The following is a 144179-nucleotide window of genomic DNA, read 5'->3' on the forward strand; positions in this document are numbered from 1 at the left end:
ATATTAAAAATCATTTATAAGTTATTCTACATTCCTTTTTCTTTTTTGTACTAAGTTTTTGAAATCTGGTATGTACTTTATACTCATAGAGCATCTCAGTGCAGATTTAGTGTCATTTCAATTGCTTATTAGCCACAAATGGGTGGTAGCTACCATATTGGATAGTAGGGGTCTACACAGCAACAATAGTCTGAGAAGTAAAGAAAATGTTTTCCCTTCTGGTTCTTTACTTTTTGGCAAAGCACTTTTAGCTGGGCTACACAGAAAGCTGGGCTTCCTACACTTTGACATTTTCTGTGGCTTTGCTGGAAATGGAAACTATAGTTTGGCCCTTTTCTGCACTACCAAAATTCATGTAGCTTTACATATATATATATATATATATATATTTTAAGTTCTGGGATACATGTGCAGAACATGCAGGTTTATTGCCTAGGTATACACGTGCCATGGTGTTTTGCTGCACCCATCAACTCATCATCTACATTAGGTATTTCTCCTAAAGCTATCCCTCCCCTAGCCTCCCACCCCATGACAGGCCCCAGTGTGTGATGTTCCCCTCCCTGTGTATCATTGTTCAACTCCCACTTATGAGTAAGAACATGCTGTGTTTGGTTTTCTGTTCCTGTATTAGTTTGCTATGAATGATGGTTTCCAGCTTCAGCCATGTCCCGGCAAAGGACATGAACTCATCCTTTTTTATGGCTGCATACTATTCCATGGTGTATATGTGTCACATTTTCTTTATCCAGTCTATCATTGATGGGCATTTGGGTTGGTTGCAAGTCTTTGCTATTGTGAACAGTGCTGCAATAAACATATGTATGCATGTGTCTTTATAGCAGAATGATTTATAATCCTTTGGGTATATACCCAGTAATGGGATTGCTGGGCCAAATGGTATTTCTGGTTCTAGATCCTTGAGGAATCGCCATGCTGTCTCTTCCACAATGGTTGAACTAATTTACACTCCCACAAACAGTGTTAAAGTGTTCCTGTTTCTCCACATCCTCACCAGCATCTGTTGTTTCCTGACTTTTTAATGATCGCCATTCTAACTGGCGTGAGATGGTATCTCATTGTGGTTTTGATTTGCATTTCTCTAATGACCAGTGATGATGAGCTTTTTTCATGTGTTTGTTGCCCACATAAATTTCTTCTTTTGAGAAGTGTCTGTTCATGTCCTTCGCCCACTTTTTGATGGGGTTGTTTTTTTCTTGTAAATTTGTTTAAGTTCCTTGTAGATTCTAGATATTAGCCCTTTGTCAGATGGATACATTGCAAAAATTTTCTCCCATTCTGTAGGTTGCCTGTTCATTCTGATGATAGTTTCCTTTGCTGTGCAGAAGCTCTTTAGTTTAATTAGATCCCACTTGGCAATGTTAGCTTTTGTTGCCATTGCTTTTGGTGTTTTAGTCATGAAGTCTTTGGCCATGCCTATGTCCTGAATGGTATTGCCTAGGTTTTCCTCTAGGGTTTTTATGGTTTTAGGTTTTACGTTTAAGTCTTTAATCCATCTTGAGTTAATTTTTGTATAAAGTGTAAGGAAGGGCTCCAGTTTCTGTTTTCCGCATATGGCTAACCAGTTTTCCCAGCACCATTTATTAAATAGGGAATCCTTTTCCCATTTCTTGTTTTTGTCAGGTTTGTCGAAGATCAGATGGTTGTAGATGTGTGGTGTTATCTCTGAGGCCAAGCAAACTTAATAGACATCTACAGAACTCTCCACCCCAAATCAACAGAATATACATTCTTCTCAGCATCACATCGCACTTATTCTAAAATTGACCACATAATTGGAAGTAAAACATTCCTCAGCAAATGCAAAAGAAAGGAAATCATAACAAACAGTCTCTCAGACCACAGCACAATCAAATTAGAACTCAGGATTAAAAATTCACTCAAAACCCCACAACTACATGGAAACTGAACAACCTGTTCCTGAATGACTACTGGGTAAATAATGAAATTAAGGCAGAAATAAATAAGCTCTTTGAAACCAGTGAGAACAAAAACACAATGTACCAGAATCTCTGGGACACAGCTAAAGCAGTGTTTAGAGGGAAACTTTTAACACTAAATGGCTATAGGAGAAAGTGGGAAAGATCTAAAATCGACACCCTAACATCACAATTAAAAGAACTAGAGAAGCAAGAGTAAATCAAAAGCTAGCAGAAGACAAAAAATAACTAAGATCAGAGCAGAACTGAAGGAGAGAGAGACACGAAAACCCTTCAAAAAATCAATAAATCTCCAGGCGCGGTGGCTCACGCCTGTAATCCCAGCACTTTGGGAGGCTGAGGCAGGCAGATCACCTAAGGTTGGGAGTTCAAGATCAGCCTGACCAACATGAAGAAACCCCGTTTCTACTAAAAACACAAAATTAGCTGGGCATAGTGGCACATACCTGTAATCCCAGCTACTCGGGAGTCTGAGGCAGGAGAATCGCTTGAACCCAGGAGGCAGAGGATGCAGTGAGCCAAGATCGCGCCATTGCACTCTAGCCTGGGCAATAAGAGCAAAACTCTATCTCAAAAAACAAACAAACAAACAAGCAAACAAACCAACAAACAAAAAACAATGAATCCAGGAGCTGGTTTTTTGAAAAGATTAACAAAATAGACCGCTAGCCAGACTAATAAAGAAGAAAAGAAAGAAGAATCAAATAGACACAATAAAAAATGATAAAGGGGATATCACCACAGATCCCACAGAAATACAAACTACCACCAGAGAATACTATAAACACCTCTACACAAATAAACTAGAAAATCTAGAAGAAATGGATAAATTCCTGGACACATACACCCTCCCAAGACTAAATCACGTAGCTTTTCATCAGCCATAAAGAAAGAATCTGATTGAGCCTGGTTTCAGGAATCCCTGAAAATTAACGATAATTTTATCCAACATATAACCTATCCATGTAGAACCAGTGTCTTTGACATCTTCTTTCCCTTTGTTAATAATATTTGTTGATCACACTTGAATGGATCACTCTATCTTTAATAACTGCAGTATATGAAAAATGTTTGCTCCTACTTCACAGGCATTTGAAAGAAGCTTAAGACCTTTTCATGATCCCAGGCGGCACATTCACAATATTATACAAGATCCTGACAATAGACTCAAGCCTCTTAAGCAATGCAAGGGACTACCATTGTAGACAATGTTTTTATAACACCAGAGACACTTGAGCCTATTCTTAACTTTCAATGACCTTTCCAACAGGACTTGTTCAAATTTAACCTAAGTCAACTTTCCATAGTATCTAGAAGAGATCCATGCAATCTTTATCTAGGCCTCTCTCCACACACTCTTTGAAGTTACATTATTTCTTAATCACTCTTCAGCCATTGGTAAATACACTGCCTTCTCCAAATCAAACAAAAAGTCTCCATGTTCTCCAGCTAGTGGATGATGTCAGAAGAAAAATTGAAGGAAACGTTTATATTTATGCCACAAGTCAATACATTGTGACCTTCACTTTAGCTTTCAAGAAAAGCAAATCAGATAACTAGAAATGGCGTAGTTTGTCACAAGAATGTATTTCAAGAACTCAGTTATCAGTTTTGTCATTTTCTAATATCACAGGAGTGTAGTCATTGTGTGCTCTGCAAATATAATTTGCCTTCTTTGCAGTTGCTTCATTTTTCCATGCACAGAGCTTTGCATTTGAAAGTATCTTTGCACGATGTAGCAGAACCCTGTTAAAAAAGATTAGAAATTCTAAAGGCTAAAGGACACATCTTTTCCTCTTCTCTGAAAAATGCAGACTCAACATTAGAGAAGGGCCAGATGCGGTGGCTCACTTCTGTAATCCCAGCACTTTGGGAGGTTGAGGCGGGTGGATCACCTGAGGTCAAGAGTTCGAGACCAGCCTGGTCAACATGGCAAAACCCCCATCTCTACTAAAAATACAAAAATTAGCCAGGTGTGGTGGCACACACCTGTAATCCCAGCTACTTGGGAGTCTGAGGCAGGAGAATTGCTTGAACCTTGGGGACAGAGGTTGCAGTAAGCCAAGATTATGTCACTTCACTTCAGCCTGGGTGACAGAGCAAAACTCCTTCTCAAAAAAAAAAAAAAAAAAAAAAATTAGAAAGGATTTGTATTTTGACATATGCAGTGCACATAAAACCAGAATAAGAACCTACCATGGATTCCTAGTACATCGTGTACTAGGAACTCCCCCTGTAGTTTCACCTCACACAATCCACGATTTTATCTCACTACTTGCTGTCATGTAACCTCCCCTTTGAATGGGATGGCTTTTTCACTGTCCCTTACCCCACCTCCCTCCCTCAACTCCCTACCCTTCCCACCATATACTTATTCCTGCATGCATGCCTTTGCCCATTGTTTTCCACTCACCTAAAATACCCTCAACCCACAAGTAAATCCATAAATATATTAAATATAGGTGAAGATGCTGCACTTTCTACCTTATCTCTTCTAGATTTAGGCTTGCAAGGCTAAATTCCCCAGGCTTCTTTATCCTGAATGATAGCAACCACTGCTTTACTTGGCACTGTAATCAAATTAGCTAGGATTCGCAAATGAATGCTTGATTGAATTGGAAGAAACACTTTTTCGTCTCAGTCATGCTTTATATTGAGCGCTTTATTCAAGGGAAAAAAATTAATTGCATAAGCATAGGTATCTTTTATGTGAAATGTCTGGGGATTTTTATTGTGGTAAAATATATGTAATATCAAACTTACCATTTTAACCATGTCTAAGTGTCCCGTTCAGTGGCATTAAACACAATCAGCTTGTTGTGCAACCATCACCACCATCCATCTCTAGAACTTTGTCATCTTCCCAGACTGAAATTCTATACATTGAAAAGCAACTCCCCACTCTCCCCTGCCACCACGATTCGATTTCTGTCTCTAGGAATTTGACTACTGTAGGAACCTCACATAAGTGGAATCATACAATATTTGTCCTTTTGTGTCTGGCTTATTTCACTTGGCATAATGTCTTCAAGGTTCATCCCTGTTGTAGCATATGTCAGAACTTCATTTCTTCTTAAGGCTACATAATATTCTATTGTATGTATATATCACATTGTCATCCATTCATCTGTTGATGGACATCTGGGTTGTTTCCACCTTTGAGCTATTGCAAATAATGCTGCTGTGAACATTGGCGTACAAATATCGATTCAAGTCCTTGCTTTCAATTCTTTTGTGTATATACCCAGAAATGGAATTGCTGGTTCATATGGTAATTTTTTTTTTTTTTTTGAGACAGTCTCACTCTGTCTCCCAGGCTGGAGCACAGTGGCATGATCTTGGCTCACTACAACCTCCGCCTCCCGGGTTCGAACGATTCTCCTGCCTCAGCCTCCTGACTCACTGGGATTACAGGCACACTCCACCACACCCAGCTAATTTTTTGTAGTTTTAGTAGAGAAGGGGTTTTTACCATGTTGGCCAGGCTGGTTTCGAACTCCTGACCTCAGGTGATCCACCCGCCTCAGCCTCCCAAAGTGCTGGCATTACAGGCATGACCCACCGCACCCAGCCTCATATGGTAATTCTATGTTTAATGTTTTGATGAACCATCATATGGTTTTTCACAGTGCTGCACTCTTACATTCCTTCCATCATGTGCATATAATTTTAAATTATAGCAAAAGATAAATATAAATGTAGATCCTCACTCATTGACACTTTGCTGTTTTTAATCACTGTTTAGGGCAGGTGCAGTGGCTCACACCTGTAACCTCAGCACTTTGGGAGGCTGAGGCGGGTGGATCACCTGAGATCAGGAGCTCGAGAGCAGCCTGGCCAATATGGTGAAACCCTGCCTCTACTAAAAATAGAAAAATTAGCTGGGCATGGTAGCAGGCACCTGTAATCCCAGCTACTCAGGAGGGTGAGGCAGGAGAATAACTTGAACCCAGGAGGCAGAGGTTGCACTGAGCCAAGACCATGTCACTACACTCCAGCCTGGGCAACAAGAGCAGAACTCTGTGTTAAAAAAAAAAAAAAAAAAAAAATTACTGTTTAGTTTCACTAGAATAGTACCAAGAGATGGTAAAAATACCACTCATCCTGAGCCTTTCCCAGAACTTTGGCATTAAAGGGGCTCAGAGCACGTTAGCATCAAACACTCTTCTTGCATGCAGTCTTCTTTGAAGCAACTTTATCTGAGACAAAATTATCAAAGAAAAGGCTCATTTGCCCTTTGAAGATTCCTCTGAACAACTTTTGCTTCCCATCTCCCTCACAGCAAAGTAGAATTCCCATAATTTATTAAAACAAACAAAAAAATTTTCAGAAGTTTCCATAGCAGCTTGCTATTAAATGTTCATGAATAGGCTTTTTTTAAATCTGAAAGGTATTCTATTTCCCTCCTCCCACTATCTCCCACTCCAATCAATCTTGCATCTGCTAACAATTAATTGAATTTAGTTTTAAATACTAACCACATTAACTGCTTCTTATTCAGCTTTGGCACAGAAGTAGGATGTTACCAAAATCCCAGCTGGTAATCAGAAATTAACTTCTTAAACCACATGCAGCAAGACACTAAAATCATATAAAGGGAGTTTTCAAATATCTGCCTTGAGCACTTCCCATTTGTATTTCTCTCTCCTTTCACTCATATCTTGTATTATTTTAGGGCTATACCACAACATGTAGCACTTAATTCTATTCCATATTATTATTCCCTTGATTTGTGTATTGTCATTTGTCTTCCCAGCTACGGTGTAAACACTTTCAAAGCAGGTTCTGGATGTTATGTTTCTTTTTATTTCCTATCTGCATCGTAACACAGCACTCACTTGTTGGTCCAAAGAACATACTTGTCTGGCTGATTCCTTGAGGTTCACAGTGGCTCACATTGTGAGTGCTCAATAAAACATTAAGCAAAATCATTCACTAACATGGCAGGAAAAAATTAAAAATTAAGAAAACATTAAGCAACAATCTTTTTGTCCATAGGTTCAACTAAATCATCCTTGAGTTTCACACTTTATTCAAGTATCCTGACTCTCTAACTCCAGTATCTAAGTGAGTGATCTAACCACACTCAGAGTGACAAGGCAAGGACACAGGTGAAGCATGCTTCTTGCTCTTACACCTTATGTGTGCTACATTCCTGAAATTATTTAAATACATTTCACCCTGTCTTGAAATCACCAGACAACAAGAAATCAAGCAGCACATGGACAGCCAGGGAGATGGGAGACACTTAACAGTGCAACCAGTAATTCTACAGAGGAGGCCCGGTTTTAGGTGAGGAATAAGCCTTCAGCAAGTCCACTTTATGAGCAAGAAAAGCAGCGGCAAATGCCATTACACATATGACTTCATGATCACAAAAGCGAATGGAAACTGTGTATACATTTCATGCACAATCTTTTTGCCCTCAATGTGGTGAAGCAGCTATTCATAAATGGAAAAAGAGTTCATCTTACAGCAAATAATGACAATGATAGTGACAACAGTGATCATAGCAACTACCGAACACTGAATTTGTACCAAGCAATTTGCTAAGTCACTTTCTTGCAACACCTATTTTATTGGCAGGGTTACTTAGATTAAATATCATGGCCACTTACTTAGGAGTAGTCCTGGTATTAAATCCTAAATGTACTGGACTCCAAAGTCTGTGTCACATGTTTTATCCATTAAACTAAGCCAGAGGGTCACTGAGGATGTCCCCCAACTTTCCCTTTTCCTCCCAAAAAAGACTAGCACTTGTCTAATGCCCTTAAAAAATCTGGTTAGTGGCCTGGTGTCTCGAGAATTTGTCCAAAGTACTATGAGAACATCACCTACCCCCAACCCCTCTTTTTTTAAAAATTTTGTTTAGATACAGGGTCTCACTCTATCACCCAGGCTGGAGGGCAGTGGTGTGATAATAGCTCACTGCAGCCTTCACCTCCTGGGCTCAAGCAATCCTCCCATATCAGCCTCCTGAGTAGCTGGGACCACAGGAGAGCACCACTGATCCAGGCTAATTTTTAAATTTTTAGTAGAGACAAGGTATTGCTATGTTTCCCACACTGTCCTAATCCTAACATAACTATATAATTTACTATCTAAACTAGGTCTCTATTATGTAGGACAAATGTTAAACCAACTGAGTCAAGAGAAAAACAGGCATTAGCCACATTGTCCAAAGCAAAGTAAAATCTACCTACATATTAGGTTTTTCCTCCTTAATCCAGCTATTTCTGATAGCAACACCATAAATTAAGTGGCTAATTATATTTGAAGTACTAAATAGCTAATGTAGTTCTTTAAAGCAAGGTCAATTGAACTATAATTTACACAATAAAAATTAACTTTATTTAAGTATACAGTTTATTAATTTGAACCATCATAAAGAGTTGTGTAACCACAACAATCAAGATATAGGATATCTCACCATAAAAGTGCCCTACATAGTTCACCCTCTCCCCACCCCATCTGTCCCTGTAGTTTTGCGTTCCCCAAATGTTATATCAAAGTAATCAAATCATGTAGCTTTTGAGTTTGGTTTCTGTCAGTTAGCACAATGTATCTGAGATGTATCCATGTGGTTGTAGTATCAGTAGTCCACTCCTTTCTATTGAGAAGTAGTCTGGATATACTACAAGTTGTTCATCTATTTCATTCACCAGTGGATAGACATTGGGCTGTCTTCCAATTTTCAGGGATTATGAATAAAGCTGATGTAAACATTCACATACAGGTTTCAGTGTGGGTATATGTCATTATTTCTCTTGTGTAAATATCTAGAAGTGGGAATTATGGGTTATATGGTAAGTGTACATTTAACATATAAGAAACTGCCAACTATTTTTTCAAAGTGCCCTTCCTTTTTTGCATTCCACCACCAATGTATGAGAATATCAGTAACTCCACATCCTTGCCAGCACTCCATGTTCTCAGTTTTTTTAAGCCATTCTAATAGGTATCACATCGTGGTTTTAACTTTCCTTTTTTTTTTTTTTTTTTTTTTTTGAGACATAGTCTCTCTCTGTCACCCAGGTTGGAGTGCAGTGGTGCAATCTCAGCTCACTGCAACTTCCACCTCCCAGGTTTAAGCAATTCTCCTGCCTCCGCCTCCCAAGTAGCTGGGATTACAGGCACATGCCACTGTGCCCGGCTAATTTTTTGTATTTTTAGTGGAGACAGCGTTTCACCATGCTGGCCAGGCTGGTCTCGAACTCCTGACCTCATGATCTGCCCACCTCCACCTCCCAAAGTGCTGGGATTACAGGAGTGAGCCACCATGCCCGGCCTAACTTTCTTTTTTTTAATGACTAATGATGTTGAATATCTTTTCACGTGTTTATTGGTCATCTGTGTATCTTTATTGATGAAATGTCCATTTAAATCTTTAGCTCATGTTTGGATGTTATTATTGCTTGTTCTATTTTTATTAAGTGGTGAGAGTCTGTCATATATTCTGGATAGCTAACATATTTTTTGAAATTAAAAACTGTATGATTGCTATCTGTTTCACAATGGAAATATACTTAACACTAATGAACTGTACACTTAAAAATGGTTAAGATGGTAAATTTTATGTTATGTGTTTTTTACCCCAATTTTTTTTTAAAGTGTATGATTGCTGAATTTCACTCTAGAAGTCAGATTGCAATGTGCGCTTTTCCAGGAAATCATCCAAGAAGCCAACTGCTAATATTGCCTCGTACCCCAGAATCCAATGTCTACAACTCTAGAAAGGCCAGAGAACTGGTCCCAGGCCCAGCCAAGATGAGTTATTCTTGGAGATCCAAGGATGATGAAGCACATGGGAAATTCCTGGTGAAAGGCATGGTGGGATATCCAAGATTATTACTGAAAGGCACTATGGGATATCCAAGATTGTTAGTGCAAGCTTGAGTGATATCCAAGACTCTTGGTGCCAGATACTGGGAGATATCCAAACATCTGTGAAATCCAGTCCTCTGCTTTCAAGAAGTTGCCTTCTAGCTGGGATAATAAGACACAGAAAATTAACAATACCAAGTTGCACAAAATTAGTGCTAAATGAGTACTGCAGACATAGGAGTTCCAGATGTCCAGAGTAGCAAAAAGGGCCCCAAGAGACTTTACAGAAACTCCAAAAGTGGACATGTTTGGGCAGCAGTAAATAGAAAAAAGTTTGCTGGAACTCCGGGGACTCTTACTAAGTGTCAGATAACCATATCTGAGAAAAGTATTTCCTACCACATAGGGTTATCATAATGACTAAATACATATAAAGTTCCTGTGGCAAGGACATAATAAATGCCCTCAGGGTTCTAGTTAGTATTTTATAATTTCTCCTGTAATGTACATATTATTATCTCAATTTAAACTTTTTATTTTGAACTAATTTTAGACTTACATAAAAGTCACAAAAATAGTATAGAGCATGTTCTTATATCCCTCACCCTGCTTCCTTTAATGTTAACATCTTACATAACCATGGTATAATGATCAAAGAGTAAATTAACATTGGTGCCAACATTATTAACTCAAAAGCAGACTCTATTAAAATTTCACCAGTTTTTCTGCTAATGTCCTTTTTCTGGTCCAAGATCCATCCAGAATCCTATATTGCATTTGTTGTTGCCTTGATTTCCTCCTGTGCCTGTTGCTCATTCTTTCCTGTTTTTCCTGACCTTGACACTTTTGAAGAGTGCTGGTCAGTTATTTTGTAGAATGTCCTTCCGTTTAGGTTTGTGTGATGTTTTCTCATGATTAGAATGAGCTTATACAATTTGGGCAAGCATATTAGAGAAACGATGCTATGTTCTTCTCGGTGCATCATAGTAAGTTATTGTGTCCATTTTCAAGATGAAGATTCTGAGGCTCAGAAAAGGATCCACAGCTAATGAGTAGCAACACCTAGATATGGAAACAAAATTTGACTGTCACCGGCTGCCTCTGTACAGGAAATGGATGAAAAAACATTTGGGGGCTGGACACAGTGGCTCACGCCTGTAATTCCAGAATTTTGGGAGGCCAAGGCGGGCAGATCACTGGAGGTCAGGAGTTCGAGGCCAGCATGGCCAACATGGTGAAACCTCGTCTCTACTAAAAATAAAAAAATTAGCCAGACGTGGTGGTGCATGCCTGTAATCCCAGCTACTTGGGAGCCTGAGACAAAAGAATCGCTTGAACCCAGGAGGCAGAGGTTGCAGTAAGCCAAGATCGTGCATCACTGTACTCCAGCCTGGGTGACAGAGAAAGATTCCTTCTAAAAAAATAAAAAATAAAAAAAGTTTGGAATGAGACTTTGTAAAAGTCAGAGGGACTTTGTAAAAGTGGGAGGTGTTGGAATGCAAAACTGATGAGTTAGAGCTGTATTCAGAGATTGGGTAATTATTAAAAGAGCTTGAGCAAGGTATTAAGACATGAAAAGCAGTATTTGGAGGCAATTAACCTGAACACAGGACAGGCATATCTTTGAGATATTGCAGACCACCACAAAGAAGTAATTATCATAATAAAGCAAGTCACACAAAGTTTTTGATTTCCTAGTGCATGTAAAAGTTATGTTTACACTATACTGTAGTCTTTAAGTGCACAATAACATAATATTTGAAACAATAATGTGCATACCTGAATTTTAAAATGCTTTATTGCTAAAAAATGTTAACAATTATCTGAGCCTTCAGTGAGTCATAATCTTTTTGCTGGTAGAGGGTCTTGCCTCGATGTTGATGGCTGCTGACTAATCAGGATGGTGATTACAGAAAGTTGGGGCAGCTGTGGCAATTTCTTAAAATTAGACAACAATGAAATTTGCCATAAGGATTTCTCTGTAGCATGCAATATGTTTTGATAGCATTTTATCCACAGTAGAACTTCTTTCATAATTGCAGTCGATCCTCTCAAACCCTGCCACTGCTTTATCATCTAAATCCTTTGTTCTTTTTTTTTTTTTTTTTGAGACAGAATCTCCGTTGCCCAGGCTGGAGTGCAGTGGCAAGATCTCGGCTCACTGCAACCTCCGCCTGCCAGGTTCAAGTGATTATCCTGCCTCAGCCTCTCAAATAGCTGGGATTACAGGCATGTGCCACCATACCTGGCTAATTTTTGTATTTTTAGTAGAGATGGGGTTTCACCATGTTGGCCTGGCTGTTCTCCAACTCTTGACCTGTTAACCTCAAGTGATCTGCCTGCACTGGCCTCCCAAAATGCTGGAATTACAGGCATGAGCCACCATGCCCAGCCTAAATCCTGTGTCCTAATTTCAACAATGTTCACAGCATCTTCACCAAGAGTAGATTCCATTTTAAGAAGTCACTTTCATTGCTCATCCATAAGAAGCAACTCCTCATCCATTCAAGTTTCAGCATGAGATTGTAGCAATTCAGTCACATCTTCAGGCTAATTCTAATTCTAGTTCTCTAACTATTTTCACCACATTTCAGTTACTCCCTCCACTGAAGTGTTGAGGCCCTCAAAGTCATCCATGAGGGTTGGAATCAACTTCTTCGAAACTCCTGACAATGTTCATATTCTGAGCTCCTCCCACGAGTCACAAATGTTCTTAATAGCATCTAGAATGGTGAATCCTTTCCAGAAGGTTTTTATTTTGCTTTGCCCAGATCCATCAGAGGAATCAGTACCTATGGCAACTATAGCCTTATGAAATGTATTTTTTAAATAGTAAAACTTGAAATTTGAAATTCCTCCTTGATCCACGGGCTGAGGAATGCATGTAGTGTTAGCAGGCACAAAAACATTAATCTCTTGGTACAACTCCATCAGAGCTCCTGGGTGATCAGATGCATTTTGTCAAAGAACAGTAATATTTTGAAAGGAATATATATATATTTTAGCAGTAGGCCTCAACAGTGGGCTTAAAATGCTCAGTAAACCATGCTGTCAACAGATATGCTGTCATCTAGGCTTTGTTGTTCCATGTAGAGAGCACAGGCAGAGTAGATTTAGAATAATTCTTAAGGACCCTAGGACTTTTGGAATGGTCAATGAGCATTAGCTTCAACTTAAACTCACCAGCTATACTAGCCCCTAACAAGACAGTCAGCCTGTCCTTTGAAGCTTTGAAGCCAGGCATTGACTTCTCCTTTCAAGCTATGGAAGTCCTAGATGGCATCTTTTTCCAATATAAGGCTGTTTTGTCTACATTAAAAACCTGTTGTTTAGTGTAGCTGTCTTCACAAATTATCTTAGCTAGAACTTCAGGATAACTTGCTGTAGCTTCTAAATCAGTACTTGCTGTCTCATCTTGTACTTTGATGTTATAAAGATGGCCTCTTTCCTTAAACCTCATGAACCAATCTCTGCTGGCTTCACACTTTTCTTCTGCATCTTCCTCACCTCTCTCAGCCTTCATGGAAAGGAAGAGAGTTAGGGCTTTGCTCTGGATTAGGCTTTGGTTTAAGGGACTATTGTGGCTGGTTTGTTCTTTCTCCATACCAACTAGAAGGCTGTTTCCCTTTCTTATCATTTGTGCATTCTCTGGAATAGCACTTTTAATTTTCTTCAAGAACATTTCCTTTGCATTCACAACTTGGCTAACTGGTAGAAGAGGCCTAGCTTTTGACCTATGTCCGCTTTTGACATATCTTTCTTACTAAGTGTAATCATTTCCAGCTTTTGATTTAAAATGAGACATGAGACTTTTCCTTTCACTTGAACACTTAGAGGACATTGTATGTTATTAAGTGGCCTAATTTCAATATTTTAGTGTCTCGGGGAATAGTAAGGCCTGAGGAGAGAGAGATGGGGCAACAGCGGGTTGGTGGAGCAGTCAGAACACACACAACATTTAACAATAAAGTTTCGGGTGTGGTTCTTGGTGCCTCAAAACAATTACAGTGGTAACATCAAAGATCACTGATCACAGATCACCATAACAGATATAATACTAATTTTTAACATTTGAAATATTGTGAAAATTACTGAAATAGAAGCACGAAGTGAGCACCTGCTTATTGGAAAAATGGTACAGACTTGCTTGACACAGGATCTCCACAAACCTTCAGTTTGCAAAAAATGTGATATCTGCAAAGTGTGGTAAAGTACAATAAAACGAGGTATGCCTGTACTGTATAAAAAATGGATTGGAAAAGGGAGGGAGTAGTGGCAAGGAAGTCCTAAGACTCTACTGGGACACTCCAAACACAAGGCAGGGAGGGCCCACCAGCTTTCATCCAGGTGCTACCAAGGAGCAACTGAATAAAAAACCATTATTCGGCTTTTTAAAAATGTAGATCCCTGAGTCACACACAAGACCTCTGTTGAATCAGAATCTCTGGGTGTGGGGACCAAGTATTTACATTTTCATCATTCTCTCCAGGTAATTCTTAACTCATTAACTAATTTAAATAATTACATATAGAAGAAAATAGAAGATCAACTAAGTCAGAGGTCAGCAAACTTTTTCTGTAAAGGGCCAGACAGTAAATATATTAGGTTTTATAGGTCTAAAGAATTTTAGGCTTTGCAGTCTCTGTCACCAGGACCAGTTATATAATTTGTAAGGCCCAGTGTAAAATAAAAATGCAGAGTCCCCTTTTTAAAAATTATTAATATCTGCAAGATAGTTGCAGCTGAGCGTTAAACCAAGCAGGAGATCATTCTAAAGGCTGGGGCTTTCTATGACCATACAGGTCTCACGCCTGTGAAGCCAGCCCTGTCTATTACAACTGTTCGCCCCTGCCATTGTAGTGTAGAAGAATCCATAGACAAGTAAATGAATGGGCAGGGGACATCATGATTTGGCTCAGGGCTGTTGTCTGCCAACCCCTGAAGTAGACCATCTTTTAGCATGTCAGCATGCTCATAATATTCACAAAGTTTATGAAATGCTAACATAAAAAATAGAAAATAAGCCAGGCATGGCGGCTCATGCCTGTAATCCCAGGACTTTGGGAGGCAGGTAGATCACTTGAGGTCAGGAGTTTAAGACCAGCCTGGCCAACATGGCGAAACCCATCACTACTAAAAAATACAAAAATTAGCTGGGTGTGGTGGCATGCACCTGTAATCCCAGCTACTTGGGAGGCTGAAGCAGGAGAATTGCTTGAACGCAGGAGGCGAAGGTTGCAGTGAGCCGAGATTGTGCCACTGCACTCCAGCCTAGGCAATAGAGCTAGACTCCATCAAAAAAAAAAAAAAAAAGAAAGAAAATAAAAAATAATAAAAATAAAATTGTTTATTATTTACTGAATAAATACAAATGCATACAAGGGTTAACTTAGCTAGGTAAATCTTCAAACGAATTTTATTTATATTGGTATTTTTACTTAATGCAAGAGAATGAAAAAGTTGCATTGCATGGAGAAAGAAACAGGGATGCTTAGATACCAAAAGAACATCACGGTTCAGGACGTCTCTGATGCAAGCCTTGTTCCGGGTTTATCTCCCATCTATACATCATAACTCAGTTCAAATTCTTCAAAGAAATGTATAATCTGTTCATTCTACAAGATTATCCAAAAAGTAAAGACAGTTTTTGCATTTGACTCAGAAATCAGATTATGGCAATAAGGAATTTTCTATCAGAGTAATCTAAGAATGATTTAGAATTCAATTGAAATTGGAAAAAAAATAGCAACTTCCAACCAGCAATATCTAATCAGCTTTTTCCCTGATGTAACATTCCAGCTATAACACTGTATGTTCTACTGTGTCTGACATGGTATTACTGTCTCCTACCAAAAGGCCTTAGCTGCTCTCTCCACTAATAAAATTAAACCATTAAAAAAAAAAAACCAAGATAGTATATTTAAATGTAATAACATTTATGAAAAGCGACTAGCTCAGACACATAGCAGGTGGTTTACTTTACTCTCTTTAATGATAAAGCCATACAAAACAAGAATTAAAAGAAAGGCATTATCAGTTTATCAGAGGAAGAAAAAAATGCTTCCTGGCATTTTTTCCAGTCTTAATTATTCTGGTGCCCATGGCCATGACTGTTTTAGAAAAACATATGCTGCACAGCTGCAAATGCAAACCTGATTACCTCTAAATTAACAACATGTAGGAGGCAACACTTGCAGCTGTGAGAGAGAACCCCAGTGCAACACAATCCCCCTAACATTTGTAACTGTTTATTTTATTATAAATATCTTTAAATAATCACAATAAAAATCCACAAAGAGAGATGAAACACAACAAAAGCAATAAAACTCACCATTGCCACTTCTTTTTCTTGACCAACCACTTGGGGTCATTATCATGTGAGGCCAAGTTGTTTTTCTTTGTTGATCCTCTGGCACTGAAGACATGGTATCTTTCAGCAGCTGCAAGAATCACAAAGGAGAGACTGCAGAGTCTCTCCTTCAGCAGCCAGGGAGCTGGCATTTCCAGCCTATACACCTCACGTCAAACACGGGAAGTTGGAGAAGAGAAATCACAGCTGGGCATTTCTGCTTAAGTTTCCTTTTTTGACAGCCAACTAATGTGCCATGTAATGAGAGGTCAGAAATCAGTCTGGGGGGTGGGGGGTCATTTCCTTGAGAAATAGCATTTCTTTCAACATGCATCAAAAGGAAGAAAAAGAAAGAAGGTTGTAGGTGACTTAGGGTCTGAAGCATTTTTGGTTTGGCCTGAACGAAGACTAACACCTGAGTAGGGAAGAACAATTGGTAAATTCATCAATCAGAATTTTGCTGAGCTCAGCTGGGCACGGTGGCTCACACCTGTAATCCCAGCACTTTGGGAGGCCAAGGCAGGTGGATCACAAGGTCAGGGGTTCGAGACCAGCCTGGCCAATATGGTGAAACCCCATCTCTACTGAAAATACAAAAATTAGCTGGGCATGATGGTGGGCACCTGTAGTCCCAGCTACTCTGGAGGTTGAGGCAGGAGAATCGCTTGAACCTGGGAGGCAGAGGTTGCAGTGAGCCAAGATCGCGCCACTGCACTCCAGCCTGGGCGACGGAGCAAGACTCCGTCTCAGAAAAAAAAAAAAGAATTTTGCTGAGCTCATGTTCAGTGAAACTTATATATCAGTGGTGTCCTCCACACCATGTAAGAATCTTCAAGAGACCCAAAAAACTACAGCCATGAACCGAATAACAGACATTTTGGTCAATGCAGAAAGATGATAATACCATGTTTTTATTATACCTTGTTTTTTCTTTAGTACACCAGTACATACCATTGTGTTTCAATTGCCTATAATATTCAGTACAGTAACATGCTGTACATGTTTGTAGCCTAAGAGCAATAGGCTGTACCATATGGCCTAAGTGTGTAGTAGGCCGTGCCATCTAGGTTTGTGTAAGTACATTCTGTGATGTTCATATGATGAAATCTCCTAATGGAGCATTTCTCAGAACATATCTGCATCATTAAGTGATGCATGACTCTCTATATAAATGCTCTATGCTTGACCTAGAAGCTTTAACTCTATCGTTGTTGAGGAGGTAGAACATATTCTTATGAAACCATGGAGGACTGAGTACTAACTGATTTGGTAAAGATCCTAAATGCTGTGGAATTGGAAGAAAGAGGAGAGTAGCGAGCAAGTTATGACTGTAAGTAAATTCCTTAACCTCACTGAGTTCAGATTCCTCATCCATAAGATGAGTATTATGATGCGCACCTCATAGATTGTTGTGAAGATGACATGGGATTATAGACTGGCACATAGTAGGCCTGCAAATTTTAGCTGAATCTCTATCTGAAGCAAATGTCTGGAGAACCCAGTAGGGGAAAATATGAGTGTGTGAACATGGCATTTTTATTTGGCAGCAAGGAGACTGGGCCAGTAAGAGCAAAGGATTTGTGTCAGCCTGTACCATGAGGTCCAAGGGCAGCAGCGATTGTAGAGCCAGGTATAGTGATAGACTGTTGTCCATGAAGGCAGGAGAACTAACTGCTGGTGTGTGACTTAATAAGGCAGAGGCTGCCGGCTTTTCTCCAAACTTCATGGTCTTGTCGTGTACCTGGGCATGGGTGGATCATGTGCTGAGACTCCCTTGCAGCTAAGCGTGGTCATGTGATTGTGAACCAGGCAACAAACATGGGTAGAAATAATGTATTCCAGCCAGGCACGGTGGCTCACGCCTGTAATCCCAGCAATTTGGGAGGCCAAGGTGGGCAGATCACCTGAGGTCAGGAGTTCGAGACCAGCCTGGCCAACACGGTGAGACCCCCATCTCTACTAAAAATACAAAATTAGCTGGCGTTGGTGGTGCGTGCTGGTAATCCCAGCTACTCAGGAAACTGAGGCAGGAGAATTGCTTGAACCCAGGAGGCGGAGGTTGCAGTGAGCCAAGATCATGCCATTGCACTCCAGCCTGGGCAAAAAGAGCAAGACTCTGTCTCAAAAAAAAAAAAAAAAAAAGAAAGAAAGAAATAATGTGTTCTGCTTCAGGACTAAGCCCATAATAGCCTCTTCTACAGGTTCTCCCTCCCTCTTTTCCTCTTCCAGCTGACATGGACAGAACTTCCAGCAGGACCTTGAATGTTAACGCATTACAGATGCCAGAACCTCTGTCTACCTAAGGCCCTCAGTGACTTTGTGAAGCAGAGTCTCACCTCCAGGCTGGAAACATCCTGGACTATTACATGAACAAGAAATAAACTTCACTGTGCTGCTACTTTTAGTAGGTCTTTTTGTTACTGCGATGTAAAATAACAATTCTAGCTGATGGAGCTAGGGATCTGCATGACGGAAACAGTGCTTTAACAAAATGGCATACCTGGGATTAAAGAAGGAATAATAAAATCACTAGCATTTATTGAGTGCCTATTGAATGCTTTAAATAATAACTTACATAATTCTTACTAGATGCCAGGAACTGTTGCATGCACTTTATGAATATTAACTAATGTTAGTTCTCTGAACTCTATTAGGTGGGTACTACCATTGTTCGCATTTCACAGATGGATAAACAGAGGTATAAAGTGTTGAAATAACTTGCCCAAGATCACATAGCCATATATAAAACCTCATTTGGGTCTTCCAACAACTAACTCTATGAAGTAGGTGTTACCATCCCTATTCTGAAGATGAGAAAACCAAGACTAAGAAGTCTTGAGTACATTTAAGGACATACCGCAAGGAAGTTGCAGCCACTGTGCTTGGGTCCCGGGAACTCCAGAGCCTGTGTCCTCTCACCCTGCCACACTGCCTCAGGGTCCGCAAGTCAGGAGCTCAACCTGGAGGCTTCTTGGGAACTAAACAGACAGAGGGAAAATGTTATTTACCCTTTATTGGCAAAGCTAATTATTCAGTGGGTTAATCCACCTCCCCATCTTTCATTAGATTTATTGCTGCTTTCCAGCAGAATAAATAACAGGCTTGAATTTCACCAATCTGTGAGAACCTCTTACATTTCCTGGGGGGATTCAAGGCTTTTTTTCAGCGTTATCCTATGAGAGTGGCTCAAACTGAGACAGGGGGCCTCCTAAGGCATTGAATTAATAGAGCGATGGGTTCATTAACAAATCTTTAAGAAGCTACTTTATAATAAGTTGCCTTTTCTTCTATTTTAAAGAAAATCAGCAGCAACAACACAAAAAGACATTGCAGGCAGGCCCCCAACAGCTGTCCTTTGTTGAGTACTGGGCGCAGCTGGCAGGCTTGTCTTCTGCTCTGGCCTCGTTTCTACACCTGTGCCTCCTCCCCGGCAGCTGTCACTCTCCACCTGGTCCCCACCCCTTGTCCCATCCAAATCAGGATGGATTTAAATAAGAAATTTTCAGCCACACTGTTTGATTATACAGTAACATGAATGCATTTTAATTCATTACTTCCACAGTATTTGTATTTTAAGGCTTTTATCTACGTCTGATTTGGGAGCAAAATCCATAATTCCCTATTAACTGAGATTTATGTAGTCCCCTGACAGGTAGAGAGCTAATTATCTGGAAAGCCTCTACTAGACCCCTCAAATCACATTGATTGATTGATTGATTGATTTGCTGGTAATTTCATTCAGAGCAGAGATTGTATCTTACTCAAGTTTTATCATAGACCTTATCAAAGTTCCTGGCAAGCAGGAAATACGCAATAAATGTTTATTAAAGGAAATTAATAAATGAAAGAGTGATGATGAACTAGAATGACAAAACAGTGGTTTCCTGCCCCTCAGATACTCTCTCACACACACACGCACACACACACAAGTACATGCACATACAGGCATTACACATACACACACATACATATCACACACAACACACACAAACACACAAGTGCATACATACACACAGATACCATACACAGCACACCATCGACATACAAGTGCATGCATATACAGACACCACACATACACACATACACATCACAAACGCACAAGTGCATACATACAGGCACCACAAACACAAACACACATGCACACACATGTGAACACACATACAAGTACATGCATACACACAGACACTACATTTACATAGACATCAGACCGACATCACACACATGCCATAAATGCATGCTACACACAGACACCATACACATCACATACACATATACAGAACACACACATCACCAAGACACACATATGCACACACACACGTGCATGCATACACAGACATCACACACATACATATCACCCACACACATACACACATGCACACACCCCACACACACGGTTTTCTAAGGACTGGCTCAGGAATAGCTGCAAGGGACCCCTGCTTGGAATAGGAGATAACAAATGATGCTAGCCCTTGTCACCAAATTCCTTCAGAACAGGAATTCTCCGCTCTCCTCCCCTTCACTGGCAGGAGTACGGCAGGGCTCCTTCCTACATCTCCCGGAACCACAGGTCAGTCTACGGCAGGGCTCCTTCCTACATCTCCCGGAACCACAGGTCAGTCCAACCCTCCTGTTGCTCAAGACACTCAGGCATATATTTTGTGCTTCTACAGCACGTAAATTCCCTACAGTCAGTACTGAGTGTTTTGCTAGCCCTTACTCTGTCATTCTCAATTAAACACTGTTACCTCTTCTCTTATCTTCACCTCTGGTAATGCAGTCTCTAACAAGATGTTGTGAAAAATCACTGTGTAATTAACAGAGGCATTATGGTATCCTTGACCTTAAATCTAGTGATGTACCAGGTAAATAAAAGTAGAATAGCAACAGCTGATGTATTTTAAGCCTTTACTATGCCATTGCTCTATACTCACTTCCTTGTTTAATCCTCCCAAAAAATCATTAAGGTATGTGTTATTATTCTTGTTCTTTTTTATAGATGAGAAACTGAGTCTTGGAGGCATTAAATCGCCCGCACTCACACAATGGGCAAGCTGGAACTAAAATTCATAAAACCTGACAACAAAGTAAATGTTCTTACTATCAGTACACCAACTATTCTGAATGCACCAGTTATTATCTGGTATAGCGGAGAGAATATTGGCTTGGAGTCCAAAGACCATGGTTTAAATCCTGATTTTGCCACAGGCTATTTTGGGCAAGTTCCTTAACCTCTTTATTTCCTCATCTGTAAAGTTCAGATAACAATAATTAATTTATAGGTTTATTGTAGGCATTACAAGAGGTAACACATGAGCTGGGTGTGGTGGCGTGCACCTATAGTCAGCTTCCTGGGAGGCTGAGGTGGGAAGATCACTTGAGCCCAGGAGTTCAAGTCAAGCCTGGGCAACCCAGCAACACCCTGTCTCTTAAAACAAAACAAAACAAAAAAGAGATTCAAGCACTTTGGGAGGCTGAGGTGGGCGGATCTCTTGAGGTTAGGAGTCCGAGTCCACCCTGGTCAACATGGCAAAACCCCGTCTCTACTAAAAATACAAAAAAAGTAGCCAGGCATTGTGGCATATGCCTATAATCCCAGCTGCTTGGGAGGCTGAGGCACAAGAATCACTTGAATCCAGGAGGTGGAGATTGCAGTGAGCCGAAATTGTGCCATTGCACTCCAGCCTGGGTAACAGAGTGAGGCACTGTCTCAAAAAAAAAAAAAAAAAAAAAAAAAAAAAAAAAAAAAAAAAGAGAGAGATAACATACACAAAGCACTTATTACCATAGTGTCTGACACCAGGAAGGGGTCAGTTACAGTTAAAGTCTCCTTCATTTTTCCTACCCCACTGTTTGTAGCCCTCATCCATTGACCAGATGTCAGAGAAAAATATATGAAGTTTTCTGTGTGTGTCCCCAAAAAACTAGATCACCTCAACCTGTTGACCAAGTTGAACCATTTTAAAACAAAAACAATATTTCTATCCCATAGGAAACACAGGGCAGATAGTCTTCACCAGACACTGCAGGAAAGCAGGGATAGAGAGGTGGTATTTGTCCTGCACAGACCTACCCCTCCCTACTGGTTGGTGACACCTCATGCAGAGAATTTTATGCAGCCAGTCACTCTTCCTCTTCTCTTTTAGATTTGAGGCACTCTTCATGAGAATCATCAAAGCTACTAATTCCTCCAGTTATTGGCACATGATGTATTGAAAGCTAATGATTCTTGACTTCTTACAGATACGGTCAAGAACAGCGAATGCTTCCTTTCTGCTTATTAAGAGCACAGAAATTTTGGATAAATGTAAAGCAGCATAAGAAAGTTGCATCTATATAGAAGCAGAGTCAAGAATGATTGTATCATATGGTAAAATAATTAAAACAGTTGATACCTATACAGGGGTTTCAATTACCTGAGTGTTTACTTAAAAGCAGGTTTTACATCTAGCTGATAGAGCTAACTGTCCCAATTCTTAATATTCATTTAGAATTTAGACACAGTCAGGATTAACACCTGCTGAAATATGATATTGTATCTTGGCTCAAGAATAGATTGCTTGTGAAATATAATGACTGAATTTCAGGTAAGCAAATGCAAACAGAAATGTCGGTCTATTCAAACTTCCTTTCCCTGGCTTGAGATTTGTTAATTTAATTGATATAAAGCAATACTCTATTGTGCTAAAAATCATGGATTTTTTTTAAAACAAAATAGTTTTATAATAGAAGTAGAGACCATAAAATGTGTTTATGCGCAGTATTTTACCCAATACCCAACATACGGTAAGCAGTCACTAGCCAGAAGCCACTTACAATACTTGCAGAAGTACTAGAAATGATAATAGTTGTATCTATCACTTATGTGCCAGGCACTAAATATATTTATTTATATACATTTATAATTTCAAAACAAGGCCTATCCACAGATCAAGATTATCATTACCATTTTACAAACGAGAAAACAGGTTTAATAAAATATTAAGTCCACTAAGCAGTAGAGCTGAGATGTGGAGTCTAGAACTAATTCCACAGCTTGCCTAGGCCTTGCTCTGCAACACCAGGCTGTGCTGAGCAGGATTAACTGGTCAATGAGCAAGGTTGTCTCAGGACCTTACCCACTGGAAAACCAACCTGTTTGGACATCAAAGGAGACCCAATACCCTGGCCATCTTGGCCTCTGCATCCCCTTTCCTCACATCCCTGCCACCTCCTTCTTTTCCACCCTGGGAAAATCTGGCTGAGAGATGGAGAGCACTGGGGCTGAGGAGAGGGCTTGGGAGGCTGGAGGTGGGTTCAGACATGGCTCTGGGTAATAGCACATGTGTGTTTCTTGATTAATGTCAGAATGCTCTGGCAGAAGGGGTGCTGTGAGTTGCCAAAAGCCAGGAGGGCATTTTCCTCTTTGCTGAGTGGCTGATGCTCAGAGACACATCTCTATTCTTTGAAGCTGGTCTGCTTTGTTTACAATTATGCCCTAGTCATTAGCCAACGGGGACTTTGGGAGTAGCTTGTTCTGGGAATACTTCCTGTCAGGTTTTTCCCAGCCTGTCTTTGGAATGCCTCTCCAATCCACTTCATGACTCCAGGGGTGGTCCAATGTGCCCAAAGGGACTCTGCCTTTGTGCTCAAAAGGATTCCCAGCACTCAACTTCAAAAATAGCTTGGGGCTTACTAAAACCTAATTGAAAGAGTCTCTGTTTTTGCTTAAAAACACAAGTCTGGCCTGGTCTTTACAAGTGACTCATAAAGAATTATTTTGCTACTTGCTTTTTAAATTACATGTCACTGTCGGGTACTAATCTGTACGCTTATTTTGGAAACCCTGAGAAATGGCTACTAGGGTTTCTCTATCTGTCTGAGGAATCTTCAAGCCTCCAAGTAGAAGCAGCAACCGGACTTTGGTCTTGACAGTCAGACACCCAGGAGACTGGACTTAGCACTCCTGAGCTAAGAGGAGACTCAAGGCTGTCCTGCTATCCTGGAAGAGCAGAGGAGGAGGAAAGAAAGAAGACACATTGGTTATCAGGAACCACCCTGAGGGAAAGGCAGCCAAGGACAGGGCCCGTAGAGGGATCCAAACTGATGGACACTTGTGAATAAATATCACACACGATGGAGTCTCAAATGGCACCTGGTCCAGGCCCAGGGAAGCCTTTCTAAGTTCCTCAGGGGATGACACTGTAAACTGGAAAAGCCAGACTCACTTACGATGGAGGCCACAGCAGCAGCCATGGTTGATAGTAGCTTTGTCCATTAAGGGTTAACACCAGGTATTCAATGAGCTGCCTAGACCCTGTGGGGAAGGAGATGAGGAGACGACAATGAGAGGGTGGGGAGATCAAACCAAATACTATTGTCACTGTTGCCCAAGTCACAGTGATTTCCATGGTCAGGGGCTGGGATCTGGGACATTCCGATTTCTTACTATGCTATCAGTGAGGACTAGGTTAGCTCCTTTCCCCTTCCTGCCGCCTGTGCTTACCCCTACTGAGCTCCCCATGAGGCCTCCATCTTTTCTTCTTCCTGCCTCCTGTGCTTACCCCTACTGAGCTCCCCACGAGGCCTCTGTGTTTTCTTAGCCGTGAGTCTGACTCTCCACTGAACTCCATTTTCATCTCCAGGTTCATTCCTTTGCTGGTGATGTGCCATCACATGCTCCAACTGTACTTGCCACCAGGGAAATTGGAACTGCCCCATTCCTGGAGTTCTAGTGCTCTTGAGCCCCAGGCATTCCATGAGAGAAGCCTCCTTCTGGAAAGTCCCATGAGCACCTCATGCCGGGTGGTCAGACGTGCACCAAGGGCTGATAGTGTGAAGTGGTGTGGGCAGGGGGAGACACAGACCCTGGGCAGGAATCAAAGATAAAGCTTCTATCCACATAACAGGCAGATTGTCCAGATGTCCCACGCAAGGGCCTGGAAGAGATGAGGTTGCAGGCAGACCAAGGAGAAGGTGGAGGAAGGGAGGGGAGGAAGTACTGAAACAGAGCTCTTAGAAAGATGTTCACTGCTGGGCAACACCATCACCTCCTCTAGAAGGCATGGATAGCACCAAGTAAGTGTGAGAGCTTTGCCATCACCCTTCCAGGCAATTTGCTTTTAGTGTCTTTGTAACACTTGGAGTTTGCATCTTACTCAAAATCTCTCCCCGGTCTGCTTCCCTGGCAAAGTCTGTCTTGCTTTTTGCATCTTTGCCCCCTCTATAACTCCTACATCCCTTAGGAACCTGGTCTTCCTGGGAAAGCGTCTTCCACACATACCCCACCTCCACCTGCCATCTCACCCGCTACACACACTCAAAAATTCCCCAGCCCCTCAAACAGGGGGTAAGAGGAATCCCTTAGGACAAAAAGGTGCATCTCCTACCTGAAGAGCAACCTGGATTCTGCAGACTGAGGGAGGCGGCTCTGCTTCAGGGCTCTGCAGTCTCTGAAGTAAAATGAGATTCAAAGCTGGGAGGAGAAGGGTCATGGTCAGCTGCCCCTTCCACACTCCCACGCTGAGCCTCAGCATCTCTCCTGCCTGAGTGGTAGCCCTGTCCAAATGCCTAGGGCCTGGGCCGTTGAGGATTAGGCCTGAACCCAGTAATCCCCAAGGAGCTGCAGAAAGCCGACTTGATGGGTCTCCTGGTGATATCATTGCAGCCAGAGAGCACACACAGGGTGCAAGCAGTCAGATGAGACAGCCAGGACAGGAGGGGCTGCAGCCCTTCCACAACACCACAAAGACCCTCACATGCTCATTTTGGCAGGGCGCAGTGGCTCACACATGTAATCCCAACACTTTGGGTGGCTGAGGTGGAGGATCACTTGAGCCCGGGAGTTTGAGACCACTCTGGGCGACATAGTGAGACCCCATCTTTACAAAACATAAAGTTAAAAACATTAGCTGGGCATGGTGGCATTGCTCCGGTAGTTCCAGCTACTTGAGAGGCTAAGGTAGGAGAATGGTTTGAGCCCAGGAGTTTGAGGCTGCAGTGAGCTATGATTGCGCCACTGCACCACTCCAGCCTGAGCAACGAGTGAGATCTTGTCTAAAAACAAAACAAAACAAAAAGCTCATTTTTAAATGTTTATTATTTTTGTTTTTTGTTTTAAATAGCGATGAGTTGCCCATGCTGGCCTCAAACTCTTGAGCGAGAGTGATCCTCCTGCCTTGGCCTCCCAAAGTGCTGGGATTACAGGTGTGAGCCACCACACCCAGCCAGAAAGTTCTTTTTAAAAGGGGAGAAACAACAGCTCCAGAAGGGGCTTTGATAAATTATTTAATTTAAAAAAATCAAATTAAAGTAAAGAGGGTAAAGAGCTGGGTGAAAGCGAGCTAGGTGAAGAGCTTGCGTGTCCATCCTCCTGCCGAGATGTGGTGAGCTTGCCCTCATCCCATCAGCTGGACAGCTCTCCACTGAGCCTACCCATTCACCATGATTCTTGCTTTTCCTCAGCTAAGGCCCTGGGTGCAGGCTTAGCACTGTGGGGGGCCTCTGGGATGATGAGATGTTCTCATTAATTCCTCAGGCAGCAGTGTTTGCAGTTGGGAGACATGACTTCCATCCCGCTCCTTATAAAGTCATATGTTTTTCTTGAATAAATGCTAAATCAAACTAGTCTTTCTGTTTTTTCCCCTCAATTCATAACCTCATCATTCCACAAATAAAATGATGCCTTCAAAACCCACAGACTGTTTTGCAGGGTGGTCTGGGAGAGATGCCGCCTGAGCCGGCCTATGGCTCCAAACTCATCGCTGGAAGATCACAGCTGCCCTCTCCCCGGCCACTCTCTTTTCATGAGGAAAGGTGAGCCCGGCTGCCCTTGGTCTCCCCCAGGCCTGCTTACATTAAAGGGTTGGGAGTTAGCCTCCTGCCCTGAAAGGAATAGGGGTTCTGGAGTATCTCAGATCCGTATCAAATCACAGCTTTGCCGCATAATTGCCCTCTGCTCTTGGGAACTTTCTCAACTTCTGTAAGCTTCTGTTTTCTTATCAGTAAAAGGGAGATAACAATACCTATCTCGAGGCACTGTTATGATAAAAGACCTGTCATAAAATAAATGCTTAGAAAATGGGAACTATTATTGTTCAAGTTTTATTATATTTCCTCAATCGTTATTCTCTCCGTTTACATAATTGAAGTAAAACACTGCTCATTAGAGTGTGCAGGTAATAGAGGACTTGGCTTAAATAAATTTTCTGCCTAAATTAAGTCTTTTAAAACCATCCATTTTCACTTTTAGGTCATGGTGTAGAAAATAATTCTAGATCAAGTTAGAATATGTTCCGACCTCAGCAAGCAACCACGTACTTTGATTATGTAGCACCCTTCATTATTCTAAGGAGTTCTCATTATACAGGTGGGTTGAAGACACACTGTGTGTCAAAAGAACCAAAACCAAAACAAAATCCTATAAAATAGCAGGTCTTATAGTTTCCTTCTTTTTCCCATAGGAAGGAAGGGGAAAATCACAGAGTAAAACCAGATGCTTTTGTAAATTGATGAAGATGTTTGCTGCATGTGGCTCCAAGAGATTGAAATTAAAAGGGCAGGCTGGGTGCAGTGGCTCACGCCTGTAATCCCCACTTTGGGAGTCCGAGGCAGGTGGATCACGAGGTCAGGAGCTCGAGACCAGCCTGGCCAATATGGTAAAACCCCATCTCTACTAAAAATATTTAAAAAATTAGCCGGGCATGTTGGCAAGCACCTGTATTCCCAGCTACTCGGGAGGCTGAAGCAGAGAACTGCTTGAACCCGGGAGGCGGAGCTTGCAGAGAGCCGAGATCACGCCATTGCACTCCAGCCTGGGCAACAGAGCGAGACTCCATCTCAAAAAAAAAAACAAAAAACAAAACAAAACAAAAAAAAACAAAGAAAGAAAAAGAAATTAATAGAGCAGGGTGAGGGTGTCTTATGTCTGTAATCCCAGCACTTTGGATAGCCGAAGGAAGATGATTGCTTGAGCCCAAGAGTTTGAGAATAGCCTAGGTAACATAGACCCCATCTCTACAAAACATTTAAACAATTAGCTGGGCATGTTAGTACATGCCTGTTGTGCCAGCTACTAGGGAGGCTGAGGCAGGAGAATCATTTGAGCCCAGGAAGTCAAGGTTGCAGTGAGCCATGTTCGTGCCACTGTACCCCAGTAAGAACCTGAAGAAGAAAGAAAGAAAGAAAGAAAGAAAGAAAGAGAGAGAGAGAGAGAGAGAGAGAGAGAGAGAAAGAAAGAAAGAGAAAGGAAGAAAGAAAGAAAGAGAGAGAGAGAGAGAGAAAGAAAGAGACAGGAAGAAAGAAAGAAAGAAAGAAAGAAAGAAAGAAAGAAAGAAAGAAAGAAAGAAAGAAAGAAAGAAAGAAAGAAAGAAAAGGGAAGGGAAGGAGGAAGGAAGGAAGGAAAGAAGGAAGGAAGGAAAGAAGGAAGGAAGGAAAGAAGGAAGGAAGGGTCATGAAATGGGGATGCTCTTTAGCAGACAGTGGAGACAAGCACTTTCTAGATGTTTTGTCTGAATGGAGACAAAGTTCTCTCACATCTCATTATTTTAATCGTCACACTAGCTCCATGAGACAGGATTTATTATACCTATTTTACAGGTAAGAAAACTAAGATTCAAAAATGTTAGGTGACTTGTGCAAAGTTACACAGCTTAAGAGAGTCAGCACTGAGTCATATCCAGGTCCTTCAAATTCAAAGTTGTAGTCTTTCCAAAGAAAGGCAAATGAGTACAGAAATCACTACTTGTAAACTATTACAACTGAAACAGGGCAATTGAAGAATATCTTTACTCTAAAGACAAAGAAACTAAAGTCCAGAGACGCAAAATCATGTGCTCAGGGTCACACAACTTGTTAACGGCAAAGCCAAGTCTAGAATCTAGGATTCTTTCTACTACTCTTTGTTGACCCTTGAGGAATCTCCCGGGATAGTGTAAAAGCATGCTCCTCTTGTTGAGCATGAATGAAAAGCCTGAGATTCTTCTCCTGTTTTCTTGATTTGGATCTTTTGATAGACTCTGTGATTGGTGCTGGACATGACGTCTCTAAGGGAGCTAGCTTCTGCAAAACCAGCAAGCACCACTGATGGTGTCTCTGGCTTTATTGCTCCAGTTTCCGCTAAGAACCTTCGATCTTTCTTATATCTTTACCATGTCAATATGACTCTGACAGGAAGGCACTGAAAGCAACTACGTATTTCTGTTTTGAAATTTAGTTTTGTTCTATTTAAATTGTTCAGATGTAACGAAGGACCAATTGAAAATCATTACAACAGTACCATATGAGAAAGGAAAGTGTAAACCTTAGTAAGAATTATAAGAATACCTAAAATAGCCGGGCGCGGTGGCTCACGCCTGTAATCCCAGCACTTGGGGAGGCCGAGGCGGGCGGATCACGAAGTCAGGAGATCGAGACCATCCTGGTTAACATGGTGAAACCCCTTCTCTACTAAAAATACAAAAAAAATTAGCTGGGTGTGGTGGTGGGCGCCTGTAGTCCCAGCTACTCGGGAGGCTGAGGCAGGAGAATGGCGTGAACCCGGGAGGCAGAGCTTGCAGTGAGCCGAGATCACGCCACTGCACTCCAGCCTGGGTGAGAGTGCAAGACTCCGTCTCAAAAAAAAAAAAAAAAAAAAAAGAATACCTAAAATACTCTAAATTAATGTCTTTAAGAGCATTCCCATCTCTGAGAGAGGTCTGCATCGTATTTTAGTGCTAGCACACAGCCACAGTTTGCATAGCGTTTAAGCGCAAAGGCAGTGGAGTTAAATACCCAGATAACAATTCTCATCCTGCTGTTTATTTGGCAAGTTTCTTCAGTTCCCCAATCCTCAATTTCTTATCTATTAAGTAGAGGCTAATAAGACCTATAATAGAGGCTGCTAGTTTCCTTTCCAATAACCATTCTCCCCTCCTTCTTTGCTGACAGAACCCTAATTTTATTTGGGATGGCAATTTGGCCAGTACATTTCTAGCCCTCCTTTGCAACCCTGGATAGCAAATGTGGTGTTAAGTGGAAGTCACCATATTGGGATTCCAAAATTTTTCTAGGCTGGATATGGTAGCTCAAACTTGTAATCCCAGCACTATGGGAGGCCAAGTTGAGAGAATCACTTAAGTCCAGGAGTTCGAGACAAGTCTGGGCAACATAGGGAGACCCTGTCTCTACAAATAATTTAAAAATTAGTTGAGTGTGGTGGTGCGTGCCTGTGATCCCAGCTTCTCAGGAGGCTGAGGCAGGGGGATCACCTGAGCCCAGGAGGTTGAGGCTGCAGTGAGCTGCTGTTTCCCTAATTTTCTTTCTTCCTGTTCTAGAGCTCGAATATGGTAGCTGGAACTCCAGCAGCCATCTTGAATCATGAGGCTAGAAGTCCTGTACCAAGGGTGGTAGAAGAGAAAAGAAAGAAGGAACCCGGATCTGTGACAAACTAAAGTCACCTTACCCACCCTGGGCCACCCACATCTAGGTTACTTTTACATAAAAGAGAAGTAAATCTTTATCTTAATACACTTATTTTGATTTATCTGTAACAACAGGGTGTTTTTTTTTTGAGACGGAGTTTCACTCTTGTTGCCCAGGCTAGAGTGCAATGGCGTGATCTTGGCTCACCGCAATCTCCGCCTCCTGGGTTCAAGCAATTCTCCTGTCTCAGCCTCCCGAGTAGCTGGGATTACAGGCGCCTGCCACCAAGCCCAGCTAATTTTTTGTATTTTTAGTAGAGAAGGGGTTTCACCATGTTGGCCAGGCTGGTCTTGAACTCCTCACCTCAGGTGATCCGCCCACCTTGGCATCCCAAAGTGCTGGGATTACAGGCATGAGCCACCGCTCCTGGCCTGCCCTGTGGTCCTATTTTACACAGTCATTTGGTTCAACTGAATATCATTTTTTAAAGCCACATTGAAATCAAAGTGTTTTCCCAGGCTCTTAGAGTGCCCGGGTCAAGAATGCTGACAATCTGCTGTCAGAGAGAGAGGCTGTCCGCGTTACCCCCTATCAGCCCTCCCAGTCATCACTTGCATAAGAACCAGCAGGCAATCCACTGCCTTGTGACAAGCACTGTGACTCCAGGAGGGAGCCAAGTGCTATGAATGAAACCCCGTAAAAGGTCACTTTATGTAAGAGGAAATGTTGGCATCACCCAGAGCACATACACAATTTTGAATTAAAAGCCGGATTGCTGGATGCAGAAGTACATCTACTTATTAAAGATCCTGCTCCTTTTTTCTCCCTATCCTTTCATGAAAAGTTATTACAAACTCTAAAATCTTCTCCAAGTTAAATCCTTAAGTAAAAGAAGCACACAAGAAAACATTGTGTGGTTTGAAGTTCTTAATATCCTAGGTAGGTCAAAAACTGTTATTTATGGTTTAATTTGGAGCTATGTGAATTGCATTCACCTAGTTGCCCAGAAGGGCAGCAACAAATTTTTATCACTCCACGTATTAGGATCTCACCAGTGCCCATAGATCCACTACCCTCAACCAACCTTTTCAGAAAATATTTCTCCCAACACCTACACAGGCTACAAATCTAGGCAGCTACCTCCTCAAGTAACTGTATAAACATTCAAATCACTTCAACATTTTTCAACTCCACAGGTAATTTCAAGACCTGAGGGTGACTAGCAACAGGAAACATTCCACAAATATTTTAGGAGTCATAAGATAAAATCAATTTCAAATGGCTTTTTTAAAAGAATATATTCTAACAACCACATTTTAAAATAAGTCCATTTCAAAATATACTTCTGGAGGAGAAGGAGAGAGAAGAGGGAAAAAAAAGAAAAAAGAAAATGTGTGTGTGTGTATATATATATGCGTGTGTGTGTGTGTGTGTGTGTGTGTGTGTATTTCTGCAGTATTTCTGCAGGTAGGAGAGAGATTATTGCCTAACATTTTATAAAAAGCAATATATATATTTATACATATATATATATATATTTGTACACACACACACAGACACACACACACACTCTGGTTTCTTTTGTGAATTTGCCTGTTTCCTGAAGTTTTGTTAATCCATGTGGATTATATTTGAAAAGGGTAAAACATGATTAACTTTTTTTTTTTTTTTTTTTGAGACAAGGTCTCACTCTGTTTTCCAGGCTGGAGTGCAGTGGTGCAATTAGAGCTCACTGTGTCCTCGAACTCCTGGACTCAAGTGGTCTTCCTGCCTCAGAGTCCCAGGTAGCTGGGACCATAGGTGTGTGCCATCACATCAGGCTGTGTTTTTTATTTTTTGTAGAGGCGGGTTCTCACTTTGTTGCCCAGGCTGGTCTTGAACTCTGACCTCAAGTGATCCTCCTGCCTCTGTCTCCCAAAGGGCTGATATTACGGGCATGAGCCACTGAGCCTGGCCATGATTCCATTTTTAAAACTATGGAATTAAACAGTTTACTTTCCATCTCAGTTTATACTTTTTGGGGAAAAGATGTGATGAATCTTTTCATCTAAATGCTGAAAAGACTATAAATGATGTCTGAATGCTTCGAGTGATTATTTGCAAGAATAACAACACCTTGGATTTATGGAAATTGTCTTTCAGGCTTTACAAAGCAGTGGTGCAGTATTGAAAGAGCATTAATTAAGAATCATGGAAACTGGAATTTGGTTCTAATCATGTCTTTAACTTTAACTGCCGGTGTGACCTTGGGTGGCTAACTGACACCTCCTCACATCATTTTTTTTTTCACTGTAAAATGGGGAAGGATGGATGCTACATCATCTAAACTTCCAAAATGCCATGATCAACTCTGATTTCAAACTCAGTATTTCTGCAGGTAGGAGAGAGATTATTGCCTAACATTTGTTAGAAAGCAAACTCAAACCAGGGTCCACCAGCTGTTAAGACAGCCATGAAGCTCAGGTCTTCCGGCAGCTACCTGGCACGACTTACAGGCATCAGGGATTTCATGTGAACCCCTGGCAATAATTACAATTATTCCGTAGTGAGCCAGCACATTGTGGCAAGGATTAAATGCTTTCTCACGCCTGCAAATGCAACCCATATACAAATGCAATCCACCTGAGGAGTCTCCTTTTCTGTCAGAAACTAAAAAAGTAAGTCACTGAATTGTTCTCCCACTGAGACCACAGTCATCCCCTCCAGCGGTGGTGTTGAAATGTGGCAACAGGAAGTTACAAAGGGACCTGGCACCACCACAGACCACTGCTTTGTCATAGGTGTTCGGGCAGGATAGGCCTCACCCTCAAAGCAGGACGCTCAAAGCTCTAAGGAAGCCACTCTGCCCAGGGCTGCTTCAAACACTTAGAGATCAGGTTCTGCACCAAAAAACTGACAAGCCCGCCTTCATATGCCATGAAAAGTTACTAGCAAGAAGAGTAAAAACAGTAATTATAATACACACACACATACACGCACACAATGTATATATTTGGGGGTTCCTTGGAAGGATCATTAAAGGCAGGTGTTTACCAACTACAGCCAACGAACTACAGCCAAGCTTTGTAGAAATGAACATTTCTTTAACAACTAAAAACCAAAAAAAAGAACTGTTACAAGTTTGGCTTCTTTGGCTGTGATTAGTCACAAAGCTGGTCTGCAGTTTTGAGGTCATGAGTCAGCTCTGACGGGGTAAGCCACACTACTGGTTACAATTTGCTATGGCAAAGTTCAAAATACTCGCAAAATAAGTCAACTGTATGAACTATCAGCTTCTGGAGAAAGCCAGTGGAGGATAGTAACATAATTAAAACTTTGAAACTCCCCAAGGGTCATTTCCTGTTTCTTTCTCCCCAGTACTTGAATACTCATTTATCAGTTGCTTTGGAAGCACAGGATGTCTGGTCTTAAAACACGGCAGTACGTGTTTGCTCACTCCATTATAAACGACTTTGGCAGTCCTTAAGAGTATACAACATAACCGCATTGACTATTTTTTCAAGTTTTCATTTCCGGAGCCTGACTAAATATCAAATGCTTCAGGTGAATGCTCTGGCAAAAAGCAAGCCGTTCTCACATCGACTCTATCTCAGAAGCAGCTAATTCTGACTCTGTGTCTGGGAGTAACGAAGGGGACCTCTTTATCCCTAGGTCCTGACAATCCCTTCAAGATAAAATAAGATTCTGAATAATCCTCAAACCAATTAAATTTGCCTATAGCGACAGTCTATCCCAGATCATCTAAATTTCCACAGTGTTGTGGCCTCCACTGGTGCCATCTTTGATAAACAGACTTACTTTGTAGGCAAGTAAGGCTAGAGCTCTAGAACACTCGCACCATGACGTTTATTTGATTATGGCCTTTCTATGTAGCTGGTGAGGGCTTCCCACCAGGTCTTTGAGAAAAAAAGCAAGTAAGGATATTTTGCTGAATAAATTCGTATGGCCAATGAGTTCAGTATTCAAGTTTTCCTCTGTCAATAATTCTGGATAGTTGGAATGTCGTGTTGACATGATTCCTTCTACTTTAACATAAGTATAAATTTGGGTCAAATTTTACAAAAAACTAGGAATTTCTTGATACCTTTTTTTTTTAAGTTACAGTAACATCCTATTTCCTTTTCTTTTTTAAAATTTTTATTTCTCTTTTTTTTAATAAGCCTTTGTCAGAATCTTAAAAAAAAAATAGAGATGGGCTTCTTGCTATGCTGCCCAGGCTGGTCTTGAACTCCTGGCCTCAAGTGATCCTCTTGCCTTGGCCTCCCAAAGTGCTGGGATTACAGTCATGAGCCACCATGCCCAGCCCATCCTAGTTCTTAAAACCAGATTATTTGGATTGAAATATACATATGTATATGAATATATAATATCTAATTCCTCTTAAAATGGAATCCAGATAATAATGTTTGCATTTTCATGATGCTCTACTGTAAGTAAAGTGGCTAAGTGGTGCCTCTGGGACTTGAACTCATGCAGATTTTACTGCCACTTCATAGTATGTTCATAATAGCTTCTCTCAGGCAGGGCTATTATTCCCACTTACAAATGAGCAGACTAAGGCTCATAGAGATTTAATGAGCTGCTAATGTCAGAAGACTAAGAGTCAGAACTAGAATCCCAGTTCATGCTTTTTATTCAATATAATCTATGCATGATGATGTTTATTGCAGCTGTACTGTTAACAGCATAACAACAGAAAATCACCAGATGGCAATAGGCAAATAAGTGAAATAATACACCAACTAAATGGCATATTATGCTGTCATTAACATTATGACTTTAAACAATAATAATAAGGATGATAGCTACCACTTATTGAATGCTTACTTTGCGACAGGAACAGCCACAGTCCTTTATGTGAACTAATTTTGGTTTCACAACTCCATGAGACAGGTACTATCATTGTCTGCATTGCACACGCTGAAAACTGAGGCTAAAATAAATTAAATTACTTGCCCAGAGCAACTCAGCTAATAAGAATGAGACTATCTGATTCCAAAGCAGGGTTTCTCAACCTTGGTATGATTGACGTTTTGGGTGGGGTACTTCTTTGTTGTAGGTGGGGCTCTCCTGTGCATAGTAGAATATGTAGCAGCATCCTTGGCCTCTACTCACCACTTGTGATAACCAAAAATGTCTCCAAATGTTGCTAAATGTCTTCTGGGGTACAAAATTGCTCTAGGTTGAGAGCCACTACCCTAAAGCCTATGCTTCACCATTATGCTGTTTACTCCCCTCCCAACACCACCAGCCTTCCTACAGAACCTGGTGGTGGGAACATACATATACTCACATACAGAAACAGATATGGTCATAGATAGGATTGCCTGAGATACAGGTTCTGAGACTCTGAGATTTGACGGCAGGAGGTTAAGGGGAGAGCGAGGGTTCCCACCCCAAGTAGTGTTTTTGGGAACCTCACCTGTAAGGAAGCAAGGGAAACAGAATTGAGCAGAGTGAGAGTTGGACTACAATGCCCACTGGTTGTGATAGGCCTCTGCCAATTCCACAGGCAGCTCTGCAGCTGGGATGATCCTTTACCGTTGGCCTGGCCTTCATCTACTCCCCATAGACCCATCACAGGATGCAGGTTACCCCCAAGGAGGGGGTGTGTTCTAGGACAAGGTGGGTCCTCAGGGAAAGGACTTGCTGAGAACATGATAGCCACCAACACTTCCACATATGGTGACTGAATGCCCTCTCTGTCCTGAAGTGGCAATCTGGGCAGAACACCACACCCACATATGGACTATTTTGATAGAATAATTTATAAATAACTTAAAATACATGAGCATGTGGACCAAGACTGGAAAGTAATAAGCAAATGAAAATTGTCATTAAAATGGTAGTGCTTGCAGGCATGGTGGCTGATCCCTGTAATCCTGGGACTTTGGGAGGCTAAGGTGGGAGGATGCTTGAGCCCAGGAGTTCCAGGCTGCAGTGAGCTATGATCACACCAATGAACTCCAGTCTGGGCAACAGAGCAAGACCATGTCTCTAAAAAATAATAAAAATTGGCCAGGTGCGGTGGTTCATGCTTGTAATCCCAGCACTTTGGGAGGCTGAGGCAGGCAGATCACCTGAGGTCGGGAGTTCGAGACCAGCCTGGCCAACATGCTGAAACCCCGTCTCTACTAAAAATACAAAAATACAGGCGTGGTGGTGTGGGCCTGTAATCCCAGCTACTCGGGAAGCTGAAGCAGGAGAATAGCTTGAACCCAGGAGGCGGAGGTTGCAGTGAGTCGAGATTGTGCCACCGCATCTCAGAGTCTGGGCGACAGAGTAAAACTCCGTCTCCAAAGAAATAATGATAATAATAAAATTGTAAATAGTATTTCTATAATGTATTTTTCTCTTTTTTCAAAGTTGAATACAAGGATGTGGTCAACTATACTGTTCTTACCGTTGAAAAAGAAGTGCTGAGGCCAGGCATGGTGGCTCACACCTGTAATCCCAGCACTTTGGGATGCCGAGGCAGCTGGATCACTTGTGGTCAAGAGTTCAAGACCAGATTGGGCGACATGATGAAACCCCGTCTCTACTACAAATACGAAAATTAGCCATTGTGGTGGCACACGCCTGTAATCCCAGCTACTCAGGAGGCTGATGTGGGAGAACTGAACCCTGGAGGTGGAGATTGCAGTGAGCCAAGATGGCGCTACTGTGCTCCAGCCTGGGCAACAAAGCAACACTATGTTTTAAATAAATAAATAAGTGCTGAGATCTCAGAAAATACAATGCCTAGCTTCAGAATACCATATATTATATATTCATATGGCTATAATGATTCCCCACCTGTTTATCTGTCCTAATGCAAGGAGCTTCCTTTCATAGTGATGCCAGGCACTGCTCTAAGTAATTTTATGTATCCTAACTTATTAAATCTCCTCAACCACCCTAAAATAAGTACCTTTATAAACTCCATTTTACAGAAAAGGAAACAACTGAGTTTCCAAGAGTTTAAGTAATTCAAGATCTACACAGCTAATAATTGTGAAACTGGGACTTGAACCCGTGTACTATGACTCTCAAATCCTGGCTCTTACCAATCCTGGGCTACCACCTACTACACACATTTATTTCACACCGTGTCCCTGAAGTCCCCTCAGCATGATAGTAATTTGTCTTCTCACATTTTTTCTTTAAAAAAAAAAACAAAACAAAAAAACTAGAGTAGTAAAGCTGTCAATGCATGACTATGCTAAGGCATAAGGGATACAAAAAAATGCCTTCAAGTTTCCTATTTTAAAGTCTTTTGAGATTTAAAGGCTTTTAGATGCCAGTGGAGATTGTAAGAATAAAGTTATGCTATTTTTCTTTAAAGAATCAAGTCCCTCTTCTGCTTTCAACACAAAATAGGAAGGTCTATGAATACCGTTTGAAGGATGACTCAGAGACAAAGCTTTACCCTCCCAAGAGACATAAGAGAACTAGACTACCTCTGGGACTCAAGAGGGTATTGCTGTTGAGCTGATTCACTAGGAACTGTTTCTGGTCCTCTGGGAAACTATGGAAAATTCAATTAAAGTTCATTAGCATTCTGAAAGCTAATTTTTTCACCAACATACCTGAGCGAATTTTCATATTCCAAATTCCCAGTGAATTTTTTAAAAGATGAATTCCCAACCTCAAAAATGGTCTTTTTTTTTCCCAGAATGCCCAAGCAATTCAGAATCTCTGTTTCACAGGAACACACAATGCATGTGCCAGTTGAACAAGGCCTTCAAAAGGTCCACAGGTCGGTTGTCTCAATAGATAACTTTATTTGAAATGAAATGCATTTTGAAAATATGAAAAATAAATCACATCTCCCCAAAATCATCTAAGAGACATATTTACACAAGTTCTGACCATGCTAAAAAATTCATGAATGTGATGGTGTATAAAGCATTTGGTACATGATGATACTTGCTTTCCAGAAGCTGGCATTTGCATATTATAAAACGTTAAGAAGAAGGCTGACCTCGGAATGTAACAGACAATAGTTTTATGTTTCTTCTCAATATACAGTGACCTGGAAGGACTCCCTGTTGTTAAAACCTGCTTCCCCACTGCTCAGCCTGCCATCAGCCATCCAGCTGCAGAGCAGTGGAGAGTAGGTCTCACCAGTTTTTGTGCAGATGCTTCTAACCCAGAGTCCTTCTGCTTACTTCATTGGACAATATTGCCCTTTCTAAGAAAACCCTTTTAGATCCTGTACTCCACTTAGCAAATGCCCTGCCAGCAAAGTCACAGATGACTTTTTTACCCAATCTTAGGTAAATCTGGATTATCTGCCCAACCGTGCAAGTCAATAAGCCACCCTTGAAAACTGTGTCAAGATTTGAGGAAACAGGTCTTAAGAACCTATCCAACACATGATTCCATAACCAATACATCTTAGGTTGTTTTAGGCAAATAGGTGTATCTCTTGAATCACTGATGGATTCAATATCAAGATCTATAATTTTCACGTTTAAAATTTACTCTGCCGAGGACATTTTATTGGTAAAGCAAAAACCAGTTAGTTTGACACACACGAAAAAGAAAACAAATGTTCACAGTCCTATCTTCGTAGGATTCTGTGCTATAAAATTGCTCCAGGTTCAAGTCTTAGACCACTCTTCTAAGGCTGCTACTGAATATAATATTAACACTGGAGCCAAGCTAAAACTACATGACTTTTCCCCTAGGGACAGAAAACAAGGGATGTGTTTGAACTCATACACTTGCAGCAAACTTTACTGTCAGATATAAAATTAGGGCTTTCTCTTAAAGGGCTTCTTTAAGAGAAATACAGAGTGTTTGGTATATGAGAGAAAAAAAGTTAAAACAGGACTTTCAACTTAATCCAGACTTCCTAACAGTGTTTACATGTGAGGGAAACTCCTTTAAGTAATGCGTAGTTTTTATTTTTACCATCATTGGAGACAAAAAAAACAAAAACATAAACATCTGAAGTGAAATTATAAAGATGGCTTGATTTCTACATTAGAGAATCCCAGCTTGCTCAATGAGGAAAATGTTCATTTTAAAAGGGCCCCTTATAGACATTTGCTCTTTGACGTCAGCACTCCCCATAGAGCACACCCAGATCTAAATGGATTTCCACTAAGAAAGTCTGTTTAAGAAACTTCATCATGATGTTTAGCCTGTCCCAGAATTCATTGTTCTCAGGGAATGACATGAGAGCAAAGAAAAGGAACACTCAGTGAGGCAAGAGACAGCATCTCCCAGATGCTGGGAAGTTACACATTTTGTCCTTCCTTCCTTTGTCCCAACAGTTATTGAGCTCACTGTGTATGAGGCTTGGTGCCAACACAAGTTCAAGGACAAAAGTTCAGTTTCCAGATGGAACATTACTCTTAATTTTCCAACTTTTTACATTTTATGTTTATTTAAGGAGCGGGTCTTCTATTGGATCTGCCCTTTCGGTTGAAAAATGCATTTTTTACCTTTTTCCATGAAGCTGATTTGTCAGGCTTCAAAATATCTTAGGTGGTTTTGTATCATTTTCTTACAGGTAGAATAGAGCCACTGGGACATTAAATGATGTACATTTATATTTTGTTTTGTTTAGTCTTATTGAGCGTGTTTGCTTTTTTGCTCTGGAAAAATTATTAATAATAATTTCAAAGGTGTCAAAACAATAAAAGCCATTCTACTTCTAATTTCTTAGATTTCACATTAAATGCTAAGAGGGGTTCAGAATAGAAAATGATAAAGGTCAACATAAATATCACAGCAGACTAAGGAACAAGGGCTACAGAAAGTCAAGAAACCATTATTCTGGGGCCGGGTGTGGTGGCTCACACCTGTAATCCTAGCACTTTGGGAGGCCAAGGCAGGTGGATCACCTGAGGTCAGGAGTTCGAGAACAGCCTGACCACTATGGTGAAACCCCATCTCTACTAAAAATACAAAAATCAGCCGGGCGTGGTGGCATTCACCTGTAGTCCCAGCTACTCAGGAGGCTGAGACAGGAGAATGGCGTGAACCCAGGAGGCAGAGGTTGCAGTGAGCCGAGATCGTGCCACTGCACTCCAGCCTGGGTCACAGGGCGAGACTCCATCTCAAAAAAAAAAAAAAAAAAAGAAACCATGATTCCGGTGGCCCTATTAAGAACCATGGCCACCACGGGCGAAGAAAAAGAAATCCAGCCACCAAGAGGGAGCCTAGGCGCATCTTTTTAAGCAATGAAATTACCTAGCCCCATATGTAAGCTAACAACATACAAATGCCTTTTTTAAAACCTACATCAATCTTAATTTGTAAAAATATTTGGTATGGATTTTTTTTTTTTAGTACAAGAATTAAAAAAAAATCCTCCATTGGGAAAAAACTGTGGTTCATTTGGAGCTATTATGATTTGCATGCATTAAAAATATAGTACTATGAGGTACTCCTCAAAAAGTACAGCCACAGTTCTAAGGAAGCTGAACCAAACTTGATTTAAGAAATCTTTAGATGTGGCTCTCATTTCATATACATATATACATACATACACATATATACATATTCATATATGTGTACACACATGTTCTCATATATGTATATATACATACATATTCATATATGTGTATACATATATACATATGAAACAAGTTTTTAAATGTTGGCAGCATATTTTCACAACTGCAACCTAAACAACCACTGGAAGTGGGGGTCCACTTAAGTTTTGTTTGCCATTAGCTTAATAGGGGAAAGCTATTTTAATTTTCCCTGCAACTTTTTGGATATGAGTTATGATCTCAAAATGTCATTTAACTATTGCACTAAAAAGTAATTTGACCTTGGAACTCCTTTCTAGATGGAAGGAGAATAAAGACATCTGTAGCATGTAATTCTATTTTTATTTCTTGACTACATAACCTAGCAGTGGTCTAATACTGACCGTTTCAATTTAAATGCTGGAAAAATACTGACCAAGACTTTCTGTGAAAAAGATAATGGAAAACAGAAACCAGTTAGTAAAGCCATGCAAATAGGAAGTGATTTTCAGCCCCAAGAGGACTTTGTATCATCTATGGCTCCATTTAAACCCAAGTAGCATCTGTCCTGGTGGATTTTGAACATCCTTTTGATTTAACACAGAAGAAGGTTTGTTCTACCTTTAAAAGCATATCCTCTTTTTTCCCCCAACAGACTCCTCAACAAGTGGCTTCTAAGACAAGACTGGGGTTGTTTTCTTACTGAAAATCCTGTGTTTATCCAGTCTTTTCCTTTTCAATTTCTGAGTTTAGCTTACCTAACAGCAAAACAGAATCCTCAAATTTCTCACAGAGCAATGAAAAGCAAAACAGTTGGTTTCTCTGATCAACATCATTTTCAGTATGAAAACAAAAGTTATGACTCCTAGACCTTTGAAATATTTACAAATTGTACTTTAAACAACGAGATTTTTCAGTGTGCTTCTAAAACAAAGTAAAGGGATCAGAAAATGTGGTTCAAGTCAAGTGTGCAAAGCTCTCGAAGAAAGGTCCTGCAGCCTGGACAGGAGTACAAATATTCTCTTATACAAGTTAAATGTACTCTTTTCCTCCACAACATTTTTGAAATGAAACAGCAAATGCATTTATACTCACAAATCAGTCAAAAGGCCTCTTCTCCTTATTAAGCCCTTTACACACAGATGATAAAAGCAAGGTTTTCCTACAATAGATGTGGCCCTACCACATATTCAAGATACAATCATCCTACCATCAGTTAGGTTATGCTTTAAATATTTTGAAATCAGGTATCCTTAACTACTGATTTCCTTTTAGAAACTATCTTGAGTGTTAGATTTTCATAATTACACCATTTTTAACTTTTAGCTTTTTAAACTTCTAGACAAACTATATGTTTAAGCAAAAACAAAAATAAAAATCCTCAAAAAAAGTAATATCAGAGTTTTAATTTCAACCAGCTGGCACAACAATGAAAGTGTCAGACTTTCTGAAAGTACTCGAGAAATAATGAATAAATTCTTAATGTTTTCCCCTCCACCGCCCTTTTTTATTCTCCAAGATTAGGAATTACTACGGATTAGGTTTTTGAAAATAAAGTTTCCTTTTTGGAAAATGGTCTACATTCAGAAATGTCTTAGAACAAGCATTTAAAAAAAAACTAATAAATAATCATAAATCAAAATACATTAAAATAAAATTACAGTACATCATCGCTCCTAGAAAATTCACCATACAAGACGATCCTTTCAAAGGTTCATAAATAAAAGTCTTCTTGACTCGAAATCGTTTCCTGCATCGTGATGAAAAGTATGCAGAAAACTAAGAAGAATCGCAAGTTTTCAGTAGGGTGATGTCCAAACTACTTGATCTGGTGCGGGGCGGAGAGACTGTTTTGCTTTTGATCCAAGTGAAGACAATAGAAATGTGCTCGTCCCACTTCCTCAAGTCCTCAAAACCTGGAAAGAAATGACACCGAGTGAAGTAGGTGGCTAAGAACCCTCCGAGACCAGTTCTGTTCGGGCCAGTCCGCCTGACAAAGCGGGCTCAGAAAGACACCGTGGTGTTTCCCTCAACTGCCCAAACATATAGTCAAGTGGGGCTGGGGGACGCACCACGGGACAAGGACGGTCGTGATGGGCGCGGGCGCGGGCGCGGTCCGCGAGGCCCCCTGCCTGGCCCGGATCTCCCCAGCCTCCCCTCTCTGCCCAGCTCTCCTGGCCCCAGCTTGTTTCTGTTTCTTCCATTGCCCCAGAAACTTGGTATGAGTTTTGATTTCTCCATACAGGAGCCGAACCTGTGAACAAGCTTCCTACTCCTCCCAACTCACTACCCCCGAGACCCACTCCTCGGGAGCGCGAGTGCCGGGACCTTACCTTGTCTTGCCCGGGAGCTGCCCCTTTCAGGCAGAGTTGGAGGTGCTGCGGAGAAGCCGGTGCCCGTGCGGCTGCGAGTGCGGCTGTGGGTGTGGGTGCGGTATTTGGTGCGGATGCGGGTGCGGGTGAGGGTGTGGGTGCGAGTGAGGATGAGAGTGTGGATGTGGATGTGGATGCGGATACGGGTGGAGCTGCTGGGGCTGAGGCTTGGGTTGGGGCTGAGGCTGGGGTTGTGATTGGGGCTGGGGTTGCGGCTGAGGCTGAGGCTGGGGTTGGGGCTGGAGCTGCGGCTGCGGCTGCGGCTGCGAGGGGGGCTGCTGCTGGACCAGGTGCTGCTGCTTCTGCCGCGTGGATTTGACCGCCAGGATGGCCTGACGATTCTTGTACTGCACCATCTGCAGCGTGATCTCGGCGTTCCAGCCCTGGTCTTGCGGGCACCGAAAGTCGATCTCCTTGCCCTCTGCCATCACCACAGTGAAGTACATGTACTTGCCCTTGCGCTCCACACAGTCCACGGTCTTCATGTTGGAGAAGTGCAGTTCCTTGAGCTTGACCGGCGGCTCGAGGCTGGCGACAGCGGGGCCACTGGGTTGGGACGGCTCGGCCGGCCCCTGCCCGGGCTGTTGTTGCTGCTGCTGCTGCTGCTGTTGCTGCTGCTGCTGCTGGTGTTGCAGCTGCTTGGGCGGGATAAGCAGCAGCCCTTCCTCGGTGAGGATGCAACACTTTTTCTTCCAGAGCTGCAACAACCCGTCGCTGCGCTTCTCCAGCACGCCCTCCTTCAGCGCTTTGCAGCCGCTACTCTCCAGCATCCTCCCAGCATAAGAGGGGCCGCCGCTTGGCTCGGCCTCTCCGTTTCCAGCCGCGCGGGCCGGGGGCAGCAGCAGCAGCCTCGCGCCGTCCTCGCCCCAGCGGCTCCCACGGCCGCCTGCCCGGAGCGCGCAGAGGAGGCTAACACGCAGGAGGCAGAGCGGCGGCGGCGGCTCTGGGTCCCGGCAGAGGGACAGCCGCGTCCTGATGCGCCACAAGGTCCCGGAGCTCCGAGCTGCCGGGCCTCTGCCGTCCTCTTGCGAGCGCTCACTGAAGGGCACTGGCCGGGCCCCCTCGCGGCGCTTTTGAATGGGCCATCTTCCCCACCCCCGAGTGACACCCAGCGGAAAAGGCGGCTCCTGGCGCCCGCACCGCGGGGGAAAGCCCAGCTCCAAGAGGCGCTCGGCAGCCGGCGCACGCCTCATTAACTTGGGGCCTTTCCAAAGCCCGCTGCGTCCACGCCCTCCAGCGTCTCTTGCTCCGCCTCTCGCCGCCCACTTGCTTCCGCGCTCGTTCCCCTGGAAGGCGACCCGGACCCGAGCCCCGGAAACTCCTCTCCTCTACCCAGGGCGATCGCCCAAGGAGCCCTGGCTGCCTGACTACTGCCGACGCTCACAGGGCGCTGCGAGGCCATCCCCCGCGTCCCGCTTCTCCCCGGCCCGCGGGACTCTCTGCTAACAGCCTCAGAAAGTGAGGACGGGGGCGCGGAGGCGGGGGCAGCCTCCAGGCAGTGCTGCCTCTCGGTTCTTGGGAATTAGCCCGGGGGATTCGCGCTGGGCTCCGAGAGCCCGCAGAACCAGCGTCGTGTCCTGGGCGAGCTGGGAGGCCGGGGCCGAGTCCCGCGAGTCCCGCGAGTGTGCCTCCCCCGGACGCCTAGGTAAACAACTGAGCGCACAGAGGCCGAGAGGACATCGTGTCTTCCCACGCATATTCGCTCACGGTCACTAAGTAGCTCTTCTTGGAAAGAGGGCGATTGTTAAAGCAATAGTGCGACTGTCGGGCTTGCCACGGGTGGAGAGAGGCGGACCCACGTCAGGTCGCATCTCGCCTGCTTTTCTCGACCCCGACCGCAGGCGCTAACCCGTCTTCGGCTTTCTTCTTGACCCGTACGGTTTGCAACGTCTCTTAAAACAGTAACTCAACTCTCTACAAACCGGGGTAATATCCGGTGCTGAGATCCCACACTGCAAGGCGCAGTTCCAAACGTCTGGTCGGCCTCGCAGGTCCCTCTTTCCAAGGCCTAGCCAGATCTTGGTTTTGGAATCTCATTTATCTGTGACCTGGGGAATGCAATACCCCCAGCTCCCTCCTACTCCTACATTTAAACAATGCCTATAGAAGCCGCTTCCTGGGAAGTAAGGCATAACCGAGACCTAGCCTCCCGGTAGGGAAGTTCATCCGTTTAGTAAACAGCCCCAACTACGTGCGGACCCTCACGGGGATACGAAGAATTCAACCAGGGCTGGACAAGTCAGAGTGGGCCAAGGTAAGAGTTACGGCTGCTACTGTGCCCACGTTGGAACAGATAGATTAGTTCATCTGCTAGTTGTGTGGCAAGAGCAAAGAATTCAAGAGGGGAAGAGAAAGTGAGAGGAGCTTAGAGAGCTAAGCAAGAATCGAATCCTTTGTGTGTCATGGTAAGAAATTCGAACTTAATACCAAGGTAGTCAGAACAAAGGACAACTTTTATACACGAGGGCGTCCTGAATATTCATCTAAGAAACAATGTCTGATCAAACGGGACAATCCAGCCAGCAATCCTGAGTCCCACCGGATTATGCTTGGCCAGCTTTCTAGCCTTCACATTGTTAATTTATTAGCAATCTTTTCAGGAGAAAGGCAATTATTAAAATTATGTGGACTTCTAGTAAAATTATCTCGAAGATTTACAATTATGTATACCAATAACAAAAAAACTACATGTTTTCTGCTCCCCTGCCTTTGTAGGACAAGTGAGCATTCCAGAGAATTTCTACATGACCAGCTGTTCATTCTTTTAAGAGGATGACATTCTTCAGCTCATCTGGAAAGGATACTTCCTTTAAGTCTGTTATTCACAGTCTCCAAGGGCAGGTGTAGTTGGGAAAGACATTTCATATGGAAAAACAAACTTGATAGGGTAAAAAAAAAAAAAATGAGATGTAATCTGGAGGCCCAAGTCATTTTCTTAGGAGAAACTCAAATGTGTTTGGTGTTATCTAACCTTCTGCAGTTTATCAGTCTGAAACAAATGCATTCTATTCTCATTTGAAAATGTCTGAACAGCCACCAATTTTCAAAATCACCCATTTAACTAGAGACTTTAAAGCCCAGAATTTGCAGTTACGTATTTCAGAATGATTTAGTAATTTTGTGAGCAGCTCAGAGGTTAAGTCTACAATGTCTGACTACGGTGCATTATTGAAAATATCAGTAGTGTAAGGATCCCGTAGATTGGTGATAACTTTGCTCTTGTTATTTCAACAGTTACCACCAACAGTTGGTGACTTAACAAATTAAGAGCATAGTTGCCATATGCTCATATTTGGCAAATATGTCAAAATGGCCATATTTGCCAATTTTTAAGACAATAAATTCACAGAAAATGCATTACAGAAAATAACTTAAAAAAAAAAAAAACAACTTTTGGGCCAGGCATGGTGGTTCACACCTGTAATACCAACACTCTAGGAGGCTGAGGTGAGAGGATCCCTTGAGCCCAGGAGTTTGAAACCAACCTGGGCTACATGGCAAGGCCTCCCTCTACAAATGTAAAAAAAAAATTAGCCAGGTGTGGTGGCATGCGCCATGTAGCCCCAGCTACTTGGGAGGCTGAGGTGGAGGACTGTTTGAGCCCAGAAGTTCAAGGTTGCAGGAGCTAGGATCGCACCACTATACAAGCCTGGGTGGCAGCAAGACCCTGTTTAAAAAAAAAAAAAAATTCAGCTGTATATGCAATGAAAACCTACAAGTCACTGAAAAGTTACTGAAGTTTAGAAAACTAGCCAACAAAATCATTGCTTTGGTAAACAAATTTGAAATGGCTAATTGAAAGTACATTTTACAGCTGGCAATATAAAGTTATCTATCAGCAGCACTGGACAGTTCATTTTCTTCTCTTGGATAAAGTTTATCACTTGGCTTCAAGGACATCACTCAGTTTTCCTTTACATCTCCAGTGTCTCCTCTATGAGGTGCTTTCTCTTCTCTCCAAACTTTTAATGTTGGAATGCCCCAAGTCTTTGTCTTTGGCTCTCTTCTTTATCTACACTCATTCCCTTGTTGATATCCAGTCTCATCACTTTTAATAACATCTATATGCCAGAGTCCCAAATTTATACCCCCAACTTATATCCAACTGCTTACTGCCGAAGAATAAAACACTGAAGTTAAAAAATAATAAACATACCAGGCAAGGGAACACTTACTAGTAAAGCCATTTACTGAGTAGTTCACTAAAGGTTTAAGTCTGAGGGGATTTTAGGTCATAGGAAAAAAAAAAAAAAACTGAAAAAGAACACTCGGATGGTCAGAGGAGTCTGTAATTCATACACAATAGGTTTTAACAAATTCCTACATGGAACTGCTCCAGTTTATAGGTTAGAATTAACTATAGTGAAAAACAGCCTTCAGTTTTTATCAATTCCAGGCCAGTGAGTGCTACTATAAGTTGAAAATTCTCCATTTACACTTCTCTACAGTACGGCTTGTGTAGTCTAAGAAATCAAACATGTGAATGAGCTCCCAAACTATTTTCCTCACTCTAACCTACTCTACCTGCAGCCCCCTTTCTCAGTTGACAGCAATCCTCTGTACAGATGCTCAAACTAAAAACCGTAGATCAGTACTGCCCTTACACCAGGCCAGGAAAGGCCCTTATCCAAGGCCCTGAGCTTTAGGATTGAGTGCTTTAGAGTCAAGATGACATGTCAATCTAGAGAGCATACTCATTCTGCACTACACTCTAGGTACTCAAGACCCCAAATACCCTGCCCAGAATAGCCCCAGCTGTTCCAGGAAATGCATTACATCATCATTGCATGCACTGATGTGTTAGGGGGATAGGGCAGTTCGAATATACTGGTTATGGCATCCAAGTAAATGTGCAGGAGGCCCCTTGCCATACAGTTCAGAGCCGGGGTGGGAAGAAAAGGAAGGTGGCTCATGGGCTGAGGGTCAGCTCTGCCCGCAAGTTATATTCTGGCATAAATACAAACCTGGCTTCCCAGTTCTAATGAAAGTTTGTCAAGACAGGCACATTGGGCATATTTTCATTAAACAGTACTTTTAAATATTTAAACATACGGTATCTCCATTGTACTCTTGCCCCAGGCCTTCAAGTGTGTAGAATCATGCCTGCCTTGTAGTAATTTTTTTCTCTCCCAATATTTAATCTACACATTTAGTCAGGAAATCCTACTGGTTAGGCCTTCAACTACATCTGGATTCTGTCCACTTCCTTCATTACCACCCTGATCCAAATCACCATCATATCCCCCCACTGGATTACTATGATGGCCTCCTAACTTGTCTCCCTGATTCTATCCTTGTTATCTATTTTCAGCATAGCACCCAAAGTTATCTCCATCACTTTCTTCAAGTCTTGGCTCAACAGGCCTATCCTGATCACTCTCAAATGGTAGCCACTCAATTCCCCTTAATTTTTCCCATAGCATATATTATCTTCTAACATGCTACTCAATAATTTATTGTACCTATTGCTTATTTCTGTTCCCCTTCCCACTAGAATAGTATGCAAGCTATTCAAGAGGGCAAGGACCATTGTTTCTGATGTGTCCCAATCACCTAGAAAAAGTCTTGATACCAAGTAGATGCTCAACATAGGTAGAAATCTTGAATTGAATTAGAAGTCCATACCCATCATAAAAAGAATATCAATTTTTTCAAATGCTTTTGACAGATTTTTCATGATGCATCCTACTTTTTAAAACTTGAGATGTAAGGACTTGAAATTTGCCCTACAAACATATCTCTGGTATACTTTTTAAATGGATAACTACATGCTAGGCCTCTCTGAATCTTAAATGCTTTTATAGTCAGACATCTAAAATAAATCCCACAAACCTTTTCCCAAGCAACATGCAATTTAATATCATGAGAGGTGTTTATATAAACTAGTATCCTACTGTTTTCTAGTAAGAGTATTTAGAAGCATGAGAAACACAGTAATGGAACTGAGTTGGTAAGTTTCTTACTTGGCAGTTACATAGTCAAACACTTGACTAAAAGTCCATTAATCAATACTGGCTTAAAGACATGTAACAGAACTTGGAAAGTTATTAAGTGTTTAATTCATAATGATTACAAAATTCTGATCTGTAAACCAATTTGCAATATACAGTAGAAACTCATGACAATGATCATTATTAAAGATTTGGATAGACCAAAGGTCAAACATCTTTCAAGAAAAAGTTAAAGCCCAGTAAATTATGAACATGTCACGTTACCCTCATCAGGGTATAAAAGATAACCAAGGCTGGGCGCGGTGGCTCACGCCTGTAATCCCAACACTTTGGGAGGCTGAGGCAGGCGGATTGCCTGAGGTCAGGAGCTCGACACAAGTCTGGCCAACATGGTGAAACCCCGTCTCTACTAAAAATACAAAAAAAAAAAAAACCCACAGCGCCTGTAATCCCAGCTACTCGGGAGGCTGAGGCAGGAGAATTGCTTGAGCCAGGGAGGTGAAGGTTACAGTGAGCCAAGATCACGCCACTGCACTCCAGCCTGGGCAACAGAGCGAGAATCTGTCTCAAAATAAATAATTAAATAAATAAACAAATAGTCTCACAGAGTGCAGTTTAGACTTCTTAGCCTTATTTCATCTTTGAAGTACTATTCAGAAGAAATATTCTAGATTCTAGTTTCCAAAAGTCCTTGAGTTGAAAACGTTAAGTATTAACACAGAACTATCCAGACTTCTTAGGTGGGTGTCCAGAGCTGCCTTCCTTTTCGCCTTAGTAGTTGATGAACTGATGCCTCCTAGTGACCAATCTGTGTAACAGCTTAAAGCAAGTGCTTTATAATGAGTGCTTAGCGCTTTTTTTTAACTGTAGTACAAACACAATTGTGGATCCAAGCACCGTCCATCAGCTGTCTCCGTCCTTTCTGTTCTGCCAGCAGCCTAATTCAGTTCTCTCATCTAAGTTCTTGGGTGGCCCAATCACCTGATCCATACTCATACACATGGCCTTCAGTTTTACTCTTAAAACATGACAGAAAACTTCTATTCGCCTCCAATTGTATACATTCCAATTCCTTACCCTTGCATGACAAGCCCTCCACAGAATGGGTCCTACTTATTTTGACTCGTTCCACTCAACCTTGAGCGAGTGCCAGTCATACATCTCCTTGTCCTCGCAGCCTCCAATTTACCTTCCCAAATCCTCTGTAAACCTTTCATTCTTCAAAGCCCTATTCAAATCCCAGATTTCCTCTGGCTGAGTTAATTCCTTCCTAATCACTTCAAACTCTGATGAGTAGTTATCCAATTTTCACGTCTACTTCACTAAATATCCAAGATCCTGGATGAGTGTTTTCGCCATTGTACCTAACGGAGAGCTGATTGACAGCACTTAAACTGAGGGGAAATGACTAATGTTTTGTCTGGAAATGTATTGATATTATTCAAAATGGGCAAGCAGGCTATCTTATTGAGTATTAACAAGTAACCAGGAAGTCTGATTATTTGTAAACTTGTTATGGTAATATTAGCTTTGAAGTGACAAACGAAAATATGGAACTGGATGAAATGGAGCAGAGAGGAAGGTAATCCAATGAAGGAGGCTGAGAGAACCAGTATTATGTTGTCACAAAACTGCAATCACTCAAAAGTGTTGATATTCTGGCTCTGGGTCTCTGGGGTGACAAGATACCCCAGTAACTAAGAGTGGAAGCAATCCTCTGTCCCCACTGAAGAGCCCAAGAACACCTACCACCTTTCCTAAGTATGCTTCTACTCTGAAACCCGGTAAATGCAACCCGTTGTTTGCAACTCAAATATGTAACTGACAGTCACTTGGGCAAATACCTCCATTTAAGGAACTAAATTCCAAGGATATTTCCCTCTTTTGCTGTCATTTTTCCATTGCCACAAAACACACAGCCTGAGGACATAGGCTGTTCAATTTGATCACTATTGATCTCTGTAAGAAAAAAAAATCCAGTAATGGGCAAATACCTTTCTTAGGTGATAGAGGACATATAGCAGTGAGTGTAGACAATTCCTCCCAAAAACATGAGAATAAAGAAGGTGGTAGTGGTGTTACTTTAGAAGAACAACTCAGGCTTCAGAGAGGGTAAGTTTCATTACAGACAAGGTAATCTAAGAGTAAAAGGGATAAAAGAATTCTGTGGGGTAGCCAGACTCAGAAAGGTGGAATAACACTTTTACAAGAAGATAAAACCCAGGAAATGTTTATGGCAAGCTTGTATGTTGCCACTAAACCTACCAGAAAAAGAAATCCCATTAGAACCGCCCCCATCACAATAACTACCTAAGTAAATCATTGTTGAGTAACAATGAGCACCCCTTAAACATGTCAGAAACCAGAAAGTTTTTGTTTCTAATGAGATTTCATTTACACTTTTAAGTCATTGTCTCAACCTAATTTGTGCATGCATGGTTCTGAGAAAGGTTATCATGCAAAATGAAATAAAAAGCCTTGGGCAAAGCAGGACTCCAATCATAATTAATCCTTTTGGGCCGTATTTAAAGAAAATTACTTTTCTTAGCCCTGTTCACTTATTTCTAAAATGTAGTTATTTGCTTTATGTTCCAGGATATCCTTGATCAAATAATCCTTTTCTAAATCAACTTATTTCGACATATGTGGCCAATGTGGCTGTCATCCTAACCTCCCTTGGCATTCACACCCAGCTCTATTTTATTTACTATCCTACTTTTAGCACTGTGAGCATAAACCATAGGTTCTTCTTTTTACAGGAGAGGTTGGATGCCAGTAGCCTTTAGCCTCCTTCAGCCCATCCTGTACCTTGAACCTGGACATGATGTATAGAGCCCCAGCAACCACTTGATAATAAACCAACTTGCCAAAGACAAAAAGTAGAATGAAAGTCTGCCTGAGAACCATGAAGCTCCCATATCAGTCCCAGAGTCTGTCTAAGCCTAAGAGAAAAACCTATATAAGCCACATTGTATTGGGGCTGTGTTATACAACATTATAATAAATACAAACTCTTCAGGGCAGGGGAGAGAAAAAGGAAAGATTATCTGAATATTGTTTAAAATGAAATCTAGATTAACTCTGGTCTCTAAAATATTTCATCTCTGAAAGCTCTAGCCTAAAGAACATGCTTATTTAACCACTAGTTGTGTGACAGAAATATCTACAAGGCAGTGCAAAGTGTAGGGCCATCCAAATGCTGGCTCCAACACAACTCAACTGTGTCATTGTTAAAGTTACTTAACTTCCATCCTTATGCATAAAAAGGGAATTAATATTCTCAATCAAGTATGATTAAGGCATTATTTTTATTATCTTAATGTTAAACGAACACTTAGTTCTCCCCAAATTGCTGATTAATACTGTAAACTGAAATCCCACTAGTTTAAAACTATACATGGAATAGCAATGAAGTTTTTCTCGAAACCTCTCAGTCTAGTTACATTATACCCAACTTTTGAAAACACGTGTACTTAAGGGTCACCTTATACATACCACTTGAGGTTCCTTTACTAATCAAGCTTGACATTTTTGTCTGAGGGAGTTCACTACGTTATAGCTTGAATTATAGCTGGAAATCAATTGTCCAGCTATAATTCAAGTAAAAGATTCCAAAATGATGGGGAAAAGCATATGTTTTTCTCCCTGAACAGGCATACAATATGTAATTTAAGCTTTGATGTCTTTGGTCATTTTGGAAAACGACTGCAACAAACTAAGCCCAGTCAGAAAAATTTTGCTTGTTTTAAGCCATTAAGTTTTGGAGGTTGTTTTGTTATGCAGTACTAGGTAACTGCAACTATTGATATGCCTTCCCTTGACTTTAAAAAACAACTAAGTTGACTCTTGAATATCAAATTTGAACTAAGAGGGTCCACTTACAGGTTTACTTCTGTCTCTACTACCCCTGTGACAGCAAGACCCCCCTCCTCCTCAGCTATTCATGAAGGCAGTGAGGATTGAGACTGTTATAATCCAGTTCCACCTGAGAGTAAATATACATACACATACATATACATACACACACACACACACACAGACAGTTTCATTCTGTTGCTCAGGTTGGAGTGCAGTGGCACTATCTCGGCTCACTGCAACCTCCACCTCCCGAGTTCAGTCAATTCTTGTGGGCTCACTGCAACCTCCACCTCCAGAGTTCAATCAATTCTTGTGCCTCAGCCTCCTGAGTAGCTTGGACTACAGGCACACACCACTACCACCTACAGCTAAGTTTTGTATTTTTAGTAGAGGCAGGGTTTCTCCATATTAGCCAGGCTGGTCTCGAACTTGTAACCTCAAGTCACTGGCCCGCCTCAGCCTCCCAAAGTGTTGGGATTACAGGCATGAGCCACCACACCTGGCCATAATATATTTCCGATTGCTTAACATTTTCTCTAGCTTACTTTTTACAGTATATAATACACATAACATACAAAGTGTGTGTTAAATGACTTATTGGTAAAGTTTCCACAGTAGGCTGTCAAGTTTTGGGGGAATCAGCTTATACATAGATTTGACTGAAGGAAGCTGGGGCCCCTAGCCCCTGCATTATGAAAGAGCTAACTGTATACACAATCCAGCTTTGTTTCATTGGTTTTCTCAATCTACAGGAATATGACAACTACAAAAGACCTTAGAGACTGAACTACTGAGAATCAATCATTCGACTTGCTACACAGTCCCACACAGGATTATGGTTGGTACATTGAATGGGTCTAGATAAATCCTAACTGACCTATACATCCAAAACTTTTCTGTACACTTACCAAGTTCCAAGCACAGTGCTGGAAATTAGGAAACTCATTAATAAGCAAGTGTTTCTAGAGTATTTTGAACTGGTTCAAAACCAGTTCAGATTTATAGAACCAAAGAGTAGGTACTGATGAAAAGGAGATCCTATGTTGAACTAGTAAAACACATGCACAAAAGCCCAGTGGCAGAAGTAAAAGAAAAGGCAGCCAAGCAGAGCTGAAATAGTGCAAATGCAGGTTAAATACAGTGGGCTATTCATCTCCAAGTTGCCGTGAAGTGGCTAAGTCCACTCACCAAGCCAAATGAATAGCAAAGACAACAGTTCCAGCCTCCAGTTTTGAAATCCATAGTTAAGTGCGGCAGCTCCCACTTGTAAGCATAGCACCTCAGGAGGTTGAGGTGAGACAACCACTTGAGCCCAGGAGTTAGACACTAGTCCAGGCAACATAGTGAGAATCATCTCAAAGATAATAAAAATAAAACTTTGTTGACTGGCCTAATCCAAGTCTAAAATCACATCTGATCTCAAGACAGACACCCATGTCACATCCACACCAGTGTCAAGGCTCCAGGTAAATGTTGGGAGATAGAAGGGATAACCTGAATAATGACAATTTGGGTATTCTGAAGCATGAGAAATCCAAATATATAGCGATACCTCATTTCGTTTTACCCTAGATCATTTCTGGGTTCTGCCAAAGGCCAAAGAAAGTAAACAGCATATGAAAACACATGTATTAAAATAAAACAAGAAAGGAATGAGATGAGATTTTCAAACCTAGCTCACTTTAGGTTAAGGTCAATTTTTTTTTTGTTTTTTACACATAAAATCTTCAAAACGAGGCATATGTTTAATTTTATTATCCAGTCTTAGTCTCAGTGTTCTTATGTACACTGAGTAATGCATCCCTTACACCTAGGAGGAATTTTGCCTTTGAACCAAGAAAACCCCAACTAGTTCAGAAATAAAGTTCTAAAACCAATTTAAAAAGTAATCCCAATCACAAATTTTAGGTTTTCTTATGTTTAGGAAGTGCTCATAGGCTCTAAGTACTTTTGTTTCCTTATTAATGTTCACCACGATCTTTCGCAATACAGATGAAAAGACTGATGCTGAACCAACAGGTGGTAGACAGACTCTAAAGCCTGTGTTTAAAGACACTACCCAAAGACACTACTTGTATTCTCACACATATCCATTAAAATTTGGTAGCAGAGACATTTGTTTAGGGGCTGAAAAGTTTTAGTCTAAAATTAGATCTCCATTTTTATTCATGGATTCTTATTCCTATAGAGCAACCTCATCTACTTTCCTAGTTGGATCAACTGATTCCACTTATTTGAAAATAATTACAAATACGGACGGCAGTAGCAGTAGGAAAAATAACATTGTTTGATTCAACTTCAAAGTATCCACTGTGCGTTCAGTTTTTATGATACATGTACAAATTTTCTTTCACCTGAAAGGCCCTAGAAATACCCTGTAAAGAGCATATTCAGCAACTGGACTTAAGTTTCTAAGTAATACTCCCTATTCTAAGAAGCCAGCAATCCTTGGAGAAATGGCCCATTCCAGGGCTGAAATAGAAAACGCCTGTAAGACTAGAAAACTTTTTGAGCCAAAAAGTATGTTGATCAGAGTAAAGAATATACCGGAATTCTTTCAACTATTTTCAGAGTTGAAGGAAAGCTGTAATATTGATAAGTTACCCCAAAACACCAATCTGGAGTTTGACTAAGGGGATTCACTGCAGATAAAACTTTATTCAGCAATTTTTTTAAATAAAGCTTTTGTTCTTGGCTAAGTAAATTATCTTAACAGCTAACAGCGTCTTGTTCACTGCTGCTGCCACGTCATTTAACTTACTTTTTCAGTTGCATATATATGACCCTGAAGCCTTTACTGGCCCCTGGGGCCCACCTACCTCAAATGTTCTGACCTTCAAATGGCTGACTTGGTCTATCAATCATGTCTTCCTTTAAAAATTATCTTTCAGCCAGGTGCAGTGGCTAACGTCTGTAATCCCAGCACTTTGGGAGACCAAGATGGGTGGATTACCTGAGTCCAGGAGTTCGAAACCAGCCTGGCCAACATGGTGAAACACCTCTCAACAAATGTAAAAATTAGCTGGGCGTGGTGGCACGTGCCTGTGATACCAGCTACTCGAGAGGCTGATTGCAGCAGTACACTCCAACCTGGGCAAATGAAGTAAGACCCTGTCTCAGAAAAAAAAAAAAAAAAAAAAATTTCTACATGGAATGGTCATCCTCATCCTCACTTGAAATACTCTTGTAACAGGTGGTTCCAGTGTTTTAAACCCATTAAGAGGACTTCCACAGCTAAACTTTCTATGGACTGGCCACTTGTATTTCTACCTGTATTTCCAGGTATCTCAATTCCTTGAATGTAGCCTCAATTGTTCTGTTCTGGGACCTTTGCCTGTATTTCCTCCTGTTCCTCCACCTGAACTGCTCACCGTTCAGAGGTTCTTCCTCTCACTTCACAAATTCCTACAGATTCTCAAAATCTCAGCTAAAAGCTCATACAAATTTTGAGCCTTCTGGTAGCAACTATTTTACAACCTCATGAAATTTACCAGAGCCGCAATTGCCTAATACATTATGAATGATAAAATTATGAATAAGACCTTCAACTCTGGATATGAGATCTGTCGACTTCTGGCACTCACGTTTAATCACACATTCCTAGTTCCTTCTTTTTGGCTTTAAGTTTAAAACATGTAAGAAACTGGCTGGGCGTGGTGGCTCATGCTTGTAATCCCAGCACTTTTGAGAGGCCAGCACTTTGAGAGGCTGAGGTGGGAGGATCACTGGAGGTCAGGAGGTCGAGACCAGCCTGGCCAACATGGTGAAAACCCATCTCTACTAAAAGTACAAAAATCAGCTGGGCTCAGTGGCACACGCCTGTAATCCCGACTACTTGGAATGCTGAGGCACGAGAATCGCTTGAACCCGGGAGATGACAGCTGTAGTGAGCCGAGATCATGCCACTGCACTCCAGCCTGGGCAACAGAGCAAGACTCTATCTCAAAAATAAAAATAAATGGATAAAACATGTAAGAAACTAAAAAGCAATGCTTTTATGTAATATTTTATCCTGGGTTTCAAAATAATAAAACTCAGTTTGTTCTAGGATCCACAAAACTTAAAATGCCCAATTTCCCATAGGAAAATTAAACAACCAGACTGACTTATTTCCCGCCAGTAATCTATTATTTCTAAATACCCCATTTCTTCTTTTATTCAGACTCTTGGCTTGAGGATGACATGGTCGGGCCTCAATAAGCCCACTGTAAGTCAAAAATATCATAAGTAGAAGATGTGTTTAATACTCCAATAAACTCATAAAGCTGAAGTCTTAAGTCAAACCATTATAAGTCAGGGACTGTCTGTACTAAGATTTTAGTGAATAACTTAATTTTTGTAAACTGGAAAACCTGACAATATGATGTCAAAAGGAAGAAACACAAGATACAAAGCATACTGTATTTTTGAAAATATACATCAATCAAAATTTCTTATGAATACTTATCCTTGAGTAAAATAATTTCATATACCAACAAGGATGTTTCCATTTCTGTAAAGTCATGTAAGTGATCCTCAATCAGTCCAAGAACTTGGCTTTTTATCCAGGTTATATTTTAATATCTGGAGTTTTAATCCAGCATACAAAAATCACCAGTATACATCTATTAAGTTAACTGCAGTATTATTTCACCATCACCATTTACATGTACTTTTCAGGTATCAGAGACTTAGTGCTTTAAGTAGCAAATTACCTAAATTATGAACACATATTTCCAAAAACAAAATCAAGCTCATAATTACCAAGTATATATGTACAGTGCAGATTAAAAAAAAACTGAATTAGCACATATTTCTCTTTTCTAAAGCTCCTATGAAGAACTTACACTCTTCTGCACTACCAATCTATTCTGTACATTTAAAATAACATTTGTTTTGATTTAAAGTCAAAAATATAAAGGCTTAAATTTTTGTAAGACTAACCCATAAAAAAGGACTCCAATTTTAAACCAATCCCTGAAACCAAAGCATTCAAATATTTGAATATTAGTTCAATATTTCTACATAGCACGATAAGATTTTCAGTTACTTCAAGTTTTGTCTTTATTTTTAATAATGGGAATGGCCTACAATTACAATAAACAATTAATTCAGTTATTTTAGGGGCCTTACCATATCATTAACCTATTCACACAACAAAAATATTTTTATGAAAGTTAATATATCCTTTCCTGATTAAGTGTGCTAAAACAGAAATAGAGGTAGAATCCCATTTTTCTTAAGTACCACTCTACAAGCCAGTTCCACACAATTAAGGTATTTTTGCAATCTAAAATAGTGATGCTAATACTGCTTCAGTAAGCTAGATTTACTAATTTAAGAATCCTAAGAAATTATATATGTGGCTTTCAGACATCCATGTTAAACTATCAACTTGTGGAATTTGTGGAACACTTACCCTACTTGAGTGACCATAAAGCAAACAACTCTAAAATTTTTTCATATCAGTTTTCTTTATAAGTGATTATATGATATTTCACCATTTCTAACAGGAAAAAATGAGACTTACTTGGCAGTGTGCATGGGCTGCTGGAAACTACAATCAGAGTGTAAAGACAAATCTCAAAAATGTTTGTAGATAACTCAGAATAATAACCCAGAATATAACCTATCAGGAACTATGGAATTCCATTTTAGTCTTCAAATAATAAACTCCACTTAGCAGGGATTGTGAGGTTGCTCTTAAAATTATATATTTACAGAACATAGTGGCCTCAGCACAAAATAGCTCCCTCTAGACATCACTACTCTCCACTCTTCAAAAAAAAAGTATATACATTCATTTAAAAAAAAACACCCAAAATATCACCAGTACATTTTATAAAATTAAATCCAAATTTTATTAAGGATTTCAGGTTACATACTTCAAATTTCTAGAATGGAATGGAATCATTTTGGAACTGGAAAAATGGCATAAACACTGACGTCCCTTAAAACTTCAATTTTATAAAGAAAATTCTTCTGCAAACCACATCCCCTTTATGTAACAAGACTAGGTATTATCTACACCTTCACTTTGGCAATAGCTATTTCCTAAAGAATGAAAAAGATGATTTTGCTACTTCAGTTCATTAAAAATGGGATTCTATCTTTGAAGTTCAGAAAAAGCTGCATTTCGATGAACTATGGTTAAAAAAAAAAAGCACATAGTGTCTAATCAAAGCAAAGGAAATCATTTTGAAAATAAAGAAAAAAAGCTATTATAATTGGTTAAGGATTTCCAGTAGTAAGTTAAAATCTCAGGAGAGGAATGGATAGCACTACAAACAATGTGTTCACATTCCAAGACCTTAACACTAACTTCTCAGAAAGGAAGTTTTCATTACCTCTAAAAATCAATTCAATGTAATTTTATTAAGAGCAGGAAATCTAGACCTTCCTCTAATGACAATCCAATAATCCACCCTCACTGTCAAAAAAAAGTTCAACCCCAAAATTAACAGTAATTAGCCTGAGGTATTGTAAATGTGGCTCTACAGTCTGAAATTTAATGGCATCTTTTGTCAAAAATAGTCTTATTTCCACTTTAAGTCTCATGACTACAATACTATAGTGCTATCCCTGTAGTATTTACAATACAGTCATCAAAAATATCTGAAAACAAATCTTGGACCTTGTGAAATAGTGCATCCCTCCACTTCTATAAAAATAGGAGCCACACAAAGATCTAAAAAGAGTGCTGACTGCCCAGATCCAGAACAGAGGTACTTAACACCTTTGTTTTCCAGTTTAGTTATCAAAGCGTGGTGTGAACAAAATGCTTAGTGTCACACTGGCATTACAAATAGGCCCAAAATTTTGAGCTTTTAACAAGATTGAGAAACATTATATGAGATTTAACTCAATATGCCTTAACACATCCATGAGGTAGTTAGGTAAACAGTACTACCCATTTTAATTACACAGTAAACAGAAGCACGGGTAAGTGACATACTCATACTTTAAGCAATAAGAATTAGAAGAAACCATAGAAGCTTGGGGCCTTCTCTCTAGCTCTAACCCAAAGAAAATGAATTTTTTTTTTTTTTTTTAAAAGAAAACAGCATCAATCACTTAAGATTTTCTTCCTCTTTTTTTTTTTTTTTTACACTTGCTTATTAGTATAGCATCTCGTTCCAAAGCTGGTACCTTTTCTTCAACAATGTGTTAAAAACTGAGTATAACCCTTAATTCAAGGTAGGCCTCTACTTCTACCTGAATTGGTACAAAATTAAGACATTATCTTGTAAGAACTAAAATTGTATTTGAAATTTTTATTTTAGCTGCAAAAACAAAAACAAGCAAACAAACAACAAATAACTTGAAAATAGGCTTGTCAAATGATGTAAATTCATCCTTTCCAGGGAAGCAGAAGGTAGACCCTACCACAAAGAAAAGATGCTTAGTTAATGGAGGTTAAATTTAAAAATACAGTTAAATTCAGGCTAACTTCTGAAAATCCCGTTTTATTCACCTCACTGTGGTACCAGTAACTATACTGAGTCAGGTTACTTTACAGTTAACTATGTCACCTAAAACACAATAATCCATTAACACTCTAATAACAGTTATTGGGTGTGGTCATACTGGAAATTCTTAACCATATAGTTGTCTTGCCAATTTTTTTTTTAAACAATAAATTGTCTTAGTATAAGTCACTGCATTTCTGTAACAAAGTAATGAAAGGCACAGCTAATCCAAGCGGACTTAACCCTATTCAACAACCAGCTGAAAAAATACTTTGGTTCTTCAAGGAAAAAATTACAAAAAAAAAAAAAAGGTATTTCCTTTAACAGTTGTTAATTTTCATAGCTGTACTCCAAGAGCTACATAAAAATATTCCAGAAGAACCAAATTATGTAGCAATGAATGAACATGCGTGACAGAATTTGTGCATTCAACATAGCTGGCAGAAAAACTAGTTAAAATGCTAGGTAGAACAAATTGGTCTTTAAAATATCAGTTTCCTGTCCTTTAAAAAAAAATTACCTAGTCTACCAAGAAAATACAAAAACATAAGGCTGTAAGTAAATAAGAGTTGTGTTTAGGCTATTACAGTGCAGGTTATCCTCAAGGCCACATACATCCTGCTTCACTGCTGCTTGCACTCTGCTGGGTTTTGATCCTTCTGTTAAAGGAAAACAACAAGTCAATCTATCTTCTTCTACCTGCTTCAGTGAATTTCTCAATAGTAATTACTGCCTTAATTATAACAGTAGCTCACTGTTGTCAAAAGAAATGGTATAGGACAATGGTGGTAAATTATTTATTTTATTAGCAAGTCACTGAAATGCTAAAATCAAGCTCAAACTTTACACTGTAGAATTAACTCCATAAAATGTGACACACGCTAAACCATAATCTTAAAAAAATAAAGTTACCAAGCAATTTATGTTAGTTATATTACCAATCAGCTTTGTTTTTGCTAATCCTAATATAACAAATTCTCAGGAATAATAGACTAGGACTCTCAGGGACTGAGTAAGAGTAGTTGGAAGGATCTAACAAACTGCACTGCTCCCCAGTTCCCGAACACTCCTACAACCAGATCTTTTAAAAACCTTTATTTTCTAATGCTTAAAAACTGTTACAAATCGTCCCATTAAAATAGAATCCTAGGGTTCACTGTACCTGAAACTATAAAAAGCACGAAGTCCAAACAAAAAACAATGTTTTTTAGAAAAACGTCCACTGAAATTATGTGTACTGTTCACAATGCCAGTGGGACTGAAAAAACAAAGTTATCCAGTCAATAGGCTTTATTTATTAAAGACTTTAACGGAGAGAAACTTGATATTCAAAAACACCAACTCTTACTTTAGCTATCTTAAATTTAATAGAAAGCAGCACTAATTTTGCTCACCTTTGGGTCATAGTCTGGATCATTTTCCTCATCTCCTTCTTCTTCCCCTTCCTATATTAAAGTTCAAAATGCATCCATGAAGTATGTACATAGTAGGTAAACTGGCTCATAATGTAGGGAAAATTTAATACAAGTTACTCTACGGATCAACAGATTTTCATGATTACAGACTTTGATGATAATACAATTTAATTTGAAAGCTTCTAATATGAAAAATTTCCCAACACAACTTGAGACATCCAGACAGCTTTTATTGAAAATAGTTACTGCAGCCAACGTTGGAAAAGTTTACTGCAGCTTTTGACTTCTTCAAAGAGCTGATAACCCTGCAGCAGAACAAAATTATTTGAAATAAAAAAATGTTGCTGAGTTTTGCAATTTATTTATTGAAACCTTATACATACATTGTTTGGCTGTAGAATTCTAAAATCATGTTTTCCAAAATGTTTTTATCCCAAATCACAGAATGATTATAGCAAAGGAATACATAAGTCATTCAATTTGCTTCTCAATGTGTTAACCACAGAGAATTATTTGCTCATTTGGTAAACATTACCTCATCCGCTTCTTCACCTTCTTCATCATACTGAAAAGGAAAAACAGCGTTAAGTGTTGAGTGAATGTAACACACATTTCAGAGTAGCATCAGTAACATTTATCACTGTATAAACTAGTGTCTAAAAAGAGAAAACCTACTTTCCTATCAAGGGGCTGATTATAAATTAAAACACATAGTAGCTGCAAGAATCACTCTGCTCACTGCCAATTTATAAAATTAAAGAACAGAGTACAATCATGTGGATAAAGTGGATGATCAGACAAGTATTACTGTAAATATTACTCACCTACACTTAAGTGTGGAATGCACTGTACGAAAAGGACCTAAAGCCTACTCTAACAATTGCCGTTGAGCAATAAACATATTCAAAACATCTATATGCAACCTAATCTTAACCTAACCATCATTCAATACTACCTTGAATAGAAATTCTATGCCTCCCAGTAAATGTTTTCTTGTGCACTAAAGAAAGTCCTAGCTCTGTGAAGTCAAGGCAAGGGCATAATAGATCTATAGCACTAACCAAACATAAAAAAGTTTCATAAACTCAGAACAATCTTATTAGCAGAAAATTAAAAGCTAAGATAAATGAATCCAAAAATCCTAAGGAGACATACTTAAAACCCAGAAAAGCTATATACAGAACATCAGTAATTAGCCTAATTTTGAATTATATTATGTCCTGCTTCTTAAAAACTAAACTAATCTATTACCAATTCTGACCACTATACCCTCAACCAATTATTTCTTTGCAGGATTCAAATTCGCTTACATCATCATCATCATCTTCAATAGCTTCTCCAGTAAAATATAACACTGATCTTGGGATTATACGCTCACGTAAAAAGTGACCAATTTCGAAGTCTGCAGCAAGGATAGCTTCAGCATCATCATCCTATTTTTAAAGGAAAACAAAAGCAGAAAATTTAGGAATAACTGTGTTACTTAATTTGGCACATGTAAGACTCTTAGAGGCTGGGTGTGATGGCTCACAACTGTAGTCCCAACACTTCAGGAGGCCAAAGTAGGAGGATCACTTGAGCCCAGAAGTTCAAGAGCAACCTAAGCAACATAGTGAGACGCCCCCTGCGTTTGTACAAAAAATAAACAATTAACTGGGCAGGGTGGCACACGCCTGTAGTCTCAGCTACTTGAGAGGCTGAGGTGGGAAGATTGCTGGAGCCCAGCAGCTTGAGGCTGAAATGAGCTGTGATCACACCAGTGTACTCTAGCCTGGGCAACCGAAAAAAAAAAAAAAAAAAGACAGACTCTTCAGTTTAAATTATATGATGAAGGGAAGAAATGCTCAACTTTACTTTTTACTTTCCATGATTTTTCTCACACCATGTTAACAAATGATTTGTCATTTTTAAATTTCCTTAATAACTTTTCCAAGTTTTTAACAAAAAGAAAATAAGCTAGCAGGCCAGTATGCATACTAAGATAAATTGTGAAGAATAAAAATTAGAACTGCTTAGTTTTTGCTGGTTTAAACATAAATACATAAAAGCAACTGTTACATGTCCGCAATTTTCCTTTTAAAATATTATTGAAAACACCAAATAGAAAAATAAAAAAAAAAACCCTTGGGTTATTGTTAATATATAGTTATTGTTAATATTGTTAAGTACATAGCAAATAGAAGGACATAATAAACAACCACAGAGGATCACTTTATAGTTCCTAAAAGACAGTACCCAAACAGCTGTACAGTTTTAAGTCTACTAATCCCAAATGAGACAGTCCTAGTTCAGAAAGACAATATACTAACTAAATCAGGTGCCCCTAGCACTTTTCTTTTTTAGAGACAGGGTCTCGCTATGTTGCCCAGGCTGGCCTCAAGTGATCCTTCCACCTCCGCCACCAGAGCAGCTGGGACTACAGGTGCCTGAAGCTGTACCTGGCTTAGGATTTCTATTTAATAGAAAAGCACAGGGCAAAAGTGGGTCTGACATTATTCACAATTAAAATAATCCCACTTTGGCCTGGCTCATGCCTGTAATCCCAGGACTTTGGGAGGCCAAGGCAGGCAGATTACCTGAGGTCAGGAGTTCAAGACCAGCCTGGCCAACATGGTGAAACCCCGTCTCTACTAAAAATACAAAAATTAGCGAGTTCAATGGCACGTGCCTGTAATCCCAGCTACTCGGGAGGCTGAGGCAGGAGAATTGCTTGAACCCGGGAGGCAGAGGTTGTGGTGAGTGGAGATCGCACCACTGCACTCCAGCCTGGATGACAGAGCAATACTTCATCTCAAAAAAAAAATAATAATAATAAAATAAAATAATCCCACTTCTATGATACTAAACAATGATACAAGTTCTATGATACTAAACAATGAGCACACCCTCTGTGAATTCCATGAATGTTTGAGTCAACAACATAATCTAATAAATAGAAAAATCCAAAAGGGGGTGGGGAGGAATTCAAACCACAGGTGGAGGTTTTCTATCCTTAACTAGACTGTTTTGTCATCATCAATATTTAGTAACAAACAAACAAACAAACAAAAAAAAACCCCAAACTTGAACACAAACTCCAACCCATCCACTGATATGAAAATAGTGTGATGCTCTATCTTAATACTTAAAGTAGTTTTTCTCACCTGAAATTCACACTGCTTTATGTTCTCTTTTTTTGTCCTATAAGCCAAGCCAGAAATACTTACTTTTGCCTTTTACAAATTTGTTCTAAGTCTTAGCCAAGAGTATTCCAATTCAAAAGTATTCAGTTTAGGTTAATTTCTAATTCCATATATGTACAAACTATTTAAACTATCTCAGTTAATTTAAATTCAAAAACATGCCCAAAAGAAAACCAAATTCAAAACATACCTGCCCTACCTTGTGTGTATAGACTTTCTTTAAGGTTGTTCCTCAGTTCAGTCTATATGGCAGGAACATTTCATGTTCTTTGCCATATGCCATATATGTGAACATACTTAGTCACAATATGAAACCATATTTACATTGGAGTAACAAATTCAGGAATGAATTTGAACCATAATGTAGTTAGGAATGTAACAGTATAAGTGACTTAATATATTCTGGTTTTACTAAGGAAGACAACAGTTTTGAAAAGTTAAATCCCTCACAGCAATATGTGAAGTTTCAAAAGAAAAGAAAACCTTAAGCTTTTTATCTCAGTGTTTCTCAGCAGAAGCACTGATATAATTTTGAATGGAATTATTTTTCATATCCAAAAAGTCTGCCCCATGCATTGTAGGCCTCAGAACTCAATGTAACAACCATCCCACTCTCCATTTTTGAAATTCAGTGCTTTAATTTCAAATATACTTAACAATTCAATAAATATATAACAATTCAACTTACCAGATCTCCACTCTCAGGAACTGCAAAATTGAGAAAAGAAATTACAATGAATAAGAAGCTAAGCAATGCTTTTTATAAAACAACCGTTAATACTCAAGCTAAAACATTATTTACCTTCAGGAGGGGCAAAAAAGTTAAAGAAAGAGTCATTGGAAACTGTTTTAGTCACAGTACGAACTGTCCCACGTCCCTTGTGTTTCTGCTTCTTCTTAATAGTTTTCAAAGTGACATTCTTTCCTTTTTTCCAATCTATCTGGCACCTTGCAAAACAAAGAAGAAAAATCTATTACAATTGACAATCTTTCAACTGCTAAACTTTTAGAAGTAAATGTTCTATTTAGATTTCAAATTTTAGAAGGGTGAATTGCTTCAAATGTTTTCTATAGCAGTATAAAGGGAAAAATTTTATTTCTAAGCAAATATTTAAAATAAACACATTTACAATTAGCACAAACACATAGTATAATTTAAAGAAGCATTCCTCTGCAAAAATATATGTGAGACAGTCATGGGTCCAAGGAGAATTACAGGAAACTTGATAAGCACTTTTCAGAAAACATATTACCAAAATGTTCAGAGACAGACTATGTACATATGTAACTGAAAATAACCGAGTATACAAATCAAGTATAACAAAAACAGAAAAAACATTTTGTTAAGGTAGTAAAATTAAACTCACCCTGTACAACCCATAATTTCTGGTCCATCAAAAGAAAAGGGATCAGAATCATCTGGTTCTGACCTCATCCTGTATGTCTTTGTCAGCACTTCATTTGTAAAATATTCATTGGGTTCAAAGTGAAATTCTAAGACAAAACTCTGGGGAGAGGAAGCATAAAAATCAGTTAAATACCTACCTCACATATTTCAGTACTTTAGTAAACACAGCTTCATCTGTTTTTATAAATATTCTAAATGATAATTTTTTTTTCTACTCTGAAATACAATCTTCTTTTTGAGACTGAGTCTTGCATTGTTGCCCAGGCCGGAGTGCAGGGGCACAATTTCAGCTCACTGCAACCTTTGCCTCCCAGATTCAAGTGATTCTGGTGCGCCAGCCTGCCAATTATCTGGGATTATAGGTGTGTGCCACCACACCCAGTTAATTTTTGTATTTTTAGTACAGACAGTGTTTCACCACGTTGGACAGGCTGGTATTGACCTCCGGACCTCAAGTGATCCACCCACCTCGGCCTCCCAAAGTGCTGGGATTACAGGTGTGAGCCACTGCACCCAGCCATGAAATATTTAAGAATGGGACAGACTGTCAGATGAGCCCCAAATTATGTTAAAATCAAAAAAATTACGTTAAAATAATAATGAGGTACAAATTGAACTGAATAGAACTTAGTTTCAATTTACATCTATTAAATAATTAACATGTTTACACAACAGGCTAGGCATTCCTGAATAAAGTGACCATGTTGCCTCCCTTACTCCCCAACTACTGGAGGAATCAGGCTTTTAAATAGTAGACTAAACGTGAACTTGACACAGAAAAAGCCCAACCTTAAGCATCTACAGCCTATATTCTTAGCAGTTTTGCCCTTAGTTGACATTAATTCTGGTGGTTTGGTGGACAGCTTGTTGGCTGATCTTTCCTCATTAGGGAGTGGGCATCCTCTAACATCAGTTTTGTGTAATTCCCAAGCTCATGCCTTTTAATGCAGAAAAAGTACTTATTCATGTTCCCTTGGCATTATTTTTATCCACTTATCCAGGAACAAGGATTGTCTGTGTTTCAAACACAATTTATGATCAGAAGGAGGAAAAGGAATAAATACTGCCTCACAATTAGCAGCATCCAAATATTTATTCACTATAACAAAGAGCACCAACCTTACCCTTGAATGTTATCTTTTTAAAAGCTTCTATTTATCTACCTGTAAGCATGTTACAAAATTATAAATATTTCAAAGTTCTTTTACCATAGGCTGGCCAGCATCTGAGAACTTCACTTTAATATCTTTCAAGTGCTTCAGAATAGGTTCATCGTGTTCCTTCAAATTAAAAAAATAATAAAAATGAATAACATGGCATTCGAGGACTGTGTTCTGTTACTACACAAACACCAGCTGACTGAGACATAATATATTTCAAAGTAGTTTTGTATAGCAATTATGAACCTTAAGACTTACTCTCCAGGTTATGGCTTATACTAAAGCTAATTTATACTGTAGTTCTACTGCCACTGGTAGAGAAAAAGTGTCCAAATAGACAACTGAATTATTATATAGGTTGAAAAATCCAAAATCAAGTCTAAATAAGGCATATCTACTTTTAAAATGTTTCCTGATTGTAATTGCTGCCTTTTCCAGCTGCTTGTCCCCTTCCTCCTGGTCGTTCCTTTTCCACTTTGCTAAAGTAGAATTGTAATAAGCAGTAATTGTGTGAAGATCATTTCTTTTTCTCCATGTAACTTCCAACAATGACAAGACAGGGCAACATGTACTACTACAATGTAGACGGTAGGGGCTCACTCAAGAAATGCTTGAGGCAGTTTCCCAAAGGTGACAACAGTTATGGTTTGCCAGAGAATGTAACCATTGTGAATGAGTTTAACATCTTTATGGTATTCTTTTAAAATGCAAATTTCTCCTGGAAGAGTTAAGGGAATTGCATAATTGCAGCTATAAGATTAACTTTCCCATCATACTTCCATACTAAGTATGTAAAGACAAAAGGCACAGGGTTATAAGAAAACACCAGTCGATAATGAGCCATTATCAATGGGACCATTTCATTATCTCATTTTTTAAAATAAACTAATTTATTTGATTACATTAATCAAAGCTGTAATTTCTCTTCTACAGATATTAGCTATTTCAAAAGTAAGCAATCATTCTAGAAAGATCAACACTGAAGAGAACAGTGATCACAGCCATTTAAACTTCAAAGGTTTACCCTTCAAAGTAAACTGGTACATTTATGAATAAAATTACCTGAACCATATCACTGAGCAAGTCAACATTCTTAAAAACAGTTAACCAAAATTCAGGAATTCCTTTGGGGTCTTCTTTTTCTTCATCTTTTTTCTCATCTTCAATCTTGGCCTTTTCTTTCAATTCCTCCTTGATTAAGTGACAGCAAACATTATTTAATACATAGATTAGACCTCATGATAAAGTAGCAAAGGTATAAAAACCAAAAAGCACAGTCACCAGATATTACCTTCAAAGTTCTAGTCTATCTGTGTAAACACCGCCGTTGCCCATAACAAACCTTAATCCCATCAAAATTACTGCTACCACACCCCTCCAAAGAGAACCACTAAGGTGACCAAGATGTGTAGGAAAAACCATTTTAGTAAAAAAAAAATGTAAAAACTAATTAAAAATGAAGACTTAAGCATAATAAACAAGAAAAGCAACAGAAATACTAATTTGGTCCATTGCCTCACCCCATGGTGTTCTTAATCAAAACATTATATTCTCTTTACCAAACAACATAAAATAGCAATGCTAGAGAGGTGGAACACTTAACACAGCACTGAATGTGTGTCACAGCTCTGCCATTATTCATTGTGGGCAAGTCACTTAGAAGCCTCCATGTCTTCACTTGAAAATGGCAACAATCCTCAGCCTACCATGAAGTTAAAAAAAAAAAAAGAATATAATGAATCTACAAACTAAAAACTGTAAGCCAGGCGCAGTGGCTCACGCTTGTAATCCCAGCACTTTGGGAAGTGAGGTGGGTGGATCATTTAAGGTCAGGAGTTGGAGACCAGCCTGGCCAACATGGCGAAACCCCATCTTTACTAAAAGTACAAAAAATTAGTCAGGCATGGTGGCGCACGCCTGTTATCCAGTTACTGGGAGAAGGAGGCAGAAGAATTGCTTGAACCCAGGAGGTGGAGGTTGCAATAAGCCGAGACTGCACTCCAGCCTGGGCAACAGAGACTCAAAAAAACTATAAAAATAGGCTGGGCACAGTGGCTCAGTGGTTCAAGCCCATAATCCCAACAGTTTGGGAGGCTGAGGTGCGAAGATTGCTTGAAGCCAGGAGTCTAAGACCAGCCTAGGCAAGAAGACTCTGCCTCTACAAAAAAAAGTAGATTAAGCTGGGCATAGTAGCTTCAGATAGTCCTAGCAACTTGGGAGGCTGAGGTGGGAGAATAGCTTGGGCCCAGGAATGAGCTGCAGTGAGCCAAGATCATGCCAGTGTACTCCAGCCTGGGCAACACAGCAAGTCCCTGTCTCTTAAACAAAAAAACTATAAAATGTAAGGAAATAATGACTTTTTGAGTACAGATGGTGGTGCCAGGTTGAATAACAGTTCATCTGCATTATCATTCTTACAAAAAGGAAAAATATTTCCTAGGTATAAAAATACAACTGATGCTCTAGGGAGGCCCTGGCCGGGGAAACGAGTTGCATTTGTCGGCTCAGCTGGCAACAGTGGCGGGAGCAGAGCTGGCGGGGCCTGTGCAACTGCCTGGGTTTGTGAAATGGCTGCTGACGTTTCCGATTCCAATAGGGCTGACTGCAAAGGAGACCCAAGGAACAGAGCCAAGTTAGATGCTGATTACCTACTTTGAGTCCTTTATTGTGGAGTCTGTTCATTACCAATAGAGTACTGTGAATATATGCCTGATGTTGCTAAATGTAGACAATGATTAGAGAAGAATTTTCCAAATGAATATGCAAAACTTACTGTGGAAAATTCACCCAAACAAGAAGCTGGAATCTGTCAAGGTCAAGGAACAGCAGGGGAAGAAGAGGAGAAGAAAAAACAGAAGAGAGGTGGAAGGGGTCAAATAAAACAAAAAAACAAAGACGGTACCACAAAAGGTTACTATAGCCAAAATTCCCAGAGCAAAGAAATATGTGACAAGGGTTGTGGCCTTGTAACTTTTGAAATTGATCTTAAATCACACAAAGATTTTTTGCTCAAAAATTCTCCTGTGGTGCCTCAGTAACAGAGGAGGATGAAATTATCATTCAAGGAGACTTTACAGATGACATAATTGAGGTCATTCAGGAAAAACAGACAGAAGTAGATGATGACAGCATCGAAGATCTTGGAGAAGAAGTGAATTTGAAAATTTGTCTGTAGTTAATGGCCTGAACTGACAGTAGATATGGCCAAAGGGAGAGAGGCCTACATATATATATATATATATATATATATATATGTATTCTACAGTAAAACTGTAGACTGCCTTCGTTCTTGGCATTTTCCCTGTTCTGTACAAGGCTGCTTATTTTTTTATTGCCAAAGTCAAATAAACAGGAGAGACTGTCATGCTCATACATGAACAGAATTTAGTCAAATAAAAAATTTTGGTTATTTGGTACTTTTTTTTTTTTTTTTTGAGACGGAGTCTCACACTGTCGCCTGGGCTGGAGCGCAGTGGTGCGATCTCGGCTCACTGCAACCTCGACTTCCCGAGTTCAAGTGATTCTCCTGCCTGAGCCTCCCGAGTAGGTGGGATTAGAGGCACCCGCCTCCACACCCAGCTAATATTTTGTATTTTTAGTAGAGATGGGATTTCACCATGTTGGCCAGGCTGGTCTCGAACTCCTGACCTAGTGATTGGCCCACCTAGGCCTCCCAAAGTGCTGGGATTACAGGCATGAGCCACTGCGCCTGGCCTTTCTCTTTCTCTCTTTTTATTTTTTGAAAAACCCGGTAGACTTTGCGGTGACCATTTTTGTTGATTATTTTACTGATCTAAAGCTGAGTGATTTTTTAAAAGAATTTGAATTTGGCTTCCTCACCAATAATATGTCTCCTTGCTTCTCTGATGTGATAGTTTTGAGATGGGTGAGAATCTAATATATCTGTGGTTGAATTTGCTTTGCTGTTATCAAGTCCACCCTATGGGCACAATAACATACTGTTGGTAGGAGTTGTTGGAGCTATTCTGGAGATTATTTGGTAAAGTATACTAAAAGCCTTAAAACCACGTATGTGCACTGTTTGAACCAGTAAGCCACTTCTTTGAAATTAGAAGACATTAGAAGAAACAATAAGCCTTGCAATAAAACTTATGGATGAAAGTATTCATCACAATATGATTTATAATAAAAAATTGCAAATGTTATAAGTGAACAATTGGAAAATGGTTAAGGAAGTGATGGTGCACTGTGTGGTATGTTTATGTTTAAAGATGTGGTATGCATATGTTTAAAGAATCATATTTTCTAAGATTATTTGGAAACATGTTTGGTAATGTCAAGTGGGGGCACCCCAGATACATTTTAGACATTTAATCATCATCGTTCTGAGAGGAAGGCCATTCAGAGATGCTAGAGGTTCTTATTCTGGATATAAATTACATGAGTAAAATTCTACTAACCAATTAAAAATAATGTACAACCATGTTCAATATACAGTCCTGGAAATAGCAATTATGTCTTTTCACAAGAGAAAATGACAGTTTTAATGCTCCATCAGATGAATTCGAACTTTAAGTCAGGTGCTGCAAATTGGAAATAAGACTTGTGGTGTTTTAAACTGCTGTGGACACTTAAGAAACTTAGAACCCATGAAACCGCTGCTTATTGCCATGCAAATTACAATCTTGAATGACTGTTTTTTAAAAATAAAGTAATAGAAAAACGTGTAATAAAGACGTAAAATTAAAAAATGAAAAAATACAACTGGTTATATAATATTGTACTCCATCATTAAATGCTAACATTTCTGACAAGTCCTAAGATTTTATCATCTTAAAAACATACCAAAATAAAGTTGGTACTAACCGAAATCTCATCTTCTTCATCTGGTTTCCATTCACATTCTTCTTCCGTAGGTTCATAAATTGCATTAATAATTTCAAATCGCTAAAATGATTTAAAAAAAAAAGGCTGTATAAAAACACTGGCATCCAAGCTAAAACCAGTGGTTTCTCACTAAGAAGTCTTACAAATTTAACAAATGCATACCACAACTTTAACTGCTATTATTGATAGTTCCTCCAAGTGCTGCCTCTAATAACAATTTCAATGAGAGTTCTAAAGATTAACCTCTTCCAAGTCTGCTTATGTTTCTAGAATTCGTCTTCTAGAATGTTAAATTAAACAAAGTAGGAGAAAGCATTACCTTATCAAATAGAGGCTGATAGAGAACAGCATACTTCCTTTCAAGATCGTGAACTTCCTCATAGAATTTGGCTTCTATCTGTGCACATTTAACTTGCAGGTTTTTGAGAGCATTCACTCGTCTTTTAACTACCCTAGGCAGGCTGAAAGGTTAGAAATCAGTTATATAGCATCAGAGTAAAATGGAAGTCACACTTCTTTTGTCATACTGAAACTGAAGCATTGGAGTTAGTGAATGACAGGTTTTTTATCTGAAGCAAAAGGTAGATTCAAAGTAAATAAAAATCAAATAGATATAAATACATTGATCCACTGGCTATATTTCAAAAGTAGAAATGTAACTGGGTAAATTGATAAACAAAATGTAAATCATATTGTCAACCCTAAATCTTTACCCAAGTTAAGTGTTGGACTTGTCATTGCTGAAGTCATGGACAGACCATCTTAATTCTGAGAACAATGATTACTTGGATTTTTCTTTTACATATATCTCACCCATACAAGTTATTAGGAAAAAGGAGGGGAGCATAGACATATCAGGAAAAAGGACAAGATTCCACACACCATTATTTTTTTAGTCTCCATATTTAATTAGGAATTAGTAATTACATTATTAAATACAAGTGTAACATACTATAAAGAGGAGACATGTATTTTTAAAATAACAGCTTTAGGGCCAGGTGCTATGGCTCACAACTGTAGTCCCAGCACCTTGGGAAGCCGAGGCAGGTGGATTCCTTTAGCCCAAAAACTCAAGACCAGCCTGGGCAACATGACAAAACCCTGTCCTTACAAAAAATACAAAAATTAGCTGGGTGTGGTGGTGCATGCCTGTGGTCCCAGCCACTTGGAAGGCTAAGATGAGAGCATCACCTGAGCCTGGGATGTCGAGGCTGAATTGAGCAAGATTGCACCACCACTGCACTCCAGCCTGGCTGACAGAATGAGACCCTGTCTCAAAAATAAATAACAGCTTTGATGAGATAAAGTTCATACACCATACAATGAACTGTGAAGCACTATTTTGTTAAAATTTTATTTTAGGTTTAGGGGTGTATGTGAAGGTTTGCTATACAGATTATTTTATCACCCAAGTATTAAGCCCAGTACCCAATACTTAATTTTCTGCTCCTCTCCCTCCTCCCACACTCCACCCTCAAGTAACCCCAGTGTCTGTTGTTTCCTTCTTTGTGTTCATGAGTTCTCATCATTTAGCTCCTACTGGTAAGTAAGAATGTACGATATTTGGTTCTCTGTTCATGTGTTAGTTTGTTAAGGATAATAGCCTCTAGCTCCGTCCACGTTCCCACAAAAGACATGATCTCGTTCTTTGTATGGCTGCAAGTATTACGTGGTGTATACATTTTCTGTATCAGATCTGTCACTGATGGGCATTTAGGTTGATTCCATGTCTGCTAATGTGAACAGGGGGCACTGATTTTTAAAAGGTTATACACACTAGGTTATGAGTCTCCTAAAGAATGATTAAACCTCTCTAACAATAAATGTTCACACTTAAAATTTAAATAACTTCAGGGAATCTGTGCAACAGATACAAAATCCAGGTTAAACTTTCCTGCCACAAACTTTTGTAAATCAAATAATTCACTTACTTAGCCACCAGTTTACTTAAGATTATTAGAAATAAAAAACAAACACTTGAAGATATCAACTTTCTATTTCTGTTAATTTTAAGTGAAAAGCACTATTCTGCCAAGGTGGTGAACTGGCATGGGCTTCTGGCTTTTCTTGCTCCCCCAAAAAGCTAATCCCAGAAACTTTAGAACAAGAATGAAGTAACTACTGAGGCACACACACACCATAAGCAATTTCAGGTAAGACTGGAGGTTGTGTTTAACTGTACAGGGTAACCAACAACTTAGGGAGGGAATGGCCACAGCAGGTAGCAGTGCGGACAAACTGGAAGATAGCAGTTCCGCAAGAAAGCTTTTTAAGTTCTGCTCCTGCCTTGCAACAATCGTTGTCTGTCATCTTCACCCTTCACAAGAGCCCAATGCGAGGGTTGATGAAAGCTGCACGGTTCAAAGCCTTCAAACATGTATTTGATCCAATCTAGGAATGATGAATTGACAACCAAAGGAGACTAGTCCCCCACCCTACAAAGCACACCATAAAAATTGCCTGGACTGGCAGCAAACTTTCAGTGTAAGGCAACTAGTGCTCTACTACTTAGGCTCACCCTGCGCCCTTCTCCTTGTCACAGACCTTCATTTCTCCCCAAATATTCATTATTAGGGTAACTGGTATTGCCTAATGTGCTGGAGCTCAGAGAATAACTAGAAACTTCAAGGGTACAATTTCTATGAAAGAGTGAATGAAATGATTATCATCTGAAGCAGCATAATTAGAGAATTTAAACAAGAATGTAAATATACTTAGAGATGAGGAAGATTGACATGCAACAAGACCAAGAAATCTACAACAGACTGGGAATGTTAAGTATGAAAAATACAATAACTAAAATAGGCAACAAATAAGAGAAACAGGATAGATTCGACTGAAGATAAAGTCCATGATGTTGAAAAGTTCTACCAGAAGGCAGCATGAAAGACAGATGGAAAATAGAAAAGCTCTGAGATATGGACGACAAAAGTAGCAATAGCTGACAGAGAAGGGGTACGATCTCTTCACATATGAGAATGATACATTTCTCAGCATTAAAGCAATATAAAAATCCTTACTCTGCTTCCTAGACATGTTAATGAGATTTATGAATATCACAGACAAAAGAAAATTCTAAAGGTGTCCAGTGAGAAAGAATAACCTACAAAGAAAAAGGAATCAGACTAACAACAGGCATTAAAAGAAACACTGAAATAAAGAAAAAAATAAATTGTAGTTTTTAAGAACTCTGAATTTACTATTTCATAACCAAACTATTATTCAGATATAAAAGCAGGACAAAAATTATATCAGGTATACCAGGCTTCAGGTTTGCCACAGATACTCACTATATATTACTAAAAGCAACTTTTGAGGAAAATTTTTTAAAAATCCAGCAGATTCTATTTAAGGTATGGGTGTGGTCAAATATCTTGGTAAATTTCTTTCCTTGAAGGGAAAAATAGAGGGCCAGAGAAAGCACATTTATGAACAATATAAATATTGGTAAATTTAAGAAATCAACAGGGGTAAATAAACTTAGATATTAGGTTATAAGCCACTACCATAGTAACAAAAATCAATGCCATTAACTTTGGAACCAGAAGGCGACTTGATCTATCCAATGGGAAGCAGAAAAGAAGGAAGAAAGACCCAAAGTAAAATAAATTAAAAAATAGAGAAAGATGGCAGCAATAAATCCAAAAACAATACAACTTCTAAGAAATGCAACTAATAATAAAGAAGCAAACATTGAGGCCGAGTGTGGTGGCTCATGCCTGTAATCCCAGCACTCTGGGGAGCCCAGGCAGGTGAATCACTTTAACTCGGGAGTTCGAGACTAGCCCAGGCAACATGGCAAAACCCCATCTCTACAAAAATACAAAAATTAGCCAGGCATGGTTGTGCATGCCTATAGTCCCAGCTACTTGGGAGGCTGAGGCAGGAGAATCACTTGAGCCGAAGGATGAGGCTGCAGTGAGCCGTCATTGTGCCATGGCACTCCAGCCTGGATGACAAAGCGAGACACTGTATCCAAAAAATAAAAGCAGCAAACACTGATACTAGAGGAAGACACACAGATGAAAAGATGGAAAAAAAAGACATACTAGGTTAAAAGTTTAAAAAAAAAAAAAAAAAAAAAGAGGCTGGGGGTGATGGCTTATGCCTGTATTCCCAGCGCTTTGGAAGACCAAGGTGGGCCCAACAGTTCGAGACCAGTCTGGGCAACATAGGGAGACCCCCATCTCTACAAAAATAACAGCCAGGCATGATGATATGTACCTGTGGCTCCCAGCTACTTGGGAGGCTGAGGTGGGAGGATCACAGTGAGCCATGAGTGTGCCACTGTACTCCAGAGTGGATCACAGAGTAAGGCCTTGTCATAAAAGCTGGGGGTTATTATTGTAATATCAGACAAATAAAAATTATGACCCCCCCAAAAAACATTATAAAACACAAAGGAAGACACATATCAGTAAAATGAAACAAGAGAACAAGAAATGTTCATCACAAATATCATACACCTAATATGGCTCCAAAATATTTCAATCTACAAATGACAGAAAAAACTGTCAGGTCAAACAGACAACCAATAAGCAGAAATAAAGAGAAGCTGAACAATACAATAAGCTTGAGCTATTAATTTCAGCATACAGATCTTCACACTCAACATTTACAAAAGTAAGAGTATTAAGGCCATAAAAAACACAAATTAAAAAATAAAAATCAAATGAATTAAGCATTCAATTTAAAAAACTGGAAAGAATAACATAGAGCAATCCTAAAAAAGAGATAACAGCAGCAGTAACAAAAGACAGTATGGAAAAGGAAAACCAAAAGCAAAATTAATATTCTAAAAACTTAATAAGATCAAGACAACCAGCAGAATTAAGATGCAAAATACAGAATATGAAAACCAGATTTTTAAAACTATTGTAAACTATGTACTAATCAATTTTAAACCTAAATATGTACATGTTTAAAATATGAAACTCCAAAACTGATGAGAGAACTTGAATAAATTAGTATGTTTAAAAAAAAAAAAATTCTCCAAAACTCCCCTGGACCTCTACTTCCCCAACTCCAAAGTCCCAAAGTAAATTTTTAGAAGAGTTCTACCCTAAGAACTGCTAATTGCTATCTTATGCAAGTTGTTTCAGGAAACGAAAAATTTTAAAAGCTGCTCCATTCCTTAGGCAATTGAAATCTTGACTCCAAAAACCAGTTAAATATTACCACTTCCTGAAACTTTCTTTATGCACATACATACATGCATGCACACAACACAAGCTCATTTCACTAACAAGTAAGAACTGTAAAATTCAATTACTCAACAATGTAACAATAACACATCATGATTCAATTTACTACAGGAATGCAAGGCTAGTTTGATATCCAAAATAAGTATTTCCAAAACATGTATTTACTATTTACTTAATATACTGAAGGGAAAAGTTCAATAGAGCATCTTAATTGATACAGTTAAAAAAAAAAACCAAAGGTCAGATTAAAAAACAGTAAATAGGCACTGAATTTAATGGAGATTTTATATTCATTCCCAGTATGAATAGAAATAAGACAAAGAATACTAATGTTTAACACAGTAGTGAAAGTCCTGGTAATGTTGTAAAGAAAAGTATGTGGTATAATGTAATGTGGAAGAACAGAGCTAAAACTGCCATTATTTGCAGATAAAATCTTGTGACTGGGGGGCAAAACAGAACACATTACTACAATAAATTTAGCAAAGTTACTGGATACAAGAGCAACTTAAAAAAAAAAAAAACAGCAATCCTCTGTAAATCAAGAACAGCCAAACAGAAAATACAAAAAAGATGCTATTCACAACAGCCACACAAAATATACAGAAATTAACTTAACCAATAGACTCTATGAGGATAACTTTGAAACTAAAGACACAGAATGTGACCTGAATAATTAGAAGTATGTGGATGAGACAATATTAAAAGATATAATTCTGTAAATCTACAAATGCAATATAATTCCTATCAACGTTTTAAGGTTTTTTTGCTTGTTGACAACCCTGGTAAACTTAACTGTCAAAAATGTGGATGATTGGGGGAGAAGTATGAAAGGATGCAACCTGCCCTGCCAAATATTAAGACAACTATAAAGTCATAGTAATTAAGTATGACAATGACAAGAGACAAAGACCAATAAAACATAAGAGTGCTGCTCAAAGACAAACACGGGTGTTTACAACTTGATATGCAATGAAGGTAGGTGGTACACCTAAATGGGGGAACAATGGATTGATTAGTGAATAGTGTTTAAAAAAAAAAAAAAAACTAGCTCATGTCACTGGAGGAGGACCCAAAATAAATAAATAAATAAATAAATAAATAAATAAATAAATAAACAAACAAACAAACAAACCTGGCTCAAAAAATGAGGCAGAAAAAAAAGGAACTGGAAGCCTACGTACAACTAATACAAAGGTAGACTCTAAAGGGATTTAAGACCTAAATGTAAAAGGTGAAACTATTCAATACGAAATGTAGCAGAAACCAGGAGGGACTTCTTAAAAAGTTTCAAAAGTACAAGCCCTAGGGCAAAATATTTTACTAAAATAAAACTTAACTGTTTACCAGAGGACTCCATGGATAAATTTGTAGAAATGACACATTATTTAGAATGTCTAAAAACTGACAAGGGAATAACATTTGGAATACAAAGACTTTTGCAAAGCATTAAAAAAAAGTTGCAATCCCAACAAGAAAGTGGAAAAAGGGTACCAATGGGCAACGAAAAAGGTTCAAGCATTATGTAGAAAAGCTAAAAACTCATTAGAAATCATAAAATACAAATAAGACAAAATGAGTCCACACCTCTTAGACTGATTTAAAAATAAAAACAAAAACACTATGAAGCTGGATGGTGCCAATTGTTGGCAGACATGAAGATGAATCTATCTTCTTGCATTGAGTACAGTATTTCTGGAAATCATGCTAGAAGTTTAATACTTAAAGGCTTCCACACTCTATGTAGGTGGCAATCCCACTGCTGAGCACACATCTCAAAGAAATTCTCACACAGTTCCTTTACAGGACATGTACAAAGATGTCTATAACAATAGAATTTGTGTTGATAAATAAGTCCATCATAGGAAAAGCAGATAATAAAACACAGCGAACACATACCACAGAGAACTAGGCAACATTTAGAAGCTACTAACTATAATTAACATATAGACAGTAACTGAATGGATCTTAAAATCACAAAAAAGTTTTTTAAATGTGTAAGCTGAGTAAGATATTCATGCTATTAATAATGATTTATGTCATCAGTGAAATAAGAAATCTGTATTTCTTCTAATTCTGTGCATTTCTAACATACCTCTAAACAAATCTCTGAAATGCTCAAGATCAGTACACTTCCTATAAACTTGAACCACAATAAATAAACTTTAAAAGACCAATGCAAACAGGTGGTACTAAGCACAATTTTAAACTTCTAATAATCCTATACTGGATACTAACAGACAATAGGTTTCCACTATTGCATATCTAAATCCTAGATGGTCTTAAAAATAGATACGCCTGCAACGTTGATTATAGAAAGATAAATAAGGACTATGGAAAAGCTGTACCTTTCAATGTATCCTGTTGGTGTTTCTACCAGACCATCAAGTCTTTCTTGAAGGGCTGCAAGAATCTGAGGATTTTGCATCATCTGAACAGTTAGCTGACGTGCTTTAAAAAAAAAAGGGCATCGAAAGAAGGATTTTATGAAAATGTATTATGCTTTTTTAATAGGACAATCCAATCTCATGAAGTTTTCCTAACTGGCCCATAAATTGCTGGTATATCTAATGAGTAGAGACGGGCAGGGAAAGCTAAAGAGAATACACTAAAGGAAAACCCAATGTTCAGGAATAATTCAGATTCCTAATCTATCTCTAGTCAAGACAGTTCTCAAGGCCACTGCCACAACTATATGAACAATATCCTTTCTCTTCCTGGTATCCTGTGTTTCACCCACCTTGCATTTTAAGAAGCTCAAAGCTTCATTCAGATGCCTATCTATGACTCTTGACAGTCCTCTGAATGCAGACAACACATATCAGAAAACTGCAAATATACTGACAGTTTTAGGCCCAGGAGAAAGATGAAGTGAGTGATCTGAATGTTTATGTTTGATGCTTGTGTAATGTATTTCTATGTGTATGAATAAAGTTAATAAAGTTAATAGTTGGGACAGTCAAAGACTGTAACTAAAGCCAAACAAAATGTGGTTTTCAATGGCTTTTTAAAAACATACTCAATCCAAATATGCACTAGACTTATACAAAACAAATTACAGTACTAACCTTCTCTTCATCATCAATACAGTTATTACACAAAGTGCCATAAACTTAATTTTCCCAATTACTTTTTTTGAGGTCAATTTACTTCTGATAATAATTCAATTACTAGATGATGTACACACAGCCAGGATAACCAATACAGATTTTTAAATATCAATATTGGTCACTGAGGATACAGTTCTGTATCTGTTAAGAAAATGTTACTAAACAAAAGCTGAAGCTATTAATACAAGTTCTGAAGTCTTTTCACAATTAACTTCCATCCGGCTTAAAAATGAAAAGCTGAGTCATCTGGTACCTTAATATTCTTGGCGCAGATCTACAAGACATACCCTAAGTAGTACAATCCCCCACCACCACTCCTTTTAAAAATATCTGCTAAAATAAATTGTGAATATTACCTACATTTAATAAATGGCTCTTCTGCTTGAAGGAGTGGATCTTTAAAAAGACACACACTACATGTTCTCCATATATTAAACACTAAACATACTGTTATAAGCACCACATCACAACCTGTAACATTTCTAAATTCAGACAAAACTCATGGGCAGCTGTTTGACACAAGTACACCAAGTCACTCCAACAGTGCAGGATGCAAACAATGACTTCTAATTGAGTTGCTGTATCTATACCTACCCGCCCCTTACACACACACACACACACACACACACACACACACACACACACACTAGAAGTATGGACCAGTAGATAAATGGGACAATGAGCAAGGGTCCAAAAAAATAGACTGGTACTTATAACTACCCTCTAGTAGACATGTGCCAGCAATCACTGGCTCCTGAAGTAATTTAAAGTAATACCTTTGAGTTTTGTTTCTTCACCAGTTTCCTCTTCTTCTACTTCTTCAACATCATCCAAATCTTGATCAAGTTCAGACTGTTCTTTGCTATAATATCATAGTATCACACCAAGGTTCAAATGTACCAATTACCAAAAAAAGTTACAGAAAAACTTAAAATTCATTTTCAAAATTAGTATCTCTTTCAAAGACATGAAATAGGAAATTCAAAAGGTAATTCCGTTTTCTAACTTCATATGTAAACAAGTACACACTGGAAGTGCTTACACTTTCATTAAAAGCATCTGGTCAAATGTAAAGTTTATACTTTTGAAGCTTTATAAAATTGGTTTTGCAGGTTTTTGGGGAATGTGATGTCAACAAGTACGTGCATTCAACCGAATATCTACTGATTTTACTTTTCCTTCTTAGTAACAACATTCTCATTTTATATGAGATGGCAACACACCAAGCTAAAAGTCTACATTTCCTAGCCTACCTTTAGCTACACTATTTTGACAGCAAGATAAAAAAGCAGAAATGCTGTATTTCTTTGAGGAAGTATCCTTAACAGGATGGTAGATAGCTGGGAAGCCTTTATCTTAATCCCTCTCCCCCTCCCACTTAGAATATGAATGTGATGGCTCAAGCTCCAGCAGCCACACTGGACCAGGAGGCATCCTAGAGAATGAAAGCCACCAGCTAAAGAAAAAGGAGTTAGGAAAACAGAAGAGTCCTGGATCCCTTATGGCTGTGGAGCAACAATACTAGCCTATACTATCTTTGGAGTTTCCTTTTCTTTACTTCACAGTGGAGGTGAGAAAGAATAAAGTGAAGACTTCTGAGTCTAGCTCTTGTTTAGAACAAAGCCAAGATGATAGCACCATTCAAAGAGAAGGTTAAAAATTAATAAGATAGCATCCTTCCCATTTCATCTTAAAAAAAAAAAATCACCAAAAATCTAATTATTGAACATGAGATTACATCTAGCATTAGAAAGGAAAATAAGGATTCCTAAGTCAATGTAAAACATCATTGTATAATTCCTGTGTAAATTTTTTATTTTAACATTTGGATTAGAAATGTAGTTGCTTTTGTGTCTAAACAGCATTTGAAAAATTAATTTTCCACAGGGACAAATAATGACTTAATTTTCATGCAAGTACAGAAAAAAATCAACTGTACTCTGCCAGCATAATTCAGTCTTCAGAAATGATACATACAATTTCTGAAAGCTTTTTTTTTTTTGGGAGACAGTGTCTTGCTCTGTCACCCAGGCTGCCTGGAGTGCAATGGCACAATCTCAGCTCACTGCAACCTCTGCCCCCCAAGCTCAAGCAATTCTCGTGCCTCAGCCTCCTGAATAGCTGGGACTACAGGAGTGCGCCACTGCACCTGGCTAATTTCTGTATTTTTAGTAGAGACAGGCTGGGCTGGTCTCAAACTCCTGGCCTCAGGTGATCCTCCCACGTCCGCCTTCCAAAATCCTGGGATTACAGGCATAAGCCACCACGCCCAGCCTATTTCTGGAAGAACTTTGATTTAGTATAAACTTTAAGTGTTTGATAAGTGTACACACTTAACGGTCACTGGTTACAGATAACTGGAGCATCTCCTCCTCTCGTGTCTTTAATCAATTGAACATCTATATCCAAAGGCTTTAAAACAGCTGTCCACAAACTATGCCCATGTGGCCAAATCCAGCCCACCCTATTATTGTAAATAAAATTTTATTGGAACACAGATGCACTACATTTATGTATTGTCTGCTTTCACACTACATCAGCAGAGTTGAGTACAGTCATCCCTCAGAGTCTATGGTGGACTGGTTCCAGGAAACCTCCCTACCAAAATCCTGGGATGTTCAAGTCCCTTATATAAAATGGCACAGTAATTACAACTAACCTATGCACATCCTCCTGCATACTTTAAATCACCTCTAGATTACTTATAATAATACTATATACCATATAAACGTTATGTAAATAGTTGTATTATGCTGGGCCAGACAAAGTGGCTCATGCCTACAATCCCAACATTCCGGAAGCCAAGGCAAGAGGATCACTGGAGGCCAGGAGTTCAAGACCAGCCTGATTAACACAGTAAGAATTCTCTATTAAAAACAAAACAAACAAACAATAGTTGTTATGTTCTATTGCTTATTTGTATTTATTATTGTGCTGTTATATTTTATTGTTTTTTACCCTAATATTTTCCATCTGCAGTTGGTTGAATTCATAGATGCAAACTCATGGATGCTGAACCCACAGACACAGAGGGCCAACTGCAGTTAGAGAATCGTATGTGGCCCAAAATGCTGAAAATGTTTACCACCAAGCCTTTTACAGAGAAAGGTTTACTGACTCTGGTTTTCAAGCACAAGACTCCCCTCTGACTTCCACCCTCCCAGGGCTAACAGGCATCCAAAATTAAATAATAAGGAAGGGGGAAATCAAGCTGTCACAACCAATTTACTCTTTTTAAAGTTTAAAATGAGAGTTGCAAAGTTAAGATGGCAGATGCCACAAACTCATCTGATCTTAATCCTTCTAAAATCTCCACTAAAATTATGATAAAGGGTTTTTTTGTTTTGTTTTGTTAGCAGGCTAACACTGAAATCAAAGAAAACAAGGGCAGCAACATTTTGGAAGCTGGAAACCAGACAAGTGATAATTTCATTGAGAGAACTGAAATCTAAGATTAGCAGTGGGGAAAGCTGAGAAGCAGCCCAATCAGTCTTCAAAAGGATAAGAACTGGTAGCACCAGGTACATTTCTAGAACTAGGGCAAGGGGTGGGACAGGAGAGAAGGTCGCTAAAACAAGAAAGTAAAAACTGATAAGCAGTTAAATCATTAGATCTTCTCTACACTAGCAGAAATATTCAGTTTCCTCTCAGGAAAGGGTAAAATTCAGAACTTGGACTGGAAGACAACAGACACAGTCAACAGTATCAAAGATATAGGACTATGTACACATTAGAATGCTAAATGTAGAGCCTCCTCTACATTTAAAGGAACACCAGAAGCCAGATCTTTACCCAGACACTGTTCAACGATGAATCTGACTAGCCCAGAAAAAAAAAAAAATGACCATTCTAACACTGGGGTTTCTAACAAATGCCCACTCTGGTGACCCTACACTGAAATCCCAAATTAACAAGCCTCCCCACTCCAACGCTCAAATTTTCCAATCAATTTTCTTTTTTAAACATGTCTGAAGTGTCCCTACACCCCACCCAATCCAATCTTAATGAGCAGCCAACCAAGTATTGATTTATATTTGAGGAAAGCATCCTAGATTGAGACCAAAACAAATGAGAGAAAGAAAATGTAAGAGCAAATGGACTATAAAGATGGAAGAAACATCCAGAGAAAAGACATTATCATCAATGAAACAAGAAGAGGATGCTATTTAAAAAAAAAAAAAAACAAAAAAACAGGAAGAACGAAGCAGGTCTTGGAAACTAAAACAACAGAAATTTTAAAACTCAACACAAGCTGAAAGTCTTCAGTTCTGTCCAGAAAGAAGAGCAAAGAGACAGAGATGGAAAATAGGACAAAAGGTCATGAGAGCAATCCAACACACAACATCTAATAGTAGCTCCAGAAAGAGAAAACAAATGAGACAATCACAAAGTTCAATCAAGAATATCCCTGAACTAAAAGCCACTGAATTGCTGCACTGAAAGGGTCCACCACTGAATATGTAACATTAAGAGAAAAAAATAATAATGTGAAAATTTCAGAACTCTGAAGCCAGAGTAGCTTCCAGAAATGTATATATAGTGTAAATGTACATATTTCTTAATTATCACACACAAATGGTTAGTTACAATGACTCTGAACTTCAACACAGCAACACTGGAAGCAAGGTGACAATGGAGCAATGCCTTCAAAATTCTGAAGAAAAATGATCCCATCTTACTATCCTACACCCAAACTATCCGGCATAAAGGTAGAATAGTCGTTTTCAGTCATGACATGTCTTAAAATAATTTAGCTCCCTTGTACTCTTCCAAGAAGGTACTAACAAACCGAGAAAGCAATGTGAGATATGGCAAACAACAAACCCAAGAGGAGAAACAAGGTGAAACCTCAGGAAGATAGTAAAATAGATCCAATGACAGCCATGTCACCAAGGTTAAGCAATCCAAATTAGAGGTGTGACACAGGAGACAATCACTTTGGGAACCATTATTATTAAAAATGCCGTTTCCACTCTTCTCGTTTTTTTTAATGCTGAAGACAGAATGCATAAGTCACTCATCTGTTTTTTTTTAATGCTGAAGATAAAATGCGTAAGAGTGGCCCAAATTCTTATTTGTACTTCTATGTGTTGATCTTGTACTGAAGTTTCCAGCCCTCCCACTATCATTCGCTGATGCCTACAACAGCTATGGAAAATAATTTAGCATCCCCTCACTCCCAAGTGCTCTATTTTAACACGGGCTACTGTAAAATTACACGCAACAAACACTGTGTACCTCATCCCATTCTTCCTGACCCTGTTTCTATAAAACATCCATCCACATTAGAATCCTGCCACATGCCAACTTGATTAAACCTATACTTCCCAGGACACATGACCTTGCCCAATACTTCTCCACAATAAGTCTTTTATAAAGCCTCACAAAACTTGAGGCCAGACTATGACCCAGATAGTCTTTCTTCCTTGTTATCCTATCTTATAGCCTTCAATTAACAGTGGCAAAGTGGCAATGTTGCTTTACATAGCTAACTTTGTGATCACTATTCAGATTTTCAAAATTAAACACTGATTATTTATAGGTGGTAAAGCTCTGAAGGAAAGCAAAGAAAAGAATTAGCAAAAGCCAGGATAGCACTTACATGTCTGCAAGGGAAAGGTGCAATTGAGAAGGGGCACACAAGGCTTCTGATAGTAATGTTCTATTTTTAACTTGTCTGAATATTCCTTAAGCTCTATATATAAATACATTTTATACACATTTTGGGTGTTTGGTACATTACAATGCAAGCAGTAAATCTTTGGGAAATATATACAATAAAAATGAATTCTGCAAGTATTTATAATCCATTATCATGCTCAGCATTTTCTTAAAAATAGTGACAAATGGTTTAGTATATACGATGGTTTCGAATATATGATCATAAATATGCTAATGATCATATATTCTATATTTTACCTTGAATACACTGCACTAGACTTTTGTAAAAGTAGGTACTAAGCATTAGTAACTACATTTTCATAATATATAATTCATACTACTTGCTGTTAAGAACAGAGTACAAAGTGATGCCAAATCTCTGAAAAAGAACCAACTCTCTGCCACTTACTTGTCAATGTCTGCCATGTTGTAAGAACTCCAAATATCTATGGAGAGAAACATCAATGTTAAAAAAAAAGTATATGATTTATTAAAAAAAAATAAGAAACCAAAACCCTTTAAATCAATACCATACTGAAAACTATCCCAAGAAATGTCTATTTCCTTTAAAATACTATCAGTGTTAAGAAGAAAAAACTCATGGAACATGCAAATTCTTCCTTACTAGTACCAAAAATAATTTTTCAGAGGATATTACTTAAAACAAAAAAGTTACCACTAAGCTTTTAGAATCTGTTGTATAAAGACTATGATAATAGCACCATTGGTTAAAAACAAAACTAACATTTGCTAGAATCATAGGAAAGGAACAGTACAAAAGGATCTTCATTCAAATTCTTTCAACAATCAAGAAAGGTCAATTTCTGCTTAAATTTTTAGACTACGTAGCATCTTAAATCCATTTATCCATTTCGTATTTAGCAATATTCATTTTATGTAATTCATGTTTAAGAAAACCAAAATCTGATGCCTACTGTACTCACTATGCCCTCTGGATATCTTTTTAAAAGACTTAATCCCTGGATCAAATAGCCATTTAGACTATTTCAAAAGCTCTAGGTCCCAATCTTAATGTTAGGTAAGCCTTCCCTATCTCTCCAAATGTACATGTACCTCATGTTAGATAACTGACAACCACCAACCTCCAGCTTCCCCTAGATATGCTAGGGACATTGTCAAGACTTGTGGTTACCAGACCTGAGTAAGTTTACTGTTAAGACTCACCAGAGGATATCCTAAGTTCCTTCTCACTAAAAGATTAGTATGAACCTGGAGAATACTGCTTTTGGAAAAACAAATCTTAAAGCAGATGTGTTATATCCAGGCAGAAAAAAATGGTAGAATGCCACAGGTAATCTACAGATTACCAAAAAAAACTAAACCAAGTTTAGATAGAATCCATGTTAAAATCAAGTTTATCTTAGCCAGGCACAGTGGCACGAGCCTGTAATCCCAGCTGCCCAAGAGCCTGTAATCCCAGCTGCCCAAGAGACAGGAAGATCTTTTGAGCACAGGAGTTCAAGGCCTGCCTGGGAAATACAGCAAGACCCTGTCTCTAAAAAAATTATGAATAAATAGAATCAAGTTATCTGGTAAAAATTAAAATCTTAATACATATTTAATTCACAAAATCCTGCATGTGTTTACTTTCATAGCAACGTATTATGCCTATGAACAAAGAGTTAAAAATGGAAAACATCCTGATTTTAGCAGTTAAGTGCTAATATTTGGGGGAAACATTATTACTGACCTAGTATCTATCCTTTAGAGTAATTATAAAGAAAATTATTCTTCCTAATGTATCTAACTCTGTAAATATTTTGTATTTGTTATAAATAATTCCTAATAGTACTGATGAATTTTTCTAGTGATGCTGGGTAATGAGTCAGCATTTACAAAGTGTTTAGCAATTATGAATATTAATCAAAAATAAGAAAAATACTGAACTCTGACATCAAAGAAATCCAAGTAGGATTCCAGTTTGTCTACCACATCATCAATAACTTCTTTTTAATACAGGGAAACCTGTAGTGCACATGCATCCTTATTTCCAGCTAGTGTTCCCGTATCTTTTCTGGAGAGCAACCTGACAATAGGAATATCAAAAGCCTTAAACATGTCCATCTCAGCCAGGCACCATGGCTCACACCTGCAATCCCAGCACTTTGGGAGGCCGAAGCAGAAGGACCGCTTGAGGCCAGGAGTTCAAGACAAGCCTTGGCAACACAATGAGACACTGTCTCTTAAAAACATAAAAATTAAAAAAACAAAATATGTCCATCTCCAGATTTATTCACTTATGAGCTCTACCATGAAAAAATTATAAAGAATCTAATGCCTTTGCTTTCCATGTTCACCTAGAAGGTTCTTCCACAGCTCTGAACAAGTCCTGCACATCCTTTGGCTCTCATTTCAAAGTTTCACTCCCCAGAGATGCTTTCTCCAACCTGCACATTCCGGTTAAGTAAGATTTCTTGGTTGTACACACACTCCTATAAAGCTTTCTTTTCTTTCCACCATAAGATGTCTCAGTCTGTAATTATAAATTAGTTTGACCTATGGTCTGTCTCTCCCAACTGACAAAATTCATGATTACAGGAATTAAATCTGATCTTGACAATCATAGCGTTGTCTTCTTTGGGGTAGCACACAAAGCTTATTATAAACTTAGTACTATAATGGAATATGCAAAAATGGAATGCTTTGCAGTCACAAATGAAACAGATCTGAGTTGATATGAAGGAACACTAAAGCAAGGTATAGGATGTATGCCGAAATCCCCTTTGGATATGGAAATATATATATATATATATATATATATATATATATATATATATATCTCCACTCATATACGCACATACTTTAATACAAATAAACCCTTTCTGAAAACAAACACCAAAAACCTAACCAGAGTAACCTAATGAGAAAGAAGGGACTGGGGGTAATGAGAACTAATTTCCCATTCACCATTACAGTCATGTGTGGATTATATGTTCTGAGAAATGTGTCTCTGGGTGATTGTATTGTTGTTCAAACATCAGAGTATACTTACACAAACCTAGATGGTATAGCCTACTACGCACCTAGGCTATGATATAGACTATTGCTCCCAGGCTACACACCTATACAGCATGTGACTGTATTGAATACCATAGGCAACTTTAATATAATGGCTAAGTATTTATGTGGTGCATGACTGCATTTGGTTTTCCAACACACAGATTTATATAATAATTTCCAATACACAAATTTATTCTGAGATTTGCTAGGTTTAATATATAGTGTCTACTAAACCCAGCAATTGTCAAAAACAGAAACAAAACCTAAAACTTCCAAATTTAAATTTTTGTAACATTTTAATGTGTTCACAGAATGGCTACACTGCTAACCTCAATGTCCATTTGCAGCATTACATTTACAGTTTAAATTCTTAAAATGAAACTTTAGTAAAGAGGATCCAAGACAGAACATTTACAGAACATTAACAGGAGGCATTTACTCCTCCAGAGAAGGCTGCTCTAACCTGCCCATTCTGGCTACATTGTATTTCTTGGTTGTAAGATAGACCTAATTTTCTAGTCAGTTGTAGTCAGATCATTTGGGCTGACATCAACTTTGTAGCAATCTACAAACTAAGACAAACAACTTCTGGCTCTATTTCATCATCTATATAAAGCAGAAAAACATCTGAGGAAGTGGGACCCAAAAATCTGCATTCTAAACAAGAAACTCAGCTTCTGAGAGGTGGTTCTCAGGTAGACCACATTGAGAAACACAAGTTTAGGTTAATACCTGTATTAATATTTTACTGCAGTTGACATTAAATAAAATCAGTGAGAATCTTATTTGTTATACATTAAATTGCATTCCAAGATCTCTGTGAAAAACTTTCATTCCTGAAAGCGACAAACTAGATTATGCAGATCAATTCTACCAATGAAAAATATGGCCGGACGCAGTGGCTCACGCCTGTAATCCTAGCACTTTGAAAGTCCAAGGCAGGCGAATTGCCTGAGCTTAGGAGTTAGAGACCAGCCTGGGCAAAATGGTGAAACCCAGTCTCTACTAAAATACAAAAAATTAGCCGGGCGTGGTTGCACACACCTGTAGTCCCAGCTACTCAGGAGGCTGAGGCAGGAGAATTGCTTGAACCCAGAGGAGGAGGCTGCAGTGAGCCGAGATCACACCGCTGCACTCCAGCTTGGGTAAGAGCAAGACCCTGTCTCAAAAAAAAAAAAAAAAAAAAAGGAAAAGAATTAAAAGTACAGATGTTTTTTAACAAAAACATTTTGTTAAAAATCTTAAAAGCACTGAAATGCTAACAAGATAGTAAGGAATCACCAGCCCAAAACTGAGGGCAAAACAGGAGCAGAAGGAAGGCACTTTTGCACTGAGGTCAACTGCCAATTATCAGCAACGTGAACTTTGGTTTTAACCAAAGTTAAAATTCTGGGCCTGTCCACGGTGGCTATCTTTATGGTAACCCTCCCAAATTAAGCAGGAACCCCAAAATGCTATATCCTCAAGAATAAATTCATTCTCCTGGACAAACAGCCCAAATTTACCTCATCTGTATTGCCCTCCAAACCCCAAGCTATGTACTTAAAATGATCTGTCCCTGGTATATTCAGACACCTGTATATCAAAATTAAATGAAAGCTTCCTTCTAGACCTTAAAAAATTCATACAAGTAATTTTCACAGCCAACAGGAAAAACAGAAAATATAACAGAAATCAATCCTACACAAAGACTTAAAAATTGTCAGACTATAAACAAATACATACCTACAGACATAGTAAGCCTGGTTGTCTTTGATCTAAGTTTGAAAACACACTGTCTGCAAGGAAGTCATCTATTAAAGGTGATATAACAAAATTTGGAAAACTAGAACTTCTAGAAATAAAACTAATGAATCAAACTAAATGGGCTGGCTTAAGAGTAAGATACACAGCTGAAGAGAGAATTAAGTGAGCTGAAATGAAGCCTAGAAGAAAACTTTGAAAATATGGCAGAGCCACAGAATCTAAAGGACTGAAAATACTGAAATGAAAAGACATGTTAAGATCCAATGAAGCCTAATAAAGACTTCATACAAGTTCTGGGAGCAGGAGGACAGAATATTTGAAGAAGTTAATACGCAATAATTTTCCATTTCCTTAAGTGATGAAAGACACCAATCCACAGATTCAAGTAGCCCTACAAATCAAAACCATAAAATAAAGAATCCATATATATATATACACACACACACACACACATATATTTATCCAGCTCCGGATACATCAGTAAAAAGGCAAGATAGCAAAAACAAATTCATCTCAAAAGCACACACAAAAAAGGTAGATTAACTTCAAAGGCACAAAAAGACTGACAGCTGTCTTCTCTTCAATAAGACACTAAAAGACAACAGAATCCTCAATATGTTGAAAATAACTAAGGCTCTTAAAATACTATCCCCAACCAAAACATCTTTTAAGAATGAAGGTGAGGCCATGTGCGGTAGCTCACGTCTATAGTCTCAGCACTTTGGAAGGCTGGGGCAGGAGGATCGCTTGAGGCCAGGAGTTCAAGGCCAGCCTGGGCAACACAGATCATCTCTACAAAAAATTAACATGCCTGCTGTAGTCCTAGCTACTCGGGAGACTGAGGCAGGAAGATCACTTGAACCCAGGAGTTTGAGGTTACAGTGAGCTATGATCGTGCCACTGCACTTCAACATACCTCCTTAAAAAAAAATCTGTAATGTAAAAGACAGTTTCAGAATAAAACACTAATCAGAGTTGGTATCACGTATTAATGTCAGGAAAAAATAGACTTCAAGGAAAAACATTAAGATAAAAAGGTCACTTTATAATAAAAGGTTCATACATATATGGTGTGTATAAGATCTCAAAAGACATAACTGACCCTAAAAACATGCTTGAAGGCATTTTTTTTTTTTTTTTGGAGACAAGGCTTTGCTCTATTGCCCAGGCTATAGTGCAGTGGCGTGATCACAGCTCACTGCAGCCTTGACCTCACAGGCTCAAGTGATCCTCTCACCTCAGCCTCCTGAGTAGCTGGGACTACAGGTATGCATTCTCCACCACACTCAGCTATATTGTTTTAATTTTTTTTGTAAAGACAGGGTGTCTCACTATGTCGCCTAGACTGGTCTGGAAATTCTGGGCTCCCGCCTTGGCCTCACAAAGTGCTGTGATTGATTACAGGTGTGAGCCACCACACCTGGCCTCCTGAAAGGAAATCTTCCTTCCTAAACTGAACTAAAAACAAAATCTTCCACTGAAGAGGGGAGGCAACTGACTGAACTAATTGGATACATAGAGCTGACATAAGGCTAAGAAACCATTACCCAACTGCAGTCACATAACGTTTCAGTCAACACAGGACTGCATATACAACAGTGATCCCACAAGATTATAATGGAGCTGAAACATTCCTATTGCCTAGTAATGTCACAGCTCAATTCATTATTCATGTTTGTGGTGATGCTGGTATAAACAAACCTACTGCAGAGTCATATAAAAGTATGGCACTTACAATTATTTACAGTACATAATACTTGATAAGGACAATAAATGATTTATTGGTTTATGTATTTACTATACTATGCTTTTTGTGGTTAGAGTACACTCCAACTTATTTTTAAAAAAGTTAAAACTGCCTACAGTATTCAACATAGCAACATGCTATACAGGTTTGTAGCCTAGGAACAACAAACAGGCTATACCATATAACCCAGGTATGTACTAGGCCGTACCATCTAGGTTTGTGTAAATACATTCTATGACATTCACAAAAGGATGAAATGGCTTAATGATGCATTTCCCCCAGAACACATCCCCATCATTAACCATGCATGACTGTGTATGTAAACAAATTCTATGCTGGAAGAAGACTTCATGACCATAACTGCTATACAGCTTTTCCCTAGAGCACAGTGGGATACAAGGTGGAGTGCTTTTGAATTTCATGCTGCTATGGTTTGAGTATTTGTCCCCTCTAAAACTCAAGTTGAAATTTAATCCCCTATGTGGCAGCACTGAGAGATGGGGGTCTTTAAGAAGTGATTGGATCATGAGGGCTCCACCCTCACAAACGAATTAATCCATTCATGGATTAATGTATTTCTTTATAAATTACCCAGTTTCCCACCAGGGGAGCTGGAGAGCCAAGCTACCCAGTTAGCACACTCAGCCCCCTCCCCATGTGATACCCTGTACTGCCTTGGGAACCTTCAGAGTCTCCACAAGTAAGGTTCTCACCACATGGGTCCCCTCGATCTTGGATTTCTCAGCCTCTATAACTGCAAGAAATAAATTCTTTTTTTTTAAATAAATTACTCAGTTTCAGGTATTCTAAGCAACAGAAAATGAACTAATATTCATGCTGATTTATAGCAGAACAGTGTAAGTCAACATTCTTTCAAAACCAGGATAAAAATTATCTCATCATAAGTTATCACTGCTCACGTACGTAACCACGGACGGGTTATCTAACCACTCCACACCTATTTTTTTTCCTTGTTAAAATGTTGATGCTACCTGTCTCTAAGTAAATTAAATGAGCTAATAATACACACAGAATTTAAAACAATGCCTGAATAATCAATCAGTGTTGCCTATTACATTATTTATCCCTGTTATGCTCTTCTGTACCCTCTTTAGAAAATAATTCCAAGACTGAAATTATAACTCTAGACAGGTGTGGTGGCTCACACCCATACACTCAGCACTTTGGGAGGCCAAGGCAAAATCGCTTGAGGTGAGGCATTTAAGACCAGCCAGGGCAACACAGCAAGAGCCTGTCTCCACAAGGAAAAAATATATATAACCCTGTTTCCCAATAAAAATTAAAATGTACAAAACTTCTGAATAAGTAAAAATATATACAAATATGCAGGAAGTAAAAGGCAGAGTTGGTAACCAAAGGTATAGAAGCCATTTTCTATGGCAAGCCCACTAATGTACTCTAATGTTCTGTAGTCATTGTGCTAAACGACTTACATATGGATAGGTGTAAAGTAACAACTCTCTCCTTCTAACCCCTATTCTGCCCAAAAACTTATTTAGATGAAACTAGTTTGAAATGGAACTTAAAATCATCAAATTATAACAGGTTCCTTTGTGTAAACGCTGTATTACTCTTTGACCCCTTTACCCTTTCCTTCCTTTATAGCTCTCATCACAATTTAACATTCTACATCTAAGCAACCAATTTGCCTCTTTTGCTCATGACATAAGATACATGTCCATACAGGTGCTAGATAGTTACCCAAAGACTAAACTGAGAACACAATTACAGGTTTGATTAAACTTGAAGATCTGAATACACTGATCATTAATATTTTGATATTGATGAGTCATTCTCTCTAATCCTTTGTTTCAAATTTACAACCAAGAAGTGAATAAAATATTGTATTTTGACATCTTCAGACCTTTGAAGTCCAACAGATACTGCTTCTTTAGCCCCTTCTACAAAAAGACCCTTAGTTTTGAATATATTTTGAGAATTTAGAATCAACTCAGTTTTACCAGGAGCCAACAGGAGCAAGCTGAATAAAATGAGATGGCATTTTGGATTACATTAGTTATGGTACAGGTATTCGTTTCAAAAATCTCATTAAAGGCCAAGTGCAGTAATTTACCATATTCAGTATTAGCTTTATAATTCTGCAAATCAATGGGCCTAATATAAAAATAGGCACTTTGTAGCAGATAAAATTTAGAAAGATATTCAAATTGGTATAGTGAAAACTTTTAAATTTCTATTTACTAACATAATGTTGACTTGGAGAATCTATGAAAGTCAGGTTTTATGACAGAAGATGTCCAAGTCCACCTACCAGGGTTTAGTTCCATACATTCTCCAAAGGACAGTATTCTTAGAACTAAACTATAGATTTAGGCCATTTATTTAAACTTGGGCAACTTCAAACAAGCTTGAAACACAAGAGTGCCTTGAAAATAACTGTAAAAGTCATTTACTTCCCTTCGATTTTTAAATGGTACCCTATACATAAAAGGTTTTTCCCTTATTCAATCAAAGGTAATGTATATTACTTCCAAAGTATAGGAGTATTAATTTAAGCTGACCAAAAAAAGAGGACCCAGATACTCGTTTCCAAAGATGTTTTGAATCCACCTATTTTCAAAAGGCCAAATTTCATTTTACAGCTCTTGTGAAACCAGGCAAGCAGTGTAAATTTTAAAATGCAGCAGTGGGATATCTTCAAATGTAGCAGTGAGATTTTTAAAATGTAGTTGTTTCAAAACTGATCAGTGACCGTCTAAAATACGGGCTCCTTGAGGACATCCTGCGCCTGGTTCATCCTTTTTGCACTCTCAAAGTCTAGCCTTCCCAGATGGGACCTCAGTCCCAGCCCCCCTACACTGCCATCCCCCAGATCTTTAGGGCAGTAGGGTTCATTGACAAGGTTGCAGGCTACAAACTTGGCAAAGTTTATACTAACACCTCATTCCATCCCACCTCCCATCTTAAAAAGGAAACCGTTAAGTATCTTATTCTAGTGACTTCAATAAAGGAACTAATTTATAAGACAGCCAAGAACAATTAAAGTCATAAAGGGCCAAACATTTTATTTTCATCTAAGAACCGTTTGCAGGGGTGGTCCGATCTTTTGGCTTCCCTGGGCCACACTAGAACTGTCTTGGGCCACACGTAAAATACATTAACTAGCTGATGAGCTTTTTTTTCCAAAAAAAAAAAAAAAAAAAAAACCTCATGAATTTGTGTTGGGCCACATTTAAAGCCGTCCTGGGCCGCGGGTTGGACAAGCTTGGTTTAGGGGTTTAGATCGATCAGGATCAATACTCCCCAAATAAAAAACCCTGATCAAGACACCCATCTAACAGTACCTGGGAAACACAATAACAACCTTTTGCTAATAACAGTTAATATAAGCGCTATATACGCGTTAACTTTTTAAAATACTAGCAGTGGAGGCCCTTCCTTATCATCAGCTAACATCCACAATCTCTGGTACCAATAAAAAGATTAAGACCAAAGAGAAGCAGGGAAGAGTTTGAAACCCAGGGACAGGGCTTACTCGCTTACCCTTCCTTTTCACATTCCACCGTCTCTACAACTTTCAAAGTAAGCACAGACCGAGGGCAAGGGTCTCCAACCAGGCCCAGCCAGTGGCCATGAAGCCCATTACCACGTGTGGAGCGAAGCCGCCGGGGGTTTCCCCTCCCCGCGCGGCCGCCCCCAATGGGCGGAGAGCCCGGGAGCGTCGCAGCCTCCCCCGCCCCCTCCCCGCCTCGGGGACTCGTCCCTCCACAGCCCCTCCCTCCCGTCGGAATTCGCAGCCTCCGCCGTTCTTTTCATCTCCCAGCGGCCTCCCTCCTGGTATTATTTTTGAGGGAAAAGCAGGGGGGTGTCCAAGAGGCGGCCGGCTCTGCACTCGGCCCGGCCCGTACGCCGGGGGCCTCCCGGTCCTCGCGGCGCAGCCGAGTCTCAGGGCACCCGGGCGTCACCGCGGCCTCGCTCCGGTCCACGCGGAAAAGACGGTGGAGCTCAGAGAACCTTAGGCCTCCAGGCCGCGCCAACCCCTACGTCGCCTCAGCCGTCCCCGATAAAAGCGCTGGTCGGCCCCGGGGCCCCTCTCAGGCTCCGGGGTCCGGACTCCGCGGTCCTGTCCGACCTCACAGGACGACCCCGGAGGCCACGGGCGGCCAGCGGCCCCGACTCCCGGCTCCCAGTCCCTCCATCCCTCCGGCCCTCCCATCTGCGCAGGCCGCCCAGCCAACACCACGTTCCCCCTTCCCTTCCAGGCCCCCATCCGTTACCGGCGACTAGTATGGGGAGCCAGGCGGCCGGAGCTGCGCAGGCAGTGACTCAGGGCGGCAGCGGCAGCAGCAGCGGGAGGAGCAGGAGGCGGCGCCGCGAGCAGATGGCGCTAAAAAAGACCCAAGAGCCCGCCGCTCGCGCTCATATACAATTAGCGTCAGCACGTAGGGCCCTTTCGCCGCCCTCCTCCCGGCCTTGTAGTCTCCCAGCAACGCGAGCGAGAGGCGGGTCCAGGCCGGGTTGCCTAGCAACTGAACCGTCCTCCTTCCCCGGCGACCTCCATACCCCCACCGAGGACTCCTGCAGCCCCGAGGCCCAGGCGCCGCGCTTGGGCTCCTCTGGTTCCCGCCGGTGTCTAACCTCCTCTGTTAAGCACCCCACCATATCTTTTCTCCCTGCTGAGCCGGAAAGGAAATTTCAACCCCATCAGTTGTGGGGAAGGCCTGGCCCGCGTGCCCGGCGCCCGGCCCGCCCCGCCCCCTTCGGCGTTGTGCTGGGAACGCTCAGGGCTGGCGCCAGTCGCCTGGTCCCTCGCTCGCCGCAGCCTAGACGGCGGACGCTCCCTGTCAAGGCCTAATTCCTGCAACTCGCCGGCCCCCGGTAACCGTTTTCCTTCCCCGCCTAAGAAAAACAGTTTTTTCCTCTAGACCACTTCGGCGGCCTCTTCTGACAGTTTTGCTTCTCCTATGCCAGCGGGTCTCCGCGCCTTTAGGGGGTGCTCGTCATCCTTTGCCCCCCAACCCCCCGCCACATCCTCGTAACTGATGTACAGTCCGTCAGTTCGGCTTCAGTTCTTTTGACGGATGAAAATGGCATATTTGTGCATTCTCTGGATGCGTTATAATGAGGACACTCAGTACGTCCGTTGTTTCATCTTTCTGAAAAAGTAAATCACATTAAATCCTCAGGCTTGTAAAACCTCATAGCTAATTTTCAAGTGATGATGAATTGACTAATACTAACTCAAAAAGTTGTTCTCAGAGTATGGTCTGAGGGTCCCCAGACCCTTTCATGGGGAAGGTCAAAACTATTTCCATATTAATGTCAAGACTGCCTTTTGCATTCTCATTCTCTCACAAGTGTACAGTGGGGTTTTCCGGAGGCTACGTGACATGTGATAAGGAAACAGACTGAAAATAGAAGCAGATAGGAGAATCCAGTCATCTGCGGTTAAACCAGACGTTAAAGAGATTTGCAAAAACTCGATTTGGGGGCAAGGGGGAGTAGTTATTTTTCATATAAAAATTATTTTTTGTTAATATTTGATTGCTTTATTGTTTTTAAATGAAATACTCTTAAAATTTCTCACTTTTAATTTCTGATATAAATATCAGTATCAGTAATGCACATAAAAGTTCTTTGGGGTCCTCAACTTTTAAAGGAGTGTAAAGGAATCCTAAGACCACAAAGTTTGAGAACCTCTTCTCTAAATCTTGCATTTATTGAAACTTCAAACTGCCTAGAATCCCCTATTGTAATCCACACATTTAGCAACTTTATCTTCCGTTTTAGGGGATACAATGTTTTCCTTGGCCCTCCAGAACCTCATTGAAATTATTTGCCTTCCCACTCTATACTGCAGACGACTCTGTTTATTCATTCATTTTAGTTTTTCATATACAATTCCTTTGTTGTTCTCATAGCCTATTCCTGTACACCCTTCTCAACAATGATGTAATGATACAAGGAGCATAATAGCATCAATAATGGATCTTCAGGAAGAACCCACTATACATAAACAAGGTAGACCAGTGCTCAGTTTGAACATAAATTTGACACATTAATTTCAATAAGAACTTCAGGAATGTTGCATTTTAATCAAAGCTGTGCACGATGCAAGGTAATTAGCATATTAAAATGAACTAAATAACTTTCACTTTCTTTCCATAAATCTTTATGGTAGCAGAATTTCTGAGACAAAATTGAGAAGTTAGCTTTTGTGGTGGTTTTTATCCCACACCAGAGAGCCTCATCAATTTTCGGCACTTCGCTCATGAAGGCTCTGGATTTTTTAGGTTTCACCACCCCCCCACCAACCCCTATAACTTAGGTGTTATCATTACCAGTACATATGCTCTTTCCCCCTTTTCTCCAGCTTCCTCTTCTTTTTTCAGTGTATCCTAGCCAATCTAAGAAACTAAACAATAAAATATTTCTAATAATGCATGCCTTTGTAATATAGTCTTTTGAACCAGTTTGTAAATCTAAGTCTTTGCCATTAAAGTTCAGGGAAGGGCAGACATTTATGCATTCATTCAACAAATATTTATGTCAGGCACAACTTCGGACTCTGGAAATACAGCATTTAGTAAGAAAGACACGGTTCTTGATTTTATTGAAGTTATGGTCTAGTGAGGTGAGGCAAATGATTAGAGATAAAATAATTTTACTAATAAAATATTAGTAATAAAACAATTTCACTTATCAATAATAAATAATTGATAAGTGAATGCTATAAAGAAAATAAAATGAGAAAAGGGGTAGGAGGTGACTGACCTGAAGATACCTTTGAGCTTTTTTTTTTTTTTTTTTTCGACGGAGTCTCACTCTGTTGCCCAGGCTGGAGTGCAGTGGCGCGATCTCGGCTCACTGCAACTTCTGCCTCCCGGTTTCAAGCAATTGTCCTGCCTCAGCCTCCCGATTAGCTGTGACTACAGGCAGGCGCAACCACGCCCAGCTAGTTTTTTTGTGTTTTTAGTAGAGATGGGGTTTCACCATGCTGGTCAGTCTGGTCTCGAGCTCCTGACCTCAAATGATCCGCCTGCCTCAGCCTCCCAAAGTGCCGGGGTTACAGGTGTGAGCCTCTGCATCCGGCCACCTTTGAGCTTTTTACATTGGCCCCTCTTATACCCCCAAATCACACAATGTAGTTAACTCATCTAACTTAATTGCAATAAATGGTGACCCTGGTCACTGATCTTGGGCCATGCGAAATTTTCTGTTGCAGTTCCTTTTCTCATGCTCTCTTTGGAAGCATATATACTAAAATTAAAGGTCCTTTTTTCTCTATCTCCCATGATTTTCATTTGGTAGACTTTTATAGCATTGTAGCCTGGAGGCTTAGAGGGGTGGCTTTGGAGTCAAACAGCCTATTTTGTCCCCATTTTTCTACCACTTAATAGCTGTGTAACTTTGGATAAGTCAGTTAGCCATCCCAGGTTTCATTTTCCACATCTGTAAAATGGGGAAAATAAGCATGCATTTTTCATAGGGCTGTTGTGAAACTTAAAAAAATTTTTTTTTTTTTAAGTCAAGAGGGATCTTGGTATATTACCCAGGCTGGTCTTGAACTCCTGGACTCAAGAGATCCTCCCACTTCAGCCTCCCAAAGTGTTGGGATTACAGGCATGAGCCACCTTGCCCAGCTGTGAAACTTTTGGAGACAGAGTCTCACTCTGTCACCCAGGCTGAGGTGCAGTGGCGCAATCTCGGCTTACTGCAACCTCTGCCTCCCATGTTCAAACAATTCTTGTGCCTCAGCCTCCCAAGTAGCTGAGACTGCAGGTGCGCGCCACCACATCCCACTAATTTTTTTGTATTTTAGTAGAGATGGGGTTGCACAATGCCCAGGCTGGTCTCAAACTCTTGAGCTCAGACAATCCACCCGCCTCGGCCTCCCAAAGTGCTAGGATTACAGGTGTAAGCCACTGTGCCTGGCTCAGCTGTGAAACTTTAAATAACACATTTAAGTTGCTTAACATAATGCCTGACATATATAGTGACCGCTCAATAAAAGGTAACCATTTTTAACCTCTTACTGAAGTTTTGTTTTTATTTTTGTTTTATTTAAAGGTTTAAGGAACTACCCCGAAGTCTTCTGATAGTGTCTGACACTTTTTGTGACATATTTTATTAAAAGCTATCTAGTCACAGCTTTTAAAAGACATTTTCCTGAGCTGAAATAATCCACACCAATTACCACAAAAATATTATAGTCAACATTTCTCAATATTGGATAAGAACTATGAAGATCAACAAGAAATTTGATGACAAAGATGGTATTTTACCTGTGCTTGTGTCTGTGTTTCAGCCCCTATGTAGTAGAAAAAAAAGCATAGGCTTTAACATCAGACAGGTATAGGCTCCTTCAACACTGTGACCTTGCAAAAGTACTTATCCACTCTGATCTTCAAGCTTCCCTATCTGAAAAATGCATTAATAATTATAATAAAATCTGTGTCTTTATTAGCATGAAATAGAGAAATGTATGTAAGTTCCCAGAGCAATGACTTGCCCTTTAAGTACTCAGTATTTATTTTCTTCCCTCTGAATTAATCTGTAGGTAAAACATCCAAGGGAACTAATAATAATTATCATCTAAAAACTGCACAAGATACATTTAAATAACAGTTACGTTAGTTTCAGATCTGGATTTTTTTTCTACTTTTCCCCAAATTAATTTATAGCTGCAATGTAATCAAATTCCAAGTGGAAAATTATGGATAAGATGCCTTACATTTTTCTCTCTACATTCAAAAAAAAGGATTAATAGTTTTTTTGTTTAAAAAAAAAATCTTTTTTTTTTTTGAGACGTAGTTTTGCTCTTGCTGACCAGGCTGGAGTGCAATGGTGCGATCTCGGCTCACTGCAACCTCTACCTCTGGGGTTCAAGCGATTCTCCTGCCTCAGCCTCCCAAGTAGTAGCTGGGATTACAGGCATGCACCACCACGCCTGGCTAATTTTGTATTTTTAGTAGAGACGGGGTTTCTCCACGTTGGTCAGGCTAGTCTCAAACTCCCGACCTCAGGTGATCCGCCCTCCTTGGCCTCCCAAAGTGCTGGGATTATAGGAGTGAGCCATTGTGCCTGGCTTTTTTTTTTTTTTTTTTTTTGAGACAAGGTCTCACTCTGTCACCCAGGCTGGAGTGCAGTGGTACAACTACAGCTTGACCTCCCTGGCTCAAGTAATCCTCCCACTTCAGCCTCCCATGTAGCTGGGACTACAGATGTACACCTCCGTGCCTGGCTAATTTTTTTATTTTGGGGATCTCACTATGTTGCCCAGGCTGGTCTCCAACTCCTGTGCTCAAGAGGTCCTCCCACCTCAGCCTCCCAAAATGCTGGGATTACAGGCATGAGCCACTATGCTTGCCTTGTTTAAGAATATTTTTATTTTCCTGTCATTACTTAACTGAATTTTTTATTGAAATGATTATAGATTCACATGAAGTTTTGAGCAATAACACAGAGAGATCCATGAAAACTTTCCCCAGTTTACCATAATGGTAACAATCCATGATCTTATTCAGATTTTCCCAGTCTCACTTGGATCCATTTGTGTGTTTATGGATTTAGTTCTATACAATATTACCATTTGTGGCTTTGTGTATCTGTCACCAAGAAGATACAGATCAGCTATATCGCCCAAGGATCCCTTATGTTGCCCTTTCATTCATTTATTTTTAAATTTTAATTCTTTTTTTTCCTGGACAGGATTATTGCAGTGTATGTTGACCTTTTATTATGGTCAGGGTTTTTTGTTTTTTTGTTTTTTTATATGCCAAATAATGTTCTACATTCCTAGATTTTATTTTATTTTGTTTCTCACACATAGACCACTTAGGTAGAAAATATGCCATTGTTAGGCTGGGCGCGGTGGCTCACGCCTGTAATCCCAGCACTTTGGGAGGCCGAGGCACGTGGATCACCTGTGGTTGGGAATTCAAGACCAGCCTGACCAACATGGAGAAACCCTGTCTCTACTAAAAATACAAAATTAGCCGGGCATGGTGGTACACGCCTGTAATCCCAGCTACTCGGGAAGCTGAGGCAGGAGAATTGCTTGAACCTGGGAGGCGGAGGTTGCGGTGAGCCAAGATCGTGCCATTGCACTCCAGCCTGGGCAACAACAGCGAAACTCCATCACAAAAAAAAAAGAAAATATGCCATTGTTTTGTGCGGGCCTTCAATATTTCTTACCTAAACCATTTGCAATAGCCTCACAGTTGGTCTCCCTAATACCAATCTCTTATTCCACTTCAATCTACCAAAGTTATTGCTCTAAAATATAAGTCTAATCAAGTCAGAGAAAGTTCTCTGACTCATCAAGACAAAGCTGGCTGCAAACCCTTCTCTGTTTGCGGACAACACTTGTATGTGGGTATTTATGTAGATATGTATTTATTAATTAATTCATTCATTCTTTCATTCATGAGCCCATGTTTCCTTCTCCCATAACACACACCACACTAGCCTGTTAACTGCTGCAGGGCAGTGTTATGTTTTTTACATACCCTTGGTTTAAACAGTGACTGGCCGTGAACAGCTTTCAGTAAATATTTATTTGCTTGAAAGAATGAAATGAAAGGAAGGATGCAAGGAAGAAAGGAAGGGAAGGATGGAGAAAGGAAATAAAGAGGTTATTGAAAACGAACAGGAAGTCACAATACTTCATGTAAATAATCCTTTTTTGAAGTCTATTACATCAATTCTACATTTATCATAGAGTCTATATTGGACAAATTTGACAACCTAATCTGCACAAGAAGATTTTGAATATGGTTTGGACATTGTTTGGGTTTTCGTTTGAATATTATTTGGGTATTTGTTTGGATATTATTTTCCCTCATCCATGAAACAACTTGCTGGTAAAAAGAAAGTAAAGAAATGTTGATATATTTTAGATCATAATGAATAAAGAAAACAAATTACACAGTATAATTTGGAGACAATCAGAGTGCCCATTACTGGGACAATTGAGAGTGAAATGTTGTATATGCACAACATGGAGTATTATGTAGCAGAACATTGAATGTAATATGGCAATATTGAATCTTTAAAATGTAGTGGTTGCAAAATAAAGCCACAATGAGGTACCCTTACACACCTATTAGAATTGCTCAAATTTTAAAAAATACATTAGTACAAAATGCTGACAAAGACATAAAAGAACAGGAACTCTTAACTCTGCTGGTGGGAATGCAAAATGGTCCAATCACTTCAGAAGACTGTTTGGCAGTTTCTTCAGTGGCTCACGCCTGTAATCCTAGCACTGTGGGAGGCTGAGGTGGGAGTTTTGCTTGAGCTCAGAAGTTTCAGACCAGCCTGGGCAACACAGCAACATCTTGTCTCTACAAAAAATTTAAAAATTAGCCAGGCATGGTGGTGCATGCCTGTAGTCCCAGCTACTCAGGAGACTGAGGTGGGATGTTCACTTGAGCCGGGGGGAGTGGAGGGGTGTATGTGGGGGGGTCGAGGCTGCAGTGAGCAGTCGTGTTGCTGTTCTACAGCCTGGGTGACAGAGCGTGACTCTGTCTCAAAAAAATTTAAAAATAGGCCGGCAGGCACAGTGGCTCACGCCTGTAATCCCAGCACTTTGGGAGGTTGAGGCAGGTGGATCACCTGAGGTCAGGAGTTCCAGACCAGCTTAGCCAACATGGCAAAACCCCATCTCTACTAAAAAGAGAAAATTAGCCTGGCGTGGTGACCGGCACCTGTAATCCCAGCTACTCAGGAGGCTGAGAGGCAAGAGAACCACTTGAACCTGGGAGGTGGAAGTTGCACTGAGCTGAGATCATGCCATTGCACTCCAGCCTGGGTGACAGAGTGAGACTCCATCTCAAAAAAAACAAAAACAAAAACAAAAACAAAAAATGAACAACAAAAAAATTTTAATAATAAATGAAATAAAGTTTAATATACATTTACTATATGACACAGTAATCCTTCTACTGAGTAGTTACCCAAGTGAATTGAAAACTTATGTACACACACAAACACACACACGTATACAACTTTATTTCTAACTGGCAAAACCAGGAAACAGTCAAGATCTCTCTCTGCAGGTGAGTGGATAAACAAACAGTGGCACATTTATACGATGGAAATAAAAAGAAAGGAGCTACTGATTCTGAGGTAGGAGGCAGGACTTGGCTCCAGAGGTGGGGTTTGGACATCAGGATCAAATTGAGGACTAGCTAAAACAGGTCTAGGGTGGAAGCACCTCTCCATAAGACACACCCACCAGTGTGCTTGTCAGTTTACCATTGCCATGGCAACACCTGAAAGTTACCACCCCTTTCCATGGCAATGACCTGGAAGTTACTACGCTTATTCTAGAAACTTCTGCATAACCACCTCTTAATTTACATATAATTAAAAGTGGGTATAAATAGGACTGCAGAAGTGCCTCTGAGCTGCTACTCTGGGCACACTGCCTGTAGGGTAACTCTGCTCTGGCAGGAGGAGTACCTTTGCTGCTGCTGTACCCTGCCACTTCAATAAAAGTTGTTATTTAACACTGCCACTCACCCTTGAATTCTTTCCTGGGCAAAGCCAAGATCGCTCCAGGACTAAGCCTCAATTCTGGGGCTCACCTGTCCTGCATCAATTCACTCAACAACATGGATGAAACTCAAATGCATTTTTGCTAAGTGAAAGAAGTCAGATTCAAAACTCTATATATTACAATTCCATTTCTACAGCATATGTAAAAGGCAAAACTATGAAAATAGAAAGCATCAGTGATTGCCAGGGGTTGGAGGAGAGGTGCAGAGTTGACTCCAAAGGGGTTGTAGAGGGGATTTTTTAAAGATAATGGAATTGTTCTATATTTTATAGGTAGTGGATATATGACTATATACATTGAGCAAAATCCATTTGCTATATTCAATTTTTCAGAAAATCAACCAGATGTTGGGGGATCCTAGGATGAGATGCAGACTGTGACAAATTAATCTAACTGAATTATAAACATATAATCTCACTGAGGGGGTGAGTAAAAAAGGAGCTGACTTTCGAAAACAGTATTTTGACTGGACACTATAAGGCTAAAGGCAAAAAGAGCTACACATAAACATTGCACTATAGTTGATAAATTTATTTATCAAAGAGATAATAAGCATTAGCAATTTGGAAACTAATTTCCCTGTATACTAGGAAATCTGTATTCGTTTGCTAGGGCTACCATAACAAACTGGGTGGCTTAAGCAATACGATGTATTTTCTCATAGTCCTGGAGGATGGAAATCCCAAATCAAGTTGTTAGCAGAGTTGGTCCCTTCTGAGGGCTGTGGGTGAAGGATCTGTTCCAGATCTCTCTCACTGGCTTGTAAATAGCTGTCCTCTCCCTGTGCCTCCCTCTATGTGTGTGTCTGTTTGAATTTCCCTTTTGTATAAGGACATCAGTCAGATTAGAACCCACCCTAATGACCTCATTTTAACTTGATTATCTCTGTAAAGATGCTATCTCCAAGTAAGGTCACATTATGAGGTACCGGGGTTTAGGACTTCAACATATGAATTTTAGGATAACACAATTCAACTCCTAACACTAGGGTTTGGCAAATAACTAAATAATTGTAGATAATGGGAGCCAGGTCTCTTGCTACTGGGAAAAAGTCACAAATAAGCAAGGAGAGAAGGCTAGAATGAACCATGGGGTGCTGGATTAGGGTCAGAGATAGAGGTATGAATGAATTCATGCTTATAGATAGATGATAGATGGATGATAAATAGATGGACAATAAAGATGTATATATACATAGGCTAATATATTTCCTAGCTTTGCCCACTGAGGAAGCCTAGAAGCAATGTGATATAGTTTGGATATTTGTCCCTGCTCAAATCTCATGTTGAAATATAATTCCCAATGTTGGAGGTGGGGCCTGGTGGGAGATGTTTGGGTCATGGGACAGAATCCTTCATGGCTTGAGGCTGTCCTCACCATAGTGAGTGAGGAATGAGTTCTCATGAGATCTGGTAAAATGTGGTACCTCCCCCACTCCACTCTGCCAATGTTATGCTTGCTGTACAGGCTGCAGAACCATGTGGCAACTAAACCTCTTTTCTTTATAAATTACCCAGCCCCAAGTGTTTCTTTTTCTTTCTTTTTTCTTTTTTTTTTTTTTTTTTGAGATGGAGTCTTGCTCTGTCACCAGGCTGTAGTGCAGTGGCATGATCTCAGCTCACTGGAACCTCTGCCTCCGGGATTCAAGCAATTCTCCTGCCTCAGCCTCCCAAGTAGCTAGGACTACAGGCACACACCACCATGCCTGGCTAATTTTTGTATTTTTGTATTTTTAGTAGAGTCAGGGTTTCACCATGTTGGCCAGCATGATCTCGATCTCTTGACCTCATGATCCACCTGCCTCGGCCTCCCAAAGTGCTGGGATTACAGGCATGAGCCACGGCACCTGGCCAGGTGTTTCTTTATAGCAATACAAGAACAGCCTAACACATAGTGACACCACAGTAACAACAAGCATGACCAGTTCACAAATCTTAGTTTCTAAATACCATTTCCAATTAAAGGAGGGAAAACGCAAGACGAGTCTGGAACATCTTATAGTGCTAAAAAAAAAAAAAAAAAAAAAAAAGAAAATTATAAAAGTAGGAGAGAGGTCAAAAGGACACCAGAGGCAATTGGAAAGAGTTCCCCAGTGGCCAAAGCTGGAACAATTTCAGCAAAAAAACAAAAACAAAAACAAAAAAACCCAAAAAAACCAACAAAACAGTGATAGTATTGGATTATAATTCAGAGAGTAAAATAAATATCCATGAGTCCATAATGATATAAGTATTATTGAATAAATACTTAAGTGATAAAGGGAGAAATTTATCTTATAGAAGAATTCTAGGCTTGGCGCAGTGATTCACGTCTGTAATCCCAGCAACCTGAGATGCCAAGGCAGGCGGATCACCTGAGGTCAGGAGTTCGAAACCAGCCTGGCCAACATGATGAAACCCTGTCTCTACTAAAAATACAAAAATTAGCTGGGCACTGTGGCAGGTGCCTGTAATCCTAGCTGCTCAGGAGGCTGAGGCATGGAGGATCGCTTGAACCCGGGAGGTGGAGGTTGCAGTGAGCCGAGATCACGCCATTGCACTCCAGCCTGGGTGACAGAGCAAGACTCCATCTCAAAAAAAAAAAAAAAAGAATTCTAAAGAATATATGTAGACACTCCTCTCTAGGAGATAGAGATTAATCCTGTCCTTTTGGTTGTGGTATGGAATTACAATGACTCACTTTCAAAGAAAATAGTATGGAAATGGAAAAATATTAACTTTATAGTGAAGAAACCTGGCAAACACTACCTTAACTAAATGATCAAGGTTAACATTATGAGTTATAAGCCATGTTGGCATCAAGTACATCATGATATAATGGGGTGAGATGAACATCTTTACTAATTAAATACAAACACATATTATACACATTATAATTGGAATAGAAGATAATGGGAGTGAAGTACAGAAATAAAAGGGAATCAATTTATTGATCAAGGGGGGACTTATCGGAATGGGAAGAATTATAGAATAAGTTAAAAAAAAGTGGAAGGTAGCTATGCACCTTTCGCCAATAACAGAAGTTCAATACTTCATTTCTCAATATTCCATCTCTGCAGGATCAAATTGTGATTCTCTTATATTTCAAAAGATTAGTTCTTGAAGGTAGAAGGAGCAAAAAGCAGTAAAATTAGATTTGTCATTAATCGTAATGCTAAGTAAATTTGAGCAATTAGAGCAAACTAGAAATAAAATCTGGAAATAAAGAAAAATCAAGTCAATGGCAACAGTAATAACCACTGACACCACTTCTCTGTGCCAGACACTATTCTAAAGAGTTTTGCAAATACTAACTGATAGAATCCTCACAACAACCCTATGATATACTGTTATTATCTCTGTGTCATAGATGAGGTAGTTGAGACTCGGAGAGATCCAGCACCTGTCTCCACACCATATTAGCCACTAGTGGCAGAGTTAGGATCAGAATACAGGCAGCTTAGCATCAAATCAGACCCTGAGCCTGTGACTCCATCCTTTCCAGTTAAAGGCATAAGAGGGAGTCCCAGAATTCAAGGAAATCACTGCAATATAAACAGACAAGTAAACAAACTGTTACCACTCAATGTAAGTGTAACAATGGAGGAGAGGACAGCGAGCCAACTTCACAGAAGTGACAGTGAAAACAAATCTTGACAGGGAAGTAAGAACTTGCTTTGTGACAGGATAGGATTTCTGGCAAGAGAATAGCTGTATGAAAGAAGTTTTGGACTGATTGTTCAAGGCTGTGTGGAAAATACATTGCAGAATACACTACTCAAATGATAACTTCCACCTTTGGCTGGGCGTGTATTTCACATACAGAAAAACTCTAGCAAAGCCATCATTAAATGTATTGATATCAAATGTTTGTCAGTTTCATTTGGGCCTATTCATCCTCACTACCTTCAGGAGTTAAAACTGAACCTCTATTAGAAATATCACTTCTAGGCCACACGGGGTGGCTCACGCCTGTAATCCCAGCAGCTTGGGAGGCTCAGGCAGGTGGATCACATGAGGTCAGGAGTTTGAGACCAGCCTGGCCAACATGGTGAAACCCTACCTCTACCAAAAATACAAAAATTAGCCGGGTGTGGTGGTGCACATCTGTGGTCCCAGCTACTCGGGAGGCTGAGGCAGCAGAGTCACTTGAACCCGGGAGGCAGAGGTTGCAGTCAGTGGAGATCGTGCCACTACACTCCAGCCTGGGAGACAGAGCAAGACTCTGTCTTAAAAAAAAACAAAAAACAAACAAACAAAAAAACACACACACAAAAAGGAAAAAAAAAAAAAAAAGAAATACCACTTTTTAGTAATGAAAAAAATACAATACATAGTTTCCCACAATCAGGGTGGTATTATGTATACAGGTCATGAGCCAGATTAAACCTATTCTAAAATCATATGAAAAAATTATTTTGGGCTGGGAGCAGTGGTTCATGCCTGTAATCCCAGCACTTTGGGAGACTGAGGTGGGCAGATCGCTTGAGTCTAGGAGTTCAAGACCTGCCTGGGCAATATTGTGAAACCTCATCTGTACTAAAAATACAAAAACTAGTTGGGCATGGTGGTGCATGCCTGTGGTCCTAGCTACTCGGGAGGCTGAGGTGGGAGGATCACCTGAGCCTAGGAGGTCGAGGCCGTAGTGAGCTGTGAGTGAGCCATTGCACTCCAGCCTGGGCAACAGAGTGAGACCCTGTCAAAAAAAAAAAAAAATTGAAATAAAATAAATAAAAAATATTTTAGAAACATTTTTGAAAAATATGTTACAAAAATCCAGGAGAGAGTAACTGAAACAGTAGGAGTTGAGGCAGCAAATGCTACCATTAACTATGTGTTGAGTATTTTTCTAAATTGCCTGAATGCTTTATCTCATTTAACTCTCATAACAACCCTGTGAAGTAACTACTACAGTAGTCCCCCCTTGTCCGCGGAGGAAATCTTCCAAGACCTTCAGTGAATGCCTAAAACCAATGAATAGTACCGAACCCTATGTATACTATGTTTTTTCCTATGTGTACATACCTGTGATAAAGTTTAATTTATACATTAGAGTAAGGGATTAACAATGATAACTAACAGCCAGGTGCGGTGGCTCACACCTGTAATCCCAGCACTTTGGGAGACCAAGGCGGGCAGATCACAAGGTCAGGAGTTCAAGATGAGCCTGACCAACATGATGAAACCCTGTCTCGACTAAAAATACTAAAATTAGCCAGGCGTGGTGGTGCGCGCCTATAATCCCAGCTACTCAGGAGTCTGAGGCAGGAGAATTGCTTGAACCCAGGAGGCGGAGGTTGCAGTAAGCCAAGATAGCGCCACTGCACTCCAGCCTGGGCGACAGAGCAAGACTGTCTTAAAACCAACAAAAAAAACCACTATGTATTACCTACAGTAAGTGGCTAAATGTCACTTGTTTCAGGAGATCCCATGCTGAAGTCTTTATACAGCCTCAAAGCTTTCTGGCACAACATGTTTTCTGTCCATGTCTTCCACCCATACATTTAATGCCTTCTCCATCTTAACTAAGCAGTTATGCACTGTAATAAACTTTTGTAGTTTGAGGTGCGACAGCAAAACAAGCACAAATTCTTTTTTCCTTCTTCGGAATTTCACGTTTAGATTCATTCTTACCATAACAAACACTTTTTTAACCTATGATTCTTTTACTCATTAATTTGAAAACTTTTACCTTTTCATTTTACAACTTCCCTTTCGCATATCTGAATTGCATCACTATTCTTGCACTTTGGGGCCATATTTAAGTCAAATAGGGATACTAGAAAAAAACACTTCAATACCACAACAATCTACTACAATTAAGCTACAGCCTAGTGGGGAGAGCAGATTCCACAGTGTGGATATGCTGGACAAAGGGATGATTTACATCTTGGGTGGGACAGGGTGGGGAAGCATGAGATTTCATCATCCTATTCAGAATGATGCACAATTTAAAATTTTTGAGTTGTTTCTTTCTAGAATTTTCTTTTCTTTTCTTTTCTTTTTTTTTTGAGACTGAGTCTCGCCCCGTTGCCCAGGTGCAATCTTGGCTCACTGCAACCTCAGCCTCCCGGGTTCAAGCAATTCTCCTGCCTCAGCCTCCTGAGTAGCTGGGATTACAGGCACGCGCCAACTACGCCCGGCTAATTTTGTATTTTTAGTAGAGACGGGGTTTCACCACATTGGTCAGGCTGGTCTCAAGCTCCTGACCTCGTGATCTGCCCGCCTCAGCCTCCCAAAGTGCTGGGATTACAGGCATGAGCCACTGCACCTGCCCAGGAATTTTCTATTTAATGTTTTCAGACTGCGGTTGACCACAAGTAACTGAAATCACAGATAAAGGGAGACTACTGTATTGTTCTCACTGTTTTATAGATGAGGCAACTGAGGTACAGAGAGGTTGAGTAATTTACACAAAGTTGCAATCAGTTTAGTAACTGTCAGATCCAGGGTTCAATGACATCAGGTAATTCCAGTTTTCTTCCTTGTTGTCTTTGATACAGAGTCTTGCTCTGTCACCCAGGGTGGAGTGCAGTGGCTTGATCTCAGCTCATTGCAACCTCTGCCTCCTGAGTTCAAGCAATTCTCCTGCCTCAGTCTCCCCAGCAGCTGGAAAACAGGCACCCACCACCGTGCCTAGCTAATTTTGTATTTTTACTAGAGATGCGGTTTCACCATATTGGCCAGGCTGGTCCTCGAACTCCTGACCTTAGGTGATTTGCCCGCCTTGGCCTACCAAAGTGTTGGGATTACAGGCATGAGCTACCGCGCCCGGCCAAATTCCAGATTTCACAGAAAAGAGTGATCCTATTTGTACTTCAATTAATTTATTAATTCAACAGATGGTCTAGTATGGCCTAGATCGGTGACTACAGATGCATATACCTATAGGGGCCATTCCAGAAACATATCGTGTGAAGTCAGCCAAGCGTAAGACAGTGGGGAGCAATAAGAATTATGAATAACAGGAGACCATAAGCTTTGTTTAAAGGGGGAAGCTGGGCAGGGCACAGTGGTGGACACCTATAATCCTAGCTATGATCTCACCACTGTACTCTAGCCTGAGAGAGTAAGACCCTGGCTCTAAAAAATAATAAATAAATAAATAAATAAATAAATAAAGTAGGGGCAGCTACCAACCTCAGTTGTTGTTACATGGGGACAGTATTCTCACATTTTCCAATTTTTCAAGAGATACTGGAAAAACATATTTTTATATGAATATATAATCTTCCATATGAATATATATGAATACATAAAATCTTCCAATTTGGGAGAAACAGTGTATAAAATGAGTTCTGTTCTGGACATGCCACATTTTCACTAGCTGTAGATTGTCCAGCAGTTAGAAATTTGACTGTACAGTTCACGAAAATTACTTGTGAAGCAAGCACAGATTCAGAAATATTTAGTGTGCATGCAGAAAGGAGAGCTATTCATGGAAAAGGTGTAAATTAAGAAGAAAATAAGAGGGTCGGGCGTGGTGGCTCATGTCTGTAATCCCAGCACTTTAGGAGGCCGAGACAGACGGATCACCTGAGGTTGGGAGCTCAAGACCAGCCTGGTCAACATGGTGAAACCCCGTCTCTACTAAAAATACAAAAAATTAGCCTGGTGTGGCGGTGGGCCCCTGTAATCCCAGCTACTCGGGAGGCTGAGGCAGGAGAATCGCTTGTGGAGGTTGCAGTGAGCCGAGATCACACCGCTGCACTCCAGCCTAGGCTACAGAGCAAGACTTTGTTTCAAAAACAAACAAACAAAAGGAAGTGTTTTAGTTCCATTTTTCCAACTTCAGTGGTATTTTATTATCATTAAAATTATTATTTTATCTCTTCAGGTGTTCTTTTTTGGTATTGTTTGCTCTTAGGACATTTTGAAACTTCTGAGATAGTTAACAAATTTCCTCAGAATCACCAATAACAAAAACTATAATTTTTGTGGGAAAGCAATACCCATTTAGGTTTATAATTATATACAAAGCAGAATTCTTCATATCTACAAGTTAAAACTTGGTTCACATATTAAAAATTATTTAGGTGGCATGTACCTATAGTCCCAGCTTCTCAGGAGGCTGAGGCACGAGGATCCCTTAAGCCCAAGAGTTAAAAGAGCAGCCACGGCAACATAGTCAGACCCCATCTCAAATAATAATAATAATTTATAGCTTAGCTCAGACACAATTTGTTTTTCTTTTTTCTTTTCTTTTCTTTCTTTTCTTTTTTTTTTTTTTGATACCAAGCCTCACTGTCACCCAGGCTGCAGTGCAGTGGCACAATCTCGGCTCACTGCAACCTCCGCCTCCCGGATTCAAACATTCCTCCTGCCCCAGCCTCCCGAGTAGCTGGGATTACAGGCACCTGCCACCATGCCCAGCTAATTTTTGTATTTTTAGTAGAGATGGGGTTTCACCATGTTGGCCAGGCTGGTCTTGGACCTCAGGTGATCCACCCACCTCAGCCTCCCAAAGTGCTGAGATGACAGGTGTGAGCCACCGCACCCTGCCTTGTTTTTCTTTTTTTGAGCAGAGTCTCACTCTGTCACCTAGGCTTCAGTGCAATGGCATGATCAGGGCTCACTGCATCCTGGACACCTAGGATCAAGCGATCCTTCCACCTCAGCCTCCCAAGTAGCTGGGACTACAGGCTTGAGCCACCAAGCCTGGCTAATATTTTAAATTTTTTGTAGAAATGGATTTTGCCATGTTGCCCAGGCTAGTCTCAAACTCCCAGCCTCAAGCGACCCTCACATGTCGGCTTCTCAAAATGCTGGGATTGTTGGCATGAGCCACCTCACCTGGTTCAGACACAATTTTACAATGAGTATAGGATACTTTCATGAGCAAGGAAGATAAAGGATCCTATCTACTTGTTGGGTTCCAGGGAACTGGTAAGTAAAATGTATTTTTCCTGCCTGAGTTTGAAACCAACTGGAGAAGAGATTCAGGGGACAGACATATGGAAATCAAAATATCACCTTTCTTACAGATAAGAAAGGTTGGAGAACTTGGCTTTGTATCTGCAGTGGACTTCACCTCTGACTAACAAAAGCCCCCCTGGGCAGGCACATTCCTCCCCTTCCCCTACAGCAAAGCAGAATGCAGACCTGGACAGGCAAGTTTGAAGAAAAGGGAATCCAAGAAGAGACTGGGCTTTCTTGCCCATTTTTCCCTCCAAACTCCCCAGGCAGATACATCATTCCTTCTGCCCTAGGGATAAAGCCCAATCAGTCCAGGAAGGAGAATACCCCTTGGCAGAGACTATTATTTACCCACCAGAATTCATTCTCTTCTCCTTCTGGGCACATGGCTGCCTTCCTGCAATACAGTCCCCAGTCTTCTGAACATTGAGCTGTAGCTGTATTACTAAGCTCTTACCAACAGAGCATGAGTAGAAATGATGTGTATGCTCCTCAGCTTGGGTTTTAACACAGTTGATAATGCCTTCTCCATGTCCTCACTGCTTTTCCCACTGTATAGCCTGGCTTTGTGGCTAACAGTCTTCAAAAGTGCCGATGAGGACATGCCCCAGGGAGTGATGTAATCCCAGCACTTTGGGAGGTCGAGGCGGGAGGATTGCCTGAGCTCAGGAGTCCAAGACCAGCCTGGGCAACATGATGAGACCCTGTGTATTTTTAAAAACAAGAAAAAGAATATTTAAAAAAGAAAAAATAAGTAAAAATAAATTCAATGAGGTTGTGTAATAATAAATGGTTCCTTTACTATTGGCTGATGTTTTTGATCCTGTCTTCCTGTCCTCCTGCCTGTGACGTCTGGATCCGCAGAAGGAATGGAATAATGAGAACTAGCCCTCCATGAAAATGAAATGTTACTTTAGATTTGCCAAAAGATTCCAACTTCCTGAAATTCTCCCCTCCACTAATGGTCTGCTGTGATAGGCTATTCCTTTTCTGATGGGTCTGAGACCTGTCCCTCATCCCACCCCCATTCGAATTATTCTGAGAGGCCAGGCACAGTGGCTCACGCCTGTAATCCCAGCACTTCGGGAGGCCGAGGAGGGAGGATCATTTGAGGTCCGGAGTTTGAGACCAGCCTGGCCAACATGGTGAAACCCCATCTCCACTAAAAATACAAAAATTAGCCAGTTATGGTGGCAGGCACCTGTAATCCCACCTACCCAGGAGGCTGAGGCAGAAGAATCACTTGAACCCAGGAGGCAGAGGTTGCAGTGAGCCAAGATCATGCCACTGTCCTCCAGACTGGGAGATACAGCAAGACTCAGTCTCAAAAAAAAAAAAAAAAGAATTATTCTGAGAGTGGGACAATATAATTGACTCCAGAAGGTCTCTGCTACAATACATCTAAAGAGAAGGGAAGAAGAAGGCCCAGATATTTATTCTGTTGGGTGTCTTTTGGGGTTTTTTTGGTGGCTGTTTTCCTGCTATTGGAACTTGATATGCTTCCCATTTCTAGTTAAATGGCTAAGAGCTCTACTCCCTGAGGCTTGGGCTATTGCTATTGTCTGTGTATGTGGAGTGTGTGTGTGTGTGTGTGTGTGTGTGTGTGTGTGTACGAGGTCATCACTGCTAGAACGGTGCACTAGCATAGTTTGCTTTAACATTTTTTTCTAGGGATAAAATGCAGGGTCCCAAGTGGTAAAGGGGTGCCTAGCTTTAATAATCTGTTTTCTGCCCCAGTTCATAAAAAATATTGCCCCAGAAACACAAGTTCCCAACATTTATGGATTGCCTATGTCACAGGGGCCAGTGGGAAAGGATCTCTGAGCAACTGCTGAGAATCAGAATTGCAAAATTGGTGACCAATAAGTAAGGTATGCATTTGACAGCAGCCTTCACTTGGCCCCTTATCTGATAACATTCTCTCCATCCAAAGTGCCCAATCTTCTATCCTTCTTATGCATTCTCAAAAAAAAAAAAAAAAAAAAAGATTCCATGAAGAAAGATGGCCTCTTCAACGTCTGATAAACCTCCTGAGCTCTGAGGATTTTCTGTCATACTCAGACTTTACCGAGAAGTTTCCCCTTCTATGACACTTCAGTAGATTGGCTGATGCCAGTCTTGTCAACCTTTTGGGAATGGAGATGAAGGTAGGACTGGTCAGCCACTATTGTTTCATATCTTTGAAAACAAATAGATACAATTTCAGAAAAATTTTCCAGACCAAGTTACAATTAGCAATTGAGACTACCAAAAGCTATTTTGTTAATCTATTTTTAAAACACTGAATTAGATCAAAATAGCAAACATTTATTGAGCTCTTACCATGTGCCAGGCACTGTTCCAAATGTTACATATATGCCTCACTTAAGTTTTACAACCCCTTGAGGTAGCTGCTGTTGTTATCATTCCCATTTTAGAGATGAGGAAGCTGAGGTTAAATTGCTTGCCCAAGGTTGCACAGCTACTAAATACTAGCTCAAGATATCTAAAAGTGGCTCATATGTGGGAAGCACTATTATCATTATTTTCTCTAGCGGAAAGACTGTAGAGTATGGTGAACAGTATGCAGGGCTTTGGAATTAGATATAACAGGGTTTAAATACCTATTATCCCCAGACCAGCCAAATCGTTTGAAACAAGTTAATTCATCACTGTGAACTTTACTTTCCTCATCTGCATTTTGAAAATAATAATGACTCCCTCATGAAACTATTGTATAGATTTAATAAGACAATCTATAAAATACTTCATAGACAGTCTGTTAACATAGCACTATTTATTGATTGATTGATTGAAACATGTTCTTGCTGTGTTGCCCAGGCTGGTCTTGAATTCCTGGGCTCAGGTGATGCTCCCACCTCAGGCTCCCAGAGTGTTGGGACTACAGGATTATAGGTGTAAGCCATCATGCCCGGCCTTTTTTTTTTTTTCTTTTGCAGTGATACTGTCACAGCTTACTGCAGCCCTTGACTTCCCAGGCTCGAGTGACCCTCCTACCTCAGCCTCCCAAGTAGCTGGGACTACAGGCAAGCACCACCACATCTGGTAATTTTTTTTCTTTTAGTAGAGATGAGATTTCACTATGCTGCACAGGCTGGTCTGGAACTTCTGAGTTCAAACGATCCTCCCGCCTCCTCCCACAGTGCTAGGATTACAGGTGTAAGCCACTGTCCAAGCCTCTCTGGTTTCTTATAACAAAAGTTGTCCTAAGAAACAATCAGACCTATTGAGGAGTTGCTGACAAATGTCTTGCTGGTCATTACTCCCAAACTTGAAGAGTTGTACTCTGTAGGTAGTTTGCAACTTTTTTTTTTTTTTCCTGAGACAGTTTCGCTCCCGTTGCCCAGGCTGGAGTACAGTGGCACGAACTCAGCTCACTGTAACCTCTGCCTCCCGGGTTCAGGCGATTCTCCTGCCTCAGCCTCTTGAGTAGCTGGGTCTACAGGTATGCGCCACCATGCCTGGCTAATTTTGTATTTTTAGTAGAGATGGGGTTTCACCATGTTGGCCACGTTGGTCTGAAACTCCTGACCTCAGGTGATCTGCCCACCTCAGCCTCCCAAATTGCTGGGATTATAGGCGTGAGCTACCACACACACCCGGCCTTTCTTTTTTTTTTTTTTTTGAGATGGAGTTTTGCTCTTGTTGCCCAGGCTGGAGTGCAATGGAGCAATCTCAGCTCACTGCAACCCCCATCTCCAGGGTTCAAGCGATTCTCCTGCCTCAGCCTCCCAAATAGCTGGGATTACAGGCACGCACCACCACGCCCAGCTAATTTTGTGTTTTTAGTAGAGACAGGGTTTCACCATGTTGGTCAGGCTGGTCTCAAACTCCTAACTTCAGGAGATTCACCCACCTCAGCTTCCCAAAGTGCTGGGACTACAGGCGTGAGCCACTGTGTCTAGCCAAGTTTGCAACATTTTAACAGAGCCCTTAAGCAGATCTAAAAGGTATCTCAATTTATTCACCACCTTGGGAGGTGCATTTTCTTTACTTGACTCATCTGGCAGTCCATCAAGATGACATAGTTTTCTGCTGCTCTTTCTTGTTAGGTGGCACTTGGAACCTCAATCAAGTACTTATTTAAGCTTTTTTTTTTTTTTTCTGAGATGGAGTCTTTTTTTTAATTATTTTTATTTTTTTGAGATGGAGTCTCTCACTCTCACCCAGGCTGGAGTACAGTGGCCTGATCTCAGCTCACTGCAAGCTCCACCTCCTGGGTTCACGCCATTCTCCTGCCTCAGCCTCGTGAGTAGCTGGGACTACAGGCACCCGCCACCATGCTTGGCTAATTTTTTGTATTTTTAGTAGAGATGAGGTTTCACCATGTTAGCCAGGATGGTCTTGATCTCCTGACCTTGTAAACCGCCTGCCTTGGCCTCCCAAAGGGCTGGGATTACAAGCATGAGCCACCGCACCCGGCCTGTTTAAGTTTTGATAAAAGAGTTTGACTATATCCCCAAGCACTCTTGCTGTCTGTACTTCTGATTAATTGAATGAAAATACTGTTTGGATAAAAAGTCTGGATGTTTTTCTTTCCTAGTAGAACTAATTTGCTCCCTACTACCTGGTATCTAAAACATACTCTCCCCTTAGCTATCAACATAACATTTCTCCATTTCCCATACTGACCTGAAACATTTAGTTAAGAATTGACTGAGAGATGCCACTTGCATAATGCTTACTTAAGGTCTTGAGATTGGGAAAAAACTGATTTATCATTATGGTTATTATTGATTCTTTCAAATCCCTCTAGTTTTGCTTCAATATTGCTGGTGAATAATACTTGAGCATTTACTTATTGTTAGGAGGATAACACAAATTATCTCATTAATTTGAACATTTATGATTAGGGATTAGTGTCACAGTTGACAGACATGGAAACAGGCTCAGAGGGAGTAAGTAAATTGCCAAGATTACACAGCTTCTAAATGGTGCAGCCAGGATGCAAACCCAGATCTTTCTGACTCAAAGCTTAAGCAATTAACACTAAATGGTCTTCGTTAGCTGCTATCAATGCACCTGGGCCATATAATTTGTTATCTGCGACAACATTCTTATTAGTTAAATGTAATATAAACTTTTACAGAGGGTCATAAAATAATTCATTTGAATAGCCATTTGGTTGTCCTGTGAAACCACAGATGTGGTCATTTCTGTTACTCAATGTCTTTGAGTTTAGTTCAAGAAAAACTGTCTCTACGTGCATGCTTTTTTAGTTAGAAGAAAAGTTACATAGACCAATATGGTTTTCCTTAATCCTTAACTGCCTAGAAACTTTGCCAAATTCATTGTTCAGCTATCGCAATGAACTTATCTCAGGTGCTTAGTGATATCATTTGTTTACTCAACATACGATTATTATATTTATGAGGTCTATTTTATGCCAGAGGTATAAACACTCTGGGGATATAGAATATGGTGAACATAATAGAAATTTCCTCAGGTAGCCCATAGTCTAACAGGACGGAGAAAAAGTACATAAATAACAACAGAAATGATTGATCCTAATATGACAAGAGCCACAAATAGTAAATAAATGTTAGCATGATCTGTGCAGGCAATAGGCTTGCTTTAATGAACTGGTTAATAAAAAGAATATCTGGAAGCAAACTTTGTGATTCACGTGGCAATTCTATTATACGCTTATATCTCATTGTATATAATTTCATAGTAAGTACATTAGAAAAAAACATTAAAATAAATAAGAGGCATAAATATCCCTTTTACTTGTAAGGGAGCACCTAATAAGTATTCTTGCACTCATTTTTTTCTTTCAGTATAACTATAATTTTAAAAATTCATCTCTTAAATATATAAAGCAGTTTTGCTATAATAAAAATGAAAATTGAGTTGAAAAGATGTCATTTCTTTTGGCATCTGCATTATTAATTTGGAAAAGATAAAGACTAATAGAGTCTTGACCTGTGTAGAAGACTGACAAGCAAAGATTTGTGAAATAATTAATTCTTACATCAGAAAGTTATCCTCAAAAGATGATGAAGATAAACCAGCAGTTCCTGCCTTTGAAAGCTTTAGTCCATTGTCATCATTAAAAGCTGATAGAAAAAAATACCATCAGGGGCTAAGGATTTGTTGAAATTAATTTTAAGACTTTCTTTTCCGGCTGGGCATGGTGGCTCGTGCCTGTAATCCTAGCACTTTGGGAGGCTGAGGCCGGTGCATCACTTGAGGCCAGGAGTTTGAGACCAGCCTAGCCAACATGGTGAAACCCCATATCTACTAAAAATCAAAAATTAGCTGGGCATGGTGGCACATGCCTATAGTCCCAGCTACTCAGGAGGTTGAGGCAGGAGAGTCACTTGAACCCAGGAGGCAGAGGTTGCAGTGAGCCGACATCACACCATTGTACTCCAGCCTGGGTGACACAGTGAGACCCTGTCTCAAAAAAAAAAAAAAAAAAAAAAAAGACTTTCTTTATGATAGGTCCCCCGAAGTTGGGTAAATATGAATTAATTTTCATATGGGTCAGTCAGTAGTCAGCAGATACAGTTGTTAGCACATTAGCAACAAGAATAGGAAACTGGTCACAATGACGACTCCATCTCCTTCACAACTGTCTTCACTGCCCCTGCCTTGCTGTGTTCTACAGAATTTAAGAGAAGCTGAGGGTGCTAATTTACCTTAGCTGGTACTTTCCCCCTGTGCTTCCTTTATGTTCAGAAGTGGAGAAGGGAAGAGGCTATAAAAATAGAAATGGCTCTGAGGTGTGGCCTCCAAGGACTGATTTTTTTACAGACAAGGTCTTGCTCTGTCACCCAGGCTGGAATGCAGTGGTGCAATCATAGCTCACTGCAGCCGGGACCTCCCGGGCTCAAGCAATCCTCCCGTCTCAGCCTCCTGAGTAGCTGGAATTACAGGTGCACATCACCACACCTGGCCAGGACTGACTCTTAAGAAGGACCAACACTTCTACCCAGTAACCAGGACCCCCTTGCCAGCCCTTCACTGCCAGATCCATCTGCCTGAATGCCACCAGAAATGCATTTGATGCTGGGCACGGTGGCTCTTGCCTATAATCCCAATACTGTGGGAGGCTGATGTGGGAGGATTGCTTGAGGTCAGGAGTTCAATATCAACCTGGGCAACATAGCGAGATCGTGTCTCTACAAAAAATTTTAAAAATAAAATTTAGCTGGACCTGGTGGTACATGCTTGTAGCCCCAGCTACTCGGGAGGCTGAGGTGAGAGTATTGCTTGAGCTTAGGAGTTCAAGGCTATAGTGAGCTGTGATTGTGTCACTGCACTATGCAGAGTGAGACCCTGTCTCAAAAAAAAAAAAAAAAAAAAAAAAGAAATGCATTTGATTTCTGAGGTATCCTCTTTAAAAATAAAAGCATCTCGGCTGGGCACAGTGCCTCATACCTGTAATCCCAGCACTTTGGAAGGCCAAGGCAGATGGATCACCTGAGGTCAGGAGCTCAAGACCAGCCTGACCAACATGATGAAACTCCGTCTCTACTAAAAAAAATACAAAAAAATTAGCCAGGCATGGTGGCGGGTGCCTGCAATCCCAGCTACTCTGGAGGCTGAGGCAAGAGAATTACTTGAACCCAGGAGGCGGAGGTTGTAGTGAGCCGAGATTGCGCCATTGCACTCCAGCCTGGGCGACAGAGTGAGACTCCATCTCCAAATCAATCAATCAATCAATCAATCAATCAATCTCTGGAAAGTTTCTTCCTAGCACCTGAGATTAGCTACACTGAGAAAATGGGGATTTTGATGAGTAGAGGTTGGAGAATAGGACATGGAGAGCATGGAACACTTTGGTGGGTAGAATTGGCCAGTGCAAGAGGCAGAGGGAGTGCCCAGGTCCACAGCTGTACCCTGCACCATAGAGAGAGGCTCTCAAAGAGTAGAGAAGGGGTACAGAAGGAAGATGAATGACAACACAAACCAAAACATATGCTTAATATGTTTAAACAGCTACTTATGTAAAGCATTTAGAATAGCACCTAGACTCAAATAAGTATTTACTAATCATTGGTCCTAGGGCTAGTCAGTTGCCACAACAGGGAGAGAAAGTTCTATTCTTTCTCCTTCTTCTCCCTCCTCTCTTATCACGTGGTCTGCTGTTTCCAAGACTCAAAGATATTACTTGCCACCGGGGGTGGGGGGCAGTGTTGTCATGGGGGTTGGTGGTAGTGTGGTAGAAGCTCACACCTGTATTCCCAGCTACTCTGGAGGCTGAGGTAGGAGGACCACATGAGCCCTGGAGGTTGATGCTGCAGTTAACTGTGATAGCACCACTGCATTCCAGACTGGGCAATAGAACGAGACCTTGCCTCAAAAAAAAAAAAAAAAGACTTGCGCAATTTGTGGTATAGTTTAATTCCACGTTAGGTAAAAAGGCTTTAATGAGCTGGCCCTGGAACCGAAATAATACTCATTCTATTGTTTTCATGGAAAAAGTGACTAGCACACATTAGGCTCTCAATAAATCTTTGTTTAAACAAAAACATGTTTAGCATTCTAAACAACCAATGTATACTTGGGAATGGATCCTATTTATAGGTTGAGTGCTCCTTATGTACTGAAGGCATTTTTATTTAGCTCTTCAGAATTGAACAAGGAAGATTTGTAAGCTCTTGCAAGTGATAATTGTGTTAAAGTTTGTGATTTTATCTGACTTAATATTTTCTATTGAAAGTTAAAGAATTGGACATCCTCACCTTGGACAGGCTGGAGAAAAATATCCCTTGTATAAAAACTGAATTAGACGGACTTTTAGAGGCCTCACTGGGGTCCTGGAGCTGAATCTGGGAGCAGACCTGGAGACCTGAATGAGCTCAATGTTTCAGTGGAGGAAAATGAAAAAGTACCTATAGGTTTTATTGTTACTACTTTTGAGGGAGCAGAGAAGAGAGGGGTTGAATAGGAAAGTATGATCTGAGCAACAAGACTTGACTTCAAACTATAAAAAGGCCCTAACACTTTTTTGTGATCCACCTAGGCAGAAAACAGGTGGTGTCCTGAAGACTTACGGTAATGAACAGGTTGAGTGTGGTACGTGAGGTACAAATGACCAACACCTAGAGAGCCAGGGACAATTAAAAATCTCACTGGGCATGCCAGGCACAGTTGTTCATGCCTGAAATCCCAGCACTTTGGGGGGCCGAGGCGGGCGGATCATGAGGTCAGGAGTTCGAGACCTGCCTGACCAACATGATAAAGCCCCGTCTCTATTAAAAATACAAAAATTAGTGGCCCATGCCTATAATCCCAGCTACTCAGGAGGCTGAGGCAGGAGAATCACTTAAATTGGGGAGGCAGAGGTTGCAGTTAGCTGAGATCGCACCACTGCACTCCAACCTTGGCAACAGATGGAGACTCCATCTCAAAAAAAAAAAAAAAAAAACCTCACTGGGCAGGGTGGCTTGTGCCTGTAATCCCAGCACTTTGGGAGGCCAAAGCTGGCAGATCACTTGAGGCCAGGAGCTCAAGACCAGCCTGGGCAACATGGCAAAACCCCATCTCTACAAAAAAAAAATACACAAAAGAGTTAATCAAGTGTGGTGGCATAAGCATGTAGTCCCTGTAGTCCCAGCTACTTGGGAGGCTGAGGTGGGAGGATTGCTTGAGCCTGGGAGGTTGAGTGTGCAGTGAGCTGTGTTTGTGCTGTTACACTCAGCCTGGGCAACACAGTGAGACCCTGTCTCAAAAGAAAAGAAAGGAAGGAAGGGAAAGAAGGGAAAGGAAGGGGAAGGAAGGAAGGGAGGGAGGGAGTGAGGGAAGAAAGAGAGAAACAAAGAGAGAGAGACAACGAAAGAGAAAAAGAAAGACAGGAAGGAAGGAAGGGAGAAGGGGGAAAGAGAGGAGAGGAGAGGAGAAAAGAAAGAGAGAGAGAGAGAAAGAGAAATCTCATAGATGGAACATGTTCTTGGCTTTGTAATTGGTCACTGAGCCAAGATCATCAGAATGTGGTGAAAGTTGAGTGTCAGAAACAAAGGTAAAATCAGTCTCCTCTAAGAAAAATTCAGGAAGTCTTATAATCTAATAATCACTAATTGATTAAACTGGAGGAGAATTAGATGCCTAGGAAGGTTAACCAGTGAGTGCTTTTTTTTTTTTTTTTTTTTGCGACAGAGTCTCACTCTGTCACCCAGCCTGGAGTACAGTGGTGGGATCTCAGCTCACTGCAGCCTCCACCTCCCAGATTCTAGTGGTTCTCCTGCCTCAGCCTCCCAAGTAGCTGAGATTACAGGCACGTGGCACCACGCCCAGCTAATTTTTCACGATGACAAAGTTTCACCATGTTGGCCAGGCTGGTCTCGAACTCCTGACCTCAGGTGACCCATCCGCCTCGGCCTCCCAAAGTGCTGGGATTACAGGCGTGAGCCACCACATCCAGCAGAGTGCTTTTATAATCTAAAATTAAGTGAGAGAAATGTGTTTTCAAGAATACTAGAAGCAAAAGTATGGAACCAACTGTTAAAAACATTTTATTTATTTATTCTTTCCTATTTTCAAGATAGCCAAAACTCTTTCATTAATCTGTGTTCTCAAGGCAAAAAGACTTCCAGCCATTATTTTCAAAGCAGTCTGAATTAGTTGCTGCTTTTCTCACAAGGTCAATTAATAACTCCTCACAGCATACCTATGGAGCGTTCACATTAAAGTAACTCCTGGTTGGGCACAGTGGCTCATGCCTGTAATCACAGCACTTTGGGAAGCTGAAGTGCGCAGATCACTTGAGCCCAGGAGTTCGAGACTAGCCTGGGCAACATAGGGAAATCCCGTCTCTACAAAAATCAGCTGGACATGGTGGTATGCACCTGTAGCCCCAGCTACTTGGGAGGTTGAGATAGGAGGATCATTCGAACCTGAGAAGTGGAGGTTACAATGAACTGAGATTGCATAATTGCACTTTAGCCTGGGTGACAGAGCAAGACTTGTTTCAAAAAAAAACAAAACAAAACAGGTCAAGTACCTCCTGTGCTGTTTGAGCATGTCTACCAGAACCACTTCTCAATAGTTTCTCCTCTGTCTTCTTGAGAGGTGAGTCTATCCAATCATTCCCATTGCACTTATTTGCACATTTGTTTTTGGCTCATGTCTTTGTTTTTCTCATCAGCAACTCCCCCAGCCCCTACCTCCCAAGCTAGTTAAAAGAAAATGCCCTCAAAATGTGTAAATTCTGCGAAGAGCAACCAACTATGGCAAAAAAACATCCAAGGAGCCTTAGACTTGGATGATAGACTGTTTACAGTGATTAATATATTGGTATCACCTCAATGATAAAATTTACTGCTTACAACTGGTGTTTAATGTTTCTCTGTCTCTGAAAGAATTCCTTCCTTATGCTTAGCCCAATAATTCAAGTCCTGCTCCTGCCAGAATTAGGGTCTTGTTCTCCTCTCTTCCTGACTGTCCTTTCACTTGAAAAAAAAATCATTTTATTTAATGCTAACAAGATTCCACATAAGAAAGAAAAAAGAAATGATGCTATGCAAAGAACGAACAATTTGGAAACTTGGCTGCCGTGAATTGCAGGTTCCCATGAAATGCAATTGAACAACTCTTTTTTTTTTTTTTTTTTTTTTAAAGACAGAGTCTTGCCCTGTCACCCAGGTTGGAGTGCAGTGGAAAAATCTTGACTCACTGCAAACTCCGCCTCCCAGGTTCAAGCGATTCTCCTGCCTCAGCCTCCCGAGTAGCTGGGACTATGGGCGCCCGCCACCAAGCCAGGCTAATTTTTGTATTTTTAGTAAAGACGAGGTTTCACCATGTTGGCCAGGCTTCTCTCCAACTCCTGACCTCAGGTGATCCACCCGCCTCAGCCTCCCAAAGTACTGGGATTACAGGCATGAGCCACTGCGTCTGGCCTGAACAACTCTTTAATAAGGGCACCAGCATTTAGACCAAGAATTAGAGATTGCATATCTAAATAGGAACAGCTGTATCCAGCAGTGAAAACATCACCACCTAAAAAGGTTTTCAGTCAGAGAATCAACACTTAACAATTTATGTTCCCCAAAAAATTCATCACGGCTACAAAGAGTTTTCCCTTCAGATTCTGAATGGAACCAAAGAGAAATGATGACTCTAGCTACAAAATAAAAGCCCAAGGCCCAACTAAAACATTTGTGTTGGTGGCTACTAGTTTGGTTCATGACACAGTTGATTCAACTGCAGCAACTGCCTTCAACCCTAAAGAGAGCAGAAATGAAGAGACCAATCATGCCCTAGGCTAGTGTGCTAGCCACAGGACTCTAAAAATAAATGTGTCCCTGTGGACAGCCTTAGAAATGTTATCTGCTGAAAAGGATACATTAGCCTGTGTGTTTTTCCAAAGTCATTACTGAGTGACTAGGGCAATTCATATGTCTCAGAACTGAACTATTTGTATTTTGAGACCTCAACGATATTTGGGTTTAGTATTTTTTCTTAGAAGGGAGGGATAGGGGTATGAGGTGGTGGCTCACTCTTGTAATCTCAACACTTTGGGAGGCTGAGACCGGAGGATCACTTGAGTCCAGGAGTTCAAGACCAGCCTGAGCAATATAAGGAGACTCCGTCTCCACAAAAAAATTTTTTAAATAGCCAGGTGTGGTGCACACCTGTACTCCTAGCTACTCGGGAGACTAAGGTTGTGGGGAATCCCTTGAGCCTGGAAGTTCAAGGTTACAACGAGCTATGATTGGACCGAATAAGATACTGTCTCTAAAACAATAAAATAAAAATAAAAGAAGGGAGGGACAGGAAGCATCCTGTTTCAGAGCTTCCCAAAGCATGCATGCTTATCAGCTGTATGCAAGAGGATGAGTATTACATTCCTGGAAGTAGGGCAGGGAGGGTCTCAGTCTAAACTTGCAGAGTCTGTCCTTCAAACTTACTTGATAAGCAGCCTTCAGTTCTTAAAAGGATCAGGGCAGAGGGGGAAATGGGAGTTGACCACCAGAGACAGAAAGAAAAGCCATTTAAATATTACATGGGGGCCGGACACAGTGGCTCATACCTGTAGTCCTAGCACTTTGGGAGGCTGAGGTGAGATCACTTGAGCCCTGAAGTTCAAGAATGCAGTGAGCTATGATCATGCCACTGCAGTCCAGCCTGGGGGACAGAGCAAGACCCTTTATCTAAAAAAAATTTTAAAAATCACACTGGAGTAGAAACAGCCTCAGGATGAGCTAGAGGACAAGTATTTTGCCCATGGAGGTTTTTATAGTCACTTTCTATTTATGACCATCGATACTGGATTTCCACTTACGGTACTAATGTAAAATTTCCCTTAAAAAGTATTTCAGTTTGCAAAGTGAATGGATTTAATGTAACATGCTTATTAGTATGGTATTTAGGTATAGAGTGAATGGATGTTTAGGAGCTGCTGACTTGGAGATGAGCACTTGGTTTTAGGGCCACTCCACATCTACCCCTGGAACCTTGGGCAATTTACATACTTGCTTACTTTTTCTGAGCCTCCTGATCCTCAACTAACTATAAGATGTTTGGATGAGAAACACCAACCTCTAAAGGTGATTGTGATGAATACGTGATGCATGCTTAATGGTTAGTCTCTTTCCTTTCCTTAATGGGAAACGCAGCAAAACTCTCCCTCCTCATGGAATCTCCCTGCCTAGACTTGAGTCAATAAAGTGTAGGTAGAGATTGTTCAGATTACTAAATAATAGAATGCAGTCCAACAGAAGCTATATTTGTAGCCCAATTCATTGCATTTGCAAACAGAGAAGGCAGAAGAACTAAGTATCAACACAGCACTATCTCGTCACCAAGCAGTATATTTTAGGGCCCTGTACTATAGTGACTGGGCTGCAGGCCAGTTTCGGGCATTCTTTTGTTTTGTTTTGTTTTAAATAGAGACGGGGTCTCGCAGTGTTGTCCAGACTAGTCTCAAACCCCTGAGCTCAAGTGGTGCTTCCTCCTCAGCCTCCCAAAGTGCTGGGATTACAGGCATTCACCACCATGCCTGGCCAGGGTCATTCCCGAGGTTTGGACCAGGTCACCCAGCCCAGTCAGGAAGATCCAGCAGTGAACAACCTTGGCCTCCCCTTCAGCAGCTTTGACCACTCTAAAGCCCCCTGCTATGGCTATGATGAGCAGCTGAGCCTGTGCCCAGAGTGGCTGAGTTCTGGCAAAGACAAGAATAAAAGCATCCTGCAGAACAAGTATGTCCGATGTTCTGTTGGAACTGAGGTCTGCCATCTCTGGATGGTCCTGTGTCACCGTTTGATGCTAAATCCTCAGCATGTGCAGCTCCTTTTTGACAATGAAGTTCTCCCTGATCACATGACAATGAAGCAGCTATGGCTCTCCACTGGTTCGACAAGCTATCCCCTTTGCTTTTACAATACAGTGTGAAAGAGAAGAGGAGGTAGGGGCCAAACCCTCACCCCATCCCACTCCCCTTCCGTCCTGATATTTATAAGAAATTAACTGCAGCTTTATTTTTTGAAATAGAAACTTTTAAAAAGCCAAAAAAGTGGGGGGGGGGGCGGCAACAGTATGTACATATTTGTGGATGTATGTACACACACGCAGAGAGAGAGAGACACTCACACACATTCCCACCCCATTGTAAAATTTCAGGAGGAAACTTCTAAATAAATGTCATTTTTGGCTGGGTGTGGTGGCTCATGCCTGTAATCCCAGCACTTTGGGAGGCCAAGGCAGGCAGATCACAAGGTCAGGAGTTCGAGACCAGCCTGCCCAACATGGCAAAACCCCATCTCTACTAAAAATACAAAAAACTAGCCAGGTGTGTGGTGGTAGGCACCTGTAATCCCAGTTACTCAGGAGGCTGAGACAAGAGAATCGCTTGAACCCGGGAGGCGGAGTTTGCAGTCAGCCGAGATCATGCCACTGCACTCCAGCCTGGGCAATAAGAGTGAAACTCCATCTCAAAAAAAAAAAAAAAAAAAAAAAGAAAGAAATGTCATTTTTGAGATGGAAAGACAATTCCTGTGCCATCATTTTTTCTTCCTCTCTTTCTTCTTCTTCCCTTTCTTTCTTTTCTTCTACATGTAAAAGTACACCAAAAATTATGTTGAATATTCTCTGTTTTTTGTGAGACAGAGTTGCTCTGTTGCCCAGACTGGAGTGCAATGGCACGATCTTGGCTCACTGCAACCTCCGCCTCCCGGGTTCAAGCAATTCTCCTGCCTCAGCCTCCCAAGTAGCTAGTATTACAGGTGCCTGCCACGCCTCGCTAATTTTTGTATTTTTAGTAGAGACAGGATTTCACCATGTTGGCCAGACTGATCTCAAACTCCTGACCTCAAGTGATCCGCCCGCCTTGGCCCCCAAAGTGCTGGGATTACAGGTGTGAGCCACTGTGTCTGGCCTGAATATTCTCTAATTTAAGGTTTATTATCTCTTTTTGTCCTCCACTCATTAAAGGCCAGTAAATTTTTTAAAAGTGATTTAAAAAAATAAATACAAGCGGCCAAAACAAATAAAGGAAAGCATATCTAATCTCGCTAAAGGTAGTCAAACACAGGTGAAAAATCAAGAACCAATATTCACCTATAAAAAATGTTTTATTAGCTGAGCATAGTGGTGCATGCCAATAGTCCCAGCTACCTGGGAAGGCTGAGGTGGGAGGATTTCAGAAACACCAGAGTTCCAGGTTACAGTGCACTATGATCACACCATTGCACTACAGCCTGGGTGACAAAGCAAGCCATTTCACATACGCACACACAAAAGTGTTTCACATAACAATGCCCACTGTTAAAATGGATGTGGGCAAACACTTCTGCCCTCCTAGTGGGAGTATAAATGGGCACAACCTTGTGGAGGATAAGGTGTAGTGCTATTAAAAACTTGAAAACTATTCTTTGACCCCCTCTGGAGTCTTTATTTTAAGAAAATAATAGTTGTGCTCAAAACTGTATTAAGAGGATGTTTACTGTATCATGATTTATGATAGCACAAAACAAAATAGCCTAAAAGTCCAACAATAGCAAGATCCTAAAATCAAATATGATAGAGCCATGTGATAAAAAGTGCCCCACTATTTAAAATGATTGTGTTGAAAGAGAAAAAAATAAAGTGGTTTCAAATGGAAGAGAAAAAAGAAATATTTATAGAATGAATATTCCCAAAAATAATTGAGCACCATCACAATGGATTTCAGTCACATCCACGCATAGCTCATAAGAGCAGGCCTTACCAGCCTGCCCACAAAACAAGGTCATGCTTGATTTTGCCACTCATATGGTGGCTTGAGCCCCTCTCCAACCACCTGTTCTCCCTTCTCATTGAAACCGCCTTTGCAAAATTATGACAGTAAGAGAAGTCTGACATAGTTGACTCTGTCTTGTTCCTGACCTTCAAGCTCTCCTTATAGCTTATAGTTATAAAGCTAACTTTAGGAGGAATTTATAGTTTAGCTTGAAAGCAAGGAAAATAGTCTCTCTCTAAATTAACTCTTCTTGCTCAGGGACCAACACCCGCCTTCTTTAGACTAATGAAAGGTCACAAGAATAGGATTATGGGAAGAGCCTGCACTCTGCCAAAATGTAGGTGTAGTTTCCATAATCCTCCGTTACTGCTCAGAAATCATGTGGCCAGAGAGCGCAAGATTTGTGACTTTCTCTATTGCTGTTATTGGTAACATCACTATTGTAAAACCTAAGATTGGTTTTTGAGATATTTTTCAGACTGACCCCACCCGGACTCTTGACTCAACTGGTCTGGTGGCCCCACCCAGAGGTGGACTCAGTACACAGGGAATGTTTTCCACATCACTGTGATTTCATCCCCAACCCATCAGCACCATCCATTCCTTAGCCCCCTGCCCACGAAATTGTCCATAAAAACCCTAACCTTCAAGCTTGGAGGTGGGGGAGACTGACTTGAATGATAACTCCAGTTCTCCTGGGTGGGCCAGCCTCTTCTTCTCTACTGCAGTGCCTTAGTCTCAGTGAATTGATTTTCCCTGTGCAGTGGGCAGGAAGAACTTGTTAGGTGATTACACCACATCCCTGCCCACCTGACCCAACAAGAAAGCAGTCCCTCTCAGACTGTCCCTGAGATATTTCTGGGGGTCCCAAAGGTGGATGGGGGCTGTTGGCTGTGGTCACAGCACAGTACCTTCCCATTCGGCCCCTCCTCCTCCGTCTCCCACTTGATGCCACATGCAGAAGCCTCACCACTGGTCCTCCTGACAGTGTGTGTAGTGAGAAAGCCAAGGTCAGTGTCTGGTGTGGCCTCCACCAATTTGTTACAGGTAATTAGACAGGCATGAGTGGGGCAGGAGAGGGCTCTCCCGGACCCACAAGGAATGTCGGGTGATGGTTCGGTAATTATCACATTGCCTCGTTAAAAGTGACAAATTGGCAGCCGGTGCCAGGGAGAGGTCATTTCCTAATCGTCCACACCAGTTGCACTAAGTCTTAATTGAGGCTGGTGCGGTGGCTCACACCTGTAATCCCAACATTTTGGGAGGCCAAGGCAGGTGAATCACCTGAAGTCAGGGGTTCAAGGCCAACATGAAGAAACTCCATCTCCACCAAAAATACAAAAATTAGCTGGGCATGGTGGTGGGCACCTGTAATCCCAGCTACTTGGGAGGCCGAGGCAGGAGAATCACATGAACCTGGGAGGCGGAGGTTGCAGTGAGCTGAGATCGTGCCACTGCACTCCAACCTGGGTGACAGAGCGAGATGCCATCGCAAAAACAAATAAATAAATAAATAAATAAATAAATAAATAAATAAAAGTGTTAATTGAGTGCAGGCACCAGGGAGAAGCAACTTCCTGTGCATGTGCATTGAGACAAAATGGCAGAACATGACCTTCCGGAAGCACACCACTGGAAAAGGGAAGAAAGCCTTAGATGGGCATGTGCACAACGACCTAAACACACTGAGTGTGCTCACCTCCCAAGGGTAAGGAGGGCACTGCTCGTGTGGGCAACCCACCCTAAGGGGAGAATCATTGGAAAGGGGCCAGCTTATAAAGTCCTAGTTAGGTGAAACACTGCACTTGTTCTTCAAGTCGCCCACTTGGGTCTCTTCCAAGAGTACTTTCCTTTCTTTCCTGTTCTAAAGCACTTTTAAATAAACTTCCACTCCTGCTTTGAAACTTGCCCATGTCACTTTTTCTGCCTTTTGTCCCTTAGTCAAATTCTGTCTTCTGAGGAGGCAAGAATTGAGGGGGCTGCAGACTGATACATATTTCCTGCCAGTAACGTGGATAATTTCCAGCAGTAACATATTTGGTGCCCTGAGACTCACATATTTGCCACCCATAACATATTGTATTGGCATCCAAGTAGAAAGCAAAGGGCTAGGCCCACTGTGGTCCTCACTGGTCCTCCTGGTACTGGGGGAGTGGCCTACTAACCCTATGCTTTACTTTGCCCCAAGGAACCAAGCAGCTCTGTTTAGGCCAAAGTCCCAAAGTTTCAAGAAAGGTTAGTTCTATCAGTGTAGGCCCTCAGATCTTGCTGAGAATCTTACCAAATGTAATGAAATCACTTTTATCAGCTTTTAGTTTTCTCTTCTTTTATCCCAACGGCTCAAACACCGTTGAGAACGGACGTTAAGCCGTCTCTGTTCATTGTCCTTCTGGCCTCTGAGCTAAAAATAAACAAACAAATAAATGCCCCAAACTCTCCAAAAGAATTCTAACCTATTCAGATGCAACTCTCATCCTTTTCTTCCTTCTCCTCCCCAAATCTTCCCACTCATCTTCAATATTTTTAAGTTTCTGGAACTACCAGCCCCACAAGCATGTCCTTCAGAGGCTGCAAGGCCTATGCACTAAAAGCCATCATGAGGGTAATTTTGCTTTAACAGAATTGAAAATATATTTTTTCTTCTACTCTGTCATGTATATATATATTTCATATATATTATATACATTTCATATATATATTTCATATATATTTCATATTTATAATATATATTTCATATATATAATAAATATTTCATATATATTATATATATTTCATATATATAATATTATATATTTCATATATATTATATATTATATATATGAAATATGTTATATATTATATATATGAAATATATGTTATATATTATATATATGAAATATACATTTCATATATATAATATATATGAAATATATATATTATATATATTTCATATATATAATATATATGAAATATATATAATATATATATTTCATATATATAATATATATGAAATATGTATATTATATATGAAACATATATAATATATATGAAATATATTATATAAATGAAATATATATACTATATATGAAATATATTATATAAATGAAATATATATACTATATATGAAATATATTATATAAATGAAATATATATACTATATATGAAATATATTATATAAATGAAATATATATACTATATATGAAATATATTATATATATGAAATATATATACTATATATGAAATATATTATATATATGAAATATATATACTATATATGAAATATATTTATATATATGAAATATATATACTATATATGAAATATATTATATATATGAAATATATATACTATATATGAAATATATTATATATATGAAATATATATACTATATATGAAATATATTATATATATGAAATATATATAATATATATGAAATATATTATATAAATGAAATATATATATATATATGAAATATATTATATAAATGAAATATATATATATATATGAAATATATATATAAATGAATATATATTATATACATTTCATATATATATTTCATATATATTTCATATTTATAATATATATTTCATATATATAATAAATATTTCATATATATTATATATATTTCATATATATAATATTATATATTTCATATATATTATATATTATATATATGAAATATGTTATATATTATATATATGAAATATATGTTATATATTATATATATGAAATATACATTTCATATATATAATATATATGAAATATATATATTATATATATTCATATATATAATATATATGAAATATATATAATATATATATTTCATATATATTATATACATTTCATATATATATTTCATATATATTTCATATTTATAATATATATTTCATATATATAATAAATATTTCATATATATTATATATATTTCATATATATAATATTATATATTTCATATATATTATATATTATATATATGAAATATGTTATATATTATATATATGAAATATATGTTATATATTATATATATGAAATATACATTTCATATATATAATATATATGAAATATATATATTATATATATTTCATATATATAATATATATGAAATATATATAATATATATATATTTCAAATATGATATATATATTTCATATATAATATATATTTCATATATAATATATATATTTCATATATAATATATATTTCATATATATATTTCATACATAATATATATATTTCATATATATATTTCATATATAATATATATATTTCATATATATATTTCATATATAATATATATATTTCATATATAATATATATATTTCATATATATAATATATATATTTTATATATATTATATATATATTTCATATATATAATATATATATTTCATATATAATATATATATTTCATATATATAATATATTTCGTATATATAGTATATTTCATACATATAATATATTTCATATATAATAGATATATTTCATATATATAATATATTTCATATACATAAGATATTTCATATATACATTTCATATACATAAGATATTTCATATATATATTTCATATATATGCTTCATATATATGTTTCATATATATGCTTCATATATATGTTTCATATATATGCTTCATATATATGTTTCATATATATGCTTCATATATATGTTTCATATATATGCTTCATATATATGTTTCATATATATGCTTCATATATATGTTTCATATATATGCTTCATATATATATATATTTTTTTGAGACGAGGTCTTGCTATGTTGCCCAGGCTGGTCTTGAACTCTGGAGCTCAAGCAATCCGCTCAACTTTGCCTCCGAAAGTGCTGGGATTACAGGCGTGAGCCACCATGCCTGGCCAGCCCTTTCATAATTTTAAAGCCGAAATTTTGGCAAATTTTATTCTTACTGTAGCCATCAACAATTTGCTTACAAAAGTATCTCTCCCAATCATGAGTCTAGGAAGAAAATAAGAATTTATAACCATAAGTTATACTTTCTCCTCTATCCAGTTCCCGGAATCATTACTTCTACTTTAATATATTCAAAAGACCGTGATTTTCATCACACCTACTCTGGGATTAACCAAATGGCCTTAACAAACATTTGTCCTTTCAAAATTTAAAAAAATTCATTAATTACATATTTTTCCATAAAAATAATATCCATGGTGAGAACACACATTGATATAACTATTTTGGAGAACAATTTAGCAATATTATCTATGAAAATAAAAAGAGCGGTAATTTCAGAGTTGAAATTTTCACTGATTTTTATTTTCTTATTTTTGCTTACTTTGTTTTTTTTTCCTATGTTGAGCAGCTACTGCTTGTGTAACTAAAAATATTGAAAAATGTTTTTAGAAATATAGAAAAGAAAAAGACACCTATCCAAAACTCCCAGCTAGGGGAGGTTCAAGTCTTTTAAATTACATCTAAGGTTACTTAACTTGTGTGATTAGATTTGCTATTACAAAGTGTTCCTGAATTTACAACTCACCTTTCACAAGTGCTGGACATCACACTGTGGGAATGTTTTACTCACGCTGAGAATGGCATCAACCCGTTTCCCTCTTAATCTGTGACTTTGTTACAACTCTTTCTTTGAAACTCAAACCCTCTCATCCATAAATCCAGCTTCCAGATCCTCTCTCCTCTGAGCCTTAGCCACCTGCTCAGATGTCACTTAGGTGATACCACACCCATTGTTAACCATCTTTTTACCTACCTGCCGTATCTCCCCCTGGATCTGAGAGCTTCTCTTGGACCTGGACTGCTCCTCCCATTTCTTTGCATCCTGAGTGAGGAACACAGTATAGCAGATGCTTAAAAACTGTTTGAAGATAAAATAAAATAATCTCACTTTTACTAATTTCTGTGTATTAATGCTGCACACTGTATTTAAGATCTTATTATAAAAGGTTTTAATATTCTCCATAGGGTGGATTTAAGGTGACTGCATGGAGGGATGAAATAATGCCTATGAATATGATGAAGCTGATCAATAAAAAAAAAATGCCTGGCTAGATGGTGGCATTTTAAGCAACTTAAAAGTCTGATGCTAAGCAATTTCCTTCTTAACATTTTTCTAGAAAGATTCATTTCCCTGAACAATTAGTCATCTCCGAGAATTCCTTTTTCCTCTGTTTAACAAAACTACAATGACTGGAAAATATGCTGATGTTGGAAAGTCAGGATAAATATTTTCACAAAATATTTAAATCTGAAGTCTACAGTAACTTTTTATTTTTAATTTGTGAATTTGTGTGTTTATTATTTATTTACTATCTGTGGCTATTTCCTTATAAGTGATAAAATTTTAGGGAGAAATAGTTACAAATATAAATATTTTAAAAATATTATAGTAATTATTATCATAAACAGACTATTCAAACACCTCTTCACTTGATATTATCAAACTGTATTTACTTGTCCTTTTCTTTATAACCAACTTGCTTCCTTCCTTCCTTCCTTGCTTCCTTTCCTTCCTTTCCTTCCTTTCCTTCCATCTTTCCTTCTTTCTTCTCTTTGTTGTTGAGACAGGGACTGGCTCTGTTTCCCAGGCTGGAGTGCATTGGCACAATCTTGGCTCACTGCAACCTCCACCTCCTGGGCTCGAGCGATCATCCCACCTCAGCCTCCCAAATAGCTGGGACTACATACACACACCACATTCAGCTAATTTTTGTGTTTTTTGTAGAGTCGGGGTTTTGCCATGTTGCCTGGACTGGTCTCAAACTCCCAAGCTCAAGTGATCCACCCACCTCGGCCTCCCAAAGTGCTGGGATTACAGGGTTGAGTCACTGTGCCTGGCCAATCTTTTATCTTTATCAAATTTTTTTCAACCTGAGGTCGTTTCTCTAAGAGTAAGAAAACTTTTTACTCCTATACATTTTTCCAATACCCCCAATGTTGGGTATTGACCAATTTGGACTCTGTAATTTTTTTTTTTTAGAGATGGGGTCTGACTATGTCGCCAAGAATGAAGTGCAGTGGCTATTCACAAGGATAGTGCACTACAGCCTTGAACTCCTGGGCTCAAGTGATCCCCCCACCTCAGCCTCTTGAGTAGCTGGCATTATAGGCGTGCACTACTACACCCAGTTTTTGCCTATTTTTAAATAGTCATCTTTTTAATTTAAAAAAATTACCTTTTAAAAATTTCTTGTTCTCATGAAAATTACATAACGCATGAGCACTTTAGAAAAATTAGGGAATACACATAATTTAAGGCTGGGCATGGTGGCTTATGCCTGTAATCCCAGCACTTTGGGAGGCCAAGGCGGGAGGATCACCTAAGGTCAGGAGTTCAAGACCAGCCTGGCCAAAATGGGGAAACCCCATCTCTACTTAAAATACAAAAATTAGCTGGGCATGGTGGCATGCACCTGCAATCCCGGCTACTCTGGAGGCTGAGGCAGGAGAATTGCTTGAATGCAGGAGAATCGCTTGAACACAGGAGGCAGAGATTGCAGTGAGCAGAGATTGTGCATTGCACCCCAGCCTGGGTTACGAAAGCAAAAAAACTCCATCTCAAAAAAAAAAAAAATAGAAAAAAGAAAATACACATAAATTAAAATTTTAAATCATGAAATTTCACCATTCAGAAACAGCCAGTATTGGCTAGGCGTGGTGGCTCACGCCTGTATCCTAGCACTTCAGGAGGCTGAGACGGGCGGATCACGAGGTCAGGAGATGGAGACCATCTTGGCTAACATGATGAAACCCTGCGTCTACTAAAAATACAAAAACAAAATTAGCCAGGCGTGGTGGTGGGCGCCTGTAGTCCCAGCTCCCAGCTACTCGGGAGGCTGAGGCAGGAGAATGGTGTGAACCTGAGAGGCGGAGCTTGCAGTGAGCCGAGATCGCGCCACTGCATTCCAGCATGGGCAACAGAGCGAGACTCCATCTCAAAAAAAAAAAAAACAAAAACAAAGAAAAAAGAAATAGCCAGTATTTTTAGTATTTTGGCGTATAGTCTTCCAAACTCTTAGATACAGAGATCAATATGTATATATAAATGTTTTATTAAAAATAAGGCCATGCTGTATAGTCTTTGCTAATAACTATTTACAAGACAATATATTCTGAACATCTTTTACGGCCATAGCTATATTTATACAAGATCATTTGTAAGCAATTCATGTAGACATTCATATAACATACAGAAAAGTTTGTAAAAAAATAAAATAAAAACAAGGAATAGTCAGAAAACTATTCTTTCTAGTTTTGGATCTGTCATCTTTTAGAGGTGTGACATTGTTTCACTCTGTTCCTCTTTTCCCCGTTCATCAAAATAAGAAAATAGTACTGCTCAAATCTACCTCACATATTTGTCATATTCATCAATTGGAAACACCTTTATAGGTTTCAAGTGCTATTCAAAGGCAAGACCTTATGATCTCTGGACAAATTCATAGCCAGGATATGACATCGGCAGGGCCTAAATAATATCTTCTGGAAGATAATAACCTTTGTTCATCATGCATGCCTGCAGTCATGCACTGGAAAAAGACTTCTTGAGCATCTCTTATATGTCAATGTGAGCAATCGAAATCAAGTTTCTGTCCTTGTTAATCAAAAGCCAGATGTTAATCAAATAGTCAAATAATTGTTTATTATATTATTTTTTATTTAGTTTATTATTCCAACCTCTAAAAATCAAGATTTTTCTTTTTTTTTTTTTTTTTTTTTAAGACGGAGTCTTGCTCTGTCACCCAGGCTGGAGTACAATGGCAATCTCAGCTCACTGCAACCTCCACCTCCAGGGTTCAAGCGATTCTCTTGCCTCAGCCTCCTGAGTAGCTGGGATTACAGGCACCCGCCACCACGCCCAGCTAATATTTTGTATTTTTAGTAGAGATGGGGTTTCACCATGTTGGCCAGACTGGTTTCAAACTCCTGACCTCGAGTGATCCACCTGCCTTGACCTCCCAAAGTGCTAGGTGCTAGGATTACAGGTGAGAGCCACTGTGCCTGCCCCCCCCCTTTTTTTTTTTTTTTGGGAGAGAAGGGGGGTCTTGTTATGTTGCCCATGTTGGTCTTGAACTCTTGGCCTCAAGTGATCCTCCTGCCTTGACCTCCCAAAGTACTGGGATTACAGGTGTGAGTCACCATTTGAGGCCATGATTTTTAACTGTTTTTCAAATGCATTACACTTACGAACTATATCTCTATTTTTAAAAATACAATGTAATGATTCTTTTAACTGAGAATTAATAAGAAAACAAAAAGCTTACTCTGGATCAGGGAAGCTACAAATTTACATGTGTATCTCATTTGATGCTGGCTATAATGATTACAGATTCTGATATTCTCATTTTACATATTGAGGTTTAGAGAGGGTTCAGTATTTACAGGTCACACAGGTAATATATATCTAAACCTGGTATTCCCAAACCATCTTCTTACCTCTACTCTTCAGTTTCTGCCCTTTCTCATGTCTACCTACCTGCTTTATTTATTTATTTATTTGTTTATTTATTTATTTGAGACAGAGTCTTGCTCTGTCACCCAGGCTAGAGTGCAGCGGTGCAATCTCAGCTCACTGCAACCTTCATCTCCCGGGCTCAAGTGCTTCTCCTGCCTCAGCCTCCCAAGTAGCTGGGTTTACATGCCTGGCTAATTTTTGTATTTTCAGTAGAGACGAGGTTTCACCATGTTGGCCAGGCTGGTCTTGAACTCCTGACCTCAGGTGATCCACCCGCCTTGGCCTCCCAAAGTGTTAAGATTACAAGCATGAACCACCGCACCCGACCACCTTTAAAAATTGTAATTTGTGCTAGGTGCAGTGGCGGTGTGCCTGTAGTCCCAGCTCTCCAGAAGGCTGTGGTAGGAAGATGACTTGAGCCCAGGAATTCAAGGCATAAGTGCACTATGATTGTGCCTGTGTATAGCCACTGTACTCCAGCCTGGGCAACATAGTGAGACCCCATGTCAAAAGAAAAAAAATGTAATTTGTTATCAATGTTGGGATGAATGTTTTTGTTTTGTTGTGTTTGTTTAAACAAAGTATTGTGACTATAAATCACAAAAAAAAATAGACCATTGAAACAACTCAAATACATAGGAAAACTATCGGTGAAACAAAGCAGTAATGGATGTCAAAGTGAGCTATGTGACCAAAACAGTTTACTGTCTTCAAAGAATCAGCATATAATGGAAAGAAGATTTGAATGACCTATCCACTTTCAGCACTGTCTTCTATGCAAATTTCCAATGATTTACATTGGAATTGTAACTTTAGATTCTAATTTTTATTTTCTGAATACAGTTTTTGCTTTAAATTGCATATATTATATGTAGTTTTTTGTTTAAATTGTACAGGTTTGTTTCTTGCCTTTAGACTAATGTCCTTTTTTTAGATTGCACTTTGGAGAAACCAAGGATCATATTGCTTAGCATTCACTCATCCATTAAAGATGTATTATGCCAGACATTTTGGTGGGCAGTAGTATGAGGGAATAGTAATAGAGATGAGAATATAAAGATGAATAAGACACTGACATTGTTTTCAAGAAGGTGAATATGATAATGCCATTGCTTTCACAGTCCGCTGGGAAAGTCTCAGTCTAGGGAGACACATATAGTTAAATACCGTACTATGGAAGGAAAAAGATAGAAGCTGATCAACTAGGGGTCAAGAAGACTTTTTTTTTTTTTTCTTTGAGATGTAGTTTTATTCTTGTTGCCCAGGCTGGAGTGCAATGGCGTGATCTTGGCTCACCGCAACCTCCGCCTCCCGGGTTCAAGCAATTCTCCTACCTCAGCCTCCCGAATAGCTGAGATTACAGGCACTTGCCACCATACCCAGCTAATTTTTGTATTTTTAGTAGAGACAGTGTTTCACCATGTTGGTCAGGCTGCTCTCAAACTCCTGACCTCAGGTGATCTGCCCACCTCGGCCTCCCAAAGTGCTGGGATTACAGGTGTGAGCCACCGTGCCCAGCCAAGAAGACTTCTTATAGATATTAAGATTTGAGCTAGATCTTGAAGGATGAGAAATAGCTTATCATTTTGAGATAGAGAAAAGGATTTAGGGCAAAAGAAAAACCGGTGGACACATGACCAAATATCTTATGTTGGCATAAAAGAGGCTGAATAAGGTTTACAAAGGAGAGTTATTGGGAGTGAAAATAGAGGATGGGCTGAGACCAGATCACCAAAGACTTTCCTGGAAGGTTTTCAAGTAGAATGTGATGCAATTATATTTGTGAACCAACTTTATTTGGTTCCATGTGTCAACCCGAAATAATTCAAAGCATTAAAATTTAGTTTAAAAGAGTTTATTTAAGCTAAAAGTTGGTAATTGCCATCTGGAAAACACAGACTCAAGAGAAATGGGGTCAGTGTTCTGAAATTAAAAGTTAAGTTTTTGAGGCTGGGTGCAGTGGCTCATGTCTGTAATCCTAGTGCTTTGGGAGGCTGAAGCAGGAGGACTGCTTGAGCCCAGGAGTTCAAGACCAGCTTGGGCAACATAGCAAGACCCCATCTCTACAAAAAATAAATTTATTAAATTTATTTTTTAATTTAATGTATATATAATTTCATTAAGTCATAAATAAGGCAATTTTTTAAAAACCATCATTGAAAATATGCTTGCCCTAGAGATTAAAAAGTTAAGGAAGGCACTTATACGATAGTAGCAGGCTGAAATTAAAAATAATTCAAAACTTGATATTCTTCTTTTTTAGTCAAATTCTCACCTACAGAAAGTCTAACCTGATTCCTTTTTTGCTTTGTCTGATTCATGTTAATTTCTGTGGCTGGTTTAAATTTTTATAATACAGCAAATTTGGGTCATGAAGGTAGATTGCCAGCTGTTTCCAAGAATAGTTTAATTTTTATTTTTAAACACTTTTTCTTTCCAACTTTTAGGTTCAAGGGGTACATGTGCGGGTTTGTTAAATGGGTAAATTGTGTGTTGCAGGGGTTTGATATACAGATGATTTTGTCACCCAAATAATACCCAAATAATACCCAATAGGTAGTTTTTCAATCCTCATCTTCTTGTCACCCTCCACCCTCAAACAGGCCCCAGTGTCTATCGTTCCATTCTTTGTGTCCATGTGGATTCAATGTTTAACTCCCAGTTATGATATGAGAACATGTGGTATTTGGTTTTCTGTTCCTGCTTTAAATCACTTAAGATAATGGCCTCCAGCTCCATCTATGTTTCTGCAAAAATCATGAGCTCATTTTTTACAGCTGTGTAATATTCCATGTCGTATATGTATACCACATTTTCTTTATCCAGTCCACCACTGATAAGCATCTAGGTTGACTTCATGTCTGTGCTATCGTGAATAGTGTTGCAATGAACATACACGTGCATGTGTCTTTATGGTAGAACGATTTATATTCCTTTGGCTATATAACCAGCAGTGGAATTGCTGGGTTGAACAGTAGTTCTCTTTTAAGTTCTTTGAGAAATCTCCAGACTGCTTTCCACAGTGGCTGAACTAATTTACATTCTCACCAGCAGTGTATAAGCATTCTCTTTTCTCTCTGTAACCTTGTCAACATCTGTTATTTTTTGACTTTTTAGTAATAGCCATCAAAAATAGTTTTCAATTTAAAAAAACTAGCAATGTTCATTGTTTTCTTTGAAACATGGGAAAGTTTCATTGGATATCTTTCATATTATTGTTTCTTCTCATGTTCAGAAATGCATTTTAGATGCTTGTGATTGATTCTGCCTTTCCAGATTGGTCGGTGTTGCAATGACTATGCAGATGTCAGTGAAAGTGTGAGCGGTCTACAAGCCCTGGAACATGATGTGAAGTCATTACTTGTTTTTTGTGTCATTGTTGTTTGTTTGTTTATTTTTGAGTGGGAGTCTCGCTCTGTCACCCAGGCTGGAGTGCAGTGGCACGATCTCGGCTCACTGCAACCTCTGCCTCCCAGGTTCAAGCTATTCTCCTGCTTCAGCCCCCCAAGTAGCTGGGACTACAGGCGCCTGCCACCATACCCAGCTAATTTTTGTATTTTTAGTAGAGACGGGGTTTCACCATGTTGGCCAGGCTGGTCTTGAACTCCTGACCACAGGTGATCCACCCACCTTGGCTTCCCAAAGTGCTGGAATTACAGGCATGAGCCACCGTGCCCAGCCGCATTACTTGTTTTTGATGCTCAGCTATATTGCTTCCCGTCTGAAAGGAAAACTCCCGTTTCCTCTGTACTTTACTCTCAACACTCACCCCACTTCACTGCTGACATCAAATGTATGTTGCTGCTATTGTTGTTGTTGTTGTTTTCCCACACCAACTGTCTGGACACCAACTAGGTGTCCCACAATTCAAATAAATTCTGACACTACTCCCTGAGCTTAGCCTAAACTCCTCAGAAGAAGGGCTCAGTCCTGCAAGACTGCCCTTACTTCCTATGCCAGTTCCAAGTCGGCTGTGAGTCTGACTGACCAGCTATTAATTGGAAGTTCCCACAACCCCCACCCCTGTGCCAACTTCAGTTTTAATAATTT

The 144179-nt window shown here is 39.7% G+C and overlaps 2 protein-coding genes, 4 long non-coding RNA genes and 1 pseudogene across 14 annotated transcripts, besides 11 other annotated features; 4 read left to right on the forward strand and 3 right to left on the reverse strand.

Annotated features, from left to right (window-relative positions):
• Nucleotides 1–15174: 15174 nt before the first annotated feature.
• Nucleotides 15175–22485, reverse strand: LOC105369847 (uncharacterized). Its single transcript, XR_945110.4, has 4 exons — nt 22205–22485; nt 18992–19112; nt 16117–16225; nt 15175–15400 (listed from the first exon to the last, which is right to left on the reverse strand). It is a non-coding gene; the product is annotated as an uncharacterized LOC105369847 (long non-coding RNA).
• Nucleotides 23552–23846: a silencer, noted in NCBI's record as "tiled region #1339; K562 Repressive non-DNase unmatched - State 22:ReprW". NCBI's record gives its function as "represses a minimal TATA promoter and a strong SV40 promoter by Sharpr-MPRA in K562 cells {active_cell/tissue: K562}" and the evidence as "EXISTENCE:reporter gene assay evidence [ECO:0000049][PMID:27701403]".
• Nucleotides 38250–44579, reverse strand: PHLDA1 (pleckstrin homology like domain family A member 1). Its single transcript, NM_007350.3, has 2 exons — nt 43313–44579; nt 38250–42895 (listed from the first exon to the last, which is right to left on the reverse strand). Exon 1 carries the CDS (start codon nt 44542–44544, stop codon nt 43339–43341), a length of 1206 nt encoding a protein of 401 aa, NP_031376.3. The 5' UTR covers nt 44545–44579; the 3' UTR covers nt 38250–42895; nt 43313–43338.
• PHLDA1-AS1 (PHLDA1 antisense RNA 1) lies at nt 43297–44181 on the forward strand. Its single transcript, NR_186034.1, has 2 exons — nt 43297–43397; nt 43714–44181. It is a non-coding gene; the product is annotated as a PHLDA1 antisense RNA 1 (long non-coding RNA).
• Nucleotides 44115–44264: a silencer, noted in NCBI's record as "silent region_4664". NCBI's record gives its function as "represses an Ori minimal core promoter by ATAC-STARR-seq in GM12878 lymphoblastoid cells {active_cell/tissue: GM12878}" and the evidence as "EXISTENCE:reporter gene assay evidence [ECO:0000049][PMID:35858748]".
• Nucleotides 44485–44734: an enhancer, noted in NCBI's record as "active region_6674". NCBI's record gives its function as "activates an Ori minimal core promoter by ATAC-STARR-seq in GM12878 lymphoblastoid cells {active_cell/tissue: GM12878}" and the evidence as "EXISTENCE:reporter gene assay evidence [ECO:0000049][PMID:35858748]".
• Nucleotides 44616–47192, forward strand: PHLDA1-DT (PHLDA1 divergent transcript). The gene is made up of 2 exons (NR_185978.1): nt 44616–45605; nt 46067–47192. It is a non-coding gene; the product is annotated as a PHLDA1 divergent transcript (long non-coding RNA).
• Nucleotides 47193–49387: 2195 nt separating this feature from the next.
• Nucleotides 49388–97488, reverse strand: NAP1L1 (nucleosome assembly protein 1 like 1). Of its 9 annotated transcripts, none has more exons than NM_001330231.2 (16): nt 97370–97488; nt 87006–87042; nt 81712–81797; nt 80174–80276; nt 72941–73082; nt 72601–72681; nt 68836–68964; nt 67822–67893; nt 66573–66712; nt 66008–66153; nt 65894–65913; nt 63334–63456; nt 62559–62588; nt 62003–62053; nt 61224–61267; nt 57548–60521 (listed from the first exon to the last, which is right to left on the reverse strand). In NM_001330231.2, the coding sequence occupies exons 2-15, from the start codon at nt 87020–87022 to the stop codon at nt 61232–61234; spliced, it is 1176 nt and encodes a 391-aa protein (NP_001317160.1). In that variant the 5' UTR covers nt 87023–87042; nt 97370–97488; the 3' UTR covers nt 57548–60521; nt 61224–61231. The 9 variants fall into 9 exon arrangements, with proteins under 9 accessions (NP_004528.1, XP_047284835.1, NP_001317160.1 ...); NM_139207.5 differs by having other exon boundaries at nt 61196–61267; XM_011538393.3 differs by lacking the exon at nt 97370–97488 and adding an exon at nt 96636–96745 and having other exon boundaries at nt 61196–61267.
• Nucleotides 66513–67013: an enhancer, noted in NCBI's record as "H3K4me1 hESC enhancer chr12:76447490-76447990 (GRCh37/hg19 assembly coordinates)". NCBI's record gives its function as "activates a minimal SCP1, AML or CMV promoter by ChIP-STARR-seq in primed H9 embryonic stem cells {active_cell/tissue: H9 hESC(primed)}" and the evidence as "EXISTENCE:reporter gene assay evidence [ECO:0000049][PMID:30033119]".
• Nucleotides 68143–69055: an enhancer, noted in NCBI's record as "OCT4-NANOG hESC enhancer chr12:76449120-76450032 (GRCh37/hg19 assembly coordinates)". NCBI's record gives its function as "activates a minimal SCP1, AML or CMV promoter by ChIP-STARR-seq in naive H9 embryonic stem cells {active_cell/tissue: H9 hESC(naive)}" and the evidence as "EXISTENCE:reporter gene assay evidence [ECO:0000049][PMID:30033119]".
• Nucleotides 70233–71121, forward strand: DENRP2 (DENR pseudogene 2; annotated as a pseudogene).
• Nucleotides 96803–96872: a silencer, noted in NCBI's record as "silent region_4665". NCBI's record gives its function as "represses an Ori minimal core promoter by ATAC-STARR-seq in GM12878 lymphoblastoid cells {active_cell/tissue: GM12878}" and the evidence as "EXISTENCE:reporter gene assay evidence [ECO:0000049][PMID:35858748]".
• Nucleotides 96923–96982: a silencer, noted in NCBI's record as "silent region_4666". NCBI's record gives its function as "represses an Ori minimal core promoter by ATAC-STARR-seq in GM12878 lymphoblastoid cells {active_cell/tissue: GM12878}" and the evidence as "EXISTENCE:reporter gene assay evidence [ECO:0000049][PMID:35858748]".
• Nucleotides 97053–97102: a silencer, noted in NCBI's record as "silent region_4667". NCBI's record gives its function as "represses an Ori minimal core promoter by ATAC-STARR-seq in GM12878 lymphoblastoid cells {active_cell/tissue: GM12878}" and the evidence as "EXISTENCE:reporter gene assay evidence [ECO:0000049][PMID:35858748]".
• Nucleotides 97218–97759: an enhancer, noted in NCBI's record as "NANOG-H3K27ac-H3K4me1 hESC enhancer chr12:76478195-76478736 (GRCh37/hg19 assembly coordinates)". NCBI's record gives its function as "activates a minimal SCP1, AML or CMV promoter by ChIP-STARR-seq in primed H9 embryonic stem cells {active_cell/tissue: H9 hESC(primed)}" and the evidence as "EXISTENCE:reporter gene assay evidence [ECO:0000049][PMID:30033119]".
• Nucleotides 97243–97322: a silencer, noted in NCBI's record as "silent region_4668". NCBI's record gives its function as "represses an Ori minimal core promoter by ATAC-STARR-seq in GM12878 lymphoblastoid cells {active_cell/tissue: GM12878}" and the evidence as "EXISTENCE:reporter gene assay evidence [ECO:0000049][PMID:35858748]".
• Nucleotides 97763–97922: a silencer, noted in NCBI's record as "silent region_4669". NCBI's record gives its function as "represses an Ori minimal core promoter by ATAC-STARR-seq in GM12878 lymphoblastoid cells {active_cell/tissue: GM12878}" and the evidence as "EXISTENCE:reporter gene assay evidence [ECO:0000049][PMID:35858748]".
• On the forward strand, nt 97888–99536 carry LOC124902970 (uncharacterized). Its single transcript, XR_007063379.1, has 2 exons — nt 97888–97970; nt 99014–99536. It is a non-coding gene; the product is annotated as an uncharacterized LOC124902970 (long non-coding RNA).
• Nucleotides 99537–144179: the final 44643 nt, after the last annotated feature.

Source organism: Homo sapiens, chromosome 12 (genome assembly GCF_000001405.40).
Source record: "Homo sapiens chromosome 12, GRCh38.p14 Primary Assembly".
In the NCBI taxonomy this organism is placed as follows: domain Eukaryota; kingdom Metazoa; phylum Chordata; class Mammalia; order Primates; family Hominidae; genus Homo; species Homo sapiens.

What these genes read in the sequence shown, in the direction of transcription:
- NAP1L1 (NM_004537.7), bottom strand. An exon ending in ATCAGCCTCTATTTGATAAG is followed by an intron (nt 72,682 to 72,940) that starts GTAATGCTTTCT and finishes AAATCATTTTAG; the next exon opens with CGATTTGAAATTATTAATGC. An exon ending in TTCCTGAGAGTGGAGATCTG is followed by an intron (nt 63,457 to 65,893) that starts GTAAGTTGAATT and finishes CTTTAAAAATAG; the next exon opens with GATGATGATGCTGAAGCTAT.
- PHLDA1 (NM_007350.3), bottom strand. Translation starts at nt 44,544, where the DNA reads ATGAGGCGTGCGCCGGCTGCCGAGCGCCTCTTGGAGCTGGGCTTTCCC.